Source organism: Nicotiana tabacum, chromosome 4 (assembly GCF_000715075.1).
Source record: "Nicotiana tabacum cultivar K326 chromosome 4, ASM71507v2, whole genome shotgun sequence".
Lineage (NCBI taxonomy): Eukaryota > Viridiplantae > Streptophyta > Magnoliopsida > Solanales > Solanaceae > Nicotiana > Nicotiana tabacum.
Genome location: NC_134083.1, coordinates 57449279 through 57593457, shown reverse-complemented (window position 1 = coordinate 57593457; position 144179 = coordinate 57449279). Strand labels below are relative to the sequence as shown.

The following is a 144179-nucleotide window of genomic DNA, read 5'->3' as shown; positions in this document are numbered from 1 at the left end:
GTAAATTTTTCTTCTTTCTTAAAACTCAAGTCAAATATTGTCAAATGCCTATGGTTGTTTCCACCAAAATTTACACTGATATTTGAGAAAGCCTGATAGACCAGATAAAGGACAAAATAATGTGTCTCCCCCTCACTGGTCAATACTCAATAGCACAAAGTAGCTCAGTCGTCAACGATTTGCTCTTTTACTTTTCAATCCTCTTCAAAACCCTTTTCTTTCCCAAAAACCCCCTCTCACTACAGAACGAATCGCTGCTCGAGGTACAACATTTTACTCTCATTTTGCCCAGTCACTACCTTCATTCTCCATTCCTATCATCCAATCCATTCACTGATTCAAACTTTCTTTGACCTTCATTTTTACTCTTTCTTACTCTAGGGTTTCTTTTTCACCTCCATTTTCGTCATCTATTTTCCCTTTCTTCATCGCTCGATTTCATCCTTTTCCGCTTTAGGGTTTTCAGTAAAGCGGGAGGAGTTTGGAGCACCGATTCGTGAATGGAGGCCTCGGCAGCGGCTGGTGTCGCCGCCGCACGCGGCGTTTCTCTTCCTGTCTCCTCGTCGTCGGCTCAGGCTTCTCGCAAAGAGTGGCGTGCTGTCTCCGAGCAATCGCTTCGAAATTCCAGTGGCGAGGTACTTTTCGCTGATGCAAAATCCTTCTTCTCACATTGCCTTCTGTTTCTGATCTAGTCTTTACGTTTCCATTTTCATTTTCATTTTACACCATTTGTTAATGTATCAAATGTAGGAAACGGACCGTTCTAGATTAGGTCAGTCTGATGAGAGACTGATATACGAGGTAACACTTTTATATAAGCATAAGACATTTTCGATAAACTTAAATAAAAATGAGAAGTATCGCATTAGTACTTTTAGGGTTTGTAACGTGTAAATGATGGTGATTTGATTTTTTGTCAAAGGTGCAGCAAGGGAGAGAGCCGATTGACGTGGACTTCTGTTCAATTACTATTGATGGAAGTTCGGGCAATGATATTCTTCAGAGACTACATACTGTGGTAAAAGAAAAAGAAGAGTTGCAGCAACTTGAGATTGAACTACGGGCTCAGCTCATTGCAAGATCAGAGATTATGGAAATACGGAATACTTTTGATGCTCAGATGAAAGAGCACGCCAATACCAATGCTAAGTTTCAGGTACTAGAGTCTTTTTTACAAATGTTTTGACTACTGCTTAGGACATTAATTTGATTTACTGATTAAGTCGTTGGTTTATTGCTTCTTAAGGAGCAAATACATGAAAGGGATCAGAAGATTTATGAGTTGGAGAGGAGGATGGAAGAGAAAGAAAGGGAACTGCATGCAATTAGACTGGACAATGAAGCGGTTGTTTGATTCTTCTAACTCTTACTTATGTATCTTATTCTTGTTTCTTTATGAGAGTAAGTGGATATTCTATTAAGTCTAATCCTTTTCATTGAATGGAGCAGGCATGGGCAAAAGAGGATCTCCTTAGAGAACAAAGTAAAGAACTACAAACTTACAGGTTGCTTTTTGCTTTTGTCTCAAGTCCCACTGTCATTTGTCTATAATAATATCTTCTTTGCTGATTGACTAAACCACTTTCTCCTATAAATGTTTTTGTGCAAACGTGGATCACCTCCTATATTAGTTGGATTGTGGTTGTCTTACATTTTTAGTGGTCAAATTGTCTTCTGTGGTGTTTTCTTGTTCTGTAACTGAAGTTTAGAAACGAATTTTACATCTCCTCTGAAAATTGGCATGAAATTGTACTATCAATCTTAAAATGTAAGCAAGACTTGTCAATTTTTAGGAGAGAGAGGGATAGCACTGAAGCCGAAAGATCTCAGCATATTAAACAAATTCATGAACTCCAAGAGCATTTTCAAGAGAAGGAGCGCCAGTTCATGGAATTGCAGGAACAGGTACAATTATTTCTATTAGATTGATGGATGGTGAAGATTATTTTCTTCTTTTCCTTCTTATTCTTCACTTTTTATAGTTGTAATGTGAGACTTATGTTTATCTTTTGATGTTACTAATATAGTTTCATCTTTGTGCCTCATTGAGTGCATTTCTCTATTTTTTAGTGATTATTGTCCATGGTTTGTGAAATTTAACATAAAGTCTGTTGTAGTTGCATGATGGCTTAATTGTGATTGAGTGTGATCAAATGTGGTTCGGACAAGAAAAGTAATATTAAGTTGAAGTTCACACAATAAATTGTAAAATATGACTTAACTTCAACTAAACTACCCGAGGACTTAAGGAAAGTTTGGGTGGTGAGAAATACAGTTCCATAGACATTAATGATGGCTTAATTGTGATTGAGTGTGATCAAACGTGATTCGGACAAGAGAAGTAATATTAAGTTGAAGTTCGCACATTGTAAAATATGGCTTAACTTCAACTAAACTACCTGAGGACTTCAGGAAAGTTTGGGTGGTGAGAAATACAGTTCCATAGACATTAATGTTCTTTTAGCTGAACTAGCTAAGATTCTACCCGAAAGGGACATTCAAAATGGGGGATTCAAGGTAGTTAATACTACCAGATATTGATCATGAGCTCTAGGGAATCCTACCAATTCATGAGACGCACTTAATGCATCTTGAAAAATTCTAATTAAGAACCGCCCCTAAATCGAAGTTTGATGTTAGAAAAGTTAAAGAAAGACAATCCTACTTGATAGAATGATTTTCTTGGGAAAACGGGCATCTTGAAACTCTTGTTAATTTAAAATAATCAACAATAAACATAAAGTTCATTCCACTCTTTAAATCTCATCTTATTGGTTTTCCTTAAGTGTGCTCTCTTGTAGCACATGTGCTCTTCATATATATATATATATATATATATATATATATATATAAATTTATATATATCAACCAATTTCAACTTTATAATAATTCTCAAGTGACATAAGTACAAAATTGCAGCTTCTGTAATTTGTGCTAGGCTTGGGGGAATTGGCAACCTTTCTTCACCTCTATATTACTTGAATGTCCAGTCCACCTGCCAGTGTAGTCTATGAGTAGAATTTTGTTAATGTTTTGCAAATATCTTTGTGTCTCATTTGTGAAATGTACCCAATAAGTACTGGCACAGTGGTATTCTTTTTTTAATTTTTTAATATTTCATTGGGGGTGGAGTTTACGCCTTTCTTGTAGTGTAAGAAGACCATGGTTATGCTGTCATTTTTGGCCTCTTTAAGTGGTATGCTTTCTTGGTGGTGTTTCATTTTCTGACTAATGGTTAACACTGTTAATTTTTCAGAATAGGATAGCTCAGGAAACAATCCTTTTCAAAGATGAACAAATAAGGGAGGCCCAGGCTTGGATTACTCGTGTTCAAGAAGTCGATGCCTTGCAGCAAGCTGAATTACGGGAGCGCGCAGAGCAATATAACCAGCTTTGGCTTGGCTGTCAAAGACAGGTGCTTCATTAATGATTCATCAACTTCAGTTGATTCACTTGCTCTTACTAGGAATACCCTTGGTTATATGGTCCTATGTGACTGATTATGCTTTTCATTGGAGTGATTTAAGTGCATAATTTTGTTGCAGTTTACTTGTATTGACAAGATTTCTTTTTCTGTTAGTTTGGTGAGATGGAGCGCATGCATATGCACATGCAGCAGCTCCAACTTGAATTGGCTGAGGCAAGAGGTGGAACTTACTCTGATGGTTCACAAGTCTCCAAACTGAATTCTAAAGATGCTAGTCATCTTGGGCAGAGCAATGGTAGCCAACTTAATGCTAGTGGAAGCAGTACACCTGGTGAAAATACGATGGGCCTGCAAAATGGAAATGTTGAAAATGCTCCATCGTTTACTTCAACTGGGAATGTGTCAACTCAGGTTCAAATCACTGTTCTATTCACATTTTTCTTTTGACCACAGCTGAATGTTCTAGGAGTATGTCGGTTGTATCAATGTTATAGGCACTGTAAATAGAATTTATGATAAGGGTTTAGCTATTTGCTGTAGGAGTACTGTGCAAGTGCCTCATGTATATCTTTTCTTTGTCATTCATGACTTGACAAGACTCAAGGTGGTTTCTATTTCTGAAGAAGTTAGTTGGAAATAATGGTCTGAAATTGGAAAATGGGCACTTACTGCATCTTCTGTATTGTATTTGAATTAATACCGAGTATGGTCAAATATTATGCTGTAGTTATCATGAGTTCTAGCCGCTTTTGGTCTATGGCACTTAATTCCATCATTTTTTGATAGATGAGCACATTGGATTTATATCTTCTGTATAAATTCTTTTAACTGAGATCTATATAACATTCCACCCAAGACTGCCAAAGAACTAGAAAATTTTACCTTATGAGCTGAATTTCAAAGTCCTCATTGCCCTTAAAACTTGTAGTTTCATTAGTAAGTTTGTTTGATTGCTTTTGATAGTTGAACCATGAATTATGCCTAGCATGTAGGTACCCTACCTTCTAAATCGGTCAACAGATACTCATGAGAGGTGTAATCTTGGCATCAAGGTTTACTTCTTTAGCTTCAGAAAAGAGGCCGGCTTCATTATCATTGTTTTATGCGATTTTGATAAACCTTTTTCCCTAGAATCTTGCCAAGAGATTGTGTTTAAACAGAACTATGTAGCCATGTTTGCATTTTATCTGGAGCTACTGCTGTCTATGGATAGTAAGACACTAAATGACAAGAATAACTTAAACCCATTGGCACACGCCCTCTTAAAGAACAGAAAAAAGAGAAAAAGATACATTGTTCTAAGTCTGTTTTGATTCTCCTTACTTCTGTGCTCACAACAACTAATGATCACTTTTCTGTGGTTCCACCAGTCGGATCAAGTCCATGGTATGGCAGTTGCTCCTACGTCCTTGCTTGGGATGACAACCTACCTCCCACCAGGACAGATTACCGCTCTGCATCCATACGTGATGCATCAACAGGGGATTCCTCCTCCTTTACCATCACATGTTCCTCAATCTCATGTTGGACATTTTCACTCAGTTCCAGCAGTGTCATCTCTTCAGCATTGGCCAAACCAACAGGTAATTAGAGAATTTTGCTCTAGTTCTCACTGTTACTTTTGCTTAAGTTAGAAAGATAAATTGCTGTTTCTCTGGTCTTCAAGGCTGTAACAGAGGATTCACAGATCTCTAGTCACAATCAGTACTCGTTGCAACCTCAATCAACCTTGCCAGGATCAGATTCTCAGTATGATCATGAAGCAACTGTCAATGGGCAAACTCTTCGTTCTGATTATGGGGATGGCAACATGAACCAAGGAAGTGAAATTCAGGATCCAGTGGTTCCAGCTTCGAGTGAAGAGGAACAGGTCTATTGCCTGCAGTTACCTGAAATTTTCTCCTGTTTTGTATGCATAATTTCTTGACCTACGATAATTTTGTAGGAACTTCAGTCTGTGGATAAGAATTACCTCTCCCGCATCCAGACTCAGCAGACTTTGCATCAGATTTCTTCACAATTCAATGGTGCTTTAACATTGGATTCTCATCAACATGACAATGAGACAGAGGTACTTCTAACATTCTCTAAAGGAGCAGCATCCCAATTACATTTTGGTGGCTACTTGTGTTTGTGTTGTTATGGTTTGCCGGAAGGGTGGGGGGTTTAAATGATGTGAATAAGCAGAATCATCTATTTTGTGTTCTCTGTCAATGCTGCAGGTGAAGAATGTCAACTCTTCAGCTAATTACATGTTAGAGTCTCAAGGTTTAAGAATGGGGGAATTTAGTGCAAATGTCGATAAATCATCAGCTGAAGTTCCATATACTGCAAATAATTCAACTGAATCAGTGACGGATACCATGTCAGGCGCTGTTTTAACTGAAACATATGTTGCTGGGGGACAGAAGAATGCATACGCTGTTGTCAGACCAGGAGAGGTTAATCTCCTGGATGAAAAAGCATTGCTGGCTTGCATAGTCCGCACTATTCCACCTGGTTCTGGCGGTAGAATCAGGATTAGTTCTACGGTTAGTTACACTTAAATAGTGTGATAGCTTTTTTGGCTTCTGTCACTTCCTAATTCCTTATAGTTTCTAGTGATTCTTTTTGTGTCTATTTATGATTCCAGTTCCTAATGCATTGTCTGATGTGCAGCTTCCTAATAGACTTGGTAAAATGCTTGCCCCATTGCACTGGCATGACTACAAAAAGAAGTATGGGAAACTTGATGAATTTGTTGCAAACCATCCTGAAGTATGTATAACACTGTTCTGTTTAGTGAATCTCTAATGAGCTTGTGCTTTATCAGCAACTAATTTGATCTTTCTACGTTTAGTTATTTGTAATTGATGGAGACTTCATTCAACTTCGAGAAGGTGCTCAAGAAATTATAGCAGCCACAGCGGCTGCTGCTAAAGTGGCTGCTGCAGCTGCAGCACCATCGTCATACTCCTCTCTTTTGCCTCCTATTGCTGTCACCCCTATGCCACAAAGTCACCGTTTGAAGAGGGTACCATCAGTTGAACCAGCATCTGAGAAGGCGATTTTCAAAGACTATGCTGTCATCAGACCAGCAAATTCTAATGACAACATTCAAAGTCAGATTTCTAATGGTGCCTCTTTCAACGTTACTGGAGGCATCTCAAATGTTAAAATTTTGACAAAGCCAAGAGACCAGATGGATCTAAACTTATCTGAATCGAGGGCTGCCTCATCTGTACGATTGACCAGCGGGAATGGAACTAATGCTGACAAAAATGACATGGGTAGCTCACAAAACAAGGTTTCATCTCATGGGAGGCCTGGTGTAAATTTAGTCAGTAAACAGGGCAGGTATTTATTATCATAAAGTTTAAACTTTGAAGAGCTATCGTTTTGCTTCCAGTGCCACCATTAACAGTATCTCATCCCAAGTTTTGTTTATTTAATTTTATGTTTTCAGGAATGTTGGGATTTCATCAGGCTCTAGAAGATAGTAAGTGTTCATAATAATTTTGGACTGTGTTTTACTTATTTTCTTTTTAAATCTATGAGCTACCTGTAGTTTATATTGCTGCTGACCTACCTCTATCCTCTTCGAGTACTTCACCTTCCTCTTAGACTGAAAAGGAAACACTAAAGGATTGAGCATCTAAAGGGTGTGTGCGCGTGTGGAGAGAGGGAGAGAGCTATTATGTTCAAGGAATAAAAAAGGGTACAGAGGTTGAATGGCAGAGTTCCTTCTGTATCAGCAGATATTTGGTTATGAATTTTCGTCCTACTCCATTTAGATTTGTTTGCACATTTGAGTTAGAATCGACGGTGAGCGCATAAAGGTTTAATAAAACAAGCAAAATGTGCAAACTTCAAGTTGTTCTGCTGTCAAGGTTACTTTTGAGTGAAGTTTCCTACCATATACCATGTGAATTGTGTTTCCAGTTAATATTTTGCAACTAAAAAGTGTTGGTGTTCAAACGGAAATATCTCTCTCTCTCTCTCTCTCTCTCTCTCTCTCTCTCTCTCTCTCTCTCTCTCTCTTCTCTCTCTCTCTCTCTCCTGTTACAGTTATTCCATAAGATAATTTTTTTTCATCCTTTTTTTTAAAAATCCTTTCTGGAATAGGATGACGGGAGGTTTGTGGTTGTTGAAAGTGCTTCATGTGCTTTTTTCTTCAGTTTATTTGGTGAATAACTCGTTGTCTTTGGGTATGGCAGAATATTGGATGCTGATGAGTATGGCTGGACAGATATTGGATGCTGATGGGTGTGGCAGGACAGATATTGGATGCTGAGGGGTGTGGCAGGACAGATATTAGATGCTTATGGGTATGGCTTATCATTTAAATTTGAAATTATTCAAAGGGATAATTTTATTTAGTTTCAAATTGGAATACACTGTAATGTTTCCTTTCACATCTAAGTGGAAACAGTTGTTCATCTAAGTATACATCCTCGGTTTTGCTGCTTCTTGGCCATTGATCATATGTTAGGGGAAGGTATACTTCAATTGCCCACAATGGCTTTGATGTCTGAAATGCATCTTGTGGAACTTTAATGATTAGAAAAATGTGATGATCTGTTTGGATCAGCTTAATTGCGTGACACAGCTAGGGATTTCAGAACGGGTGGGTTAGGCTATGTTTGGGTGGATCAAAACAGGAAAACAGGTCGAATATAAAAGGATTGTGCCAATACCCATTCAATGTACGCTTGGGTCAAGATGAACGGACCATTTTGGGTTAACAATGTGGATGATTACCCAATCTTCCAACTCAAACTCATTTTCATTTGATTGTTTTTAAAAAAAAAATAATTTGTTCAATTACCAAATCAGACTAATAAAAGCTTTATCCTTTATCTATCATCACTCTTATCAAACAAACCAAATTCGAAGAAATTTATTTTTCTGTTCTTCAATAAGTCTGGGTAAGTTTGGTGATTAATCATTCATTGTTATATTTGACACCCCTTTACGAAGTTCTTGGTAACTCGTCTCCAACTCACTTATTTAGATCATCTTAAAAATCATACGGAAAATGAAACATATTTTCACTTCCCCGATTAGAAGGGATATCAATCACTCTACTTTCCAGTCCTCTTTTACCGGCAACTTCAGGCTGTGGTATCAGTACTTGTGGTTCGGTCAATTTTCAGAGTAAAGTTTTCTGAAAGTCTTTTTTTGAATAATTGTGCAAAAGAAAACACTAGGATAGTTGTAATTTTTCCAAGTTTGCTATTTTCAAAGTATCTCAAGGTGCGTTGCATACCCAAATCTTTTTATGAGAAGTCCTTTTGAAGAAACTTTAACCAAACAAGTTTGTGGACTGATGAGAAATGAAAGGTGCCTTTATTGCACCATTCTCCCTGTACTCATGTTTAAGTAATACTACTACTTCCTCTTTCCGAGACACCCCCCCCCACACACACACACCCAAAAAAGAAAAATTAAAAAAAATCCATATCTGCGGGCACTTTGAAGTGTAAATTCCATATAACCTTCTTAACCTTTAATAGTCGGGAAATAATATTCTCTTCACCTTTTGAATGAGAATGATAGCCCCTTTAACTTACGGGTCAACAACAAAAAATGATCTGTTCTTCGTATGATCTAGTTTTTGAATTGTGCCCTGTATTTTAGTGTTGGAAACTTGTTTCCAGTGCTAAAACAACGAAGGCTTGAAGTTATTGCAATTTCCAGTGCGAACGGATGGAAGAATAGGGCAAATCAATGCCTCAGTTCTGGGTCGCATAAAGCATACGCAAACTTTAGCAAAACGAAATAATAAAAAAAAATAGTAGTACAGTACTATTTTCATACATTGAAGAATTAATGCTGCAATCGATATCCACAAGAATTGATCTGTTGTTGGTAGTGAGTAGCAGCCTTCTGAAATTAGAGTTGCTTTGTTGACCAGAAATCATATATGTTGATTTTCACATAATTAGCTACGGCAGTAATGAAGCTAAATTTGCTTGTTCAGGAAGTTCATACAACAAATATCCACATTTCCAGGTTTTTCCACCTCTTCGGCCCTGCTCCTTATTCATTATCTCTTGTTGTAGTTCATATCACATTTGATTTTATCACCATTGATAGAGCTTTTAGGATAGGTACGTAGCTAAAGTCCTGCTTTATCCATTGAACAAGAAAAAATGCAGCAATACTTTTTTTGGGTATTAAAATTATAAACTGTATGGGTCAAAATCTGTCATAGAATATTTAAGATAAGATAACACTAAAGAAAGAGTTCTCGAGCCGTCGTTAGTCGAGGTAGAGTAGGAAGCAGCAAGACTTATAGCCGAAGAGTCGACGAGAGCCATGGTCGAGGTGTTGATAATGGTCGAAGTCGAGCATCGCTGATGAAGTTGTAACGACTGGTTTTCAAAATAGGATACGTAAGAGAATATTCTAGTGGATATTCTCTGCACTCGTACTATTAGGGTTTACTAGGAAAATGTCTCATATAAATAGGAAAAAAAGGGCAATGATAGAGGCATGTGATATTCATTTTGTAAGAACAAATTTTGACAAAAGATTCTCTCTCTCTCTCTTACTAAGATACAAACACTACCTTTTCATCAAGATTCTTGTCTATATTATTCTATACTTTTCCATCAGATCCGAGAATAATTCGAACATTCAAGGATTTGTCGGTCACTTATCATTGTCATGTTGAACAACCGTCTACTTCATCCTTTATTGGGTAAATCACTCATCCTATTTACTTGAATGCCATTTATTATTATTCATTGTTATTAAATGCTACATTATCGCTCATACTTTTTGGAATAGTTATTGCATGTTGTTATCACTTTCCTTCCAGATCTATTCGACGATAATCACGCTTTCGGAAGTCACATCTAGAAATATTATTATTAACTAGGTTTAACTCATTATCACATAAATTTAATTATTTGAACCAAGAGTTATATTTTTTGGTCAAACAATTTGGCGCCGTCTGTGGGGATTTCTTAGTTAAGCTTTTAGTTTCTTCTAGATCTACAACTAACACGGGTCACTAACGTAAAAAAAGAAGAAGCAAAAAACAAGATTTCCTTTCTTTGTGTGCACAAATCCCAACATGGCAGATAACCAAGAAGAAAGGACAAGAATAATAAGTGTCCTCCCAACCAACCTCATGAACGTCATCAACAAAAGTTGTGAAACGACAAACGAAGACGCAATGCCCAGTGCCTCCCCTAGGCGAGATGGGTCCCCGACCTCTCACTGCATCATCACAAAATCTCTTGGTAAGGAAGCCTCCACATCTGTGGGGGAGGAGACGCCCCCAGCTATAAAAAAAGCTCCTCGAAGCGTGGCTATCTGACACGCTAACCAGCATTCTCAACAAGCCTGTCCGTGACACGACTATAAAAAATGTAAGGACTTGTACTATACAACCAGCAGACGAGCAGTGCAACCAACTCCCTCCTCCTCCAACGACATGTATTACTCACAATGTCATTAATAGTGCAGGTGACAACGCCTTCGCATCTATTTTGAAAAGGATGGATGGAATGGAGAATGAGAACAAGGCATTCCGAGATCAAATGAATGAACACCAGGAAAGGGTCGATAAAATACTTGGCGCCCCAAGCTGTTGCCGAAGAGGGATGCCGACCTGTTCATCGAACAACCGTATAATGATGACGCAACCCCACATGCTATACCAAAAATCTTTCAAATGACGCTCTACCTCAGGATATATGATGGCACAATCGACCCCGAAGATTATATGACTCATTACGTCACTGCCGTAAAAGGCAACGACCTTGCCAAAGAACATGTGTCTTCCATTTTGCTGAAAAAGTTTGGCGAAACCCTCACTAGAGGAGCATTAACTTGGTATTCGCAGCTACCGGCACGCTCCATTGAAACCTTTGAATGAATGGCCGATAAGTTCGTAACGTCCCACGTCGGAGCCAAAAAGGCCGATGCAAGAGTGAACGACATATTTGCCGTCAAACAATTTCTGGGAGAGGGATTGAGGGACTTCCTCGCCCGATTCAATTGAGTAAGGATGACTTTACCAAATGTGTCCGAATGGATGACGGTCGTAGCCTTTCAGAACGGGTTGAGCAAGGATGGTTCAAGAGCAACGAGGAAACTGTTAAGTCGGTTGATGGAGTATCCCCCAACTACTTGGGACGAAATCTACAATGCTTATTGTGCCGAAGTCCGTGTATGTGAGGATGACCTCAGCAGGCCAACCCACCGGCTAACCTCAGTACAAGCGGAGTCAAGAAAGGATCGAAGAGACAACGCAACAAGAGATCACCCGATCCCACGACCTAACAGGGAACGGCACAAACCATATATCAGAACGGTCGCCGCCCCCTCTCCTCGCTACGAAAAAGGTCCATCAGACCAAGGACGGTAGCTCATCGAAACGACATAGGTATGCCCCCTATTGTCTGCTCACAATTTTTGTGTGTCACCTACAGAGATAGTCTACGCCCTGGAGAAGCTCGGACCAAAAGTGAAGTGGCCGCCAAAGATGAGATCAGACCCTAATACCAGAAAGTCCGACGCCCTCTATGAGTTCCACCAGGAACGAGGACACAAAACGAAAGACTGCATAGCCCTACGACAGGAGGTTGTGAATATGATATGACAAGGACATTTTAAAAAGCTACTAAGCGATAAGGGAAGAACCAATTTTGCCAGAGGGCGCAAACATCAAGGGCCACCCAAACCACCCTCACTAGCCTGTACCATAAATATGATCATCGGAGACGATGCCTCTATCAACATCTTGAAGTTCATCACTACACACAAACTCAAGCAATCCATCACCCGCGAACGATATGACAAACTCGAAGAAAGTATCATCTTCGACAAGTCGGATACCGACGATTTTATCTTTCCTCATCATGACGCTCTCGTTATTACTCTGCGAATTTTGGATGCTGATGTTAAATGTATTATGATTGATGACGGAAGTGGAGCGTGCATTGTTCATCCCCGAGTACTTACCCAAATGAAACTCGAGGATAAGATAGTGCCGCGCTGCATCACGCTAACTGGTTTTAATAATGCAGTTGAACGGACATCCGGGGAAATTACTCTTCCCGTTTTGGCCGGCAGCGTAACTTTGGAAATAAAATTCCACATCATGGACCAAGACACTGTGTACAACTCCATAGTGGGACGACTGTGGATACACCCCATGAAGGCCATCCCCTTCAGCTTATACCAAGTCATCAAATTTCCAACTCCATAAGGGGTATTCAACATACGAGGAGAGCAACGTACATCCCAGGAATGCTACCGCATTGATTTAGACATCACGACCACCCAACAAAGGAAGGACAAAGAAAAAGAGGCATAGAAATCAGCAGGGTCGAGGTCAGGGAAGGCATCAAAGATCCCGACATAGTCGAAGCCGCAGGGTCGACCATAGAAGACCTCGACCCCGTTCAATTAGACTCAAACGACCTTAGCAAAAAGGCCTATATCGGTTGTAAGCTCCAGGACCAAGGTAAATTCAGTCAATTCTTAAAAGCTAATGCGCATTTTCTTGCTTTCAGCCATGCAGATATGTTGGGCATCCCAAAAGAGATCGCCACGCACAAATTAAATGTTGACCCTTACCACCCCCCGGTGAGGCAGGTTAGGCGTAAATTCAACTCCGCAATCAATGACGCAGTACGTGAGTAAGTAGAAAAACTGTTAGAAAATGGTTCCATCAGGGAATCAATGTACCCCAAATGGATCGCCAATGTGGTAATGGTTAAAAAGAATAATGGGAAATGGCGGATGTGTGTAGACTTCATAGACTTGAACAAAGCATGCCCAAAGGATTCGTTCCCGCTGCCTCACATCGACCAACTCATTGATGCAACGACCGAACATGAGCTGCTAAGTTTCTTGGACGCTTACTCAGGCCATAATCAGATCCTCATGGAAGAGGAAAATCAGGAAAAAATGACGTTCATCACCCACCAAGGAACGTACTTCTACTGGGTCATGCCCTTCGGACTAAAGAACGCGGTTGGTGACGAGAATGTTCAAGGATCAGCTCGGCAAGACAATGGAAGTATATATAGACGATAAGCTGGTCAAATCAAAAAGAGGAGAAGATCACATCGATCATTTGAAAGAAACTTTTGACATACTCAGAAGGTACGGAATGAAACTGAACCCGGATAAGTGTGCGTTCGACGTAGCCACAGGAAATTTTCTAGGGTTCCTCGTATCACAACGAGGGATTGAGGTCAACCCTAACCAAATTAAAGCCATTGAAGGGATACACCAACTCTTGACCACCAAAAAGGAGGTCTAAAGATTGACTGGCCGTATCGCCGCCCTATCAAGGTTCATCTCGCGATCGTCGGATAGATGTCGTATCGCAGGGGGAACGTCTCCTCGTTTATCTAATTGTATCCGAGGCAGCTGTGACCACAATCCTAATTAGAGAAAATAAAGGTACGCAATTTCCATCTAATACATTTGCAAAACCCTAGTCGATGCCGAGACGAGGTACCCGCACCTCGAGAAACTGGCTTTGGCCTTAGTCATAGCTTCACGGAAGCTTAGGTCGTATTTCCAGTGTCACCTCATCTGGGTTATCACAACTTTCCCCCTAAAAAGCATTTTTCATAAAATTGAGCTGTCGGGGAGGCTGGAAAATGGGTCATCGAGCTCAGCGATCACGATATCACATACCAACCGCGAACGGTGATAAAATCACAAGTGCTTGCTGACTTCGTAGCCGACTTCAGCTCAAACATAATGCCTAAAGTCGAAAGGGAAGCCCTCCAAACTTCCCCCCAAACACAAGACCTCTGGGTCTTATACACCGACGGCGCGTCCAACGCGTCGGGGTCCGGACTGGGACTCGTACTCGAAGTCCCAACAGGCGAAGTAATTCGCCAGTCCATAAGGTGTCCGGACATGACTAACAACGAGGCCGAGTATGAGGCCGTCATTATAGGTTTGAGACTGCGCTCACGTATGGGGCAAAACGGTTAAAACTATGTTGTGATTCCCAGCTCGTAGTCAACCAAGTCACATGTACTTTCCAAATCAAGGAACAAAGATTGCAAAAATACTAGACCGAAATCTGCAAGCTGCTGCCCGAGTTCGACAAATGCCAGCTCGACCAGATTCCACGAGCACACAACTCTGAGGTAGACAACCTCGCCAAACTAGTCGCAACTACAAAAAGCATCACAACAGGAGACAAAAACATGGTCCATCTCTTTAACTTCTCGCTAGACCAAGTCAAGGTAAGAAATAATGGAAGGAAAGCTACTAACAAACAACTGGAATATCAGCCACTTCAAATACTTCAACTTCTAAAGGAAAGAGTGTCCCCCAAGTCTTACTCTTTTTTCCCTCACTTGAGTTTTGTCCCAGTTGGTTTTTCTCAAGGAGGTTTTTAACGAGGCGACAAAGGGAACACTCTAAGTCGAAGTACGCGAAGGCTAAGCCCTAGTTACTATTTCATTGCTCGGCCTCTTACTACTCTCTAGATCGACCAATGAATGGACTAGATAGACCGGGACTGGAACGCCAGCCAACACCCAAAATCTGTAAATTTCTCCAAGTATGTAACAAATGCAACAATGTCAAGGCAATAAACTTTACACTTACCAGCGCATTTCTCATAAATTCAGGTTATGTTCGACCTTTCTCGAACTAACACCTACCGGCCCTCGACCATAATTAAATTCAGGTTATGTTCGACCTTGCTCGAACTAACACCTCCAGCCCTCGGCGATAATTAAATTCAGGTTATGTTCGATATCGCTTGAACTAACACCTACCAGCCCTCGACCATAATTAAATTCAGGTTATGTTCGACATCGCTCGAACTAGCATCTATCGGCCCTCGGCCATAACTAAACTCGGGTTATGTTCGACCTCACTCAAACTAACACCTACCGACCCCATCCATAACTGAGTTCAGGTTATGTTCGACCTCACTTGAACTAACATCTGTCGGCCCTCGACCACAACTAAGTTTAGATATGTTCGACCTCGCTCGAACTAACATCTACTGGCCCTCAGCCACGACTAAGTTCAAATATGTTCGACCTCAATCGAACAAGAAACAAAAGCAAAAAACACGCAAGTACAGAAAAACCAAACACAGAAAAGGAAACAAATGCAGAAAACAATATTGGCATTCCATTTCATACTTAAACATTTTTTACAAAGGCTCGTGAAGACGCCGGCAAAAATACACAAGCTTACAATAAAAAAAAGAGGAGAGAAACTACTGGTGCTGACATCGGGATCTTATGCACCTCCACCACCCTGACCGCCGATGCCTGGTCAGTCTCGATCCTCTTATTCATCATCACATCGCCCTCAGGGTATGCGGCATTATACCAGGCGTTCTCTTCAAGATGGTCCATGCCCCCGTCCCCCTCATCATCACCATCCTTAGGCGTGGCGGGATCATATCCACAACCGACCCGATCCTCGCGGGCCTTAACATGAACATCATCAATGGGGACCGCAGAAATAGACCCCGCCGTATATAAATCTTGAAACATGTCTAACTGAGCTTCAGCATGAATCCATTCCTCGTACAGGTCCCGAAGAACGTTTGGGAAATTTGAAGTATGAGAGGAAGACGGCTGCGCAAGCAGTTGATCCTTTTCAGCCCCTAAGGCGGCCACCTGGTCCTGGAGGAGGGAGTTGTCTTTTTCCAGCTCTCCGATCCTCTCCTCCAGCCTAAATTATTTTGCCTTCACCGTAGATTGATCAATCTCATGCTCGGCCCGGAGAGTCATATTCTCCAACTCTAATATCTCCGATTTTATCCGAGCCTCCAAACGGGAAAACTCCGCCTTCTCAAGCTTGCTCTGCTTCTCGGCGACTTCGCCATGAAGGACATCCATCTGTAGCCGACACTCCTCTAATTGCCTGCGCGACTCGACTACTTGCGTCTGAAGGTCGCTACATTGGGCCTCTATGACTTTGCTGACTTCGAGCTCTTCTTCCCTACTTCTTAACGTCCCCTCAAGGACACTACACTTCTCGATGACTCTCACCAACTCGTCATCCTTATCCTTATCCTTTAATTCATCATGAAGGGCCTGCAAATTGCCGCCCTCACCAAATCGCCTGCGAAACTCCCGTTGCTTGCCGCAGTACTCGAAATATTTGCATTTGAACCTCTTAAATATTTCCTTACGCTTCTCCTCCCTTCGGACGCTTTCAATCTCCAAAATCATGGTCTGTAGTCATAAAAAGAAAAAGAAGGAAAGCAAAAATGAGAACGCCTCTGCTAACAAAGGCAAAACACTAAACAAAAAAAATAGACAGAATGACGAAGCCCTAAAATACTCACCCTGAGAGCAAAGCCGGCTATGCTCCTCGACAAGGTAACATCGTCCAGCTCTTTGAGGATTTCACCCTCTTTGTTGGAGCAAAGAGGGCCGAGGGCAGGGACTACATTCTCCGTATTCTTCAACAGATCACGATACATAGGGATCGCAATGGTCCTCGTAGACCCCTCCAGCCTCGCCTTGAGATGGGTTAACCTTCCTCCATCATCCTCATGTCAGCAACATCAATGTCTAAACCCATCTTATAGCCTTCTTCGGCTTCCGTTATCGCAGAACGGAAAGACACACTCTCGTCGTCCTTCTCCGACCTTAGAATCTCAGACGCCGACCCGATATCGTCTTCAATGACAATAGTTGCCGTCTCATAAAGTGTAAAATCACCCATCACCGAGCCAACGACCCGGGCAACCCCGTCGCCAATGTCCACCGATCTCCTCTTATGGGTCATCAGGTCCCCATTACCTGGCAACGACTCCTCTTACTCATCTATGAGACGGTACAAGGGAGAAGCCAATGGTTCCACGGTCAAAGTCTCTGCACATAAAGAAGGAATTGATGGCTGAAACAGTAGCGGGCGGGACCGAGGAGTGACCAGAATCAGTTGCGGTCGTAGATGGGGCAAGAGCCGAAGAGGTAGCAGCTTTCCTCTTACGGAATGCCGGTGCAGGAGCTCTTGACCTCCTCGAAGACCCCCTAGCTGAAATTAAGGGAAGTACAAAGGGATAAGAAAGTTAGCCAAAACAAACCACGAAAGAGAAATAACTAACACGACAAAGACGAGAGTAACTTACCAGTCGAGGGGGGAGCTGACCCGAACTTCTTGAAGAAGCCCTGCCACTCTCGAATCCCTGCGATGTGAGGGAGGAGCCGACCGACCCAACCAAAAATGTCCTCGACCAAAGGAGGAGGCGAGGTCTTAGCTGTATAAGAAAAGAACGAGAGGTCAGAATCCATAACTAAGCAAAATAAACCAAGTACGTACATGCAAGGGAGTGATGCGTTTAAGAGTGCAATTCCAAGCTTCAGGGAAGCCGTCGACGTTGGCCACGACATCCTCAGTTCTAATAAAGAAAAAGTTGAGCCAGCACTGGCGGTTAGCCTTGTTGTCTATCTTTACCACCAGGCATTTGCCTCCTCGGTGGCGGAGATTCAGCTTCGTCCCCCTATAAAAGCTGGGGGCGAACAAGTGCATCAAGTGTCGAAGTGTGATCTCGACCACGGCTAACTCCGCGAACTTGGAGAGCATCCTTATGAGCTTGTAAACATACGACGCGAGTTGAGCCGGGCAAACTCCGTAGAAGTGATAGAATTCCTCCGCCAGCGGAAGGAGAGGAAGAGTGTAGCCGACGTTAAAGGGATAGGCGAGAATGCTTAATACCCAAGATGGTGGTGCTGCACCGCATCCCACCTGTCAGGGATCAACTCGACGTGATCAGGAAGGCTGTATTTCGCCTTGAGCTTTAACAAATCAGCCTCCTTCATCGTCGACTTATAGGTCCCGAGTTCAGCTTCAGGCAGTTTTAAGAAATCAGACCTGACATCGGGGTTACGAAGAACTATCTATTCCACAGTCAGGAAGCTTCCATCCTACACAGCAGTGGGAATGTTCTCCGTATGAGGAGGAAGAAGAATCGCTAGAGGAACCGTGTCACTTCTCTCGCTGGGCCGAGAAGGTATGTTAGACATATTTTCAACGAAAGAGAGGAAAGTATCAAACAACGGAGAATTAAAAATGATAAAGATCGTTGGAACAGAAGGAAAATATGCACAACAATAGAAGAGGAAGAAGAAGATACAGGGTTTCCGTGCAAGAATTTCGTAAAGTTTGAAATTATACTCTCATACCCCTATTTATAGGAATTCAAACATCATAACCACGAAATTAATTCATCATTAGGTGGAACCGTAACTGAAGCGACAGATTCAATCAAAAGACGTACGCGAAACGAAGCAATGCATCGGAAAAACTCTTCATAATGACGCATGACGTCATGGCGTCACCTTGATTCCTGGATAACACAACTCCAGAGTTTGCGGCTCACAAAGGGCCACGTTGCTAGCTCGCCCCAATCATCACGACCCGGTCAGCTCGTCCAATCATTTCGACCGCAAATGAACGGAATTCGCTCATCAAGCCCGCCTGAGGCCGGCCTCAATAAGCGTAGGGACTAACTGTATGAGTCAAAAATCTGCCCTAGAATATTTAAGATAAGATAACACTAAAGAATGAGTCATCAAGCCATCGTTAGTCGAGGTGGAGCAGGAAGCAGCAAGACCTATAGCCGAAGAGTCGACGAGAGCCATGGTCGAGGTGTTGATAATGGTCGAAGTCGAGCATCACTAATGAAGATGTAACAACTGGTTTTCAAAATAGGATACACAAGAGAATATTCTAGTAGATATTCTCTACACTTGTACTATTAGGTTTTACTAGAAAAATGTCTCATATAAATAGAAAAAATGGGCAATGATATGAGGCATGTGATATTCATTTTGTAAGAACACACTTTGACAAAAGATTCTCTCTCTCTCTCTCTCTCTCTCTCTCTCTCTCTCTCTCTCTTTTACTAAGATACAAACACTATCTTTTCATCAAGATTCTTGTCTATATTATTCCATACTTTTCGTCCATTAGATCCGAGAATAATTCGAATATTCGAGGATTTATTTGTCACTCATCATTGTCAGGTGGAACAACCGTCTAGTTCATCCTTTATTGGGTGAATCAGTCATCCTATTTACTTGAATGTCATTTATTGTTATTCATTGTCATTAAATGCTACATTATTGCTCATACTTTTTGGAATAATTATTGCATGCTGTTATTACTTTCTTACCAGATCTATTTGACGGTAATCACGCTTTCGGAAGTCACATCTAGAAATATTATTATTAACTAGGTTTAACCCATTATCACATAAATTTAATTATTTAAAGCAGCAATAGTTTTTTTGGGTAATAAAATTATAAACCTAACAAGAAAATGTTGTTCAAGGAGCCATTCAATAACCAGAGAGAGTGTTGTTTTCCAACCAAATAAAGGTTAAGAGGGGACATGTAGAATTTACTCCACTTTGAATTCAAAAAATTTTAAAAAAAGAAACTAAAAGGAAAAGAATAGAGATGAGGAGAAGATAAAGGAAATTGGATGCACTCCATAAGTTGACCTTGCATTATTTTAGCCCACTTACAAGTTTGTAAATGTGTAGTGTTGTTGTTGTTGTTGTTGTTGTTGTTATTATTATTTTTTTTTGTTGTTGTTATAAGTAACATGCACATCCTTATTCCTTTTTTTTTACTAGTTTCGTCGTACGTGCGTTGCACGTGTTTATCGAGTTATGTAGTATACTATTCTATAAGTAATACCAATATTATTAAAATAATAATTATAGTAAATATTATACATGAAAGAAAAAATCATAAGTTCTGTTAATGATCAATGTGAATTGTTGTGTGGTAACTTATTTATCGAGGCCAAAATTGAGTATATATGTTTGAACTTATAAATATGCATAAGATTTCTTGATCAATGCCATGAAACAATACCCTTTACATATAGAGTACATGGTGTACATGGTGACAGTAAAAGTGATATGTAGTGATTAAGTGTACCAAAAGATCTAGTGAGTAGTAATGAAATATTTCTTGATAGCAAAGGATGATGAAAATCATAATTATGTGAAAAATATCAAAAATAAATAAATATGAGTGCGTAGTTCTAACCTCTAAAAAATACTTACCTATTTGAAGACCATTTTCATGGTTGCTTAAATTCTTAATCTTCTCCTGGTTGTTGGCTTCTAATAAAAAATCGGTAATATTTTAATAGGGATAATTTCGTAACCTCCCTCTAGATTTGACTTCTTAATACTAACTTTTCTTGACGTATACTCTATTATATTTACGTCTCTTATTTTGATTTCTTTGTAACAATTCTATCAACATATTTGTATTTAGCATAAAAGTATCGTATTTTGACTAATTTTTTATTTTTGTGTGTGTGTATATATATATTGTTTAAATAATTTTGTAAACATATTCTTTTCTTAAATTCCCTTAGAACAAAATGTAAATGCCAATATTGTGTATTATAAAAAGGGAGATGAGAGTTGAATAAAAAAACACATGATTTCCGATAGCATATATCTCTTCAACAGCTTCCCAAACCTCTTTTCCATGCTCAATAATTTATCCCTTCTAATTTCTCTTATTTTTCTTTTCTTCCTCCCTTTCTTCACTTTCTACCTAGCATATTATCATCCTCTAATTGAGCTTTCTCATGGCCAATTCATGAGTTTCTTGTACTTCTTTTTCCTTTTATGTGATATGCTCGAAGAGTTGTTTATGAAAGAGATGTAAAGAAAAATTAAGGAAAATGATAGCAAATGTATATAAATCCAGTATAAAGTTTTTGCGTAAAATAAAAAGTTACATTCAACAATTTGCTTTTGTTTATATCAGTACAATCATGTGGATAGACATCCTTTTATAGATATATCTCTTTTGTTTTTTCAGGGCAATATGTGTATGATTTCTATCTTTCAAAATAAATAAATAGTGTTATTGAAAAATATTAGATAAAGTATCTAAATACCAGAATGAATAAGAAGAAATAATGAGTTAAATATGATAATACCTGTTTTGGTTTCAAGACAATCCCGTCCAAAATAAATACAGAGAGAAAATGCCATCAACAGTAATTAAGGCTTTGTTCTCATTTTGAAAATCTAAGCAACAATTTTTCTCTTCTTTTTTGAAAAGGGAGCACCGATTAGAAACTAAAAATAGGAACTCTTAGTGAAACTTGGGAATGGTTGTGATCATTAGTGAAAGGGTATGAAGTTATGAACCCTTGGTTGGGACCGTTGGCAGGCTTTATTTTTTGTTTTTGTTTTTATAAATATGGTAATTAGATTATTTAGAAGGGTATTTTAGTAATTTAAATTTTTATTTAAAGGGTTCCCGTTTTATAATAACTAGATCAATTACTACAAATGTTATTAAAGTAAAATAGATAAAGTTAAAAAATGTGTGTGATAGAAAACTTGAAAAGAAAGAATATATGCTCAATTTGATTAATGGTGAACTTATTAAGCCGGTTTAATATACGAAAAAAAGAATAAGCTCAAATTAGTAACATGGCATTTTTAAAAGGAAGAATATAAGCTCAAATTGATCAACGTCGAACCTATTCGACGGATATAATAATCTATCAAAGAAGGAATAAGGTTTCAGTTCAATTATGAGAATGAGAACGGTTAACCTTAAAACATTATGAATACTTGGTATATTGTTTGTTGAAATTCACTTGAAATTGATTTATTTTTCTTCTTTTTGTCTAAAGTGAATTTATAAAGATGACTATAAAATAAAATAAGTTAATAATCATATGATTACATAAAAGGTTAAAACATTTGAAAATATTAGGTACGAAGATTTCTAAATCGATTTTTTTCTTTTGGTAGGAAAATTCGCGGAAAACTAATTACCAATGAATATTTTTTTATATCCCCAGAAATTTTTTCATGGATTTTGCACTATTCTTGTAATGCTAAAAAAAGTTTAAAAGAGAGAAAGAAAGGGTGTCTATTTAACGCCATAAACATTCTGAATACTTGGTAATTGACTATTGAAATTCTGCTAGGTGAATGACTTATTATTCTCCCTTTTGTCTAAGATAATTCATAAAAATGTCTGTAAAATGAAAGAATAAGGTGAAGTATTAAAATAAAGAACCATACCATTAATCTAGAATGCATAATAAACATTAATTATTAGATTATTACTTCAAAAAAGAGCTTGCTAAAGGTTATTATCGACTAAAATGTCAAGCCAATCACCAACTTTTTCCCTAAGAGTATAATGACATATATATTCAGATGAAATATACCATATGTATAAATTTACGAAAAATTAATGAAATGCAAATTCATGCAAATAAGTGATGTATCCATGCATCTCAAAGGGTAACAAAACAAAGCTATAGACACCAAATCATATAATGAAAAATAAAAAGACAAAAAAGGAAAGAGAAAGAAACAGAATTTGAATGATATTATAGTAATTAAATTATTTAATAAGGTTCAAAGAACCAACGGAAAAAATAGAAGAAAAGCAATAGAATGCACCACAAACAGATTAAATTTTTTGATGGAGCATCTTTCATGGGTTTCTCAAAACTTTCTTTTATAAATTAAATTATCCAAGAACTTTTACACTGAAGTATAACAAGGAAAAATATCGTTAAATATCTATATAATTAGCAAAACACTCATAGAAAGTAACTGAAAAAAAATCAAATTACTTGATTTGGCACTTGTAGTTTGGATTTATGTGTTGCAGATGATGAGTAAATATGCTAAATTTGCAGAACAATTTTTTAAAAATTGATAACTGCTTGACAGAAGGAACAATTGCTTAATTGACTTAGTTTCCCACTTTTTATGTGTGAATATGATTTAACAAATAAATAAGGGATCAGAACGGGTGATATACATCGTATATGCATAGTTACTTGATCTTTCCAAATAATATTAGTTCAATTTTATAATTATTGTAGAAAGCTGAAAAGAACTTCAAAACATTAAATTGGTATTCTAAAGGTTGCAATAACTGTTGGAATATGAAAGAAATTCCAACGCCTTGAATAAGACGTAGTAAGTGAGTGTTGTAGCCGGCCAAGTATGAATTAATTTATCTTGTTTTATTTTAATTACATTATATTTTATTGAAAGGTATATTTACTTTTTAGTGCCAAAAATTATAGAAATAGTATTAAATTGAAGGGCAAATTGGTCACTCAACTTTTAATGGGTAATTTAGTAATGGATTAGTGATATAGAATAGATTATAACTTTATCTAAGTAGAGAATATTATTTCTATACTTATAAATAAGGAGTCTTTCACTCTTTCATCAACATTCTGAAAATTTGACACCATACATTTAACAATGGGTAAATATATTTGCACAATTTTCACGAACCTTAAAATTTTGAATGCATCTACTTGATTAAATGTGAACTTCAATCATCCTTTAGTCCACCATCCCAAATAATACAAAAGTCAAATTAATGCTTAAATTTCAAGGCGATTAAATGGTATTGCGTGTATATTTGAAAGGCAGAATAGCTTCCTAGCCACTTAAACTTGTAAGGTTTTTAAAAGCCGATACATAAACTTTCAACTTTCTCATTTGAACACTCGAACTCATTTTTTCGGTAACTAATAAACACATCTGATCATTGACCATGCGCACGTGTATTACACATACACATACGTACAGCAAAACCAATGTATGTCTTACACGTCAAGGCCGCGAAAACTCTAACCCAACAGTTCGGGATCTCCTCTTTTATTCCATAGACCGACCCCCCTCCCCTCATTTTAACCCCTCTCTAACCAAACCCTCCCCTGTTAAACCTGGGTTACCAATGGGCTAACAATCACTCACCCCCTTCCAAAATCGATTATCACCCATTTTTTTGTTTTTGTTTATTATATGTTAATCACATTGTGATCGAACTTCGTTTGGTCCGTGCTTTCGATTCCAGTGATGTTATATGATCTGAAGGTTCGTTTGTATCTTTTCGATTCCATCATTTTCACGGTCCGGAAAAAGAAATAAAAAATAAGAAATGGAGCTTCAAATTTTACAAAATGGAGGAATGGAGTTTCAGATATTAAAAATTAGAGGAATAGGGTATTTTAGAAGGAATGAATAAGAAGACACTTAAATACAACCCATTTTGTACCATTGGGTGTAGGGAAGGGACTTTCATGCTCCTGTGCGTCGTGTTCCTCACGCGGCCTGCTGATTAGGACCAACTGATGCCACATGGGCATGGTCAATGATCAAATATGTTTATTAGTTACCGAAAAAATGAGTTCGAGTGTTCAAATGGAAAAGTCGAAAGTTCATGTATCGGCTTTTAAAAACCCTACAAGCTTAAATGGCCGGGAAGCCATTCTGCCTATTTGAAAACCAATAGATTTTCGAGGATGAAGTAATGCACAATTGTCTCAGAAAACTTTAAGGAGACAGCTTATTCGTCTGAAATTTCAAAAGACGTATTAAATTTAATCATCATTGTAGTTTTGATAACAGTACACGTCACCTTAAATCACCGTATAGTATCTCTTTCACAATTTTGCTAGCAAATTAATTTTTGTTTAAAAACTTGCTTGAGTAGCCAAACTTTCACACAAGTCAGCTTTGATTCTTAGTCATTATGCTCAGTCGAACAGCCCCATATAAAATACGATAAAAGTGATAGTTAAGAGAATGGTTCACAACACTAAGGCAGGTTGTACTAGCTATTAGCTCTGAAATCTTTGTTTAAGAAGATAGTCACTAAGCATTAAGCAAAGAGAAAATTAGAAAAATGAATTCAGATGTCAAAAGATCCATGCAATCATATTAAAGTGAAGCTTTAATAGTTCAAGACTTAAAAAACTATAACAAAGCTTTGCCGTGATTGCCTCTGATGACATAATTTTAGGTGTTCCTTAGTTTAAAACATCCTTATCAAACATACCTACAAACATAAAATAGGGTGCATAATCATTTGATATTAAAAGCCTATTCTCTCTCACTGTTAACATGTCTTGCAGCTGATTTTCCAAGCCCGTCACTAGGATTACCTTCTAAGTTCCTTTGCTTATTTCCTCGTGCATCCAGAGTTCCTGAGCTGTTTAATCCAGGTTGCATAAGTTGATGCATTGCATTGTTGGCAGTAGGCCTTGGAACTGTTGCTGCTGCTGCTGCTGCTGAAAGTGGAGCATTTGCTGTTGCTGCTCCTGGGATGGAAGGGCGTTGAGTTGGAAAGGCAGTTTGGAAATAGGGACGCCTGGTTGCTGTTGCGGTTGCTGTTGCAGAGCAGCCTGTGTTTGCTGCATCTGGCTTCCGGGTTGGGTAGTGGATGGAGCCTGCAGCTACTTATATATTAGGGAATGACAAGTAAATTCACGAGAAAACACTAAATCAAACATCTAATCCACCTGTGAGGTTGCTGCTGATTGTTGTGGTTGGGCATCAGCAATAGCAGCTAAATACATCAAATTCTTTTGAAGCAAGGCTTGATACCTATAACATAATAGTTACTTTTAATAGCACAAAACAATACTTTGACATGAGATTTCACGATGCAAAGCGAACACACTCCATAAGATAGAAGAAAGTGAATATGCAATTATATTCCTCTTGGCAACAGTACACATTTTTCCTGATCCAACTTCAAGGAAAGGCTAAGAACCCGCTCGCCTTCTAAACAAGCAAAATCAACTTTTAATAGTGCAAAACAATACTTTAACTTGAGAATTGCTGATGCAAAGCAAACAGAGTTCTTAAGATAGAAAGTGAATATGCAATTAGCCAATCATATTTCTGTGGCCAACACTGCACATTTTTCCCGATTCAACTTCAAGGAAGGGCTACGCGCTCACCTTCTGAACAAGCCAAATCAACTTCTAAAACATGTCTCACGAAAAAAGGCTCATGATTGAACAAGAATACAAAATGCATTTTCTGACACAGAACTAAACGGAAAGTAGAGAATGATTGCAATTCCAATGGCATGTCTTAATCACGGTTGTGTCATGACCAGCTTGCACGCATCTCGACAGGCTCAACTAATTCTCTGGGTACTTACTACCTCCCACCAACACAGATATAAGTACTATGCCTACCAAGGCTTGAGCAAATGTGAAGAAGTCATCAAGCGTTATCATGGGATACTCCATTTACATATAACGTCATTTTGGAATTTATGAATATCCTTTCACTATAATACAATACGTCCTGAGTGGCTAGGATGGATAATCCAGTAAGCTGAGTGGTCTAACAAAACTTGGACAACATTAATTAATTTCTTCATGCAGCAACATCCTGCAGAATACATCAACTATAGCCTCTGCAGAATATATTTCCCCTATGCTTTTGGTACTGTAGGTATCGATTCACATACTGGTGTTTCTTCTATAATAAACTTAAGTTACAAGTCTGGATGCCTGAGCAATTTACCTCGAGCAACTTTTCATAATTTTACCCCGAAAGTAACTAACCTAGGTCAAGAGTACTTTTCTCATTACCAATTTTCTCATTTTGAAAGTAAAGTTTTGTTAGAAAAGCTTGCAGCGAGTGCAAGACTAATATATAAATTTTTGTTAGAAAAGTTGCAGCGAGTGCAAGACTAATATACACAGCTAGCAAACTACAGGCTACATATACCTGAGCCATTCACCCTATCTATTCTATAACATCATATAGAACTATCTCCTAGCTTATACGTCCAAAAACAATTTGTTCCCTGCATTTGGTTTTCTATTAGGATCTTTTCTGTGCGGAAACTGCATTCAAACCTTTAAAGTTCCCACTATTATTTGTTGCTTCTGTTTTTCCTAACCTTTTGGTTCACTATCTCTTACCTTCTCCATTATACTTGCTTCATTAGTTCCTTCGCCTTTTCCTCATCAACCTCCACGAGATGCCTAAAACATTTTTGACCTCCTTAAGTTTCAGCCATTCCATATCTGGAATCACCGGCTATTCTTGCATTTCTATTTCCATTCATCAGTTCTGACCCATTCTCTTTCTCTGCCAATTGCTGAGTACTTTGTGGTCTTACAAATTATATTGCAAGCTCAAAGATGGATTTTCTCATTGCTGTTTTGAGACTTCTAACTTCTAAGGCCACACTCTTTTCCTGTGTGAATGTTACCGTTTCTAAACCCAGAGCAATGCTATTCCCACTTTATTTTAATTATAGAGCTCTTTCTTTTAGCAAAACATTTAGCTCTTGGAACTGAAATAGGGATAGATTTTGATATTTGAAAAACAGAAAAAACTTAAGAAAACTACAAAAACAATCTCCGAGTCAAAATACTTAAACACACTGATCACACTTTAGTGCAGCCAACTCCAAAACAACACTTCAAATGTTTCATGACGAGGACATGAGCTTCCAAAATAGACATATAAATCAAATTCCTTTGCCTCTAGGCTCTTTAATTTTAATTGCAGTTTGGGGCTTTACAAGTGGAAAACCAAATCATCTTTAGGGCGGCAATCTATAGACCCTCAAAATCAAGCCACAAAACTTGCAATTAAGAAAAGAAAAATCAAATAAAGTACCATACTTGAACTATTAAAAGAGATTATCTAGCAAATAAGAAAACAACATGACAAAAAAAAAAGAAAAAAAAAGAGCCACCTTGAAATGTTAGATACACAAAACTGATAATGTCATTACAAAATGCACATAAATCTCAACTCTAAAAAAAATGTAGTATTAAATTTTTTTTAACTTACTGGGCACATTCTGAGAGTTTTCCAAGATTCTGGTTTTCCAGTATGGCAAGAATCAAATTTTTGTTCTCATCTAAGAACTGTGGACAAGTAAAAAAAAAAAAGGTAACAGAGAGAATATATTGCAGCCCAAATTAAAAATTATAAAAAAGAGAGGGGGAAAAAAGATGTACCTTTTGAATCTGCTCAGTGGTGATAGCATTCAGAGGCAGTGGAGGAGCAGAGTTCAAGACTGGGGGTTGTAGTTGCTGCTGCTGTTGCATTTTTTGCCTTGGAAAAAAAAAATCTGAAGGTTCTAGAAATGTGTTTCAAGAAACCCTAAGATAAAGCTTAAATGAGAAGAAGAGGGCTATGACGACAAAGTAAAAGGAAAATTTGATTAAAAGAAAAAGAGAGCAATTTGATTTTTAAATACCGAAATATATTATTTACGGAATAAGAACCTCAATTATTAAGGACAAATTTGCAAGACCAAGGCGGCAGTTACGGCCGAAAACGCCAAATTGTAAATTTAGTACAACCAAAGAATCGTATGTGCAATTTGTACCCCGTGACCCCCGATATAATAAAGACAATTGCGAATATTATACAATAAAATTTAAGTAACAATTAAAATAAATATTATATTTAAAGTAATAATACGATACAATACAATAGGTAACAACCATCCAAACAAGCTGTAAAAGTACCCATCACATATTTTTCCTTTGGTTTAATACATAAATTAACAATTTTCAAAAAAAATTAAAAATAAGAAATGAATTTTAATTTTTTCACGAGATATTTTGACATACAAAATTTATTGTGTTAAAAATTTTATAGGGTTCAAAGTTTCTCAGTGCACGTTGGAGCTCCGTTCAAATAAAGAATGGTGCTAGACCTTTTATTAGTGAATAACTATAAACAAAACAATGACCAAAGAGTACATTCAATGATAATTTTAAAACATTACTTTGGATGAACATTTTGGAATAAATTATGACTTTATATCTATCATGTAATCCTAGTAGTTTTATGTGATACATCCCTCGAAGCTTTTAATTACAGCACTTCAAAGTTAAATTTTATTTTTCCACAACTTAAGGTAATAGTAGTTATTTTCAACCGTTAAGAAAACAAGGTTAATTTGATATTTAATGAAAGTGTATGTTTTGTCGTTGCAAAAAATATTTAAAGTAGTACATGCTTAAAGAATATATCACAATTATAACTTACCTACTTATTTAAAACAAGAATTTGTCCGGAGTGACTTCTGCGGGTCAGGTGTTTATTTTTTGGCTATGTTAAAGAATATATTAGTTTATTAACATCCTTATGTTAGGATTTGGCCATCATAAGCATATTATGGTGATCACTGGGATTTTTGACCAAAATTCTCCTATGAAGGAGCGTGCTTCCAAATTTAATTAGGAAAGCTATTTTCTCAACAAAAATATATTTAACTGGGTCAAAATCTAAGCGGTGGCAACGAAAGATGTTATTTGTGCAAATCACCCTATTTGTAAGTCTGCCCAGGTGTGAAAGACGAGAAAGAACACGCCCAAATAACATGGATTACAGTCCATCTAGAACTATATCCGGTCCAGGCCCATTAAATATGGAACCCAAATTCTTACTCGACCTAGCTTCATCTTCTCATACAATTGCACTGTAATTTGATCAATCTCGACTCTCTCTCTCTCTCTCTCTCTCTCTCTCTCTCTCTCTCTCTCTCTCTCTCTCTCTCTCTCTCTCTCTCTCTCTCTCTCTGTAGAAGTGATGTTTTATACTTCAATATCACACAAGAGTGGGGTGATTTATGTTGGTCTCCAATTTTTCGCGTGCACATATTATAGAAGGACATGGTTCTTCTATGTGTTCCTTATACTACAGTTGCAGAATAATAAATGCAGAAAGTAAAGAATACAGGTATTTTTACGTGGAAAATACCTGGCTCAAAAGGTGAAAAAACCACGACCTACTACCCAGCAGGATTTTTTTCAATACTTCACTAAATCATTGAGCCAAAAACAGCATTTACAAAACTCTTGTAAACCTAAGAATTACCTCTAACCCTTTGTGGCAACCAACCTCAGACTGTTGCAACAATTTCAAGTTAACGCTAACTTGAACAATACACTCAGAGTACATAGTACAAATGCTTCTAGAGAAAGCTGAAAAGTACAACTCAAAAGCCCTACTACAATGAAACTAGAATAAAAGACAGACACTTGGAACTAGTTCTTTTATCTGGTTCATGTAGCTTTAGGTTCGCACACTCGAATCACACAGGAATTGCTTGTAAAATGCCTTGTTATTTTGCTTTCAACTCTCGTTTAACTTCAGCGTTTGTGCGTGCCTGTAAAAGAGAACAAACTGACATATATAGAGTTAGTAGAATAGGAAATAACTAGAGTTCTAATGCTATACTCTTCCTTGGTAGAAGAGTTCTAGTTATCTTAAACTTCTAACTCCACCCTTATCTAGGATAGAGTTCTATTCGAGTAAGGAGTCCTACTCCTTATCAATTATGCAACCTTTTCGTTCAGGAGATATCATATTTAACTACTTATGCTTATCTCCTTCACGTGCATGCCTTGTGCTTGAATCCGCTTATGCCCTGTGTATACTGTGTATGGACCTGGTTCATGCATGTATTTATTTTGTCAATCATCAAAACTTACTTATGCCAACAAATTCTCCCTTTTGATGATGATAAACTCTGTGCTTTTCATAAGCATGAAACTTGTTTCAACTCAGCTCAATAAAAACACAATGTTAGAGATCACAAATCATCAAGGACCAGGTTCATTAGGTTATAAACATCATAGTCCAAAGTAAAAAGCACAACCTATCTTTCCCCTTTTGGCATCATCGAAAAGTTGCATAATTTTGTTAGATAGCCAGATTTTATCAGATCTTACTCATGGCCATTTAGGCTATTTCAAATGCAATCGTGAAGTCAAGTATCACTTATCAATCTAAGGATATTAGCCATCTAAGAAATATTAACAAACAATTAGAGCAAAAGCAGTTGATTATCATTGATAAGAGTTATCCACAAAGCATAGAAGGAAATAAAAGTATTACACCATAAGCATAAAGATACAAAAAATATTCCATTCGGGTCACTGGTTTTCTAACTAGGATAGGAAGGGTTTAAGGCTAGGAAGGACCAGGTTCTTGGTTTCTGCCCTGAAACAGTTTCAACATGTCATGAAGAATGTCTTCATTCTTCTCCTTTTCCTTTATAAGCTCAGTCCCGAGAGCATCCCTCTCAGTTTCTACTTCTGCAAGCCTCCTCTTCAGCCTCTCAATCTCAGCATCCTTAGCCCCACTCTCATGCATCAAGGCTCTCACTTTGCTATTCACATGCACCCTCTTGGATGAACCAGGTTCTTTGGGAGCAATATGAACTTCGTAGTCACATGCAGTCAATGTGTTGGCCCCAAAATGATCTTTGTTTGTACTAATATCCCATTTCTTGAGGGGTACCTTGAAGTGAGCAAGCACAACAGTGAGAATGAATCCATAGGGTATGACGTGAGTTTTGGTATAAGTTAGAACCCTATCAAGGAGCTGGATGATAAACCCCGGCCAATTGATCTGCCTCACACAATCCGGACACTCCATAAGGACCATGTCCATGAAGGTGGCGATGTGCCTTCTTTCCTGCCTGGGCAACACAACCTTGTTGACAAATTCAAAGCGCAATTTGTGGGCATGCTTCATCTCACTTTTGTACACAACCTTGGGCTGTAGCTCTAACTTATTGTCAGCAAATTTCCTTGTAATGGCATGGGAGGTAGGTAGATTTTCTAGGCTTGGCTATTTCAGATCTTTGTAATCATTGTACCCTTCAGCAGGTACTCCTAGAATCTCTCTTAGTTCCTTGTCGTCAAAGCTCATAGTCACCCCTTTCACTACACTAGTGACCTTGCCATTCTTGATTTCACAGTTAGCCATGAACTCCACAATCTTAGCTCTGGCTAGTCTTCCTTCTATCTAAAGGACCATGTCCTTCCAGCCCCGAAGTTCTAGCTTCTCCAGCATCATCATCATCCCTTCCTCCTCCAAGTCCCTGAAGAGTCTACCCTTTAAGATGGTTCTTTAGCCAAACTTCACTATCTTGTCCAAATCTTCATCAGTTTCCTCTTTTTCTTCACTTTCTTCTTCTTCCACTATTTGCACTTTCTTAGATTTCCTGGTAGACCTGGTTCTTTTTGCCAAGGTAGAAGGCTCTGCATCAACAGTCTTTGAAGAAGAATTCTTTTTGAAAGTCTTTATTTTCTTTTCCTTTGGAGTCACAACCTCCACCTCATCTGCCTCCTCTTCATCATGAAGAACCAGGTCCATCTCCTCAATCTCAATTGCCTCAACAGACTCACTCACTTTCTTCTTTCCTTTTGCAGCAGCTTTTCTTTTACTCTCTTCTAAGGCTCTTTCAAGTTCAGCCTCACTCTACCTCTTCTGACTCCTTGTATCTCTTCCTCTTGTAGGAGGAGTCTCTACAGGGATAGAAGATACAACCTTTCTCTTCTTGTGTGCCCTAGCAGTTCTAGGGATTTTAACTCCTGAATTTTTCTTCTTCTTCAGGTAGTAGTTGTCAGACACTTGTTTCAATAAGTCTTCAAGGGGTTCTTGCACAGATGGAACAGGTTCTTGGAACCTCTTCCTCAACCTAACCAGCCCCTCAGCTGCACTTGCATCACCTGACCCACTACTCCCTTCTTCTCTCTAACTTTCTTCTTCCTCAACAGCTTCCTCACTCCATAACACCATATCCCATGTTTCCTCAGTCAACCCTACAAGAGTAGGTGAAGATTCAACCACTCCTTCTTTACCCTTTCCTCTTAGATGTCCTTGAACGCCCTCACTCTGTTTTTCTTTTTCCTTTTTATTGTTACCACCAATTCTTTCAGACTCAGTGGTCTCTACCCCAGCAATAGTACCAACCAGAACAAATCTGTTCTCCAAATTTCACCCACTTCAGTAATGACATCAGAAGTAATATTGAGACCAGAAGTTACCTGTTCTGTTTCAGATGAAATAATTTTTTCTCCCTCAGTAGCAGACTTAAAGGATTCTTCAGATTTTTGGAGTTCTTCTGCTTGGCTTGTTTTTTCAATTTCTCATTTTCTTTCTTGGTTTGTTCCCTGCCATCGACTACTTTACGAGCAAGCATCTTGAGCCTTCCTTTCTTAGAGGTGGGTGTGGTTAAAAGTGTGATAAAAGGTGTAGGTGATGTTTCTTTGGGCGGTGAAGATGGATTTTTAGAAGAGTTTGCCATTGTTGTGTGTAGAGGAGATGTATGTGTAGAAGAGATGAGAGAAGATAGAAAGGATTTTTAGAGGCTGTAAAATTAGAAGTGAAGAAATGGGTAAGGCCTAATCAATTTAAATAGGAGAGTTTAAATGGGTAACATTAGCTTTTTAGAAGTTCAGAAGTCTAATCAAACTAGGAAAGTCAGTTTGAAAAGACGTTGGACTCTTCTCTAAAATCTAGGCAATTATGGCACGTGGGACTCCTTTTGGGTGAAACTGGTTCGTTAGTAACGGATAAATATTGAGGGAGATTGGGATTAAATGGGACTCTTTTTTTTTATCATGATCGAAATATAATTATTTCAAAATATGCGGAGTGGAGAGTACATACCATGTAATCTTGATGAACCAAGTTCTTCACTGAGAATTCTTTTGTGTAAGTCTGAATTTTCCAAGAAAATAAAGACAATATCATTAGAGATTAATGGGATATTTTAGAACATGGCACAAGAGTATACTAACGAAAGTATGAGACTGAGCACAATCTAATCTAATTATTTACAAAATTCACAAATTATCTAACCAAATACTGAGTTAGAACTGGTTCCTTTTAGGTGATCTTAATCATCCCTAATTTTAAATTGTTTCTTTCAAAGTGATCTCTACTTAGAGCTTTTGTGAAGATGTCAGGTATTTGCTTGTCAGTAGCACAAAATTCCATAGTGATCAAACCTTTTTCATAGTTGTCCCTCAAAAAGTGATGCCTAACATCTATATGCTTAGTTCTTTTATGGTGAACCGAGTTCTTGGTCATACTAATTGCACTAGTGTTATCATAGAAGATGGGGATACAACCCACATCAATACCAAAGTCCATTAATTGTTATTTGATCCACAACAATTGAGTACAACATGAGGCAACAACCACATACTCAGCTTTAGCAGTAGAAAAGGCCACGGGATTTTGCTTTTTGGTGGCCCAAGACTAAAGACATGAGCCAAGAAAGTGTGCCATCCCCGAGGTACTCTTTCTATCCACAAGAAAACCTGCATAGTCAGCATCAGCATATCCCACTAAGTTGAAATTACTACCTTTTAGATACCATAGACAGAGGTCAATAGTGCCTTTTAGGTATCTCAAGATCCTCTTGACAACAGTCAAGTGAGACTCCTTTGGATTTGCCTGAAATCTAGCACAAAGGCCTACACTGAAAACAATATCAGGTCTACTAGCAGTGAGATATAATAAAGATCCAATAATTCCCCTATACATCTTTTGATCAACAGATGAACCAGGTTCATGTATATCAAATTTTGTGGTTGTTGCTACGAGAGTGTCAATTTCTTTGGAATATTCCATTTTAAACCTTTTTGAGAAACTCTTTCACATACTTCTGCTGATGGATCATAGTTCCATTTGAATTTTGTTTAATCTGTAAGCCTAAAAAGAAATTAAACTCACCCATCATACTCATTTCAAATTTACTCCTTATGTTTAGCAAATTCTTTACTTAACATATCTCTAGTTGCTCCAAAGATTATATCATTAACATATATCTGAACTACCAAGAAATCCTTACCTTTTTCTTTCAAGAACAAAGTAATGTCAATTTTACCTCTCTTGTAGCCATGCTCAAGCAAGAATTTAGACAATCTTTCATACCATGCTCTCGGAGCCTGCTTGAGCCCATAAAGTGGCTTGTCAAGTTTGTACACATGATCAGGACTTTCCTTGCTTTCAAAGCCAGAAGGTTGCTTGACAAACACTTATTCCTTTAGATAGCCATTGAGAAAGGCACTCTTGATATCCATCTCATGGAGAGTGAATTCCATGTAAGCACCAAAGGCTATAAGAAGTCCAATTGCTTCCAATCTTGCAACTGGAGCAAATGTTTCATCATAGTCTATGCCCTTCTCTTGACTATATCCTTGAACTACCAATCTTGCCTTGTTCCTTGTAATAGTTCCATCTTCATCAAGTTTGTTTTTGAAGACACATTTTGTGCCAATTACTTATTTGTCCTTGGATTTTGGTACCGGATGCCAAACTTGACTTCTCTCAAATTGGTTGAGTTTATCTTGCATTGCATTGCATTCACCCAGTCTGTATCTTGCAAAGCCTCAATAACAATTTTAGGTTTGATAAGAGATTAAAACACATCAAAAGCACAAAGATTCTTCAAAGAAGATCTGATTTTGATTCCAGAGGTTGGATCGATGATTATGTTCCCAATGGGATGAGAACTTTGATACTTGTAAGGTTTCATAACTAGCTGGTTTCCCTTAAATGTTCCTTCAATGTTTTGTTTCTAAGGAATAGGTTCCCTCGAGGTTTGAGAATTAGTTCATCTTTGTTCATTTTCCCCTGTCAAGTTGCCCTGGGTGGAAGGACCTATTCCATCACCTGTTCCTTCCTCTGGTGCAGCTTCAGTCTGAGCTATGATTTCATTTGAGTTTCTTACCAGCCCAATTGCTTCATCATCCTGTTCCCGCCTCTTAGAAAGAATGTTAGTTTCATCAAAAATCACATGTACACTTTCTTTTACACACATAGTTCTTTTGTTATAAATCTTATAAGCTTTACTATGTGAAGAATATCCCAAAAATACTCCCTCATCACTTCTGGGATCAAACTTACCTAGGGAGTCTTTTCCATTATTGTGCATAAAGCACTTGCATCCAAATGCCCTAAGATGGGATATATTTGATTTTCTCCCTTTAAGTAACTCATATGGAGTCTTCTCAACAAGAGGTCTAGTCATGCACCTATTTATGATATAGCATGCAGTGTTTACTGCTTCTGCCCAGAATCTATGAGGCAATTTACTAGCAAGTAGCATAGTCCTAGCCATTTATTCCAATGTCTTATTCTTTATTTCAACTACTCCATTTTGTTGTGAAGTCCTAGGAGCAGAAAAGTTATGATCTATGCCATACTCATCACAAAATTCAACAAATTTAACATTTTCAAATTCAGTACCATGATCAGACCTAATTGATGCAAGTTGATTACCTAGTTGTTTCTGAGTTTTTCTAACAGATGAAGTGAATATGTCAAATGCTTCATATTTAGATATTAAGAATAGTGTCCAAGTAAACCTAGATTAATAATCAACAAGCACCATAAAATATCTCTTACCACCTCTGCTCAATATTCTCATTAGTCCACAAAAATTCATATAGACCAGTTCCATCGTCCTGGTAGTACTTACCATTTTGTTGATTTTGAAAGAGGATCTTACATGCTTTCCCCTTGCACAAGCCTCACAAATTTTATCTTCCTTGAACTTAATGTTAGGCATGCCTATCACTAAGTCCTTAGAGACTAGCTTATTGAGTTGACTTAGACTGGCATGTCCAAGTCTCTTGTGCCAAATGAGGGGATCATTATCCAGCACACTTAAGCAAGTGAGTTCATTATCTGAAACTATGGACAGATCCACCATATATATGTTATTCACTCTTTTTCCCTGCAAAACTATCTTGTAAATGGTAAGATTAATCACAAAACATTTTGTAAAGGTGAAGGCTACCATGTTACCTCTATCACACAATTGTGATACACTTATTAGACTGTACTTCAGACCATCTATCAAGTAGACATTCTCAATAGAGTGAGAATCAGACTTACCTATCTTCCAACCCTAATTATTTCATCGTTCTCTCCATTTCCAAAGGAGACATTACCTCCTTTAAGGTCCTCAAGTGAAAGGAACTGGTTCTTGCTTCCTGTCATGTGCTTTGAACATCCACTATCTATGTACCATATTTGGCTGCTCCCCTTCACTTGTACCTGCAAGAAATTAGGGGTTAGTCTTAGGGACCCAAACTAGTTTGGGTCCCTTTCTATAGGCAAAAGAATAAATCAAATTTTTTTAGCCCAACTTGGCAGCCTATTTTTCCCTAGAACAAAATTTTTATTCTTTTGACTTGCCTTCTCTTTTGCAGTGCATTCACTCTTATAGTGACCAATGTTACCACAATGTGTGCAAATCTTGTTCTCAGGGAGTGTGAGGTACTTGCTTTTAGGATCCCACTTAGGTGCAGAGTTCCCAAAGCCAAGTCCCATTCTGTTGCTACTATGATATTCTTGTAGCCATGAAAGTGCATCAGAGGACCTGTTCCATTTACAAGTTTTGTCTAGCTCATGCTTGACCTTATTCAGATCATACTTTAAGACTCCTACAGTTCATCCCTCTTATACAACTCATTTTTCATTTTTTCTACATTTTTTTCTAAAGTGAGTTGTCTGTGAACAACTGTCTTTTTGCCTGTTCCTAATTTCAATTTTGGATTTTCAAATCTAAGTTCTAGGACAGTTGTATCAAGTGCATGAACCCGGTTCTTCAACACAGTATTTTCACTTTCAGTTTCACAAGCCCTAAGTTCTAGATTTTTGAACTTAGCTTTCAAAATCACCCATTCTTTTGACAACTGTTCCTTTTCATTATTCACATCCTTGGATTCATTAATTAGTTCTAGCAGTAACTCAGATAATCTTTCTTTAGACAAAAATTTAATCTTGTCTTTGAGATGAAGGACACTTGCCTCAGTTTCTTCATCAGGTTCTCCAATTGCCATTACTGCTCGTTCATCATCATCATCATCATCATCATCAGAGCTTTCATATGAGTTTTCTCCCCAAGCAGTGACCGTAGCCTTGTTTGATCCTTTGTTGCCTTTCTTGGGTTGAACCTATTCCTTCGTTCAACTATTTCTTTCTACCATTCAATTTCTCATAAAGGACAATTTTTGATCATGTGATCAGTCTTTCCACACTTGTAGTAGCCATCATTGGTTTGCTTCTCCAGAGCTCTTTCTTTGCTGTAGCTTCCCTTTCTTGAAGAACACATTCCTCTCCTTAGGTACTTCTTGAAGTCTTTGATGATCATTACCATTTCATCATCTTCTAGATCAGAACCTTCAGTGATTCTGAGTGCCAAACTCATTTCCTTCTTAGGTACATCTATTTTTATGGTTTGTCTCCTAATTTCATAGGCAGTGAGGTTTTCAATCAATTCATCTAGTGAGAGAGTTGCAATATTCTTTGATTCCTGGATAACAGTGATTTTGCTTTCCCAAGTTATTGGCAAAACCCTAGTGAGTATCTTCTCAACTCTTTATTCTTCACGGATAATCCTTCCAAGAGATTTTAGTTTATTTGTTAATGTAGTGAACCTTGTACATATCTCGTGAATAGTTTCTCCATCCTTCATAGCAAAGTTCTCATACTGAGAGTACAATAGAGTTCCTCTAGATCTCTTCACCTGGGTTATTCCTTCATGGGCCACTTGTAGTGTGTCCCAAATTTGCTTAGCAGTAGAATAGCCTTGGATTCTTCTATACTCATCTGGACCAAGTCCACAAACAAGCCACATCTTGGATTTAGCATTCTTTTCCCACTTCTTCAGATCTTCAGCAATGCAATCAGCTCTGGCACATATACTCCTTCAGCATTTTTCTTCAAAGTAGCTAGTGGACCATGAGTAACAATATCACATAGCTCATAGTCCTCTCCCTCCATATGATCTCTCATTCTTGACTTCCACCAAGAGTAGTACTGGCCATTAAAGAGTGGTGGCCTAGCAGTGGATTGCCCTTCCCAATTTTCAGGTGGTGCACTCATCTTGATCTTATCCTAAGGTATTAGCCTCTTCAAAGATAACCCGCTCTGATACTAATTGATGTTTTATACTTCAATACCACACAAGAGGGGGTGATTTGTGTAGTGTCCAATTTTTTGCATGCACAGATTATAGAAGGACCTGGTTCTTCTATCTGTTCCTTATAATACAGTTGCGGGACCTGGTTCTTCTATGTGTTCCTTATACTATATTTATGGAATAATAAATACAGAAAGTAAAAATAAAATTATTTTTACGTGAAAAATACCTGGCTTAAAAGGTGAAAAAAATACAACCTACTACCCAGTGGGATTTTTCCCAACACTTCACTAAATCACTGAGTCAAAAATAGTGTTTATAAAACTTTTGTAAATCTAAGGATTACCTCTAACTCTTAAAGGCAACCGGCCTCAGACTGTTGCGATAATTTCAAGTTAACTCTAACTTGAACAATACACTCAGAGTACCTAGTACAAATGCTTCTAGAGAAAGCTGAAAAGTACAACTCAAAAGCCCTACTACAATGAAACTATAATAAAAGACAGACACTTGGAACTGGTTCTTCTATCTGGTTCATGTAGCTTCAGGTTCGCACATTTGAATCACACAGGAATTGCTTGCAAAATGCCTTGCTATTTTGTTCTCAACTCTCGTTTAACTTCAGCGTTTGTGCGTTCCTGTAAAAGAGAACAAACTGACATATATAGAGTTAGTAGAATAGGAAATAACTAGAGTTCTAATGCTATATTCTTCCTTGGTGGAAGAGTTCTAGTTATCTTCAACTTCTAACTCCACCCTTATCTAGGATAGAGTTCTATTCGAGTAAGGAGTCCTACTCCTTATCAATTATGCAACCTTTTCGTTCAAGAGATATCAGATTTAACTACTTATGCTTATCTCATTCACGTACATATCTTGTGCTTGAATCTGCCCATGCCCTGTGTATACTGTGTATGGACCTGGTTCATGCATGTGTTTCTTTTGTCAATCATCAAAACTTAGTTAAGCCAACAAGAAGAAATGGAGGAGAAAAGCAGCTGCGGCGGTGGTCACGAATTCAAGCTACTACTCTCATGTCCATTTGGTCTATCTCCTTCACAAGTTACTTACTTACTTTGCTCATTTCTATTTCCTCTCTTCGCTTGTACATATTTATCAGGCTCATTTTCGTAGTCTGAATGCGCTTTGGGTTAAAAATTTTCAATTATTTTCAATGAAGCATACGACAGGATTCCCAATCTCGATCCTACTTTTGAGCATTCCATTTCTGAGGTTTTGTTTCTAATTTTTTTCCTTTTAGCAATTAGATGTAAAGTACTTCAAATGACAATCTTGTAATTAGAAATGTTTAGAGAACATTTGAAAAGATCATAGTCTAAGATAAAATATTTGATTTCCAAATAGTAATGGTTTCATGTAAAATGAAGCAGAATAAATACTATGCCAATAACACTTTCTCTTTTGTTTATGTTGTATGATATGTATGTTTATGCTGATAGATCAAAAAGTTATAATTACTCACTTGGACCAATATCGGAATTTCTTCTGAATCTTTTGATTGGTGTAACGTATTGTCCTGTTGTTAGGTATGGGATGCAAGAGTTCAACAAAGTTCATCACTTTACAATGGAACGAAGTTTAGGATATGCTGCACTTTTCTTCCATTGCATTTCTCATTCAATTTGTATACTAAACTATAGATAGTTTAGTTGGTCATTTCTAGTTTATCAGATACACCCAAATATGACATATGCATAGAAGTTGCATATCTTTATTTTTTTCATTCTAAAAAAAAGATTAAATATACTGATACTTTTACAGTATGGAGGATACAAATTCGATGTAGGAAATGATCCCAAGCAACAACCTAATGTTTCCCTTCAGCTTGGTATGAGAGATTATAGGTTCTCTCTATCTTTCATCTTCTTCCTTCCTGCCTTCCTTTATTCTACATGTTTTTCTATTTAATGTGCATGTAATGGAAAATGTATTTCCGTCTGGTGCAATATGGACAGGCTAATGTTATTGTCCCAAAATTATATCAGAATGTTGAAACGATAAATTATTAAATAATTGTTCCTTATTTATGTCGCTAAAAGTTTGGGTGAAATATGAGAAATTGTGTATGCCTGCAATGTGCCCTCAACACTTCAATTTCGTCCATGCATTTCTCCGATAATCATAAGAAGAGCAAAAATAGGGAACAAATTAGGAAATAAAATTATATTCCTACACTTGCGCTTTTCTACTCAGGACATTTGTGGGAACAAATTTAATATGGGAAAGATATCTTGTTCAATCTGAAGGAAACGACTGAAATACAATTGTTTATTGAGTTGCTACTTCCAAAGGAAATGATTGTACCCTACATATCTCTAATGTGTCTGCTATCATTTATTTTTGATGAAGTAATTGATTCCATTGCTGGCATCAAGAAGATGCATATAATTATAAAAGAGTATAGCAAAAGGGCAGACTAATATATCTACTGTCATAAACTGTAATATATTTCTTATTTCTTTTAGTTTCCTTTTCTATACTCTTTTGGGTTCCAACATAAGGTTTGTAGCTAATTTGATGTCTTAAGAATTCTAAGAGAGGGATATGTTACAAGGTTCTTATGTGATACAGAACTGCATATAACATTGCACAGAGCATGCACTTCAAGTATATGAAAATGGATGAAATGATTCCGACTGATATTTCAGTTCGCGAGACTACAATTCTTTTGTGCTAAATGATGTGACTTGGTTTTCTGCAGATGATTGCATACTGTGTCAGCACACGTCAAGTCCTCTTTGTAATGGTGCAGTTGTGGAGACTTATGATAAGAAAATACTTGTGCTTCAGAGAAGTAATAATGTTGGAGAATTCCCTGGAGACCATCTAGAGGTATCTCATCTCATGATGTTAGGACACCTTTGAGATAATGGCTATAAAATTCTAATAACTATAAGCTTTCACAACTCAAAATGGGAGAGGCAAAAATGGTTGTAACCCAACAAGCAACTCAAAACCTTTCATATGGAATAACATGTGAGCTATGGCAGCAAAAATAACTTTCATATTTCTGTTTGTTAATTAGTATTTAATAGTGTTCACCATTTAGACCTTTAGCTAAACAACGTTTTTAAGTAGGGTAACTTGTTATTCTATATTTCATTAAATTCACCTGTTTATAATGTAATCACCAATTTATGTGACCTTATCTGATATTGCTTTCTACAATTGTAACCTTTGTTTTATCTGACATTGCTTTCTGGTATGTGCAATTTGTGAGGATGATGATAGAGTTCATTGTCAACTCCCATCTAAACTTTTCACTTTGCACTGCTCTGTATAAGTATATTATTCATGTATACTTAAAATATTTTGGTTAGCAGACAAGTGAAATGGGTCGAGTTTGTAATCTGGAAGGAGAAGAAGAAGGGCCTTGATAAGCGATGGCACAGATTGGGTAAATATAATGTCTAATCAACCTTGTATCACAGCTCAATCTGATTTTTGTTCTGTTTTTTTTATATCAAATAGTACAATCATGTCGAATCTTGAGAATTATCATGCTTGATGTGTTGTCGATTTGTCATATACAAAAGTCTTTTAATTATACCTAGATTTTTTTTCTTCTTCTTTTTCCTTTTGTTGCCTTAATAGGAAAATATGACCGTGTATTTCGAATAACGTGTTGTTCTTATTTCTCACTTCATTTGTCAGCTATAACATTAAGAACTACCTCAAAGCAATTATCAAATAATTTACCAAGATTATTAAATGTTCTACTGTAATCAAATATAGTATACATAATGTAAGACACATTGATTGTCAGTTACAAAATAAAGTTGTATTTGTAAGTTGATCAGTCGGAGACTGGTGAGTTATTATAAATATTGTTGTCTGCAACTCTTGAGGTGGGATGTGATTACATGCACCCTTAGATTGTTGTTTCCTTTCTGATAAGATTGCATCATTTTAGGATTCATATTTGCAGAAGACACCTAACTCATGTTCTTTATTCTTTATCTTTGATGTTATATCAGTCCAGTTCTGTCACGACCCAAAATCTAACTAGTCGTGATGGCACCTAACATAACCCGCTAGGTAAGCCAGTTATCAACTATCCAGTTCCAATGAAATTTAACAAGACATTTAAGAAAAAAAAAATCTAAATCTTATAAACTCCCCAGGGACTGGTAGTACAAATTATGAACTTCTAAGATTAGAATTTTTAAAACTAGTATGAAATAAATATATCATCTGTTCGAAATGTACATAAACAAATCTTTATAAATCTAAGGCTACAATGAACAAGAGGCAGCTACAACCGGAACACAGGTACATCTTCAAATCCAGCTCACGTCGGTCTCCGCAACATCAACATCCAACATCTGCACGCAAGGTGCAGAAGTGTAGTATGAGTACAACCGACCCCATGTACTTAATAAGTAACAAACCTAACCTTAGGTTGAAAGTAGTGACGATCTGGAACAAAGATCGGGTTCAACACCAATAGCCAACAATAGTCCATAACAACGTAAAGTAAGGAATAAAAGAAGTAACTCAGAGATAGAGTGCTCGGCTTAATCATGATTTCTAAAAAAAATAGTTCTGTCTTTCAAGTATATTAGTGAAAACCCAAATTGTTTACCGAAGTTGCCAAAAATATGAGTAAGTTTGAAAACAATAATTTTTCCCAAAAATCCTTTCAGCAATAGATAAGATGTTCCATTTTTCTTTCCAGATAGCAAGTGTAAAATACATATCTACACCCATATGTCAACATGTGTGAGAAGTCATGAATGACGTGATATCGTACAGCATGAGGAAAAATACATCTCTATGCCTGTATGTCATGTGTACATGTCAATGCAATGTATCTCAGAGATGAACTCATGTACTCACACTCTCAGAGTACTCAATCTCACTGTCTAACACTTTCCACTCATCGTGCTCAATCACTCAGTACTGTATATGGCCAATTCGGCCTAAGGAATATCCATCTCGGAATATATACATCAACTGACCATCATTCACTCAGTACCGAGTAGGGCCAATCCAGCCCGTGGGGAAGATCCATCCCCAGGTATAAATGCTTCGGACAAGATCCATGTCCAGGGAAGATCCATCCCTCAATATAAATTAACCGCGCTCATTGGGGTGTGTGCAGACTCCGGAGAGGCTCCTTCAGCCCAAGCGCTAAAATCCGCACGGACAACTCACGTGCTATAGTATCAATATCTTAAAATCAGACCCTCGGCCTCACTCAGTCATCAACCTCTCCAGTCTCTCGGGATCCCAATGACATGAACTAGCCCAAAATGATGATATGATGTATCAATAAATAACAACATAGACTGAGATATGATATGCAATAAATGAATATGACTGAGTATGACATTGCAATGTAAGCAAATAACTCAACAGCAGTAATGACCTCAGTGGGTCCTAACAGAATAAACATGTAGCCTAGACATGGTTTCTACCATGAATCACAGAAATAACGGATTCACAGTTCACACGGTACACTCCCACACGCCCGTCACGTAGAATGCGTGTCACCTCAACACCAAACACATAACACGTATAGTCCGGGTTCATACCCTCAGCTCCAAGATTAGAATAGTTACTTACCTCGAACAAGACGAATCCAATGCCGGGTAAGCTAAACAATACTCCGAAAATTCTATTCTGCCCGTATCAAACTCTGAATGCCTTCATATCTCCTAAATTCCACGCCAAATGATATGAAACTAGTCAAACAACGTGCAAATTAATCAAAATATACTACAATGCTTGCAATTTAACAATTTATGAAAATTCCTAACTCCACTCGAAAAATTGACAGTGGGACCCACATCTCGGAATCCGACGAAACTCAAAAACTCCGACAAACTATCCAATTACAAGTTCGCCCATACTAATTTCACTCAAATCTGACTCCGATTCGGTATTCAAAACTCGAAAATTCATTTTATGAAATTAGAGAAATTTCCTTCGATTTCTCTTGAAGATTCGATAAGCATACACCAAAAATGAAGTTTAATTAATGAAATATAATCACAAGGGAGTCAAGAACACTTACCCCAAGTTGTGTGAAAAGATTCCTCTCCAAAGTCACCCAAACCGAGCTCCAAAATTCGAAAATGGATAAAAATATTGAACCCTCGAATATAAGGCATTCTACCTAGCGTTTCCGCATTTGCGGACACTAGGTCGCATCTGCGACCATCGCTTCTGCGACCATCGCTTCTGCGTAACAAGCTTGCAATGATCGCTTCTGCGATATCCAGGACCACTTCTACGGTCGCGCTTCTGCGCAGGTTCCTTCGCTTCTGTTGTTCCTTCCGCTTCTGCGATCAGTGTCACCGCTTCTGTAGTCGCGCTTCCGCGCGCAAAATTCCGCATCTGCAGCTCCTGCCCAGCAGTGGCCAGTCCGCTTTTGCGAAGGGTTGCTCGCTTCTGCGGGCCGCCCCTGCGGTTCCTCATGCACAGGTGCGAAGACACCAGCAACAGAAAAATTCCAGCATTTCCTTAAGTCCGAATTTGATCCGTTAATCATCCGAAACTCACTCGAGGCCCCCGGGACCTCAACCAAATATACCAACAAGTACTAAAATATTATACGAACTTAGTCGAGGCCTCAAATCACATCAAACAATGCTAAAACCACGAATCATACCCCAATTCAAGCTTAATGAAACTAAGAATTTTCAACTTCTACATTCGATGCCGCACCCTATCAATTCAAGTCCGATTGACCTCAAATTTTGCACACAAGTCATAAACGATATAACGGACCTATTCAAATTTTTAGAATCGGATTCCGACCCCGATATCGAAAAGTTAACTCCCCGGTCAAACTTCCAAACTTACATTTCCATTTTAGCCAATTCAAGCCTAATTTAACTACAGACTTCCAAATAATTTTTCGGACACGCTCCTAAATACAAAATCACCATACGGAACTATTGGAATCATCAAAACTCTATTCCGAATCACCATACGGAACTATTGGAATCATCAAAACTCTATTCCGGGGTCATTTACACATAAGTCAACATACGGTCAATCTTTTCATCTTAAGTTTTCATCTTCAAGACTAAGTATCTCAATTCATTTCAAAACCTCACCGGACCCGAACCCATTACCCTGGCAAGTCATACAACAACTGTAAAACATAAATTGAGCAGTGCACGAGGGAACGAGGCTGTAATACTCCAAACGACCGATCGGGTCGTTACATTCTCCCCCACTTAAACATACGTTCGTCTTCGAACATGCCAAGAGTTGTTTCCAAGCCATCAAATCACTATTCCATATTTCCACGCACCTACCTGGGGGTGATCCCACGTCAACCTATTCTATGTAAATTGTATAGGCCTGACAACATAACATAATTGAAAGTCGTTAATTTAACCTTAGCCCATAAACCTTGGAATTCAATTTCCAACATTCAGAATTTCTTTTCAAGACTTGAATCTTACATCTACACACTTTATGAGTCTGAATAAGCAGTATCAAGCGATAACTATAACCCCGGATATAATCACATAACATACTACACAACTCGCATGCTCGTAACACCATTCCCGATCACAATAACTACTCCAAACTAACCCGATAGTAGTATTAAACCCCATATCAAACCAAACCTCGTTCCAAAACCTTCGTACACTATTGATAATAAAAGAAACACACAGAATCTCATAACCCCTTATCAGATCAACAAGTCATAGAGCTCTCTCGTCCTAACCAGAACTATAATCACTTTCTTAGCCGACTTTCAATGTCATCCTCCCAAATATACCATAATCAAACCTGATAGTACCCATTCTAGGTCCAATGACCATGTATTATTAAACACAACTATCCCACATACATGCCACACCAATATAACTCAAGCCACAACTATGCAATCCGTGTACCCAAAAATGGAAAATGTCTCAAAGAAGAGAACCATATTACAAGTTCAACAAGCACCACCACAACTGCAATGCTATATGCTCATCATATATAGTAGAACCAAGACGCATGAATCTAACAAAGGTAACCAGCTCTTCTAGAGCTCACATTAACATCAACCGCTCGAAATAGTAACAGGCCTCCAGTCCCAGCATATCATACATGAGCAATTAAATAAGTACACATGTATATGATAATGAAATAAGTTTCTCATGCTCTGGTATAAATAACATGCCATAGTGTAGGCCTGTGCAAGGTCTTCTATCACAACTCAAATCGGCAACTTAACGCAGAAATAGTAACTACCAAGTTTTCTGAGGGAATTAGCCTCTTTATAACCTCAAGTATAGCCCAGATAGTTCTCCACAAAGGTACGAATACACGAAACGTTATAACTTTATTCTTAATAGTCAACTCTAGGCATATCATAGCCTAAGCATTCTTCCGAGTATGAATACTTGCCCCGATGCCCGCACATGGGCTCAAACCTCACCTATATGCACACTCATAGCGCGTAGCTATCACAAATAATTAACGCAACTAGTGCCTCCACTGAGTTTAAATAAAATACTCACCTCAAACAGGTCGCAACCGTGAAACAATATGCTTCTGGGAACTCACAGTTTCCAAATTCATAGGACACATGAATCATCATAATTGATCCCAATTCTAGCATTCGAATGACTAACACATCTTTCATGCACGATCATCCCACGAGGAATACTTCCATAATTCTTCCGTGCCACATAGCAATAATTTGTATATCAGCAGTCTATCAACCATGTGAGTACTGCAATACCGATGAACATCCGTAAGTCAAAACACAATGCCCCTTCTGAAATGCGCACCCTTCTTCTGAATTACCGTGCAATTATAACATTTGTCTAAATAACTGAAACTGACCATTCTGCCCAAACTTCGTGACCTTCCCTTCAAGACTGAACTGCCATCTTGTACATGTAAATCTTAACCCCGCATAACACACCACATATATCATGCCATCATGTGAAAAGTACGAGAATCTCATTATCAACTCTGAGTCACCAACAAATTACATACTCGGTTAGTTAGAAACCTTTCTCTTACTTCCTTCAAGGAGGAAATCACAATACACAACATGTCCCCCACAACGGTAGAAAATTATTTGGTTCGAACCATGATAGAAACCATCAAGAACTCTTCAAAACCCATTTGTATATAATAGAGCTATTAGAGCTGAATTTCCCTATCTCTACCAAGCCACGCAGGTCACCAAAACATCTGTAGAGCCTCACCACATCATAATTACCCAAAAGAACCGGGCATACCATTACCATACTGGTCTAGCCTACTACCCAGTTGTCCTATTTTCTCCGAGTTTCTTCTGAATTACCCTTAAGTTGACACGTCTCCTTGTCAGAACACTACGATCCTTACCCAAAGCTCACTATAAGACATCCTAACATAAAAATCGCATCGCCCTAAGGCCCATAAGTTACTGTATTCTTCTTAAGCAACCCCATAAGTACCACAACCGAAATGCCCACTCTGAAAATACCTTATGTGAAATTTAAAATTGTTCATCTTCCCTTTCTTATACTGAAATGTAGAATCCATAGTCATATAGAATTACCACAAGTCCGACACCATTAAATGTAAATCTCAGATTCTATCCATACACATATCCGAAAAATTCTCGATTGCTATATATAAATCTCGAACCCATTAGAACCTTCTCGGGAGTCATCCACTTTGCTCAAATCTAAATTGCACCGCCCAAACGGGCTGAAAGACACGTGCCCCATTAGCACAACAACACTCAAAGAGGTAACCTTGCCTTAACACCACCAATCAAATTCATACTCCGTGCGCACTACATCATTCAAAAATAACAACTCACTCATCCCGTGATTTTTATATACTCATAAAGCACAATATAACCCGTATTTAGGAATTTCAGTACTCGAGTCATCCTCGATCTCAACCTCTGCAAGTCATAGCTAATCCACAAGTATGACTCAGACCAAAACTAAAATTTAACATATAATCATGAATTGAATTGTCAATAGCAGGCTCCCCCACTTGGCTCAAAGTCATAGATTAAAACACTCAATAAATCACAATACCATGCAATCACTTAATCTTTCTGAGTGCAAACTCATTAACAAGACATGAGAATTTAATTTGTCCCAAAATTTAACAACGTGAAAGATCCTTCAAAATATTCATACTCGAGACTGTACGTCACATAAAAACAAAAATCAAGCACCCAATGGCCCTTCTTTACATTTCAAGAAAACACTTCTTGTCACATTCAAATAGTCTTAACATATCCCGCAGTCACATCATACCCATCACAAAGACATTCCACCGCTCATCAAGCCACAAATTCCACTCGTAGGGACATTACCAGACTTATAAGTCCAAAAGCACGTGCTCACACACCCGAAATCTCCGTGCTCAAGCCATAGTCATAACCCGGCCTCAAGTCCTCCAGACTGGCCCATCATCAGCGACACAGAAACCACATCTCGCACTTCATCCATAGAATCATAAGCCGTCGATGCACAACTGATACCGAGCGCTCATGTGCGCATACGAATGCGTGGAAGGAATTTAAAAGTGTTACTCTTCAAGTTGAATCAATACCGCACGATAAGGAGAGAAAGATGGTAAATAATGCTAAATGCCAGGTAACCTCTCGAAGATAAGTATGGACGTCATCATACCGATCCGCAAGACTCTACTAAACACTTGCTCATGACTCATAGAATCTATGAACCTAGAGCTCTGATACCAATTTATCACGACCCAAAATCCAACTAGTCGTGATGGCACCTAACCCAACCCGCTATGTAAGCCAATTATCAGCTATCCAATTCCAATGAAATTTAATAAGACAATTAAGAAAAAAAATATCTAAATCTTATGCATTCCCCAAGGACTGGTAGTACAAATCATTAGCTTCTAAGATTAGAATTTACAAAGCTAGTATGAAATAAATACATCATCTGTTCGAAATGTACACAAGCAGATCTTTATAAATCTAAGGCTACCATGAACAAGAGGCAGTTACAGCCGGAACGCAAGTACATCTTGAAATCCAGCTCCCGTCGGTCTCCGCAACATCAACATCCAACATCTGTACGCAAGGTGCAGAAGTGTAGTATGAGTACAATCGATCCCATGTACTCAATAAGTAACAAACCTAACCTTAGGTTGAAAGTAGTGACGAGCTGGAACAAAGATCGGGTCCAACACCAATAGCCTACAACAGTCCATAACAACGTAAAGCAAGGAATAAAAGAAATAACTCAGAGATAGAATGCTCAACTTAATCATGATTTCTAAAAAAAAATAGTTCTGCCTTTCAAGTATATCAGTGAAAACCCAAGTTGTTTACCGAAATTGCCAAAAATATGAGTAAGTTTGAAAACAATAATTTTTTCCAAAAATCCTTTCAGCAATAGATAAGATGTTCCATTTTTCTTTCCAGATAGCAAGTGTAAAATACATCTCTATACCCATATGTCAACATGTGTGAGAAGTCATGAATGACGTGATATCGTACAGCATGAGAAAAAATACATCTCTATGCCTGTATGTCATGTGTACATGTCAATGCAATGTATCTCAGAGATGAACTCATGTACTCACACTCTCAGAATACTCAATCTCACTGTCTCACACTCTCCACTCATCATGCTCAATCACTCAGTATTGTATATGGCCAATCCGGCCCAAGGAAGATCCATCCCGGAATATATACATCAACTGACCATCATTCACTCAGTACCGAGTAGGGCCAATCCAGCCCGTGGGGAAGATCCATCCCCAGTTATAAATGCTTCGGACAAGATCCATGTCCAGGGAAGATCCATCCCTCAATATAAATTAACCGCGCTCATTGGGGTGTGTGCAGACTCCGGAGGGGCTCCTTCAGCCCAAGCGCTAAAGTTCGCACGGACAACTCACGTGCTATAGTATCAATATCTCAAAATCAGGCCCTCGGCCTCACTCACTCATCAACCTCTCCAGTCTCTCGAGCTCACAATGACATGAACTAGCCCAAAATGATGATATGATGTATCAATAAATAACAACATAGACTGAGATATGATATGCAATGAATGAATATGACTGAGTATAACATTGCAATGTAAGCAAATAACTCAACAGCAGTAATGACCTCAGTGGGTCCTAACAGAATAAGCATGTAGCCTAGACATGGTTTCTAACATGAATCATTGCTCGATAACTTTAGTACGTAGAGATTTGAAGATTAAAGATAAGTTCAGGTAACTACACAGTACCACAGAAATAACGGATTCACAGTTCACACGGTGCGCGCCCACACGCCCGTCACGTAGAATGTGTGTCACCTCAACACCAAACACATAACACGTATAGTCAAGGTTCATACCTCAGCTCCAAGATTAGAAGAGTTACTTCCTTCAAATAAGACAAATCCAATGTCGGGCAAGGTAAACAATACTCCGGAAATTCCATTCTGCGCATATCAACCTCCGAACGCCTTCATATCTCCTAAATTCCACCCCAAATGATACGAAACTAGTCAAACAACGTGCAAATTAATCAAAATATACTCCAATGCTTGTAATTTAACAATTTATGAAAATTCCTAACTCCGCTCGAAAACTCGATAATAGGGCCCATGTCTCGGAATTCAATGAAACTCACAAAATCCTACAACCCATCTAATTACGATTTCACCCATACTAATTTCACTCAAATCTGACTCCGATTCGGTATTCAAAACTCGAAAATTCGTTTTATGAAATTAGAGAAATTTCCTTCGATTTCTCTTGAAGATTCGATAATCATACACCAAAAATGAAGATTAATTCATGAAATATAATCACAAGGGAGTCAAAACACTTACCCCATTGTATGGGAAAATTCCTCTCCAAAGTCGCCCAAACCGAGTTCCAAAATCCGAAAATGGATAAAACTATTGAACCCTCGAATATAAGGCATTCTGCCCAGCGTTTTCGCATTTGCGAAAACTAGGTCGCATCTGCGACCATCGCTTCTGCATAACATGTTCGCATCTGTGAGGCAGCCTTGGCCAGCAGTGATTGCTTCTGCGATGTCCAGGACCGCTTCTGTGGTCGCGCTTCTGCGCAGGTTCCTTCGCATCTGCGGTTCCTTCCGCTTCTGCGATCAGTGTCACCGCTTCTGCGGTCGCGCTTCTGCGCGCAAAATTCCACATCTACGGCTCCTGCCCAGCAGTGGCCAGTCCGCTTTTGCGAAGGGTTGCTCGCTTCTGCGGGCCGCACCTGCGGTTCCTCATGCGCAGGTGCGAAGACACCAAGTCCGAATTTGATCCGTTAATCATCCGAAACTCACCCGAGGCCCCGAGACCTTAACCAAATATACCAACAAGTCCTAAAACATTATACAAACTTAGTCGAAGCCTCAAATCACATCAAACAACGCTAAAACCATGAATCATACCCAATTCAAGCTTAATAAAACTAAGAATTTTCAACTTCTACATTCGATGCCGAAACCTATCAATTCGAGTCCGACTGACCTCAAATTTTGCACACAAGTCATAAATGACATAACGGACCTATTTAAATTTCCAGAATCAGATTCTGACCCTAATATCAAAAAGTCAACTCCCCGGTCAAACTTCCAAACTTACATTTCTATTTTAGCCAATTCAAGCCTAATTTTACTACGGACTTCCAAATAATTTTTGGGACACGCTCCTAAGTCCAAAATCATAATACGGAGCTATTGGAATCATCAAAACTTTATTCCGGGTTCGTTTACATATATGTCAATATCCGGTCGATCCTTTCTAATTAAGTTTTCATCTTGGAGACTAAGTGTCTCAATTCATTTCAAAACCTCACCGGACCCGAATTCATTACCCGACAAGTCATACAACAACTGTAAAGCATAAATTGAGGAGTGAACGGGGGAACGGTATTGTAATACTCAAAACGACCGGCCAGATCATTACAAGTCCTATCTTTATTGGTATATCTCGAAGAGTATTGAATGTTAGGCCAACTGCTTTTTTCTTCATCAAATGCAATCTTCAGTCGGATGAAATTCAACAATTGTATTCTAGCGCACATGACGGCTTTGAGTCAACTCAGCTTTATGCTGTTTAAATGGTTAGTTTTTCAAATTGTTAAAGTAGTTCTAGTGACTTGTCTTATATACTCCATTATTTTTTGCTAAACTGCCGTTTGGATCCACTTTGGAGGGAAATGGACCATCTAGCATGAGGTATGGTCTAACCATATAGTGAGTGATACATGAGTTGGTTAAAATTGGAGCCAATTAAAGCTAGTTGGTTAAATTTGGAGTCTGAATTTAATATTTAATTTTTGATTATTTGTTTTCCTTCTGGAATTTCTTAGGATTAGCGTCATCTTGGCAACTGTACAGAACTCCTGTAGTTCATAGAACATTCTGAAAATGTGTGATTCATCCCAATTTTATTGGGATTTTCTGTTTTTAGTTTCTCAAGAAATACACTAATGGTACAAGGAAGTTTATTTCTAAGTTGGTGTACTGAATCTTTGGAATCAGGAAAAAGTCTAGTCTATAAATCATATTATGCTTCTTTCTAATTAATTAGAGTTCTGACTATATTTTTCTCAAAATCTTTTGTTTATTATGAGTGCATGCATGAAATATAATGATTGATCCACAAGCTATTTATATTCATCATATCTTCTTTGATTTTCTTTTCTCGAAATTATTCAGTCACTGGAAGTCTGGTACTCAATGATGAAGGGTAAGGTAGACATCATCTATTCTTGCATTCTTTTGCAGGAGCCATCATGAGTTCTATCAAATCCAACAAAAGCTATCTTTTTCTGTTGATTGGGAAGTACTACTTTTTTGAGTCTTCTATATTTTCATTGTATACGGGTAAAATCGGGGATAATTCGTACCTCGATTTCCTGATGAAGAAAACGGAAGAAGGGCATGGACGCATGAGATTGAAATCGAGGCGGGGAGCCCTTCGTATAGAGATCCATGAAAGGTGAACGATTGTTCATCATCGAACAAGATAAATCGATGTTCCTCGGGCAAGATAAAGTGACGTTCCTCGGGAAACACGGTAAACGGTTACACACGACGAATAGAGGGTCGTGATATTCATACCTAACTTGATATCACGGCGCAGATCACGCTCGATGTCGGTTGCGGATCAGTAATTAATGAGAAAAGAAGATTTTTACCTTTTTAGACTTGTACTAGGGATGAAACTCTCCTACTATATAAAGAAAAAAATTTTCTTTTGTAAGACACATTGTAACACGCGAATCAAAGCAATACAAATTCATTTTCTGCTTTCTTGCTATTGCAAAAGTTCTTATTTAATGGTCCTGTTCTTCATTCACAATTGGGTTCGAACCAAGGGTTCAATCGAGGGAAAAATTATTTTTCAACCTGGGTTCGGGCTAGTCCATAACATTACAGCTGGTTTGATCGTTTATTCTGTCTTAAATTCGTTTATCTAATATTCTTGATTATCTATGTTGAATCAATTCACTTATCCTCAAAACCGCATACATATTTAATTTTTATTCGATTTAAGAGTAAACAGTTTGGCGCCCACCGTGTAGCTAAGGATAATAATGGTGATTTGATACAAATCTCCATAACACACCCTATTTTACGCTTGTTCTTTAAAGTCTTAGTTTCAGGTCAGCTTAAAAATGTCGAATTCTCAGTCTGCCTACTTGAACGTTGACTCTGAGTCTGGCCATCATGGCGAAAATAATAATTTGGTGCCTAGCAACGAGGTGCCTCCTGCTGATCCCAACGATGTCCCAGTTGCCGATCCGGTCGATGCTAACTCACAGGTGGCCATTAATGTCAATTTGCCAGCAGATTTCGAAAACAACGTTCGAGGGGGACCCCGACCAATAGCCCGAGAAGCGCCTAAAGGTCAAGGTGATGGGGTAAGCCTACGGTTAATCTTCAAAATGTTGCAGGCTCAACAGGCGGCGATAGCGCAGCTACAGAATCAAAGCCACGCCCCCAGCAGGGTCAAGCCTGAATAATTCTGGGAAAGCACTTGAAGAAATGAACAGATCACCGAGAGACTGGGTGAAGTCGAGCCCGGGGTCAATCCCAAGATAAAAAAAATGCTTGAAGCATTAACGAAGCGGGTAGAGTCAGGTGAGAAGAAAATTGACGCCAATGACAAGAAGGTGGAAACATACAATTCCAGGGTCGATCAAATTCTGGGAACACCCCCGATATTAAAGGGGCCGGATTCCAAGAAATTTATCTAGAAGCCTTTTCCTCCAAGCGCGACACTGAAGTTGATCCCAAAGAGGTTTTGTGTGCCCTATATCCCCAAATGGAATCAAATGGAATGACTTGGAAGATGATGAAATCGAGTTGGTATTACAGAAGAAGTTTTGGGAGACTTTGTCCAAAGGAGCAATGATTTGGTATCACAACTTACCCCCAAATTCCATTGACTCATTTGTTATTCTTGCAGATACTTTCGTAAAGGCCCATGCCGGGGCCATCAAGGTTGAGATCATAAAGTAAGACCTTTTCAAGGTTAAACAAAGAGACAACGAGATGCTAAGGGAGTTCGTATCAAGGTTCCAAATGGAACGGATGGACCTGCCTCCGATGGCAGATGACCGGGTCTATTTATCAGGGTCGAGGATGACCAACTCGGATCTCCTTCTGGGTTTGTTTATCCCATCAAAGCCGACGACATATCTAAGAGAGTCGTTGATCATGAGCTAAGGCCGGTTCGGGATCGGTACCAACCATACAATGCGGACCGAAGGGGAAATGGGTTCGGGCGTCACCCCACAAGGAACAAAAAGAGAGGTGATTGAGGGCTTAGTGACTGAGGTCTGATAAGCAAAAATGGTTTCGACAGGCCGCTTGGGAGTAGGGAAGCACCGAGATTGATGGTAGGCTATAATCCCATATTTTAGTCGCTTAATTCACTCTAATTCATTGCACTTAACTTACGTTGAGCTTTAATTAGGCGTGTTTTGCACTTATTGTGTGTTTTATGCCTTGTAGGAGTGATTCCGAGCTTTGTAGATGTTGTGGCATGAATTCCTGCTATTTTGGAGCTTTGAAGTCTGAATAAAAGCCCAAGGGTTAAGTTAGGAACGTGTTAGGGGATCAACGGATGATAATGCACTTTAAGAACGAAACGAAGAATCGAGTAGGCATACTGCGTATTGTCCAATAAAATGCACATAACATTTTTCTCATAAATCCGTTTGGGCTCCACAATATATAGTTGGAAATCTATTTAAAAGGGCTACAACTTTCATGTTTTACGTTTTCCAAAATTCCTAACTTACCACCCAGGTGCGTGACCAAGTGCGCGATCGCACACCTCGACGCGCACTTGAGGCAGAACAATGTGCAAAATGTGCAACCAAGTGTGCAAGCCGGTCTCCAGGTGCTCGTCCGCACATGTCCTATTTGGGAGAAGTCCTATTTCGCTAAGAAAAATGTAGTTTCGTCTAGGATTTGTTTTGGGGGCGGATAAATACCCCAAAACACTATTTTTGACACACTTTTAACATACCTTAGACCTAAGGAAGCTAGGGAGAAGAGGGAGAAGCACGAGCACAAGGATTTCATCCTTCCGTCCTCACTCAAATCCGGGTTTGGATTGTATTTATATTTTTCTCTACTTTTATTTCATTTATGAAGAACTTCTCCATGTCTATGGAGTAGAACCTTTTGAGTTTTGATGGATTTGGTGTATTGATGGTTGTTTGTGGATTATAACTCAATTTTTATGTATTTGAATCATTTTTGGAAGATTTAATTATTACATCTATGTTCACTTGTTCTTGTAATTGAAAGAGGCATAACTTGTGATATATTTGCACTATATTGTTGGTTGAGTTCATAGATTCTTCTAAGTAATCTAAAGAGGCTAGTTGAATCCTTGATTAAACCTAGTTAGGAGGATAATCGAAAGAGGTTCTCCTAAAGACCAATCCATTTAGAATTCTTGCATATATTCACCGAGCTTAAATTGGTTCATATTGTGAGGTTGAGACTTAATCGAGAGAAGAGTTTCTACTAATCATTTGTACTGATAATTAAGTGAATTCGAGAGACTCACTTGAACATTAGAAGTGAATTATCTAGAGTTAGATCCCGAACAATTATCTTGCACCTATCCTATCAACCCATATTTTCTCCCATTGATAACTCCCTTTCTTACTTTTGTTACGATTGTCATTAGTCAATAGTTGTAGATTTTAGATTATTAATTATATAAACCTCAACTGTTAATCCTCCTGAATAGAAATTTAGCTACAAACTACGATAATAATGTTTAAATCTAATCCATGTGGACACGATATTATACTATACTATTTTTGACTAGCGAGCACAATTTAAATGTGTGTTTTGCGCTCGTTAAATTTTGGCGACATTGCCAGGGATTGGAAATCAATGGTGTTTGATGTAGTTTGTAGTTCTAATTCAGGAATTAGTTTTTAATTTTTTTTATTTTTTATTTTAATTTTAGTTTGTTTGGTTAACTTCTTTTCAAGTTTTTTTTTGTTGAAAAAAATCTTGAAGAACATATTCTTGTTATTGAACTCTAAATGATGTGAAGATGTAGTACAACCAGCCTAGAAAACGGTTGAAGAGTTAGCAGTTGAACACTGTCAACAGTCTACTATGTGTTTTAAATACGGTGGAAATCATTTATGAGTTGATTGTCAAGCAGGTAGGTAATCTTTATGTGATTCATCTTTTGAACACTCTCACTTTGTCTCTAGTCCGTACAGGTATGAGGATTCATATGGGTACAATTCTTACTCTGGTTGTGATGAATACCCTTATTATGACTAGAATGAAAGCTAAGCGAGACAACCACCTCAAGAGGAGAATGGCAGTTTAGAAGAGCTTATGTATAAGTTCATAAATAAGGTGGAAGAGAAATTTATACAAGATGATGAAGCCACTAACAACCTAACAATGTAAGTGAATCAATTAGTAAATAGACTTAGCTCGTTGCATTGTGATGGTGAATATATGGAAGAGAAACCGTGTGAAAATGAGCCTACCCGAGATGATGAACATCTACAAAGAGAGTTTTCTCCTCTACAAAAGGACTATGTTTCAACTGAGATGATTGAAAATAAAGCTTTGGTTGATTATGAAGCAATACAAAAAGAGTTCAAAACCTCATCCACCTATCCACAATTGTAATTTTTAGTAGAAGAGAATGAGGAACAAATGGTCTTGGACATACCAGAGGAACACTCACATGACCCCTCTTCTTCATTTCTTACTCTAACCTTGATCATGTGAATTTTGTTTTTGGAGATTTACAGGAATATGCATGGATTGATCTTGTGAATGAATGGATTGATCTTGTGATTTACCTCTCGTGAGCACTTGAAATTGTATGAACTTTGTAAAAGTTGAAGTGTGGGGTGATTGGTTTGGCTTTTGAGTGGAACTATTGAACTAAGGAGAAAGGTGCACAATTTTGAAAAATAAAGAGCCACTTGAATTGAAAAATAAAGAAAAACAAATAAGTGTATGATTGTGAAAAATATTGTTGAACTAAGGAGAAAGGTGCACAATTTTGAAAAATAAAGAGCCACTTGAATTGAAAAATAAAGAAAAACAAATAAGTGTATGATTGTGAAAAATATTCCTTGATAGTGGTTACTTGATGTAATTGTGCTTAAAGAAGTAGGGAGTTAATGTATATTGATGTAAAGGTGGAGTTATGGTTTGACATAAGTGTGGGGTTTTGAACGGTCAATTGTATGTATTAAAGTGCTTAGGGATGTGTAGTCAATATATCCAAATATATCCTACCCGTCCTGCAGCCTACATTACAACCAATTAAAGTCCTACTAGATCCTTGACTGAATAAGCTCAATTAGTAGAGTAGTACACTACGGGCAAGCTTATGGTACATTTTTTGTTGCACATGAATGTTGTTCTGAGAGTGAGTGAATTCTTCCTATCTTGAGTTCCTAATTGTTCTTAAACTTTATTATTTGTGGAATTACTCTCTATTCTTGTGTGAGGGCACTTGATTCATGAAGGAAAGAAAATGTCATTGACCTCCGTGTTAGAGTAAGCGAGCGAGTTGTGAAAAATATGTGGCATAAATGAGTCAACTCTTGAGGCGAGGATGTTACGGTCTTGTGCTTAATCTTTTCTAATATTCTTGGTGTGATAAGTTAGGAGAGTTGTTTAAAAAGGTCATGTCTATGTGAAGTATAGTTTGATTGCTCGAGGACGAGCAATGGTTTAAGTGTGGGGTGTTGATAGTAGGCTATAATCCCATGTTTTAGTCGCTTATTGCACTCTAATTCACTGCACTTTACTTACGTTGAGCTTTAATTAGGCGTGTTTTGCACTTATTGTGTATTTTATGCCCTGTAGGAGTGATTTCGAGCTATGTAGATGTTGTGGCATGAATTCCGGCTATTTTGGAGCTTTGAAGTCTAAGTAAAAGCCCAAGGGTTAATTTGGGATCGTGTTCGGGGATCAACAGATAATAATGCACTTTAAGAATGAAACGAAGAATCGAGCAGGCATACTGCTCATTGTCCAGTAAAATGCACATAACCTTTTGCTCATAAATCCGTTTGGGCTCCATGTCTACTTTTATTTCATTTGTGAAGAACTTCTCCATGTCTATAGAGTAGAACCTTTTGGGTTTTGATGGATTTGGTGTATTGATGGTTGTTTGTAGATTATAACTCTATTTTTATGTATTTGAATCGTTTTTGGAAGATTTAATTGTTGCATATATGTTCACTTGTTCTTGTAATCGAAAGAGGCATAACTTATGATATATTTGCACTATATTATTGGTTGAGTTCATAGATTCTTCTAAGTAATCGAAAGAGGCTAGTTGAATCCTTGATTAAACCTAGTTAGGAGGATAATCCAAAGAGGTTCTCCTAAAGATCAATCCATTATGAATTCTTGCATATCTTCACCGAGCTTAAATTGGTTCATATTGTGAGGTTGAGACTTAATCGAGAGAGGAGTTTCTTCTAATCATTTGTACTGATAATTAAGTGAATTCGAGAGACTCACTTGAACATTAGAAGTGAATTATCTAGAGTTAGATCCCGAACAATTATCTTGCACCTATCCTATCAACTCATATTTTCTCCCATTGATAACTCTCTTTCTTACATTTGTTGCGATTGACATTAGTCAATAGTTGTAGATTTTAGATTATTAATTATATAAACCTCAACTGTTGATCCTCCTAAATAGAAATCTAGCTACAAACTACGATAATACTCTTTAAATCCAATCCCTATGGACACGATATTATACTATATTATCTTTGACAAGCGAGCACAATTTAAGTGTGTGTTTTGCGCTCGTCAGAGATTATCAGAGTATAACTTCAATGTTGATGTCGCCTGCATCGTCTCAGCCATCGGGCGCATCAAAGAGACCAAGTGGCCCCGACCATTGCAATCCGACCTAACCTAAAGAGATCCTAACTTAATATGTACGTATCACGACATGACCGAGGATTGCCGTCACAGGACCGAGGATTGTCGACAGTTGAGAAAAGAAGTTGCCCGGTTATTCAACAACGGGCACCTCCGAGAGTTTTTGAGTGATCAAGCCAAAAGCCACTTCAGGAACATGGACGCCAACAAACAAGTCGAACAAAAGGAGTATCAACACATCATCAACATGATCATAGGAACAATAAAGCGCACTAAAGTATCTATCACAAGGGGAAAACGCACCCGAGATTATGTCCCGGAGGGAACCATTTCATTCAGCTACGAGGATGCCGAGGGCATCGTGCAACCTCACAATGATGCGCTGGTAATATCCGTACTTATCAATAAATCACGACTTAAACATGTGTTGATTGATCCGCCAATATCATCAGATTAAGGGTCGTAGAATAATTGGGGTTAGAGGACCAAATAGTGCCAGCAGACCGGGTGTTGAACGGATTTGACATGGCATGCGAAACCACTAAAGGGGAGATAACCCTACCAGTAAACACTGTCAGGACGATCTAAGAGGCAAAGTTCTATGTTATCGAAGGGGACATGGGGTATAACACTCTATTGAGAAGGCCATGGGTTCACAACATGAGGGTGGTACCCTCGACCTTGTAGCAAGTGTTGAAATTCCCTACACCGGGAGGAGTCAATACAGTCTACGAAAAGCAACCGTCCGTAAAAGAGATATTCGGAGTCAACGAGGTAATCCCGGTGCCCGCGGTTTTGACATCAAAGAACGCGGAGCCGACTAGAAAGGAAGAAATCAAATAGCAATCACTAATGCCGACCTCAGCCAAACCGGAGGAACGAGGAGTAGACGAGGAGGATGATTACGGAGTCCCGAGATCATTCATAGCTCCTGATGACACCAACGCCACCAAATCGACGGTCGAAGAGTTGGAGCAAGTCATATTAATTGAACACCTACCGGATTGAAATGTATACCTGGGCACAGGGTTAGTTCCCGAGCTCAGGAAAAAACTTATTGATTTTCTTAAATCTAACATAGATTGTTTTTCTTGGTCCCATCTTGATATGATAGGGATCCCATCGGAGGTAACCACTCATAAGCTGAGTTTGGACCCGAAGTTCAATCCTATTAGGCAGAAGAGGAGGCCGCAGTCCGAGATAAAGCATGCATTCATCAAGGACGAGCTATCCAAACTCCTTAAAATAGGGTCCGTCCGGAAAGTTAAATACCTGGACTGGTTAGCTAACGTAGTGGTAGTGCCTAAAAAAGGGAATAAGATAATAATGTGTGTATATTACAAAAATCTAAACAAAGAATGCCCTAAGTATTCTTTCCCTTTGCCTAACATCAATCGGATGATCGATGCTATAGCCGGGCATGAGATACTTACCTTTCTCGATGCCTACTCCAGGTACAACCAAATTTAGATGGACCTGGATGATCAAGAAAAGACTTCTTTCATTACTAAATTCGCACCTACTATTATAATGTAATGCCGTTTGGATTAAAGAACATCGGTGCCACCTATCAACGCCTAGTAAATTGGATGTTCGAAGAACAGAAAGGAAAATCAATGGAAGTTTATATTGATGATATGTTGGTCAAGTACATGTGAGCTAAGGACCATTTGAAACATTTATAGGAGACCTTCGACATACTAAAGAAATACAACATGAATCGAAACCCAGAGAAGTGCGTATTCGAGGTCGGATCGGGAAAATTCCTCGGGTTCATGGTATCCAATCAAGGAATCGAGTTCAACCCTGACAAAATAAAGGCCATAGAGGACATCACCATTGTGGACAATGTCAAGGCCATTGAAACACTGACCGGACGTATAGCCGCCTTGGGCCGGTTCATCTCGAGGTCCTCGGAGAAAAGCCATAGATTCTTCTCACTGTTAAAGAAGAAGAATAACTTTTCCTGGACCCCCATCAAGCTTTGGAAGAAATCAAATGGTAGCTATCGAGTCCACCCCTGATGCATACTCCAAAGGAAGACGAATATTTGTACCTCTACTTGGCGGTTTTCGAGGTAGCAGTAAGTGGAGTCTTAGTTCAGGAGGAAGAAGCTACGCAATTTCCTATTTACTATGTCAGTAAAACTCTAGGCGAAGCCGAATCAAGGTATCCTTATCTAGAAACATTAGTGCTCGCTTCGCTATGCGCCTCCAGGAAGCTAAAGCCATACTTTCAATGCCACCCCATATGTGTCATGACCTCTTACCCGCTAAGTAACATCATGCACAAGCCCGAGCTCTCGGGATGATTGGCTAAATAGGCAGTGGAAATTAGCAGGTACGATATCGAGTATCGACCCTGAACTGCCATAAAGTATCAAATTTTGGCAGACTTCATGGCTGACTTTACGCCAGCCTTAATACCTGAAGTCAAAAGGGAATTATTGTTAACCTCAGGGACTATTTTGGGAATCTGGACCTTTTTCACGGATGGTGCCTCGAACGCGAAGGGGTCTGTCCTCGGTATCGTATTAGAACCGCCTACGGGAAATATAATTAGGCAATCTATTAGAACTGTGAAATTGACTAACAATGAGTAGTGCAGCTAGAAGTCCACGCCGAAGTGAACTCAATGAGTTTAACTTGGGATTGGAGGAACAAATACATAGACTACTTGAAGAAAGGAAAATTGCCTTCAGATCCCAAAGAATTGAGAGCCCTGCGCACCAAGGCTGCCAGATTTAGCTTGGTCGAAGAGGCATTGTTCAGGAGGACCTTCGACGGCCCGCTAGCCAGATGCATGGGACCGGGAGAGATCGAATAAGCCATGAGAGAAGTTCAAGAAGGCACTTGTGGGAACCATTCAGGGGCAGAATCTTTGGTTCAAAAACTAATTAGGGTTGGCTATTACTGAACCAAAATGGAGAAGGATGCGAAGGACTTCGTACGAAAATGCTACAACTACCAAAGACACGCCCCGATGATCCATCAACTAGGAGAAATGCTCCACTCGATCCTGCCCCGGTGGCCATTTATGAATTGGGGAATGGACATCGTTGGCCCCCTGCCATGGGCACCCGGTAAAGCTCAATTCATACTATTCATGACCGGTTATTTTTCCAAATGGGTTGAGGCTCAAGCATTCGAAAAGGTCCGGCAGAAAGAATTCATTGACTTCATCTGGGACCACATAATATGTTGATTTGGGATACCGACCGAGATGTTTGTGACAACGGAAAATAATTCGTCGGCAACAAGGTGAGTAAGTTTTTCGAAGATCACAAGATCTAGAAGATACTATCAACGCCTTATCACCCTAGTGGGAATAGGCAGGCAGAATAAACGAACAAGACTATACTTCAAAACCTGAAAAAGTGGTTAACCGGTGCAAGAGGGAAATAGAAGGAGATCCTGCCCGAAGTCCTGTGGACATACCGTATAACTTCGAAATCAAGCACCGGGGCCACCCCATTTTCCTTGGTCTACAGAGTCGAAGCCTTAATACCAGCCGAGGTGGGAGAATCGATCCTCAGGTTCCAGTATGCGACCAAAGATCCAAACGGCAAGGCCATGATCACGAGTCTGGAACTATTGGATGAAACGCGGGAGGTCACCCTGGTCCGGTTGGCCGCCCAGAAGTAGCGAATTGAAAGGTATTATAATCGAAGATCCAGTCTCTGACACTTTCAAGTCGGGGACTTAGTGTTGAGAAAAGTAACACTACACACCAGGAACCCGAACGAAGGGAAACTGGCCCCGAACTGGGAAGGACCATATCGAGTAGTCGGAATAACCGGCAAAGGCTCATATAAACTCGAAACGGGAAACAACGTACAACTACCAAACAACTGGAACGTGATACATTAAAGCGGTAATACTGCTAAGGTACGAACTCAATAACTTTAATCATATTATAAGTCAGACTAACGTATGCAGGTAATCAGCCAAGGACGGACGTGGCTATTAGGTCTGAAAGCATGTGTTGCACTCTTTTTCCCTTGAACCGGTTTTGTCCTAAAATGGGTTTTTCGGTTTGGTTTTTAATGAGCCGACAGTAAAACGTGCTACCTTAGATTTGAAGACTGGTTTCAATCCAGAATCAATAATCATTTGCTTCAGGTCAACAACATTCCGAGCCCTCACGAGTTCGACCTCGAATACTGGGGGCTATTACCCCCCGGATTAAAATCTTTAGCAAGGGAAAAAGAAAATTGTATGTGCTAAAAGCTAAGGTTTGGTGGTTAGGATTTATTATAAGGGTCAAACGGTGGTATGAACCGTGCCCACATAGTCCACTCTAGCCATGGCACACGTTTTTATGTGCCTTCGATCATGTACCTTGCATACTAAGTAATGAAAGAAATTTCTACTTTCCTTACACTTTGTTATTGAGCATTTTGCTTCTTCGATCATGGATCCTAAAGCCCACGGGCTACCCCTACTCAGGGACTGTCAAGCCTACGGGCTATCCCTACTCGGGGACTGTCGCCCGATGAAAATTCGAATAACCCAGGCTACCGAATCCCGGAGGCACCAAACCCATTAGACGGTGCCCAAATATAAAAGGCTACGGCTACCCTAAAAAGGGCTCTGAGATGTTCGAAATCTGTAACCATAAAGTAAGGCCCTTACGAATGATTCGAAACCTACTAAAAGGTTACCCTCGGCAAAAAGGTCTAAAAATACTTAAGCATCTTAGAAACCTCCAATCTCACCGAGGGTTCGAAGCCACAAGTAAACCAAAGTTGCATCGAAGTCGGGCTTCGTTAGAACCTCCGAAAAACGGATGCTCCAGAACTACATCTAATTCTGTGCTAAGGCATCAAAAATAATATGCAAATAGAAATTGCAAGAAGATGCTGGAAAAGTAAAGACACAGTATTGCCAGAAAGGGAAAAAATTATATACTCCAAAATATATTTACAAAGGCCCGATAGAACGGCCTCAAAACAAAATAATACATAAGGAAAAAGTGGAAAAATACTAAGGCATCTATGCCTGGTCTTCACCGGAGCCCGACTCGTCGCTAGAACAGTCGGAGCCCTCCGAGCCTTCAAGACCTTCAGGTTCGTATACCTCTTTTGCCTCGGCCTCGAGCCTCCTAGCTTCTTTAATCTTGGTCGATAGGTCAAAACCTCGGGCATGGATCTCTTCGAGGGTCTCTCTCTGGGATAGCCGCTTTATGTACTCAGTATTTATCTTTAAGAGGGTCTCGGATGCCTCCACATCGGTCTTATATAGGGCCACCATCTTCTTAGAATCAGTAAAGGTCACATAAAATTTGGACCTCAGTGCAGTATATTCTTATCCGAGAGCATCCTGTTCCGTGATGGACGAGCTCAACTATGCCCAGAGATCATCATTCAACCGAGACCACTTATCGTCTTTGTCCTTCACCACCCAGAGTTGGTTCTCGACTGATTCCAACTCCGCCTTCGCAACTTCCTTTTTCGAAGCCAGCAGGTCCATCCTTCCCTTCCACACTTCGGCCGTGGCCTTGACCTCGTCCATCTCAGCCCGCAGCTGGTCGATCAAGTCTATCTTCTATTGGACCTGCGAAGTTGTGTTGTTAGTTACCACGACTAGCTGCTCGGTTTTAACCTTAAAGATCTTTACCTTATCAAACAGGTCGGCATGTTCCCGCTTCAGGATCAAGGTCTCCTTCTGAGCTTTTTCCAGCTTGGTCTGGAGAATCGGGAGGTCTTTGAGGGCCTCGTCCTGCTGCTCACTAGGAGCCCTGTACATGTCCTTTTTCTGGACCTACTCTTTGAGCTTGAACTCGAGCTGGCTAATCTCCAAGCAGTGCTGGAGAAAGCTTTCATTTAAAGCACTGAAGCCTGAAAAACAATGAAGTTAGTAGAGGACATCAAAAACCAAAGTAAGATTCACAAAAGGGTACAAAGGGCTGACGCCTTAACCGGTTCAGTGCCTGTTGCGCCTCATTGAAAAGGCTCGACGTGCCTACCTCGTTCATCTTTTCCTGGTCCTCCTAGGTCACTAGGCATCAGAGGTAGTTGGCTATGCCCACCAGAGTAGACATGACCCGGGCATCCTCCGAGATTGTAAGAACGACCATTCTCTTGCGCTCGGGGTCCACGCCAGCTCCCGAGGGCACATCCTTCTTTGGGACCTCCAGGTGACCAAGCCCGAAAAAATCATCCAGTGCGGCCATATCCATGTCATCAAAAAATGTGTTGAGGGCATCGTCTGGGCCCTGTGCTCCCTCGCTTGACTTCTCTTTGCCTTCTTGAGCCTCTTCGAGCATGGACCCGTTATAAGAGGGTGTCTCCATGATGTCAATGACACCGGTCGCCTCCTTCGGAATAGGGGCGGATTTTCGGGAGGCCGCAACCTCTATCTCTTTCTCTGGTTCCCGAGTTAGAGGGAGATCGACCTCATGCTCCTTTTTCTCGGTTGTCACCCAATCCCCCTCATTGAGGGTCGGCCCATGAGAAATGAAAAAGTCAACGTCTTCCGGATCTTCCCTGAGCCGGTAGAGAAAATCAGAGTCCGGTACTGTGGACTTGGAGCTCTTTTTGGGCTTCTGGACCCAGATGGTCACCTTCTTCTGCTTCTTCGCCTCGACATCCAGGGAACCCGAGGACTAACTCTTTTTATTCTTCTTCTCCTTCGCGACAGTCTTGGGCTTCCCCAAAATGAAGGGTTCGGCAATCGAGGATGGATCCTCGTCCTCATCCAACGACCTAAGTTCGGTGGTCTTAGGCAAACCTGTAAGAAAAGAGAAAGGGTTAGCACTGTGTAAGTTAAGAGCATGGTGATAATTATTCAAGGAAGAACCTCACCATGAGAACGGGCCTCTCATTTGCCCTTTGAAAGCTTGTGCCATACGCGCTTGGTGTACAATATTTGCTTGCAGATCCTCTCGATCCACTCCTTGAATCGGGGGATTGCATCAGGAACTTGGGAAATAGTTGTACGACCACAAACACATGCAATGAGAGAAAGAATAAAAAGAAAGGAATACTCAAGAAAGACAATACTTACAGAATGCGTTCCATTCCCCGGGGAATGGCAAAAACTCGGGAGGGATCAAGTCTTCGGTTTTCACCCGAACGAACCTCTCCTGCTAGCCTCGATCTCGGTCCTCGTCGACGCTCTAGAAAGGAGCCTTTCTTGCTTGGCGAACGAGCTTGATCAGTCCCCCTCGAAAGATTCGGGGACTGTACAGGCAGAGTAGATGGCCGAGGGTGAACCGAGGGGCTTCGGTGTTGTTCAAAAAATGGCGTAAGAGGACCACAATCCTCCAGAAGGCCAGGTGGATTTGCCCAAGGCACACCTCGTACCTTTTGCAAAAACAAGGACTCTAGGGTCCACCGGGGCGAGCGTGAAGGGGTAAGTATAAACACTCAAATACCCCTTTACGTGAGTAGCAATATCGTCATTGGGCCCGGGAACGACCACGTCCTTACCCTCCCATTTACAGTCCACTCGGATTGCGGGTAGGGTATCTTCAGTGACAGAGCATATGTATCTCCATGCTCTCTCGGCTCGGTCTTGTTGACTAGAGGCCTTCTTGACCTTGAAGTCATCCCCGATGGAGCAGCCCTAGGTATGAAGCTCTTCATAGGGGGCTCCTGAGCCACTTCGGGAACGGCCACCTCGGCATCTGCGGCCGGGTGGGAAGATGAAGGAGTAGCCTGCTGAGGCACCGACCTGGAAGCTTTTGCCATTATAATCTGGGAAATATGAAGGCCTGAAGAAAAATATGAAGATTTGAAGATGCTATGAAGGTATGAAGGTCTGGATTGAAGGTTCAAAGAAGATGTATGAAGATGAAGATAAAGATATAAAGGCTCAAAGAACAATGTATGAAGATCTGGAGAAGTTAGAAGTCGTTAGAGAGTTCGAGGGTAAAGTCTAGAATCGAAAAATAGAAGAAGTGAAAAAGGTTGAAGCTTTTATATGAGAAAAAACAATCAATGCGCGATGTTTCGCATTCGAAGGCAGCAAGCCGGTGGCTGACACGTGTCCAAAGTCAGAACGACGCGACTGATGGGACGTTTTGGTTTACCCGTCATCTCAGTTGTAACGTACGAAGGAAAGAACCTGGGTTCATTGATCGTTTCCCATCGTTTCGGCAAACCTACTCTCCGAAAAACGAGGTGACTATCTCTATACGGGTATAATGCATACCTCGATTTCCCGGTGAAGAAAACGGAAGAAGGGCATGGACGCACAAGATTGAAATCGAGGCTGGAAGCCCTTCGTATCGAGATCCATGAAAGGTGAACAATGTGTTCATCATCGGGCATGATAAAACGACGTTCTCCGAACCCAGAACGAGTTCTAAAACCTCGGGAAGCACGGTAAATGGTTACACCCGATAGAGGGCCGTGATATTCATACCTAACCGAATATCATGGTGTAGATCCCGCTCGATGTCGGTTACAAATCAGTAATTAACGAGAAAAGAGGATTTTTACCTTTTTTAGACTTGTATTAGGGATAAACTTTCCTACTATATAAAGGGGAAGTTTTTCTTTTGTAAGACACATTGTAACACGCGAATCAAAATAATACAAATTCATTTTCTACTTTCTAGCTACTGCAAAAGTTCTTATTTAATTGTCTTGTTCTTCATTCACAACTGGGTTCGAACCAAGGGTTCAATCGAGGGCAAAATTATTGTTCAACTTGGGTTTGGGCTTGGCCATTACATTACAGCCGGTTTGATCGTTTATTCTGTCTTTAATTCATTTATCTAATATTCTTGATTATATGTGTTGAATCAATACACATGTCCTTAAAACCGCGTACAAATTCAATTGTTATCCGATTTAAGGATAAACATTTATAAGCCACAAAATGAGGACTAGCTTATAGCAATGCGTTGTCCATTCTCGCTCTTTTTAATTTTAAAACCTGAAAATTGTTCAAAATTTGGAGCAGCTGGAGGAAGTAATAGGACACACTTTAATATGTATTGGAAACATCATTCATTTTTTTAATCTGTGTTGTTGCATTGGTTGTCAGAAAGTTAAACTGAAAGATTCAGGATCATGTATTATGTTGGAAGTAATAGGACACACTTTAATATGTATTGGAAACATCATTCATTTTTTTAATCTGTGTTGTTGCATTGGTTGTCAGAAAGTTAAACTGAAAGATTCAGGATCATGTATTATGTTGGAAGTTGGAAAATTGGACCCGAGTTACAGTGTTAGAAGCTTCATTTCTTCTCTTTACATCTATGATTTAACTCGACAAGAGACCTTACTACATCCCTCATTGCAGGCCTGGCATTTGCCTCGGGTTGAGCACATTGAAGCGCCAGATCCACTATTTTCAGGGCTTTCCATTGTTCTTCTGCATCCCAGAGACGAATTTCTTCATCAAGAAAACAAAAGAAATTGTTGCTTCTCTGCAAGTACTTCCTAACCCAGGAAATGATGTCTAATCCTTCCTCAAAGCTGGGGTCTACTGGCAATTTTCTGCAGAAGAGCTCCAGTAGAACAACTCCATAGCTATAAACATCACTTTTTTCTGTCAATTGAGCTGAGTATGCATTCTCTGTATTGATGGAGGGAGAAGGACATGGAGGGGGTCAATGGAGAAAGTAATCAAAGTTATTAGTTCATCAAAGTAATATGCCAACTGAATTATACTGAAAATTGGCATAGTAAAGTGTGGCTAACCTGGAGCAATGTATCCTAGTGTCCCAACGATTGTGGACTTTGATGCGTTTTCATCAGAATCTGATACTATTTTAGCAATCCCGAAGTCTCCAATCTTTGGCTCCATCTCAGAATCCAACATTACATTATCTGATTTGAGATCTCTGTGAATAATTTGAGGGACAGAATCATGGTGAAGATATGACAGACCTTGAGCAATACCAAGAGCAATACGATGACGGGACTCCCAGTCCAGGACTACAGGTGGTTTACTCTGGTGAAGGGCATAATGAAGAGTCCCTCCAGGGATTAATTCTGTTAGAATGAAGCCATATCCGTGTCTGATGCAGTATCCTCCCGATTTTACCAAATTGCGGTGTCTGACTAGATTTAGGGTTGTCATTTCATCATTGAATGCTCTCTCAGCTAAGTCAATTTTCTTGACAGCCCAATGCTTTTTGGATTTCACAGTTTCCATCTTATAAACTGTTCCATGCTTGCCTCTTCCGATAACGTATTTTTCGCTCCAGCCCTCTGTTGCATGTACAATGTCCTCAAAACTTATACCATCTGGTAGATCATCAAGCCCTGATTGACACTTGATGAGCCGATGCTTAGGGTGCCGAGTAACTAGTAAGTATATGGCAGCAACTATGATTGCCATGGACAGCACACATCCACTAATTACACCAGCCAAGGTCTTCCATTTTACATGTGATTTTTTCACATGCTTGCAGTTACTACCTTGAGCGCCTGATAAGCAGAGTCCTGGATTTCCCAGTACAGATCCTGGATGTGAAGTTAATAGTTTTCCCCATGAAATGGGTATCTGCCCTGACAAGTTATTAAATGATATGTTGAGAAATGACAGGGTTATCATCCTGTCCATTTCTGATGGTATTGCACCAGACAAGTTGTTGCTTGATATATCAAGGACCTCCAATGTGTCTAGATTGCCTAGGCATCTAGGAATTTCACCAGTAAACTTATTCATGCTCAGATTCAGTGCAAAATTAGGTTGCTTAAGTTTACTCAGACTGCATGGAATTGGGCCTTCGAGCAAGTTGTTTCCCAGCTGCAGCTTTATAAGCTTTTGTGTGGATGAGAAAGTGTCCGGAAGAGCACCAGAAAGTTTGTTGTCCTGCAGCAGAAGATTTTTCAATATTGAATATGATGCAATTTCTTTCGGAACTCTTCCTGAAAGACTGTTGTTGCTGAGGTCCAACTCGGCCAGTTTCGCAGAGTAACTCAACTGAAGTGGAATTTGTCCTTTCAGTCTGTTTGAAGAAATGCTCAGTCTTACAAGATTTTGCAGCTTTCCAAATTCTGCAGGTATGGAGCCAGAAAACATATTTTCTGAAAGATCAATCATTGAAAGGTTAGTCCAGTAGCCAAACGCTGCTGGAATCCTTCCTGCAAGCATATTTCCTCGAACATTCAAGTAAGAAATATTCTCATTCTTTTCAATGTCGTCAGGAATACTCCCCTGCAGATTGTTGTTGAGAAGGTTCACCCTATATACAGATTTGCATTTTGCGATACTTGTTGGGAAGCTTCCATTGAAACGGTTGTATTCAAGAATCAGTACTGCAAGCCTGTTTCCATTACAAAGTTCAGAAGGAATCTGTCCGCTGAAGTTATTATAACCTAAATCAACCTTAAATAAGCCAGGAAAATTATTTTTCCCCAGATCTGGTGGCACCTCTCCGGTAAGGTTATTATGAGCCAAAGAAAGAAATGTCAGTTTCGTCATATTTGTAATTCCATGTGGTATCTTGCCAGTCAATTGATTCTCATAAAGAGCTAGCTCCTCCAGCCCGCTTATTCTGCCTATGCATTCTGGAATTTGGCCTCGAATTTGATTTTTGAATGCATAAAATTTTGCTAGGGTTTGAAGGTTGCAAAGTTCTGAAGGAAGTTCTCCACTGATGGAGTTATTGACGAGACTGATTTCAACAAGAGAAGAGCAGTTTCCAAGTTCTGCTGGTAATGAACCACTAAGCATGTTTTTATACAGATAAAGATTGTTCAAATTCTTCAGACGTCCAACTGACCTGGGAATCTGACCAGTTAATTTGTTAACTGACAAATCAATGTAAGTTATCTGATGACATCCACCAATCTTTTCGGATATACTTCCATTAAACTTATTGAGGGAAAGAACTAGCTCTCTTAAGCTCCCTGTCCATAAGGTTTCAGGAATTTCCCCTATAAAGTGGTTATCATCTAAAGAGAGATTCTTGAGGTTTGAAAGGCCTCTAAAAATATCTGCGGAAATAACTCCTCCAAGATTAGCAGATGATGCATAGAATGCAGTAAGGTTGTGACAATTACCCAGGGTAATTGGCAAAGAACCTGAGAAATGGTTCTCAAAAATATAAAGCAGGGAAAGTGAACACGAGGATGGGAAATCCGGAAGAGGTCCTGTTAGATTGTTTCTTTGGAGGTAGAGATCTGTCAAGTTTGGCAAATCAAATAGCTCATTTGGAATGTTTCCACTAAGAGAATTTTCCCACAGCCCGAGATATTGAAGGCTTGTAGAAAGGCCTACCTCAGAAGGAATGGTGCCATTGAGCTGATTGTAACCCAAATCAAGTTGTAAAAGCTTGCTTGATTTGAAAATCTCTGGTGGGATGGATCCTGAAAATCTGTTGTCGTTGAGGAGAATCGTGTCAAGCTGGCTGCAGTTTGCGAGCATTGCGGGGATGCCACCAGTGAAATGGTTGCCACTGAGATCAAGGGAGACCATGTGAGGAAGACGGCAAAGATTGGGAAAGGCTGTGTCCAAGATCCCAGATAGCAGAAAGTCCCTGAAATTCAATGATTCGACATGAGAAGTTCCGTCTGAATAGCAGGAAACACCTTTCCATTGGCAGTGTGAGACGGACTGATTCCAAGGGAGCAATTGTTGAGAGGGCTCAGGGAGACCGCTGCGGAACCCAAGTAGATGAACAGCATCTTGAGACAATGAGGCCGAAAATACTGCTAAGTTGTTGGCAAAGAAGAGAAGGCAATTAACCAGAAGCAAGAACATTTCTGACCTCTTAAACACTTTCCCACAGAAACTGTATCCAAGTAGCACCTACATGCAGAGAAAGGAGAGCTATTTCAAGAATTGATTTTTAGGTTGGGACCTGAGATGCAACAGATGTGAACTATGTATAAGTTGAGACTTGGTTGTTTATTAACATGTGAATGCAACTAATGGTGCTTAGTGGGATAGCAGGTAATGAATGATTGAGGAAGACAAGAAGTGGAGAATATTTAAAGTTGTGCTTAGGTTGGTTTGCGTTCCCTTTCTACAGCATTAAGCGGAGGATAATGCTTTTAAAAATGGCCATAAGCCAGCCTCATCTTCTCTCCATTTTGTATAATATACACCACGTTCCTGAGTACGCACGCGATTATCTTTATATAAATGTCGGGCCATGTGCATATTGACTCTAGTTTTAACTTTTAAGTGAAAGGCGTGGTGATAACATACAACCAAAGAGACAAATTTTCCTTCTTGCATTTAATTAATGAGTAAGTTTACATTGCTGAATGAAAGTTCGGCATTCTAGTGTAGTATGACCACATACTATATTTAGCCAACTAACATACTTGATTTTGGCCCAGCTCGTTGAACTATACACTCTGGTAGTTGGAACTTGGAAGTCCTTAATAAACTTGTATGATACAAAATCTCTCTATTGTCACAGTGTTTCCTTATGTTTTTAAGTTACTTATTCATTATCAAGTTAAAAATAAACGGGAAAAATTCACAAATAACCAGTTTTTCAGTTATGTAATTAAAAAAATAGCCAATATTATGGAGTTTAACTTCAAAATTTCACTTGGGAAATTTAAAACTTCAGGATACTGCTTATTTTACAGGACCTAGTGAGTACTATTTCTACACGATAAACTGGTAGTAGCTTTCTACATGCAAAATAGGATTCTAACAAAACCTCTTTTATTTTTATATGGTTGTCACTAAAAAGGGTCTCCCTGTCAGCATAATTAATAAATTCGGAAGTCTAGAAAGCTTTAGGTTGTAATTGTCAGCAGTCGTCTTTGCTTTATTTTCTGTCGTCCTTCTAACATTCTGGCTTAATTTCGACGTGGTTGAGTCAGCAAATCACTCATCTATGTAAACCAAATTTCGCTGGATAATTCACTAATTAATTTGATCCTTCGTGGGTTGTCAAAATATTCATCAGTTATATAGTCCCCATTAAGTAATGGAGAGTAACAAGTTAACGTTGTGCTTTTGTTGTTTTTTTGAAAACACTAGATTAGATTTCAAAGGTATTGAATTAATTGTGAATGAGGTGGAATGAAGCTTCGATTAACAGAGAAATATTTAACCATTTGTGTACTTGCTCTTGCATGGTAAAGGTGGAGGATAATGCTTTTCAAAATTGGCCATGAGCCAGCCCCGTATTTCTTTTTACTCAGTTTTATATAAGGAAATTCTACGTCCTATATCAAAGGTATACACTATATTTATTATAAATCAAAATTATTTTAAAATATTATTTTTCTATAGCTACCTTTTATATTTTATAACAAAATAAGTATTTATGGTATATACTATCATTGAGGCATGAAATACGTTATTTATTGTATAGGAAAAAATGCGACATGACACGTGGCCGCTTAAAGGAAGGACACGTGGAACACAAGATGGAGGTGGCCACCGAACATAGCTATTTCGCTTGTCACCGGAAGAAATAAAGATTATAAAAGGAGTAGTAAATGTTTTGCGTCCAGTAATATTTAATACATAATATTTTGCAGCATTAAGCATGATGGCCCGTTACAAGGAATTTGATATTTATGTCTAACGTTACATCTTCGTCAATGGCCCTCATAATTGACATTAAAGAAGGGCATGATCCTAGGACTTCCTTCCCTAGACATAGCTATAAATAGAGAGCTCAGTTATCATTGTAAGGGAGGGAATTTTCTAGCTAACTTACACTATATTCTATACAGCATTTCAATACAATTTTAGTCTCTCGCTTTTGATCTCATCATTTTTGTTCCCGAAAATCTTGTTCTCGGACTCATAGCTCTGTTATTTCATCTACATTCTAAGGCTAAGTATTTTATATTTCATCAGTTATTTCATTACTTTTTTGATCAAATTAATTCATTTGTCTAGAAACCACGAACAAATTCAACTGTACCGATTTTCGGGTAAACAGTTTGGTGTCCACCGTGGGGCCTACACAGTCGTGCAGTTAAATTGATCATTGCGTTTTTTTACTAACGTGCTTGATTATTTTGTCTTAGCAAAAATCACAAAAGAAATGGCAGATAACACTGTTAACGGCACACGCAACCCTGAAATTTAAGGGGAACAACCTCATTTCGAGGATTCAATCAGTGACACTCGCAATGAGGGGAACGAAGCAACACCGGAATATGACAGGCGGTACCCTCGATAGGTTCGGGAGGCAACTCCTGATAATGCTGATGTGGGGCATGTGGCGGATGCAGTAAGGGTTCTACAAGAGCAATATTCAATCATTCTAGGTCATCTCACGCAACAGGATCAGGTTATGACAGAACTGAAGCAGCCGCTATCGCATGCCTCAAATAATTCAAACATGCGACATCCAGTTCCTCTTGATGTTCCCGCGAACCAGACGATACAGAGAGTCGATAATAATACTCCTAGGGGCGAAGTTGGCTCCGACGGGGCTGGGGGAGTAGATCCGGCCTCAACAACGAGAACGATCCGTTTAAGGATGAACTTTTACGGTTCATGAAGGAAGTAAATGCCCGCATGGATCAAATCCCGGGCGCGCCACCAGTATTGAAAGGCCCGAACTCGAAGAAGTATATTCAATTACCGTACAAGCCAAGTGCGGCCCCGGAATTAATTCCGAAGCGGTTCAAAATGCCCGAAGTGCCAAAGTATGATGAAACTTCAGATCCGCAGGAGCACATTACCACCTACACAACTACAGTGAAAGGAAACGATTTGACTCCTCACGAAATTGAGTTCGTGTTGCAGAAAGAATTTGGTGAGACTCTCACAATGGGAGCTTTAACGTGGTATTCATTATTGCTCGAGCATTCCATAGCTTCCTTTGGGATGCTCGCAGATTCCTTTCATCAAGGTTCATGCCAGGAAGGTACAGGCCCGAAAGGCCGATATATTCAGGATCGCGCAGGGAGAATCCGAGTTATTACGAGAGTTTGTCACCCAGTTCCAGAAGGAAAGGATGTTGCTACCGACAGTCCCGAATAAATGGGCAGCTGAAGCGTTCACCAAAGGTTTAAATCCGAGAAGCTCGGACGCTTCTCGGAAGTTGAAGGAAAGTCTGCTCGAGTTCCAAGCGATGACTTGGGCGGATGTCCACAACAGATACGAGTCAAAAATAAGGATCAAAGACGATCAGGTTGGCTTTCCATCGTCGACCAAAGGACGGGAGAAGAACAGAACAAAAAAGAAAGATGATATTGACACAGATAGACGGACTTTGAGGGGCCGATTTTTTTCCTACGAGCGGACAGAAGGTTGTGGCAGGAACTTCCGGAGAGCAGACAGGTTCACCGTTGATAGAAGGATCGATCATGGCCGGAACTACAGATCGATGCAGGATAGAGAAATCTCCGGGTCGCGAGATTCTTCTTACCCAAAGTTATCAGAATATAACTTCAATATCAGTGTCGTAGAGTTGGTGTTAGCCATGAGGAATATCAAAGATGCACGATTCCCAAGACCTATGAAATACGATCCCAGCCAGAGGGACTCGAATTTATGGTGTGAATACCACGGCACTAACAGCCACCGGAATGGTGACTACCGACACCTCCGGGAAGAAGTGGCAACGCTGCTAAAGAATGGTCACCTGAGAGAATTCTTGAGTGATCGAGCTAAAAATAACTATGGTCGGAATAGGGGCGATGCGGAAACCTCGAAAGTAGGAGAAGAACCTCCACGCCAAACGATAAACATGATCTTCGGAGGGAATGAAATTAACGGGGTCACCTTTTCGGCAGCGAAGAAGACAAAAGTGTTGATAACTCATAGTAAGAGGCTCCGGGAAGACGATATCACATTCATGGACGAAGATGCAGACGGAATACTACTGCCACACAATGACGCATTGGTAATTTCTTTAAATGTGTTAGATTTTAAAATTAAACGTATTTTAGTGGATCCAGAAAGTTCAGCTAATATCATACAATGGAGAGTACTGGAGCAAGCTAAACTCACCAGAAGCATTATCCCAGCAATGAAACTCCTCGCCGGATTTAACCTCGCAAGCGTGACAACCTGGGGAGAGATTTTGCTGCTCACAAATGCTGAGGGAGTAATGAAGACAACACTCTTCGAAGTGGTAGATGGAGACATGGGGTATAACATCATCTTGGGAAGACCATGGCTGCACGAGATGAAAGCTGGGCCTTCAACATATCACCAATTGTTAAAATTTTTGACACCCGAGGGGATCAAACAGATAAGAGGTGACCAACCGACAGCAAGGGAGATGAATGCAATTTCAGTTTCCAGTAGCAAAGGAAAGGAATGTGTGGCATAGCAATTACCGGAATCGGCACCTGCCCCCGAACCAGAGAAAGATAACCCGGGGACAAAAGAATCTGAACAATATCAGGTACCAAGGTATTTTTAAGTACCGAAAGAGACGGACGCGACGAAGTCCATGGCAGAAGAACTGGAGTAGGTTGCGTTGTTCGAAGAATTCCTATAAAGGAAATTCAATTTGGGAACAGGATTGCGCCCGGAACACATGTCTGCTTTTATTGAATTCCTTAAAATTAACGCCGATTGTTTTGCATGGTCGCACGAGGATATGACATGAATCCCAACGGAGATAGCCGTACACAAGTTAAGCTTGGATCCCAACATACCTCCGGTAAGGCAGAAGAAGCGCCCTATTGTCGAAGCAAGGAATAAATTCATCAAAGAAGATGTAACCCGTTTACTTAAGATTGGTTCAATCTGAGAGGTAAGATATCTGGACTGGCTAGCCAATGTAGTAGTAGTTTCTAAGAAAAATAATAAATTTTGCATATGCATAGATTATAAAGATCTTAATAAGTCATGCCTGAAAGACTCATTCCCATTGTCAAATATTGATCAAATAATTGATGCCACGGCCGGGCACGAGTTAATGAGTTTCCTCGATGCTTATTCTAGGTAAAATCAAATCAAGATGAACCCAGAAGATCGGGAAAAGACGTCGTTTGTAACGAATTTTGGCATATATTGTTACAATGTGATGCCCTTCGGGTTAAAGAACCCCGGAGCCACTTATCAACGGCTCGTGAACAAGATGTTTGAAAAACAAATAGGAAAAACTATGGAAGTATATATAGACGATATGCTCGTTAAGTCTTTGAACACATGTGACCACTTGAAGTATTTGCAAGAAATATTTGACATCCTGAGGGAGCATAATATGAAGTTTAACCCCGAGAAGTATGCTTCCGGGGTCAGTTCGGGTAAGTTTCTAGGGTTCCTAGTCTCACAAAGGGGAATTGAGGTAAATCCCGACAAAATCAAGGCCATAGAGGACATCCCAGATCAATTGTCTAACATAAAAAAAGTCCAGAGGCTCGCAGGGAGATTGGCAGCATTGAGCAGGTTCATTTCCTGTTCATCGAAAAAATATCATCGCTTCTTCGCACTACTCAAAAAGAAAAATAATTTTGAATGGACATCGGAGTGTCAGCAAGCCTTGAAGGAGTTGAAGAAATATTTGTCAAGCCCTCCGTTGCTCTCAAAACCAAAAAAAGGTGAAACATTGCTAGTCTACCTCGCGGTTTCAGAAGTTACTGTAAGTGCAGTTTTAGTCCGGAGGACGAAGATACGTAATCTCCCATTTATTATGTTAGTAAAATTTTAACGGGAGCATAAACTCGTTACCCACATCTAGAAAAGCTGGCTTTAGCTCTCGTAGTCACCTCTCGGAAGCTGAGGCCCTACTTCCAATGCCACCCGATAGCTGTGGTGACTACTTTTTCTCTGAGAAATATCCTCTATAAACTCGAGCTCTCGGGTAGATTGGCCAAATGGGCCGTCTAAATGAGTGAGTTCGATATAGAATATAAACTAAGGACTACAATTAAGTCACATGTCTTGGCTGACTTCGTGGCCGATTTCAGTCCGGGACTATTGCCTCTAGCAGCCAAGGATGAAATGATGGGTCAGAATCAACATCGGGAGTTTGGAGCTTATTTACATACGGAGCTTCAAACGTAAGAGGGTCGGGGCTCGGAATAGTCTTGATCACACCTTCGGGGGAAACCTTAAGGCAAGCCATCAGAACGATTCCCTTAACTAACAATGAAGCAGAGTACGAAGCTTTGATTGCAGGGCTCGAATTGGCCCGGGGCCTTGACTCTGAAGTCATCGGAATCAAATGTGATTTGCAGTTGGTGGTTAATCAGGTCTACGGAATATTTGACACCAAAGAAGAACCTATGCAGCAATACGTGGTAAAGGTTCAGGCTCTATTGGCACGATTCCGAGAGTGGTCAATAACTCATATCCCGAGGGAAGATAACACGGAAGCAAATGCATTGGCAAATCTGGGCTCATCAACAGAAATCCAAGGATCGGAATCAGGGACGGTAGTACAATTGATGAACTCAGCCTTGGACACAGATGGTTACTATGAGGTGAATTCGACTAGTTTGGTCTAGTACTGGAGAAACGAAATAATCGATTATCTCGAGCATGGAAAGTTTCCTGAAGACCCCAAAGCATCAAGAGCGTTGCATGCCAAAGCTGCACGTTATAGCTTCAAGAAAGGCCAATTGTATAGAAAATCCTTTCAAGGCCCGTTGGCCCGGTGCTTAGGAGCATCAGAAGCTAACTATGTCATGAGAAAAGTCCATGAAGGGATATGTGGCAACTACTCAGGTGCAGATTCTTTGGTGCTGAAATTAGTTCGGGCAGGGTATTACTGGCCCCGTATGGAACAAGATTCTAAAGACTTCATACGAAAATGTGATAAGTGCCAACGCTACGCACCACTAGTACATCAACTGGCAGAACCCTTGCATTCAGTTCTGTCCCTGTGGCCGTTCATGAAATAGGGGATGGACATCGTCGGACCACTGCCACCTACTCCTACAAAGGTAAGGTTTCTTTTAATTTTGACTGACTGTTTTTCTAAATGGGTGGAAGCAGGTCCTTATCATAAGATCAGAGAACGCAAAGCGGTCGACTTCCTGTGGAAAGATATAATTTCCAGGTTCGGAATACCAAAAGAGATTGCATACGACAATGGGCCACAGTTTATCGGCGCAAAAGTTACAAAGTTTCTTGAAGACTTGAAGATAAAGAGGATTACCTTTTCACCTTATCATCCGAGTGAAAATGGTCAAGCAGAGTTGACAAACAAAGTGATTATTCAAAACCTCAAGAAAAGTTTGGAAGCAGCAAAAGGCAGCTGGCTCGAAGAATTACCTAGGGTTCTATGGGCCTACCGAATAACGGCCAAGTCAAGAATGGGAGAGGTCCATATTTCCCTTGTATACGGTGCAAAAGCTTTGATACCGGTGGAAATGGGGGAACCAAACTTAAGGTATTTTGAGGCGAACGAAAGATCGAACAATGAAGTAATGCTAATCAACTTGGAGCTGCTCGAGGAACACAGAGACTTGGCGCATGTCAGAATGGCGACTCAAAAGCAAAGAATGGAGCAATATTATAATCGAAGAGTCAACCTCTGATATTTCAAAGTAGGAGACTTGGTCTTGAGGAAGGTAACGCAAAACACTCGGGAACTCAACGCCAGCAAGTTAGGCCCAACATGGGAAGTCCCTTACCGAGTTTCAGCTATCACTGGGAAAGGATCATACGAGTTGGAGAACCAAAGAGGAGATAAGTTGCCCAACAACTGGAATGTGGCTCACCTCAAAAGATATTACTGCTGACGAACAACAGTCAAACGGAAAGTATGTGTTGCACTCTTTTTGCCTTCGTTCAGTTTTTGTCCCAATTGGGTTTTTCTGGTAAGTTTTTTAACAAGGCAGTGACGAAAAGCATACTACGAAGACAACAGTGATAAGACCTTTGATAACAAGGCAAACAAGCAAGTTTCCACTCGGGGACGATTAGATAATCTTTTCTTCGATAGCAAATTCCCACCAATAGGTTAAGTTTGCTATCGAAAAGAGGTTACTCGATCGTTCACGAGCACAAACCACTAGAGGATTGTTAGGAATTTTAGGTATTCTTTCGGTCGATATCATGGAAAACAAGATATGTTGCCGAGTGAAGGATTACCTAGCAATTCATTGGTGGGATCTTCGAAGATACAAGACTTCCAGTGTTCCAATTCGCATTCTTCGCATTCGAATACTTGGGGGGAATGATATGAGGTTACAGCAACACTGAATGCTAGGCAACACTGAATGCCACATCAACCGGGGAACAAAAATCCGGAACAGAATACATCATCGGGACCGAGGACTGCGTAGCCAGCCCCATAGAAATAAGTTGTACAAGATATCCACAAGTCATGGCAATTTCTTTATAGCCACAAGTCATGGCAATCTCTTTTCTTCATAGCAAAACTCTTATGTACTTTTGAAAATATAAGGAATTAAATGAAATAAAATCCTTTTGTTTTATCTTGTTTCTTGTTTGAACGATGAGTTAATTTTACCATTTGAAAGTTGAACAAGTACTTCAAATGATTGTGCTGTAATGAACAGGAGACGTCCTCTTCAAGAGTACCGTAAACATAAGAGAGCCCTCTTTTATAAAAACATCACGTTAAAGGGTTGGTTCCGCAAGAATCAATGCCCGGAATTCATAATGCCATCGGGGAAAAATATACCCGAAGCTGCATACGAAAACGACGCAAAAGGCAAAATTGCACAAATACTTATTGAAACCCTCCTGTAAAAGGGATAATTCTCGGAACCAAAATACATCGAAGAAAAAGCATCCGAGATTACACATAATAAAGCGCGAACAGAACAACATGCACAGAATACTTAAGCAAGTATGAAAGTTAAAGACTTGCATGAATATTCAAAACGAAAATAAGACTCAAATGATACTTGAGCAAAAAATATATTTTTATTTACAAGGGCGCATCTGTCATGACCCCAAATTCCCTCTGTATGATGTCTTGATGACACCTAATCTCTAAGACTAGGTAAGCCTATCAATTATGCAGAATAACGGGATCTAAAACTGAAACTCAAATCTCAACATATAAAATAAATAAAAACTGCAATTCAAAATAGTTACAACTCCCAAAACCCAATAGAAATAAGTCACAAGCTTCTAAAAGAAATATTAAGTGTCTTTATGCATCAAATTCTAAAGAGAATAAGGAGAACAACATAATAAGGATAGAGGGGGACTCCGAGGTCTGCGGACGCTGACAGATATACCTTGAAGTCTCCGCGTATGGCTAGCTCACTGATATCTGGTCTGATAGGAAGTACCTGGATCTGCACAAAAAGATATGCAAATTCGTAGTATGAGTACACCACAACGGTACCCAGTAAGTGCCAAGCCTAACCTCGGTAGAGTAGTGACGAGGTCAGGCCAGGCCCTACTGGAGAATAGATAATGACATGATGAAAAGTTTAACAATATAATAATAATAATAATAATAATAATAATAATAATAATAATAATAATAATAATAATAATAATAATAATAATAATAATAATAATAATAATAATATATAAAAAAATAATGACAAAGGGAATGAATTAAGTAAGGAGTATGTCACAATTTAACTACACAGAATAAGGGCAAATAATACCTCACGGAAGGAAAACAGAAATTTTCATATTTAAGAAAAACACAAAATAACCAAAAGCAAGTACAGCCATAGAGAAATATCAACAAGGGCACTCCCGAGGTACCGCCTTGTAGTCCCAAATCATAAATAAATTCATAATATCCCATTCCCTTATATCACCGCGGGAGCCTTCACATTTAAATTTTAAGAGAAATTATTTTTTTTCGAAATAGCATCCCGCGTTTTAGCCATCCTTATCACACCGCATGGCTTCTAGTAGTTCCCCTACTAGCCACGCGTATCAAGCTACCCTTATCTCACCGCATGTATTTCAACACCCAAACCTTATACCATCGCATGCGTATCAATATCACAATATATCACAATTTGCACCTCAAGTGCCCAAATATTTTAACTTGCCAAAATAAATCAACAACAACATTATTTTTCACAATAAGGGGCTCACGGCTCAATCACAATGAACACAAAATCTCACAAAATATTCGGGAGTGAATAACTCAACAAAAAAATAATATTTCACAAATTTAACAATTTGCCTAAATACCAAATTTTTAATGTCAAATACTTTATTTTTATAATAACTCAATTAAGAAATTCAACCTTCAAATAATGAATACAAAATAAAAGAAACAAAGCTTCAACTAAACAGGTAAAGAAATTAGCAGGAAAAGGTAAGGCAAATTTAAAATATAAAAATAAACCAATGATGATGAATATAACCGGATAAAATAATTTAATTAATATATAACAGAGATATACACAATTTAAAATCGGAGTTTTCCACATTTAACCCGTATACACACTTATCACCTCGCGTACACGGCTTTCAATACATCACAATTATCATATCAATACCAAATCCTAAGGAAAATTTCCCCCACACAAGGTTAGACAAGACACTTATCTCAGATCTCGCTCAATCAGTCAAGTAGTTTGCCTTTCCCTCGATTTTCCAACTCTGATCGGCTCGAATCTAAACAAAACAATTTCATACTATAAATATAACTACAAGGAACTAATTTAAATAATGAAACTACGACTTTAGCAAAGAATCGAAAATTCGGCCCAAAGAGTTGACCCGGACCCGTCTCAGAATCGGACAAAACTCACAAATTACGAACACCCATTCGACCGCGAGTCCAACCATACTAGTTTTACTCAAATTCGACTCTGAATCGACATCCAAATCTCAAAAAATTATTTTATGAAATTTCTACAATTTTTTCCAAATTTTCATCTCAAAATACTAATTAATTGATGAAAGCAATGATATATTCGTGTATAGTGACCAAATCCAAGTTAGAATCACTTACCCTAATGAATTTCTTGAAAACCCCACGAAAAATCACCACAAACCGAGCTCCCAAAGTCCAAAAATAAAAATGAGATGAAACCTACCAATCTGATCTCCCAATGTGCTGACCGCACAATTGTTTTAGTGCGGTCCGCACATTTAAGGTCTCTACGGCCGCAATCCAAATTGTGCGGTCGCAGTTCAACAACATCTACACTGTCAGGTTTTAGTAAATTGACCATAACCTTTTGTATAAATATCCAAATGATAATGGTTTATAATTCTGAAAACTAGACTCAAAAGGCTACAATTTTTGTTTTTGCACCATCTCCAAATTCCTTGTAGATTAAAAGATATAAGTATCTGAAGTCGGACCATCGAATCTGCAGAATCTCCTTTCTGCGGCCGCAAGAGGATTTCTGCGGTCCGCACATTTTCAACTGTCGCCCGCACATCTTCAATTGCGGTCCGCATATTTTCCATTGCCTCCGCACTTTGGGAATTTGCGGCCGTACATCCGCATTCCAAAAATGTGCCCTCCGCACTTCAACTGCTCCAGGACATCATCAAAGTGCTGAAATACCCAAACTCGTTCAAAACTCACCCGAAACATACTCGATCCCCCGGGACCTCAACCAAATACACCAACAAGTCCTAAAACATCATGCAAACTTAGTCGGGCCCTTGAAACACATCAAACAACGCTAAAAACACAAATTGTGCATCGATTCGAGCCTAATAAACCTTAAACTTCAAACTTCTACATCTGACGCCGAAACCTATCAAATCAATTCCGATTGACCTCAAATTTTGCACACAAGTCATAATTGATATTACGGACCTACTCCAACCTTCTGAATCGAAATTCGGCCCCAATATCAAAAAGTCTACTCCCGGTCAAACTTTTCAAAAATTCATCAAATTTCCAATTTTCACCAATTGACGCTAAAATGACCTAAGGACCTCCAATTCAATATCCAAACACGCTCTTAAGACCAAAATCACCCTACAGAGCTATTGTAATCGTCAAAACTCCATTCTGAGGTCGTCTTCATATACTTCAAACTATGGTCAATATTTAGAACTAAACTTCCATTTTAGGGACTATGTGTCCGATTTCACTCCGAAACCAAAAACAAATCCTCCCGGCAAGTTACGTAACCATAAAATGAAATAGTGGGAGTAGTAAATAGGGGTTCGGGGATAATACTCTCAAAATAATCGGTCGGGTCGTTACATCCTCCCCCTCTTAAAACAAACGTTCGTCCTCAAACTAGTATAGTGACATACCTGAAGTGACGAATAAATGAGGATAATGACTATGCATATCATGCTCGGTCTCCCAAGTCGCCTCCTCGACTGGATGACCCCTCCATTGTACTTTTACTGAAGCGATACTCTTCGATCTCAACTTTCGAACCTGCATGTCCAAAATGGCCACTGGCTCTTCAACATAAGATCGGTCCTTGTCCAACTGGATTGAACTGAAGTCTAATACATGAGACGGATCACCGTGATACTTCTGGATCATAGAAATATGAAACATTGGATGAACTGCAGTGAGACTAGGTGGTAGTGCAAGTCTGTAAGTTACCTCTCCAACTCTCTCAAGAATATTAAAAGGCCCGATATACCTAGGGCTCAACCTACACTTCTTCTCGAATCACATAACACCCTTCATGGGCGAAACCCAGAGTAAGACCCGCTCACCAACTATGTATGCAACATCACGAACCTTCTGATCTACATAACTCTTCTATATAGATTGCGCTGTACGAAGTTGATCCTATATCAATTTAACCTTTTCCAAAGCATCCTGAACCAGGTCTGTACCCAATAACCTAGTCTCGCCCTGCTCGAACCAACCCACTGGATACCGATACTGCCTACCATACAAAGCCTAATACGGTGCCATCTGAATGCTCGACTGATAACTGTTGTTGTAGGCAAACTCCACAAGTGGCAAGAACTGATCCCAAGCACCCCCAAAATCCATCACATACGCATGAAGCGTATCCTCCAATATCTGAATAGTGCGCTCGAACTGTCCGTCCGTCTGAGGGTGAAATGTTATACTCAACTCCACACGAGTACCTAACTCTCGATGTACGGCTCTCCAAAATTTTGATGTAAACTGTGTACCCCAGTCAGAGATGATAGATACCGGTATGCCATGAAGCCTGACAATCTCACGAATGTAAACCTGAGCCAGCTGCTCCGAAGAGTAAGTAGTAACTATCGGAATAAAATGAGCTAACTTGGTCAATCTATCCACAATTACCCAAACTGCATCGAACTTCCTCTGAGTCCGTGGGAGCCCAACAACAAAATTCATAGTGATCTGCTCCCATTTCCATTCTGGAATCTCTAACTTCTGAAACAATCCGCCTGGTCGCTGGTGTCCATATTTCACCTATTAACAATTTAGGCACCGAGCTACATATTCTACTATGTCTTTCTTCATCCGCCTCCACCAATAGTGTTATCTCAAGTCCTAATACATTTTTACGGCACCCGGATGAATGGAGTACCGCGAACTGTGATCCTCCTAGAGAATCAACTCACGCAAACCATCCACATTGGGCACACATAGCCTGCCTTGCATCCGTAATATACCGTCATCCCCAATAGTGACTTCCTTGGCATCACTGTGTTGGACCGTGTCTTTAAGAACAAGCAGATGGGGGTCATCATAGTGACGCTCTCTGATACAATCATAAAGAGAAGACTGACAAATCACACAAGCCAAAACTCAGCTAGGCTCGGAAATATCCAATCTGACAAACTGGTTGGCCAAGGCCTGAACATCCAAGGCTAAAGGCCTCTCTGCTACTGGTAGATATGCTAAGCTGCCCAAACTCTCCACCTTACGACTGAAGGCATCGGCCACTACATTGGCCTTCCCTGGATGATAGATAATGGTGACATCATAATCCTTAAGCAACTCTAACCACCTCCGCTACTGCAAGTTAAGATCCTTCTGTTTAAACAGATGCTATAGACTTCGGTGATCTGTGTAGACCTTACAAGGGACATCATACAAATAGTGCCACCAGATCTTCAAGGCATGAACAATAGCTGCTAACTCAAGGCCGTGGACCGGATAATTCTTCTCATGTACCTTTAACTGTCTAGAAGCATAGGCAATCACCCTACCGTTTTGTATCAACACTGCACCGAGACCAATACGTGACGCATCACAATACACAGTATAAGACCTTGAACCTGTAGGCAACATCAATATTGGGGCTAAAGCTGTCTTGAGCTTTGAAAGCTCTCCTCACATTCCTCGGTCCACCTGAACGGAGCACCCTTCAGGGTCAATTTAGTCATAGGTGCAGTAATAGAAGAGAAACCCTCTACAAATCGGTGATAAAACCCTGCCAAACCAAGGAAATGTTGGATCTCAGTAGATGATGACGGTCTAGGCCAACTCTGCACTGCTTCAATTTTCTTCAGATCTACCTGGATCCCCTTGTTCTTTACCACATGACCCAAAAATCCTACATAGTCAAGCCAGAATTCACACTTTGAAAATATTTCATATAACTTCTTTTCTCTCAAAGTCTGAAGCACAGTCCTCAGATGTTACTCATGATCCTCCCGGCTCTGGGAGTACACCAGAATGTCGTCAATAAATACAATGACAAATGAGTCAAGATAGGGATCAAATACATTGTTCATCAAATGCATAAATGTTGCTGGGGCGTTGGTCAGCCCAAATGACATTATAAGGAACTCATAATGACCGTATCGAGTCCTGAAAGCTGTCTTCGGGATATCTGGCTCCTGAATCTTCAACTGATGATAACCTGAACGTAAGTCGATCTTAGAGAATACTTTGGTACCCTGAAGCTGATCAAATAGGTCATCAATATGTGGCAATGGATACATGTTCTTCACTGTAACCTTGTTCAACTGGCGGTAATCAATACACATCCGCATAGAACCATCCTTCTTCTTCATAAATAAGACAAGGGCACCCCAAGGCGATACATTGGGTCAAACATAACTCTTATCAAGAAGCTCATGTAACTGCTCTTTTAATTCCTTCAATTCTGTTGGGGCCATACGATATGATGGAATAAAAATGGGTCGAGTTTCCGGTAACAAATCAATGCCAAAGTCAATATCCATGTCGTGTGGCATACCCGAAAGATCCGCTGGAAATACATCTGGAAAATACCTTACTACTAAAACTGACTCCACGGTAGGCGTATCAACTCTAACATCTCTCACATAGGCCAGATACGCATCACACCCTTCTCAACCATTCGTTGAGCCTTAAGAAATGAAACAACCCTGCTAGGAACGTAATCTAAGGTACCTCTCCACTCTAGCCGCGGTAGACCTGGCATAGCCAACGTCACCATCTTGGCATAAAAATCAAGGATAGCGTGACAGGGCGACAACTAGTCCATGCCCAAAATAATATTAAAATCCACCATACTGAGCAATAATAAATCAGCTCTGGTCTCAAAACCACTGATAACAATCAAACACGACCGATACACGCAGTCAACAATAATAGAATCAATCACGAGTGTAGATACATAAACAGAAGAACTCAAAGAATCACGGGATACACCCAAATACGGGGCAAAATAAAATGGACACATAAGAATAAGTGGAGCCTGGATCAAATAAGACTAATGCATCTCTATGACAGACCAGAACAATACTTGTGATAATAGAATCGGATACAACTGCCTCCGTCCTAGAAGGAAGGGCATAATATCAGGCCTGACCTCCCCCTCTAGGGCGACCTCTACCTGCCCGAGCTCCATCTCTCGCTGGCAATGCAGGTGGAGTGGCAACTGGCGCAGTATGGTCTGAGAAGCCTAAGGGCCCTATGGAATAGGTGGGGCCTGAGAAATCTGTGGAGGTGCACCCCTCCTAAGTCTGGGGTAATCCCTCATTATATGATGAGTGTCACCACACTCAAAATAATCCCTCGGAGGACGTGGCTGCTGGGACTGGCTCGGGCCTAATCGGTTGGACTGACCGCAGAAAGCACCCCGTACAGGAGGTACAGTAGACACTGGCGGTGTATAATAGGGAACCTGAGGTCTCAGAGTAGTCAGAATATTGCTGGAAGCTGGAAGTGCTAAATGAATAGGACAGCCCACATAGCCTCTACCCTGACGTGCTGCAGCTGGGGCACGAGAACTGTTATACGTGCCAGAATCTCGAGGTCTCTTAGCTTCCCTCTCTTCTCTCTCCCGGATCCACATACCCTCCAATCTCCTAGCAATTTCCACCACCTGCTGGTATGCGATGTCCATCTCCAGCTCTCGGGCCATACTGAATCTGATACTAGGGTGGAGTCCCTTAATAAATCGACAAACACTCTCTCTGACAGTAGCAACCAGGGCAGGTGCATGCCTGGATAAATCACTGAACCGGACTGCATACTCCGATACTGTCACAGAGCTCTAGCGCAACTGCTCAAACTCTGTGCGCCATACATCTCTGAGACTCTGAGGAACATACTTCCTCAAGAACATATCTGAGAACTGAGTCCAAGTAAGTAAAGCTGTCTTAGCCGGACTATCCAACTTGTATGCTCGCCACCACTGGTAGACCGCTCCTCTAAGCTGGAATGTCGTAAAAGAAACCCCACTAGAATCCACAATACCCATAGTATGGAGGATATGGTGACATTCCTCAAGAAAACCATGAGCATCCTCTGAAGCCAAACCGCTAAAAGTAGGAGGGTGGTACTTTTTGTACCTCTCGAGCCTAAGCTGCTCCCCCTTCGAAACTGCCGCCCTAACCTCGGGCCGAATTGGGATAACTGGCTGTACTGGTATAACCTCTAGGGCATGGTCAACCTAGGCCCATGGCTTTGGGGTACGGGTGGTGAGAGTCTGTGCTCCTCCCCTCGCTTGAGATGTGGTAGGAGCAAGTGGAATCAACACTGCCTAAGCTAGAATGCCAAACATGCTCAAAACGTGGGCGAGAGTCTCCTGAAGAGCAGGAGTAGTAACAGGCGTTTCAGGTGCTTGCTCTCCAACTGGAGATACTGGTAGCTCCTCTGCAACAACTCGTGCAGGTGCTCTGGCTGCACTACGTGGTCTTCCTCGGCCTCGGCCTCTGCCTCGACCACGGCCTCTTGCGACTCGAACATGGGGCGTCGGTGTCTGATTATCGGATCCAGTTGTGCGTGTCCACACCATCTATGAGAGAATAGAAAGACAATGGTTTAGAATTTCGAAGTCAACAAATGCGCACGATAAAGAATCAAAGAAGTGAACATTTTTCAAACAGTTCCATAGCCTCTCGAAGATAAGTACAAACGTCTTCGTACCGATCCGCGAGACTCTACTAAACCTGCTTATGACTCATAACACTTATGAACCTAGAGCTCTGATACCAACTTGTCACGACCCCAAATTCCCTCTGTAGGATGTCGTGATGGCACCTAGTCTCTAAGACTAGGTAAGCCTATCAATTATGCAGAATAACAGAATCTAAAACTGAAACTCAAATCTCAACATATGAAATAAATAAAAACTGCAATTCAAAATAGTTACAACTCCCAAAACCCTGTAAAAATAAGTCACAAGCTTCTAAGAGAAATACTAAGTGTCTTTATGTATTAGAGTCTAACGAGAATAAGGAGAACAACATAATAAGGATAGAGGGGGACTCCGAGGTCTGCGGACGCTGGCAGATATACCTTGAAGTCTCCGCGTATGGCTAGCTCACTGATATCTAGTCTGATAGGAAGTACGTGGATCTGCACAAAAAGATGTGCAGAAGCGTAGTATGAGTACACCACAACGGTACCCAGTAAGTGACAAGCCAAACCTCGGTAGAGTAGTGACGAGGTCAGGTCAGGCCCTACTGGAAATAATAAAAGACAGGGTAAAAAGTTTAATAATAATAATAATGACAATGGAAATAAATTAAGTAAGGAGTATGTCACAATTTAACTACACAGAATAAGGGCAAATAATACCTCACGGAAGGAAAACAGGAATTTTCATATTTAAGGAAAACACAAAATAACCAAAACCAAGTGCAGTCATAGAGAAATGTCAACAAGGGCACTCCCGAGGTACCACCTCGTAGTCCCAAATCATAAATAAATTCACAATAATTCTTTTTCTTTTATCACCGCAGGAGCTTTTACATTTAATTTTAAATAAATTATTTTTTATCCGAAATAGCATCCCGCGTTTTAGCTACACTTATCAGACCGCATGGCTTCTAGTAGTTTCCCTACTAGCCACGTGTATCAAGTCACCCTTATCTCACCGCATGCATTTCAACACCCAGACCTTATACCACCGCATACGCATCAATATCACAATATATCATAATTTGTACCTTAAGTGCACAAATATTTCAACTTGCCAAAATAAATCAACAACAACATTATTTTCCACAATAAGGAGCTCACGACTCAATCACAATGAACAAAAAATCTCACAAAATATTCAGGAGTGAATAACTCAAAAACAAATTACAAATTTAACATTTTGCCTCAATACCGAATTTTTAATGTCAAATACTTTATTTTAATAATAATTCAATTAAGAAATTCAACCTTCAAATAATGAACACAGAATAAAAGAAACAAAGCTTCAACTAAATAGGTAAAGAAATTAGCAGGAAAAGGTAAGGCAAATTTAAAATGTAAAAATAGACCAATGATGATGAATATAACCGGATAAAATAATTTAATTAATATGTAACAGAGATCTACACAATTTAAAATCAGATTTTTTCATATTTAGCCCGTATACACACTTATCACCTCGCGTACACGACTTTCAACACATCATAATTATCATATCAATACCAAATCCTAAGGGGAATTTCTCCCACACAAGGTTCGACAAGACACTTACCTCAAATCTCGCTCAATCAGTCAAGTAGTTTGCCTTTTCCTCGATTTTCCAACTCCGATCGGCTCGAATCTAGCCAAAATAATTTCATACTATAAATATAACTACAAGGAACTAATTTAAATAATGAAACTACGACTTTAGCAAAGAATCAAAAATTTGGCCCAAAAAGTCGACCCGGGTCCACGTTTCGAAATCGGGTAAAAGTCACAAATTACGAATACTCATTCGACCACGAGTCCAACCATACTAGTTTCACTCAAATCCAACTCCGCATCGACATCCAAATCTCCAAAATTCGTTTAATGAAATTTCTACAATTTTTCCTGAATTTTCATCTCAAAATACTAATTAAATGATGAAAACAATGATATCTTCATGTATATTGACCAAATCCGAGTTAGAATCACTTACCTCGATGAATTTCTTGAAAACTCCATGAAAGGTCGCCACAAACCGAGCTCCCAAAGTCCAAAAATAAAAAATGAGATGAAACTCTCATTTATATGATACCAATCTGATCTCCCAATGTGCTGACCGCACTTTTTTTTTGTGCGGTTCGCACATTTAAGGTCTCTGCGGCCGTAATCCAAATTGTGCGGTCACAGCTCAGCATCATCTACACTGCCAGGCTTTAGTAAATTGACTATAACTTTCTATACAAATGCCTAAATGATTAACAGTTTGCCTTTATGAAAACTAGATTCAAAGGACTACAATTTTTATTTTTGGGTCATCTCTAAATTCCTTGAATATTAAAAGATATAAGCTTCTCAAGTCAGACCATCGAATCTACAGAATCTCCTTTCTGCGGCCGCATGAGGATTTCTGTTGAAATACACTAAATACAAACATTAAAATAGAACATAATATAAACAGTGAATACATTTAATTTTAAAATACTGTAAAATACACTTAATACAAATAGAAATACAGTGAATACAACCAATGAAATATACTAAATACAACAGTAATAACATGTATTAGGAATACTAAAATACTATTAATACAAATACATTTGAATACACTGAATATAAAATAGCGAATACAAAATACAAACATTGAATCTAATGAATGCAACAGTAAAAAAAAAGTATTGAAACATATTGAATACAAAAGTTATATACAACTGAAAAATCATTCTAATTAATTAGGTTGATAATGAGGCATGTTAGAATTGATTTTGTTGAGTTATATTAGGAGTGTATCACGCTAATTGATACTATTTCCGTTATTAGACAGCTGGACATACCTATTTTTAAGGTGATTGTCGTTACTGTATTCATGAATACATTGTGCGAATACATGTGAATACATGTGCGTATAGCTGGACTGCCCTGATTTTATGCACTTTTTGCTGATGCATTCATGAATACAGCAGCGTGAATACATGTGAATACATGCACGTACAACTGGACTGCCCTGATTTTAGGCGCTTTTTCCTACTGTATTCATGAATACATGGCGCGAATACATGTGAATACATGCGTGTACAGCTCGATTGCCCTGATTTCTACACGCTTTTTGCTGTTGCGCGAGACAACGAATACACTACCGTAACAATTGAATAGTAGCTATAGGAAGTAATTAGGTATATGATAACTATAAGAAGTTAATAGCAACTAATTAACAGTGTTTTCTGAAATTCCTTTTTGTATAATGCGCCAGGTTCCTGAGATCTGTGCACGCTACTATTTTATGAGTTTGGGCCCGTGAACATGTTTCCGAGACTAGGACTACTAATTAAGTGACTGCAGGTCGTTCTTAACCGACACACAACCTGCGATCGACAACCTAAACTTCTTTTCTCCATGGGAAAATTCTCCAATCAGAAGGAATACCATATATACGCCATGCACAATAAGCAAAAGCATGACAATGATTTACAAACCCAACATTCTTATCATTCAGGGACCTTTGATTTTTTGTATAGGCGAGTCTTGCATAGATTATGTAATAAGTTAATAGAGGAATATATATCGTAGTATTTTATGCGGGATAGAATATAGAATAACAATATATGTATTAGCCAAAAAATTGATAAAATTAACTAAAGAAAAAAAGCTTTTAAAATAGGACATTTTTGGGTAACAATCTCCATATTATTATTCACGACATATAAATTAGTCCATGATCCAAATGACCTCTACTAATTCCACCCCTTAAGACCAGCTTCATTTGACACTTTTTCCTCCAGCATACGTATCCTCGAACTTAGTGGATAGAGAAAACTAGAAACATCTGCAGTTATCAATTTTTGGTTAATGTAGTTTGTCTGAATAAGAGTTGCTGCGTCAATGATAACAAGTTTCTGAATTGAGAAAAGACTGAGAACTTTCAAATTCGGTAAAAATCCCAACAAAAATCAACAACAGCTCAGCTCGTCCTTAATTCAAAGTTGTAGTACAATAATCAGACTTAAGATGCTAAGAGCATTGAGAAGGCTAGGAAGAAACTGACTGTGACTTATTCTAGCCCAGTCCATTACGTTTTAAACCCCAACCAAAGATTTTGGCCCAACTCGTTGGACTAACACTTCACTTGTGAAGTCTAATTAAGCTTTAGAAGTTAATTTAGAAAGAGAATGTACGCGTTACGAAGTCCAAAACATGGATCTAGAATCAAGTACCTCGAATACTCAGAAAAGTCGATGATCGTTCTCTCAGTCAACCATCTTAACCAGCAAGCAAAGCTTTCACTTCAGCTGACATTTCTCCTTCATCGACTTTCTTCAATTCTTTAAAATCTAAAAAACCCAAACTCAACTCCAAAACATTTCTCTCGTACTAAAATAAAAAACATGGCTGCTCTGTACAAATCTTCCCTTTTCTCTATAGTCTTTACTGTCTTAATTGCCACAGTCTTAGCAGAGATCCGATCTACTCAGATCCGATCCGATTCTCGTCCCACCATACCCTTTGACGAATTTGGATTCACCCATTTCGGCCGTCTCAACCTCACCATCACCGACATCTCCTTCTCCAACCCGAAATCCGGACCCGAACCCGTTCCCTCCGAATTGGGTTTCTTCCTCGTCACCAATGAAGCTTGGCAACACGTTCTTGAACAACTCCAAGATGGTGAAATTCAATGCACTCTCCATTCAAATCTCGTTAAAAGGGTTTTCACTTTTGACAAGTTGCAGCCCTCTGCTCGTCAATTCACAACTTCTTTCAGTGTCTCTGATGCGAATCAATTCACTCTTGTTTTCGCCAATTGCATGCCCAATTTGGTAATTTCCATGAATGTTCACTCTGTTATGTACAATTTCAACCCGAAAAGTGGGCAGCTTGACTTTCTGTCTGCAGGCAAGACTGCTCTTCCAATGATTTATTTCTTGTTTTTTATAGTCTATGTGTTAATGGGGGCATTTTGGGTTCTTACCCTTTACAAAAAACGCCTATCTGTTTATGGAATTCATTTCTTTATGCTTGCTGTTGTGATCTTGAAAGCATTGAACTTAGTGTGTGAAGCTGAGGATAAATCGTATATTAAGAAGACTGGTACTGCTCATGGGTGGGATGTTTTGTTTTATATATTTAGCTTCTTGAAGGGTATTACACTATTTACTTTGATAGTTTTGATTGGAACTGGTTGGTCATTTTTGAAGCCTTACTTGCAAGATAAAGAAAAGAAGGTTTTGATGATTGTTATTCCTTTGCAAGTTGTGGCCAATCTTGCACAGGTTGTCATTGATGAAACTGGCCCTTTTAGTGAAAATTCATACACATGGAAGCAGGTTTTCTTACTTGTTGATATTGTGTGTTGCTGTGCTGTATTATTTCCTATCGTGTGGTCTATTAAGAACTTGCGGGAGGCAGCTAAGACTGATGGTAAAGCGGCTGTGAATTTGATGAAGTTGACATTATTCAGACAGTACTATGTTATTGTGATATGTTACATATACTTCACAAGGGTTGTGGTTTATGCTTTGGAGACCATTACCTCCTATCGGTATCAGTGGACTAGTGTGGTGGCAGCTGAAGCGGCAACACTTGCTTTCTATGTCTTTACGGGGTATAACTTCAGGCCTAAGGCGCACAATCCATATTTCGCAATTGATGACGAGGAGGAAGAAGCTGCTTCAGAGGCACTCAAGCTTGAAGACGAGTTTGAATTATGATTATCATTCTTCAGCAATATGAAGATACATTTGAAGAGGCAAAGTAGAAGATTACTCAATCTCGGAGAAGGTCGTAATATTTTTTAAATCATTGCCTAGTTGTTTGTTCATTAGTGTGTATATTCATTTAACAGATAAAACTGGTTATGTTTTATCTCTATTGTCGCAGTATTCTGTTGTGCACTGAATTCAGCTCTTGATTATCAAGCAAAAAACTGGTATTAGCTTTCTTGTTAAGCTTTAGACGAGCTTCATGTGGTGACACTACTATGCATTTTGCTCTGTATAATTTTGAACAAAACTTGTCTACAGTATAGTTCACATGGTTAGCTGAATAAAAGAGTATGCAATATATGATGTTTTTGTACACGAAGGTGTTTGTGCATCTCTTGCATTTGGCATTACATAAGGACCGAGAACTGGATGATTGCTCACTATAAGCCGGTTACAGCTGCCTGGGAAAATGGTCATGAGTTACCCTAAAATAGAACCGTCAATATGGGCTTGGACCGATGGGCCGGTCTAACACATCCCGTGAATTGATAGGGTTGGGCAAAGATTTTTGGAGCCCATATAAGAACGGGGCTTTTAAGCCCGACCCACGTGCCTGTGGCCCACAAGGCTTGAACGAGGCTTGTTTGGGTCAGCTTGTGGGCCAAATAGTTTTTATTAAATATAGCTAGTTCTTAAAATTTAGTTATTTTTTAATGTTTAACTAATTAACATTGCATATAAATTGAATGTGCTTGACGAAGATGGTGTGTTGGTGTTGGATATGTCACTATTAACATGAATTATTTTTAGTTTGTTTTGAGTTTTGACTTTTGACTTTTAATGAATAAAACATTGTTTTCCTGTTTTGTATTTTATTGTAATCTATTCCAATGTCAAATGTTGTTAAGTTTTGCTGTAGCTTTCTGTCCAGCAATATGTTTTTGACTTGTAAATATTTATTTATTTTTGTATTTTAGATCTAAACTTAATAATAAAAAAAAATTTAATAAATGGTGGGTCAGTCCATGGGGGCCCGTGTCCCATGTAGGGTTAGGCTAACTATTTTATGGCCCATCAAGATGGTGGGCTAGCCCGTCAAATGCCAAGGCTGTGTGGGCTGGGCTGGGTCAGCCCATATTGATAGTTCTACTATAAAATGTCACTTGGTTTACACTCTTCTTGAGGCTGCTTGCTCAACTTGGTAAGTACGAGTTTTTCTGTTCATCTTTTGATTTCTAACTGCTCTCCGTTTATCCAGTAGACTGTATGATGGAAGGTAGTATTATAATTTAGGCTGCAAAAGGCAATGATTTCATTTGTGTAAAATCAAACCTTTTCTGATTAATCTGCCGTTTGCTTTTCTTGTTATTTAAAGTCTACAAAAGGAATTTCAAAACATTTACAGAACGTCAAAAGATGGTGTTGTTAGGTTGATTTTTACAGAAAAAAGTTTTTTTTATAAAGGTTATCTGAGGAACTTCTCAGAAATACTTTTTGGCAAATGATCAAGAAATTCTTAAAAGCTAAAAGCATTCGAACTTGTTTTTCATAAATTTCTTCATGGAGCATTTTAATTTTAAAAAAATAAAAATCAAAAGCTCTTTCAAAGCTGACGTTTTCTAATTCATGTTATCGCTCTCCTAATTTGGAGAGAACATCTGTCTCAATTTTCAATACAACCTAGTGTTATCCAATATTAATCGTTGTGTCGTCATACTGGCTAATGATTAGCACCATTCCAATCCCATAAATTTCTGAAAGTTCTCTTTTTTCTTTCAACGGTATATATTGAAAATGGGAATTGTAGAACAATTTAAGAGTGTGTTCCCTTGACGGAGGTAGCCTTTTGGAAATGGGAATAGTAGATCAATTTAGAGTGTCCCATGTTAGACTATTGACTAGCACTGTCTCCCTCTTCCCATCCATACACATTTATCGTGTTAATTGCGCAAGCAATAGGCCCCCTCCACATCCCCCAACAACACAGAGTAATAATATATTCCGTCCGTTTCAATTTAGATGAGGTACTTTAACTCGATACGGAGTTTAAAAAAAAAAGATTTTTGAAACTTGTGGTCTTAAAAACTTAAGGGGTAAAAGCTCTGTGGGACCATGATATTTGTGTGGTTATAAAAGCTTCTCATTAAGGGTAAAATGGGTAAAATAAAGAATTTAAAGTTGAATTATTTCCAAATTTAGAAATGTGTCATTTATTTTGAAACAGACTAAAAAGAAAATTAGTTCATCTAATTTGAAACGGAGCTAGTTGTCATTTGAATTATTGCCACTCTAGTTAGGTGCAAAGTGATTCGCACAATCTTAAAGTTCTGCTTCTTCAATCATTTATCTAACCCTTTCCATCACAATTCACTATGGTTTTTGTTTGAATACTCTCAACAATGTCACAAAATATCTGCGTAAATATGCGAATAACTAATTGCAATCTACTATTCTATAAGTGAAAGTTAGCAGGCAGCAAAGTCTTTGGGGGGGGGGGGGGAGGGGAGGATTGAATGGCTATTAGTGGGGTAGGGACAGGACAGTTCAAGTAAAAAAATAAATGAAAAAATTATTTAATTTGATAAATAAATAGAGGATATTCAAATAAAATGGTGGAGTGACATGATTTTGTAGAAAAAAGATATTAAATTTAAAAAAATATATAAAAATATACATATCAAGTCACATGTCAAAGTGGAACTAGTTGTGGGAGGAAAATGAAGGTGCGTGCAAGATTGTACAAAGAGAAGGCTTTCGCTCCCATTAATTTCTCCTCTAATGTGGAACACTCAACAAGTTAAGAGCAGAATAATAGTATGTTTGGCTAAGCTGAAATACTTTTCTAAAAATACTTCTCTTATAAAATTAATTTAGTAAAAATCCTAGTTAAGGAAAAAGAGTACACATATTTAGAAATACGCCTTTTGGTTGCCTCGTTAAAAACCTTGCAAGGAAAACCCAGTGGGATAAAATCTTGTAAGGGAAAAAGAGTACAACGCGTATTAACTCCCCCTGATGAGAGCATCAATTCACATCCTTGAGCCTTCGCATCCCAATCTTATACACTAGTTTCTTGAAGCTTGACGTCGGTAGAGATTTGGTGAACAAATCAGCCGTATTATCATGAACGGATCTGTTGCACATTGATATCACCATTCTTTTGAAGATCATGTGTGAAAAATAACTTTGGTGAAATGTGCTTTGTCCTATCTCTTTTTATGAATCCTCCCTTCAACTAGGCTATGCATGCTTCATTGTCTTCATACAAAATTGTGGGTAGTTTTTCACACTTCAAACCACATTTGTCTCGAATAAGGTGTATTATAGACCTCAACCATACACACTCTCGACTTGCTTCATGAATAGCAATTATCTCAGCATGATTAGATGAATTAGCTACGATTGTTTGCTTAGTCGATCGCCAAGATATGGCAGTGCCTCCATATGTAAACACATAGCCTATTTGAGATCGAACATTTTGTGGGTCATATAAATTCCCAGCATCGGTATAACCAACAAGATCAGGACTGCAATCATTGCCATAAAATAATACCATATCGGTAGTCCCTTTTAGATACCGCAATATGTGTTTGATTCAGGAGCAGAGCTATATCTTGTTAAGACATTAACTGAAAAAGTTATGTTAGACTTTGTAATGTTAGAAAGATGCATTGGTGCACCAATTGCACTAAGATATGGTACTTTGGGACCAAGAAGCTCTTCATTATTTTCATGAGGTCGGAATGGATGTGCTTTATCCATATAGAATCGCTTTAAAATCATTTTAGTGTATGCTGATTGATAGACAAAAATTTCATCTTTTATATACTCAATTTGTAGACCAAGACAAAAAAATTTCTTTCCCAGATCTTTCATTTTAAATTCTTTCTTTAAATAGTCTACTACTTTAAGAAGCTCCCTAGGAGTTCCAATGATATTTAAATCATCAACATATACGGCGATATAACAAATTTAGATCCAGATCTTTTTATAAAGATACAAGGACAAATTGAATCATTCTTGTACCCTTCTTTCAACAGGTACTCACTCAGGCGATTATACCACATGCGCCCTGATTGTTTCAATCCGTATAAGGATTTTTGAAGCTTTATTTAATAAATTTCTTGAAAACCTTAATATGCTTCAGAACAATTTAAATCCTTCAATGATTTCCATTATACGTATATCACATTTTTCTTGTATTGAAAGATTAAAACCTGAAATGGCGACATCCACCACGGGAGAACATGTCTCTATATAATTAATGCCAGAATATTTATAAATCTTCTTGTGACACAAGTTGTCTTTATGTCTATCGGCTTGACCTTTTTTTCGCACAAGAACACATTTATACCTCCACTGGCTTTATACTTTCAGGTGTTGGGACTATCCGTCCAACTTCATATTTTTCATGTGAAATAAATTTTGATTGCGTATTTTTCATTTGGCCAATCATTTATCTGTCCAAATTTTATGACAGATTTGAGCTCAAGATCCTAGTCAATATTAATAATATTAAGCGCTACATTATATTAACAATATCATCGACGATCATTTTATATCGGTTCTACTATTACCCAATAAAGACATAACTTATTGAGATCTCTTTATCTTATTATTTTCAGGTACCTGAGCCTCTCCCATGAGGTCTTATGAAGTGTTATGTCGTGGTGCTCTTCTAGAGCACTTGCCTCCTTATTATGACCATCTTGAACATTTGCTCCTCTCCTTCTTCAAGGAGTTTTATCTTTGGAACCGATTAGTCTATTATGCTTTATGCATGCCATGGACTCTATTTATTATGAACTTTATTTTATTTGGAACATTAGCAGATGAATATGACATTTAGCTTTGGGTCAGCAAATACACCTGGCAATATTTTGCAAATGAATTATCACTTGAACTTCAAGTTCACATTTTCTCGTATGAGGATCTCGATGTACTCATAATAATTCATTACATGCATTACTTTTTCAGCTGCCCATTTTTTCCCCCTATTGTTGGGATCACCAACACATATCCCTAGCCTTATTTGGGGATCCATCTTTGTGCATTGTGGTGGAATAATTAAATCATATAGTACATTCATATTTCTAGATGAAAATTATTTGGTTCCTGACCCAGTACCGATTGTGATAGGGAGAACTTATCATAACTTGGCTAGATGCGTACAAGTGTTGTTGTATATTAAATAATACATCACATACCAAATTTTATTTTGGCAGTTTTGTTCTCATAAGCAATGGTTTAGATATAATTGGAGGCATACGATTTCTGCTAAACCAACTTGGATTTAAACCAGTATTATCAAGATAAATCATCATAATTTATATTCTGGAACTGTGCTCTAATAATCTGAGCAATCAATCTTGCAAAAGTCAAATTACAAGTTGATAACAAATGCACATGTGACCATAGAATAAATGCATCTATTAAAATTATATAATAGTAAACGTTCCACATGGAAGGTGACTGGGCCCATATATTTATCACCTTTTATTCATTCTAGAAATCAAGGGATTCAATTCCAACTTTAACTGGTATATCGTGAGAATAAGCAGTACAAGAGAATTCTTGAAGAATCTTATATTTTTTCAATATATGCCAATGTAATTCTCAATTAATTTTTTTTTCGCATCATAATTGAACCGAGATGGTCAACCGGTCATGCCAACTAATATTTATTTCAGTAAATCTCTAGTTTACTTGTGGCTTGTGATTGCATCATCATGCTTATACTTGTGTAGGACAAATAGAAGAAAATTCAGGTAAACTTTCATATTTACCCGGTATGATTATAATAATATAAAGATATTCAATCTTCTATTTATTTATAGTCTTAATATGCCAACCACTTTGGCTAATATATTTGTAAATCAAAATATTTCTTTTGAGACTTACTACAATATTAATGTCATGAACAATTTTATTCATCCAGATACTAACAAATTAGTTCTCTCAGAGCTCTTAACTGCTTTTGTACTATAAGATCTTTTTGGCGTATCACATGTATGCGACCAATGATATGTTCATGTAACTACAGAGTAATATTCATTATCTTTCTTTGTTTCAAACCTCCCTTAGAGGTGAATTGTAGTATTTATCTAACAATGCACAAGTATATTTTTATGCATAATCTTTATCACACACACACACACACACACACACACACACACACACACAAGTACATTATTATGCATAATCTTTATCATATATATATTTTCACATTCATTTTCAGGAATGAGTATGCAATCTCAATGTTTATCACAAGTCACATTCTCTTCAAAGAATTTCTCCCTTTTTATAATTACCATAGTGATAACTATTATTATTTTGGCCTTTCGCTCACCCACATTCATTGGTCAACCACTTGTCTTTATTTAGACTTATCATGCACTCCTACCACATTCACTTCAAGAATGGAGCAAATCAAGTGGGACAAGCTTCATGCTTTTTCATGAAAAATATATTATTTTTCTTTAGTTATTATTATTATTATCAATATGGTGCATTAGGACTTAAACCCAATGCCTTACCCATATAAAGGGATGCTAGGTTATAATTCGTTGGAACTTGAATCCAACGTCTTTTCATCAACATAGTGCGTTGGGACTTGAACACATCGTCTTACCCTCAATCTTTGGCATAATAGGCCAAAATTCACTAGGACTTGCACTTAGGCCTTTAAAATATTATTACTTAATAATTATAGGCATAAGTAAATTAACTTTCAAGAAGACTTATATAACTATTTCAATCTTGAAACAGTTCCTCTGCAACAAAAATGTTAGTTAGGATATATGCCATTTTTTTAAAATGATACAATCACTTTTACATTTTAATAAATTAATTAGGGGAAATGTGCAGATAACCTATAACCACTTATATTTCAAAGACTAAGAACTTCACTAAAAAAATTTAATACGGAGGAATGAGCCTTATGTTTCCAGCAAAAATATTTAAGGCTTAATGCATAACCGTGACTATTATAAATTATAACTATAATGAGTTTATATTGATTGTATATTCGAATGCCAAATTTGCAAGGTACCGTAAAATCGCCTACATATTTGATAATTTTGCTTTTAATGAAATACATCATGTTATGGTAAAAACATTATTACTAAATTACCTTAATAATTATCTATCATAGTATGTAAAAGATCAGAACATATATATACGTTGGAATATTATCTTTGTCCTATAAGAGATGTAGCAAATAAAGACATACCTTTTCAGTTCTTTATTTCACTTGATACAATTGGAAAAAATTATTTTACTAAACACTGCACATAAAGTTAATGCAAAGATATGAAAGTATGAATGGGTTTAGATGGATGTAAAACTTATCTTTGTATTATCATCCAAGACATTTTTCATTGTACTTGATCTCATTGTATGCTTATAATTTGCATAGTCTTAACGTACAAGATCATGAAATGAGTCATTCGTGTTGATAACGTGTTATAAAATAAAAGCAATTTAGTAAAATATGAACAAGACATGTTGTTATCAAATAAAAGCAATTTAGTAAAACATGAACAAGAAATAGAGATAAAGAGAAGGAAGAGATTTTCTTCTTCAATTGTGTGTATTTTCCTATCTATTACAATGCCTTTATATAGGCATGAAAAGTGAAGAAAAATATGTCATTGAATATGTCATTAAGCATAGATATATGTCATTGAATATGTCATTAATCATTTGAGAAGATCATGGAGGAAGAGTAGACATCCACCATAATTTGATTTTTCTTATAACATTTTCGAAGTAGTACTTTGGAGAGAAATAATTTGTGTTTGACTAATCAATTTGAAAATTACTTTTGAGCAATGGTTTGGATTTGTAAAGATTTCGGTACTACATGTGTAGCTGCTAATGTGATTTGTTGTGTGTATATTGGCATTATGCAACGGATTTTGTGGAGTCCGGAACCAAAATAATATATTTTTTAACTCAAGACACAAAAATTGGTGAAAAAAAGAGTTAGTGACTAAAATATATATAGCGCCCTTTAAAAGGGCGTTATACTTGAATATGAAAAGACGGGTAAGTATAACGCCATTTATTAGGGCGTTATACATATTTTGTGGGCCCACCAATAACTATTATGCGCTTAACTAACATAACAATAATTCAAATGGGTATAACGCCCATATTTAAGGCGCTATACCTTAAAAAATCCAACCCCCCGGATTGGGCATTACCTTATTTAAAGACGTTAAGGATTTTATAAAAATCCATTCAGAAAAACTCTCAAGTCTTGTTAAAGTTTTCTTAGTTAAGTTGTTTTGCATTTTGTAATAATATGTGAAGAGTGAAGAATTAAGGTTTCATTATATTGGGGGTGGGGTGGGGGTGGGGGGGAGATGAGGTTGTGGTGGCGAATAACTCAGTAAGCTATAGTTTATCTCTACAGTGTCATGTTAAGTTGTCACTTACAATAGAGTATGATAGATTTGTATCGTTGTTATGTAAAAAAATGAGTGTGAGCAAACGTTCGGTGAACCTTAAGTAACCGGAAGATATCCGTATTATGTCACTCCGCAAGGAGTTGCTTGTTATGCTGAGTTTAACGTCGAGGATGATGAAGCTCTAAGTGATTTTTTTAGGACTCCGGATGAATACCGGGAATTTCTTTTGATAAAAATATTGGAAATGTACGTCAAGGCTGAAGACGTTCGCAATAATGAGGTCCAGGGATATCCCTCAGTCATCGGGTGGTTATTTTGGAGCAGTTTTAGCCGAACAGGTTCCGACTGAAAGAGTTTGGCCTGATCTAAACTTATCTCCACGCGCGAATGAGAAAATTTTCTCGATTTTTCACTCAAAATTTCTGTTATTTTAAATGTTAGTTTATTATTTATATGTTAGTAGTTTTATTAATTTATATGATAGTTTTATTATTATATTTTTTTTATGACTCACTTATTATTGACTATAATAAAATTAAATAATTAATTTTCATAATTATACAAAATTTAATTATTAAATATTAACATATGGGTTCCGGGCTCGATATTTGAGGCCCAGTAGCACGAGGATATCCTGAATTCTTGTGTTCATGATGAGAATTTTTTTTCGATTTATCACTCAACATGTTTGTTATTTTAAATGTTAGTTTTATTATTATATATTTTTATTTATGACTCACTTATTTTTTATTATAATAAAATTAAATAATTTATTTTCATAATATACATGATTTAATTATTAAATATTCACATATGGGTTCCATACTCGATATTTGAGGCCCCGTAGCACCAAGATATCTTGAATTTTTGTTGTTTTCTCATGTTATTTTCTTACGATCATTGATTAGAATTGGACAGAGCTTGTGTTTGAACTAACGACTATTAAGATATAGCACCCTTTAAAAAGGCGTTATATGTATTTTGATCACTAACTTTATATGTAAAAGGGCGTTATACGTATTTTGATTACTAATCTTTTTTTTATTTATTTTTATGTCTTGAGTTCAAAAACTCATTATTTTGATTCCGGACTCGATTTTGGGATTTTGGGAAGGGAAGTTAAGAGAAATGGCAGAGCCGCAAATGTATGTTGTTTTAACTTCAGTGTGAGAGAACATGTCGTAAATAGAATTGTTTCCATAGTACTGTACTTACTAATAAAAAAAGAAAAGAGAGAGTGCACAAAAGTAAGACGAATGTAACTTGCCGTAGCTATAACCTATAGAAATTAGACGTGTAATAAATATGAGTATACGACTCACTCAACAAGGACAATTGTTGCTTTTTTGATTTACCATCTGGTATTTGGTACTCCATTAGTATGAAATTTTTGTCGGAAAATCTTACTTTAGTGGTAAAGTATTCCTAAGAAAAACAAATTAATTTTTTGAATTCAAACTCAAGATTTAATTACCCCCTTCAAATACAAGTTTGGTATAATTGGACTGAGATTTTCTTACCCCAAAGAAAGGGATTAAGATTGAAAAATAGGATATATTCATAGTTGGAGCTAGAGGGTTAGAGGTGAGTACGACCTATTGTCTTATTAGAGGGACAGGGACAGCTCATCCTACTCTACAGCTGTCCATCTTTATTTACTGCCTCCCTATTTTCTACCAGCCAATTTCTTCTTTTCTTTTGGATGCATGTATTTGGCACAAAAGGAAAACTTCCCTTTTTAATATTTAGTTTTTTATTGCTCAATAAATACATCTTATCAAATAGTGGGATTTGGGTCTTCATTTTCCCTTGAAAATCATCTTAATTCGAGTTTAATGGTATTTATTTTAATTAACACCTATGCATTACTATATAATTTAATGGAGTATTAGAAAAGTTCCCCAAATATTACTCTCACATCTCATTATCATGTTACATATCTTATACTGTCAATATTCTACAAAATAATTGTTAAAGCTAAAAACATTTACATGATGATATTTGATTCAATGTGTAACTTAAAAAATATTAATTTAATTTACATATTATATTAGTGAGCGTGAAAATGAAAATAAAACAATGATCGGAGGGCTTCTTTGACGGATAAAGCATCATATAAAAGTTTGAAATTTCAATGTTTTAGGAACTTCAATTATTGAAAAATGATGAAATTGCATAAAATTAGGATTATATGAAATATTTATGAACATTGCAATATAGAAATTAGAAATGATTGAATGCTCTTCTCCATTTGCAAAGAATAAATTTCTTTCTCGCATTAAAAAAGAAAGGATAAAATTCTTAAGTACTAATATAATGTTTGAATTAAAATATAAAAAAGACAAAATTATCCTAAAGGTAAAGCGACTTATTTCATGTTAAAATAATATGCCATATTTTAATCTATATCTATATTAATATTATACTAAAAGCACGAAGGCCTTTAGCGAAATGTCGTTCGCCTTTTTTACCCTTTAAGAAAATTGTAACGACCCGACCTGTCGTTTTGAGAATTTAAGTCTCGTCCGACGGCATAAGGCCCTGAGCAGCTTCGTATCATGTGTATTGACTTGCGTGCGTGGTTGAATTTAATTACCGGATGATTTGGGACACTTAGTCCCTAAAACGAAAGCTTAAGCCTTAGAATTTTGACCGTAGTCGGAACTATGTGTAGACGACTCCGGAATGGAGTTTCGTCGGTTCCGTTAGCTCCGTTGGGTGATTTTGGACTTAGGAGCGTGTTCGGATTGTGAATTTGAGGTCTGTAGCTGATTTAGGCTTGAAATGGCGAAAGTCGAATTTTTGGAGATTTTGACCGGAAGTGAACTTTTTGATATCGGAGTCGGATTCCGATTCCGCAAGTTGAAGTAGGTTCGTAATGTTGAATATGACTAGTGTGCAGAATTTGGGGTCAATCGGACGTGGTTTGATAGGTTTTGGCATCAGTTGTAGAAATTTAAAGTTTCAAGTTCTTTAAGTTTGAATCGGAGGATGATTCGTGATTTTAACGTTGTTTGATGTGGTTTGAGGGCTCGACTAAATTCGTATTGTATTTTAGGATTAGTTGGTATATTTGGTTGAGGTCTCGGGGGCCTCACGTGTGTTTCAGATGCTTAACGGAGGAAATATTGGACTTAGAAAATTTCTGAAGTTTGCTGGTTTCTGGTGTTTCGCACTTGCGGTGGGGGAACCGCAGGTGTGGTGCCGCACGTGCTGATGATTAAGCGCAGAAGCGGATTTGGAGGGAGTGGTCAGAGGCCGCAAGTGCAAGGTGAGTTCCGCATCTGCGATGCCCGCAGATGCGCTGGAGAGATCGCAGGAGTGGTAGAGGACTGCAAAATCGGACATAGGTCCGCAGGTGCGCACACGCAGGTGCGACCTTTTGATCGCAGAAGCGGGCGATGAGTTTTAAGTAAAAATTGCACCTGCGATGGAATTTTCGCAGGTGCAGAACCGCAGATGCAGTTGAAAGTCCGCATAAGCGGTTTGACTCGCAGAAAAAAGGTTGAGTGCGGGGGGTTGATTTCATTCTTCATTTTTGGACTTGAAAGCTCGAAATTTGACGATTTTTCGAGGGATTTTCAGAGAAAGATTTTGGGTAACGATTCTTAATTCCTTTATGGTTATATTCTACTAATTTATGGTTGATTTCATCCTTTAATTTCGGATTTGGATTGAAATTTGGGAAAATATTAAGAAAAGTTCTTAGGCCGAATTTTGGGATTTTGATGAGATTTTGGTATCGAATTTGAATAATTTTGGTATGAGTGAACTCGTGAGTGAATGGGTGTTCATATTTTGCGACTTTTACCCGATTCCGAGACGTGGGCCCGGGGAGGCTTTTTGGGGCAATTTTCTAATTTCTTGCTTTAGCTTTGATTTCATTAGCTAGATTAGTTCCTTGTACTTATATTTATGTTATGTAATTAATTTTGGCTAGATTCGGGCCATTCGGAGTTGGATATTCGTGGAAAGAGCATTGTTACGTATTGATTGAGCTTGGTTCGAGGTAAGTATCTTGCCTAATTTCGTGTGGGGGAATTACCCCTTAGGATTTGAGTCTTCTATGCTAATTGTAGTCTGTGTACGCGAAGTGACGAGTACGTGCTCGGACCTATTTGTGGAAAGTTGGCCTTTTAGGGCTCTTAGGTCCTTGTATTCACTGATTATGCAGTTGTTCTCGTTATGATTATGTTTCTTAATTACTAGTTTCACTTCTACCTGCTTTTATTATAATTAATTACTTCATGATCCACTCTTGTTGTTTATTTGATTCATTTGTGCCTTAACTGAAATTGTTATCTCTTCTATTGTCATGTTATCTTTCCCCTAACTGCTTATCTTTATTTGAAGCTATAATTATCTCTTTTGTAATTGTTCATTCTTAATTGAATTTGTTATATCTCTTTCTTAATTGTCAACCTTAAAAGAAGTTAGATATCCTACATTTTAGTTGATTTGCCCTTATTTGGAATTATTTGCCTTGTGTTAGCTCCCTCGTTATCGAATTATACACTGTGGACCGTTGTTACATAATATTTTCTTTCTTGTTGAGCTGTTCTTATTATGACTAGCATTCTCTATTATGGCTACTCCTTGTGAATTAATTCCTCCATTCCTTTGAGTTCTGGAATTTTTGAGTTGATTTATTTGCCATACCCTTGTCTTAGTATTATTGTTGCTGTTGTACAGTAGTTCTTGCATATTTACTTTGGGACTATGAGGCGGTACCTCGGGAGATCTCCCTGGCTTGCATATTTACTTTGGGACTACGAAGCGGTACCTCGGGAGATCCCCATGTCTTGCATATTTACTTTGGGACTACGAGGCGGTACCTCGGGAGATCCTCCTGTCTTGCATATTTACTTTTGGGACTACGAGACGGTATATCGGGAGTGCCCTTTGTTGACATCTCTTTGTTATGGGGTTTCACGAGGTTTTTGCTGTGCTATTGTTACTATTGATATTTGCACATGTGGCGTGACAAGGCACGATATATATATGTGGATTGCGCATGTGGCGAGATAAGGTGGGAACATTATTATGCACGTGTGACGAGACAAAGCGAATATTTACTTTACTATTGCACATGTGTCGAGACAAGTTGGGCTATGTCAGGGATTAATTTGTGATAATTTGTGGTGGCCTGGGGGAATTCTTATTGTTGATATTTGTGTAGCGATATACTTATCTGTGTGAGCTTTATCTTGTGAAAGTTGTGAGAAAATATTCTACGCGTTGTCCGTTCTTTTCCTTACGCTCACTTGCTGATATGAACTATGTTACGACACTTGCACAAGCATACACGTAGTTAAGCACTCTTATCGGATAAGAGGTTTTTTTGATATTGTTGAGTATAAATGCACACACGTGCTTACTTGCCTTCTATGTGAGAATGGCTTTATTTGGCACGCGAGTCGTCAGTGCGGTTATGAGGTGTAAGGAGGGCACAGGATGCCAAGTGTTAGGGTTCAAGTATTGAGACCCGTGAGTTGTGATTTGTCCGAGGTTCGGTACCTTGTGGAGTTTTTTGACTAAAACCTGATGTGAAAGCGGTCGTCGTTACTGAGTTATTATTTGTTCTTGTTGTATTTATGATTTCGGATTTAGGTTGTGTTTACGTTCACCCTTCTGTGTCATTATTATAGTATTCCACTGATACTTGTTGTTGTCCTTTTCTATTATAATTACTGTATTGTTAGTCATATCGCGTAGTCTTTATGTAGATATTATACTCTGTTGTTTCTATACTTATACTTTGTTCATGTCATTTAGTCCAGTAGGTGTCTTGACTGTTCCTCATCACTACTCCACTGAGGTTAGTCTTGATACTTGCTGGGTACCGTCGTGGTGTACTCATACTATACTTCTGCACATTTTTGTGCAGATTCAGGTATTTCGAAGTCAGTTGATCATTAGCTAGCTGTGCAGATTGTTGTTGTGGAAACTCAAGGTAAACCTGCTGCTGCGTTCGTAGGTTTCAGAGTCATCTTCCTATTTTGTATTCACACTATTTTACCTATTTCCAAACAGTTGTATTTAAAAATTTGTAGCAATCTCTGTAGAGCTTATGACTTGTACTACCGGTTTTAGAAATTGTAAATTTTATAGAGATTTCTATTTCAAAAGTTGCTAGATGTTATTTATTATTGTTGTTATTCAGTAAATGTTAGGCTTACCTAGTCCCTAAGACTAGGTGCCATCACGATACCCAACAGAGGGGAAATTGGGTCGTAACAAAAATATTTTACATTGGATAAAAGCGTAATTTCATTTTTTAGGACTTCTAATTATTAAATCTTTCCTTGTTTGATCATATAAAAATTCCTAATATTTAGAACTTAAAATCAAAAAACATAATACAAAAAAAGGATAGTTTTCCATAATTAAATTCAAAACAATTATTTTCTTTAAAGACGTTTATTTTGGCTAATATAATTTGACTCAGGACTGTATGTTTGAGTCCTTGAAATTCACACGATTTCTTGCTACTCAAGTTGAAGGTCGTAGGAGAATTCTAGGACAATAATTTTGCTCTTTCTAGGATTGTGTTAGTATAGTCCTTCCTTCACGATTAATGATTTTTCCTACTATAAAGGGATAACATCTCGATGGAAAAAGACCATAAAAAAACTTCTTGATTCGAGCACTTTGCCAATGAGATAAGAAATTGCTCCTTAGCGGGTGAGTTCTCTAAGTTTTTTTTTTGTCGTGCTATAAAAATTATTTCAACCTTTGGTGATTTTTGTCTTGTTTTTAATGTTTTTTATATGTTTTTTCGAAGAATTATTTTTCGTTTTTAGAATAATTGATTCTGAAGTTTATTCTTAGAAGAATAAATCACAAAACTCCTTAAGATTTTGAGACTTTCGTGCATAGATGAAACTAATTGGTTATGATTGACAAAAAAATTGACATGCTATTCAATATATTCCCAAATTTTTATTGGGAAAAAGACCAAAAATTATTCTGAAAAGTTATTTTGAAACAACAAAAAAGTTAACACCAGTCCGTGGACCTGAGCTTACATAATGTTTGGTGTTTCTCAAATCTTGTAGATCTGCATACAAAAACTAACAAGGACAATGGAACTGAATTATAGGGATCATCGCTTCATGGTTACACCTTTTCAATTCTATATATATATATATATATATATATATATATATATATATATATATATATATAAAAGTTATATTCGATAAGCATTTGCAAGTGGAAAAGATTTGCAAATAACTAGCTGTTCAAAAATAATAAAAGTTCATACAAATTCTGGTGGAAAGTCAAAATAATGTTGACGGATACTTGCATTAGAAAAGAAGGGTGATACTTCTAAGTTCTAACTGTTATAAATCGTAGAAGCAAAAGCACTTTCTTTACTACTTTAATTTCTATTGTACAACCCAATGGTATATTTTCTAGATATATATACATGCAAGGAAACATTATTTGTTAACTTTAAATAGAAATGTTGAAATAATAAACCGGCTAGCAAAGTACATAGGTTTTCCTTTTGTGTGAAATTATGTTAATTTGATTCTTTCGATATATAACAATATGTCTTTGACCCTTTAAATTTCCTTCTTTCTCTTTGCTCATCAGCAATATTCGATACAAAAAGTTATGCTTAAAGATAAACTAAATCTTAACATTATAACTTTGAAATCAGTTAATTTTTTTTCTCTAATTCCTTAATTTCTTTTGTTAAACTATGGAGGAAATCCGAATATAATGACTTAAAAAAAGAAGATATCTTTATATTAGAACAAATATAAAATAAATTCTCCTCATTCTTTAAAATCTTTTGCGCATGACTCCAATATTGGAGGCAAAATCTAAAGTCACAACAAGGTATCTGAGGTATACGGGGAAAGATTTATTTCTTTATTAAGCTTAGCTAAATCTGATCAATATTGATTATTTTTAGGAATTTACACTTTTTCCTATGTATTTCATAAATATTTATGTTTTAAAGTCATGTACTTCATGTATGAGGTACACATACAATAAGTTGTTCTTTTTGTATATAATTTTTATTGATTGATGCGATAAACACGTGTAACGTACGTACACTAAAACTAGTATATATATATATATATATATATATATATATATATATATATATATATATATATATATATATATATATATATATATATATAAGTAAAAGGGTTTTAAAGTACAATTTAAGTAGTAAAAGTTCTTACGGAATAGTAATTTTGAATTTTAAATTTACCTTCTAAAGTTGGCCCATGTGTACTAATTAATAAAACAATTCTTATTTTAGTATGACAATCTAAACACATAATAAGTTGTTTTTAATGACACCATTTTTTTGACTTTGTATTTCCTTTTCTATATAAAAATTATTTAATTTTAAATTTTATTGTAGTCTTAACAATATACTTTCTGTAGTCATATAAGTAAAGAGTACAATTCTAATGATAACTTTTATTACGTGCAAAAAGTTTTTGTTTATTTTATTTTTATGATAATTAAATACAGTTATATAAAAATGGGAACGAAATGTAAAAGAAGATTTAGTTATCTATATACTTCATAGTTTATTAGCATGTTTGGTCAAGTTTCTAAAATCAGCTTATTTTAAAAAATATTTTTTTCAAAATTATTTTTTTAAAAAGTATTTTTGAGGAGAATCAATTTGTATTTGGCTAATTAATTTAAAAGATACTTTTGAGCAGTAATTAGTGTTTGGCCAAGTTTTTAAAAACTGCTTCTAAGTGAATTTTTCTCAAAAGTGCTTTTCAGAAAAGCATTTTTGGAAAGAAGTTATTTTTTTCTGATTCTCAAAAACTGCTTCTTCTTCTCCTCAAAATTATTTTTTTTTCTTTCAATAGCTTGGTCAAATACTTTAATTTTTGGTCAAAATTATTTTTTTTAATACTTTTATTCAAAAAAAAAAGTTTGACCAAATATACTATATGTTATAATTCCCAATACTAATCCGTTGTTCAATGACGCAAACACGGTGCATTTAAGATCTGAACTTGTCGTGTTTTGAATTTAAGATAAGAGGAGGTGGGTAATGTTGCACTAAACCCAAACTCAGCCGTCTTTTAAGCCAATGAGAGAATTGGGAGCCTTTAGTTTTTATCCCTTATCATCACTATGCTCCGCCCCTCCAATCAAAGTGGGAGTATTTCTTTTAGTAGACAACAGTTATTTATTATTTTTATTCTCTCATTGTCTCAATCCAAGGACAAGTGAATTGTCACATCTGGTTTTAATTATATATATCCCGTGCAGCCTACTCCTCTACAAAACACACAACGCTCTTTTACAGCACTTGACTTACACGACCATCTTTCCACCGCCACCGAGCCAAACGTCAATGCAAAAGAAAGCAAAGCAAATCAACGTTTTGGTATTCGAAATATATCGGGGGTCATTTGGGGATGTATTTGAGAAAATAATGTATGCATTATCTTTTAGTATTATTAATCTTTTATTTGGTATAATTTTTTATCTTATATATTATTAATATATGTATTAGTTATATAATATATTTAATATTATTTTATGTATAATTAATACATAGCATATTACAGTATTAGCATTGCCAAGACTATTAATGCATGCATTAGTATGATTAAAGGTAAAATTGTCCTTAAAGTCACTTAAAGCTAAATAATATGAAGGACATTTTTGTAAACAATTAATTTCCTTTAAAAATTATGCAATGCATTATAATTTTGAATACACCACATCAAACAGTGGATAAAAAATAATCTATGCATGACTAATGCTTGCATTACTAACTCATTCATTATTAATCTATGTTGTTTACCCGTAAAACGATACACTTGAATTTATACGTGGTTTATAAACAAACGAATCGATTTGACCCCAAAATGATTTACAAATTAAATAAGAATGAAAGATTTAGCGTTGAAATCGAGATAAGACAGTAGAGAACTTGGCTCCGGGAGCAGAGCTTCCGAATGCAGTAATAACAATATTAAGAAGCAAGAAAATAAAGTGTTATTGAGCTTTGAACAGTATGTAGTATAAGTTTGTCAGAAAATTCGTCTCCCTACAATGATTGTTGGAATCCTTATTTATAGTGGCACCTAGGGAACAAGATCCTAGGATCAAGCCCCTCTTAAATAATAATTATGGGGGCCATTGAAGAATATGTAACGACAGGCTATGAATGTCATATTCTCTATAACGTATTATGTATTTAATACTACCGAATATTCTTCATTGAATGCTATCGGGTGACATGTATTAATCTGTCTTCATGAGCAACATTCCCTTCGAGGGCATCCCGGTGCCAGCCGAGACTACTGCCCCCGGTCTTAACTTCCAACTGTTTCGCTTTGCATCTGTCTCTGGTTCTATGTGTCACTCTATTATACAAGCATTTAATATGAACCGATTTTACCATATATATATATATATATAGTCACCTTGCTTTCCGGTGGCACATCCTCGTGTCATAGAAAAGTTGGTAAAGATATCTTTCTTGGCGGAAATTTTACTGAATCTCTATGAAAAGTTTCTGACGCTTGATTAGACGCACGTCTCTACACACTTAATGCCCCGAACACGCGTCATCACACGATTCAACAATACTTTCGCCGGTTCTTGAGGTAATCATGGCCACGATTTTCGCCGCCTATTTCTTTACTTATACGCTTCCATCTTCTTCTCTTACACTTCATAATTTTTCGAACTCTTTCAAACTTTCTTTACTCCACTCACATTTACTTTTAACCTCATTCTTCAAAGAAACCCTTACTTTCTTCCGCTAACTATGACCTCCTCTTCCAGAAACTCTAATTCTTCAAAGAATAAAGAACACATTGATGATGATGCTCCTCCTACACTAAGCACCATTATCCCCAAAAATCTTAGAGAAAATGACACTCTATAGCTCCTCAAAATTTTAATAGCCCATGTTTTTTTTTCCATTGACACGAAATGTCCCTCCGGTCCAAACATATTACATTAATTGCTCGAAATGTCTATTTTGTATATTTTTTATATAGTGATAGTCTATTTTGTATATTTTTTGTATAGTAACAGTCTATTTTGTATATATTTTTTGTATAGTGACAGTCTATTATATATAAATTGTATAGTGACAATCTATTGTATATATTTTTTGTATAGTGACAGTCTATTTAGTATTTTTTTGTATAATAACAGTCTATTGTGTATAAATTTGATAGACCGAGTATGTTCATGTGAATACCAAAGGAGACAAATTGTGCCTACGTGAGGTTACTCAGCCATGAGTTTGAAAACCTCCCTTGAGGATTATATAAGATATTCTTCAAATTTCTCATTCACTTTTTTTAACTTTAGTTAAATGGAGAGAGGTAAAGGCTACCAATTGATAAATGGATGCATGGTTTTGAAGAAGAGGAATGCATTAGATTGTATGGCCTGGCATCTTCACAGAAACTTTAATGAGATTGTAGAACAAAAAATAGATGAAGTAAATAAGCAGGTCCTCTCAACTTTTCATTCTTTTTTCACCATCTGAAACTTCATTAAAGATCACCACGAAATGTATGAGCTGTACATTTCTCCCAATTTTATTCTTTTTAAACTAAAAAGACTAAGGTAAAAGGAAAAAGAACAAGAGGAAAAAAGATTGAGGGAGAGACGCATACTAGTTGAATACGAACTAGATAGATTTCTCTGTGTTTCCGTGATAGTTGGGTTTGTCAATTTCGATGGCTAGCTGCTAGAATTAGTTTTGGACTATAAAATTTTTATTGTAATTTGTGGCTACCGATTGACATTAGTTTTTCCGGATGGCTAGAAGTGATATTCTCTCTAACCACAACAAAGGACTTCGAAGATAAGTTCCCTTCTGCTAACTCCCGCACATGGCTATTGGCATATACCTGTCTTTCATCCGTCCTTCTAACATCCCTGATGTGAAGGAAGATTGTGGTTGCCATGACTTGAACATCATCGCTCCTGATCTAGCAGAGCGGATAGCCTTCCCTAAGAAGGGTTTTACGCACGTTTATATATACCCCTTCACTTTGGACCCGTTTTCATTGAGTGGGGGACTTGACTCTGTAATCATGGAGTTCTGCCTCCGGTATAAAGTCTGTTTGGCTCAGAAGAGCCCTTCTATGTTGCGGACAGTAGCTTGTCTTCGGCGGTTATGCCAGGAGACGGGAGAAGAACTCTCCTTGGCTCGATTGATGATTCTTTATTGCCCCAAGATTTTTCGTGGGGGAATGATAAACTTCAGCAAACGTGGTCATCATGCTTTGCTCACCAGCATATATGACAACAACGATCGTGCTGCTGGATGAAGCAGTTCGTTATACTTTCCACCAGGGACATCATCCCGGTCACAACTCAATCCTTTCCTGAATCATGGAATCGTACCCGTAAGTTCTACGCCTATCCTTTCTTCTGATTAAAGGTTATTTCCTATTGTCGTTGATCCTTCCTTTTACATCATTTCAGCAACTCGGTAGATACCACCAAGGGTTGAAGGCTTGGATTAGTGGGTACAGAAAATTTTTGATGTTATCACGCCTGAGACCCACCTGTGTAAAGAATTGACCCTCAAATACGGGTGGAAGGCCAAAAATCATGGTAAGTTGATTCTTGAATTTATCTTGTTCTTTATCTCGCATATAAGAAAACTAGCTAAATTCTCCTTTTGTTGAAATCAGGTCTTCCGCAGGGCTCTATTACCGTCCCCAAGGAGGACGATTTGGCCGATCCCGCAGATGCAGCGAGGTTGTTGCAGGAGGCCGTTGACCTGATGGGTAAAGCTGGACCTGCTTCCAGTGCGAATGCTTCCTCTATGGCCGAGGGTAAAAATGAAAAGGTGAAGAGAATCGCGCCTGAGCCAGCCACAGACACCGTGGTGATCGATGATGACGGAGAAGCTAGTGATGAAAGGTCTTCTCTATATAGAAGACGACGACCTTCATCAGCTCAATAGACTGCTCAATCTGTCGATCTAGTTACATCAACCGAAGATGATGTCCGGGCGCTCTAGGAGAGTGATTGAGTGGAAGATGCCAACTCTCGCTTCCAGCCCCCCGTCGCTGCTCCCGGTACCATGATGCTGGGTACCAGGGCTTTTCTGTCTTCGGTTGGTGCGCAAACAATAACAAGCACTGCCTTTGTTGCAGCTGCTTCTCAACCTACAACACCATCAGCTTCATCTAATTCTTCGTCAATCGTGCCTCCCCCACTAGCAACTGCTACATCATCTCTATCGGCCGCGGACACCCGAGAGTAGGATGTCCCTCCTCCCCAGTCCGTAGTCTATGGGAATTTGGGGCATAACTATTCGCCCCCCCTCCGAAGATCCTCAGAGGAGGAGGAGTGTTTCCCTCTCGGTCTCTACCGGGTGCCATCTGTTGTCCTGGCCCGTGGAACTTTTCAATTACCTGAAGCCTCTGGCTTCAAAGAAAGATAGGAATAAGATGCACTCTCTCTTGGGAGAGTGTATGGTAAACTTCCAACCACAACACAACAATGGTAAGATATTTGTTCCCTTTGTTGTTCCTTGTATCTTTGACAAGTTTTTTAATTTGAACTTTTGTTTTGGAGGCTAACTTCCTTGCATCCGAGGGCTTTCAGAGGTTGATCCTTGATAAAAAAAAAACTCGTATCCGAGCGGGATCAATTGTTAGCCAAGTGTTATCAAATTGTTGCCCGCATCCCTGCACTGGAAGCACAAGATGCTGAGGCCATTGAGTTGGAGGCTCGGTTGCAACAAAGCGAGCAAGAGGTGGTAACCCTCAGCCAAGAGACCGCCCTGTTAAGGGTAAAATCTAAAGAGGCCAAGGCAAAGTGGGTCGAGGTCCAAAATGATGTTCTTGCTGCTGCCCATCGCGAGGCTGCCTCTACTAAAAGACTGAATAATTTGGAGGCAGTCTTAAACTCAGAAGCTGAAGAAGTTACTGATGCTACAGAAAAGCATGCCTGGTTGGAATACAGGCATAAGAGGGTCATAGAGCATAATAAAGTTTTTAACTCCATTATCTGTGACCTTGATGTCAGCCTCCAAGCCGCTAAATCTGAGCGGAATAACCTTTCGGCTGAGGTTGACCGTCTTAAGGAAGAACTTCAGCGCCGAGTGACTTCCCTCATTGTTGAAAAAACATATTCTATGTATAGCATGAGCAGAAAAACCTTGGAAGAGGCCAAAGCGGGCGTCATTGACTTTGGTGCCGAAATGTCCAAGGCCCGTGAGCTGGAGTCAACTATCCGAAGAGGTCTCCCGATCCAACTTGATGCGACTGACTCTTCTAGTTCTGATTACGAGCTCTCGGGAACTTAAGAAGAACCTAAATAGGATAATGGTGAAGGCCAAGATCTTGTGTCGGCGGCAGATCCACCTATTTCACTTGGGGGTGCAGAAGCTTCTCTTCCCCCGGATTCCGTGGATGCAATAGCTTAGATTTTTGCTTTCTTTCCACTTTGCTTTTCCTTTCTAGATTTTTGTACTTGTGCTGCTTGGCACTTTTGTTATATATATAAGTGCTTTTTCCTTTAAGTATTGCGCAAATTTTGCTTTTTTGCGCCGAGTTATGCGAGGCCTCGTGTGTATTTTTTCCTGATAGCATTTGGATTCCGGGCATAGGTTCTTCAGAAATTGACCATTTACTGTGAGAGTTTCATAAGAGAGGGCCCTCTTATGTTTACGGTGCTCTTGAAGTGGACGTCTCATGTTTATTCCGGCACTAGCATTTGAAGTACTTGTTTAACTTTCAAATGATTAAATTAATTCATTATTTGGACAAGAAACAAGATAAAAATAAAGGACTTTACTTTATTCCTTCTATTTTCAAAAGTACATAAGCATTCGTTGTGCTAAAAAGAAATTGCCTTTACTTATGGCTAATTTGTACAACTTGTTTCTACGGGCTGGCCGCGCAGTCCGCGGTCCCGATGATAAAACTTTGCTCCTGGATTTCGTAGTCCCAGTTGATATAGCAGTCATGTTGCCATATTCTCATGTCATTCCCCCAGTGTTCGAATACGGAGAATGCGCATTTGAACAGTGGAAGATTCCACTAGTGAATGGTTGGATAATCTTTGGTTCGATAGCAAGCTTCGCTTCCCATTGGAACTTTGCTACAGAGCAAAAGATTACCTAACCCCCTCCCAATGACTTGCACTCATGAACGGTCAGGTAACCTTTGGCCCGCTAGCAAGATTTGTTTTCTGATAGGAACTTTGCTATCGAGAAAATGACTATCTAACTGCCCGTAGTGGCTCATTGCTTGTATACCTTATCATTTAAAGGTCTTATTTCTGCTGACGAAGCTTCCTTCGTAGTATGCTTTCCGTTTCTAACTCGCTAAAAACCTTGCCAGAAAAACCTGATTTGGACAAAAACTGGATGAAGGAAAAAAGAGTGCAGCACATACTTTCAGTATAGGTGGTGCTCATCAGCAATAGTATCTTTTGAGGTGTGCCACATTCCAGTTGCTCGGCAACTTTACTCCATCTTGATTTTTCACTTCATATGACCATTTTCTAGTGACAGCTAAAATCCGGTAGGGGCCTTCCCACGTCGGACCTAGATTTCCTGCATTGAGCTCTCGGGTGTTTTGAGTTACTTTCCTTAAAACCAAGTGTCCTACTTTGAAATAACGGAGGTTGGTTCTTCGATTATAATATCATTCCATTCTCTATTTTTGGGCTGCCATCCTTATACGCACCAAGTCCCTACGTTCGTCGAGCAGCTCCAACCTGACCAATAATGCTTCGTCATTTATTTCTTCATCCGCTCTAAAATATCTCATGGTAGGTTCTCCTACTTCCACCTAGATAAAGGTTTCTGCTCTGTATATGAGAGAGAAATGAGTCTCCCCCGTGCTTGATTTAGTCGGTGTTCGATACGCCCATAGTACCCCCGACAGCTCTTCGGGCCATTTGCCTTTGGCTGCTTCCAATCTCTTTTTGAGATTTTGGATAATCACGTTGTTTGTTGATTCTGCTTGACCATTTGTGCTCGGGTGGTAAGGTGATGATGTGATTCTTTTTATTTTCAGGTCTTCAAGGAATTTTGTGACCTTTACACCTATAAATTGTGACCCGTTGTTACAGGCTATCTCTTTTGGTATCCAGAACTTGCAAATAATGTTCTCCCACAGGAAACATACCACTTCGTGCTCGCCGATTTTCTATTAAGGACATGCTTCAACCTACTTAGAAAAGTAATCAATTTAAATCGAGAGAAATATTACCTTACCGGGGGTCAGGGAAGTGTGTCGACTTTTTTCATTCCCCACTTCATGAATGGCCAAGGTGATAGAATCGAATACAATAACTCTGCCGGTTGGTGAACCAACATTGCATAGCGCTGACACTTATCGCATTTCTGAACATACTCCTTAGCGTCTTGTTCCATCCGGGGCCAGTAGTATCATGCCCTAACCAGCTTTAATACCAAGGAGTCCGCACCCGAGTGATTTCCGCAGATCCCTTCGTGAACTTCTCTCATGACGTAATTAGCTTTGGAGGTTCCCAAACATCGGGCCAACGGGCCTTGAAAAGATTTTTTATACAATTGACCTCCAGAAGCATTATCGAGTTGCTTTAGTGCGCAACGTTCGGGATGCCTTGGGATCTTCGAGTAACTTTTCGTGCTCGAGATAGTCAACGATCTGATTCCTCTAATCTCACACCAAATTGGTCGTGTTCACTTCATAATAGCCATCCGTGTCCAATACCGAATGCATAAGCTGCATGACCATACCGGAGTCTGATCCCTTCATTTCCGTGGACGATCCCAAGTTGGCTAGTGCATCTCTTTTCGCGTTTTCTTCCCTTGGGATATGGGTAATTGACCATTCTGGACCGTGCGAGCAGAGTGTGGACTTTCATTACGTATTGTTTTATGCGCTCCTCCTTGGCTTCAAAGATTCGATAGACCTGATTTACGACCAGTTGGGAATCACATTTGATCTCTAGGACCTCAGAGTCCAATCCCTGGGCTAGCTCGAGTCCTGCAATCAAAGCCTTATACTCGGTTTCATTGTTAGTAAGAGGAACAGTTCTTATGGCCTGCCTTAGGGTTTCTCCCGAAGGTGTGATAAAAACTACACCGAGCCCGGACCCTTTCACATTGGAAGCTTTGTCCGTGAACAAGGTCCAAACTCCAAAGGCAGCAGTCCTGGACTGAAATCGGCCATAAAGTCGGCCAAAACTAGTGACTTAATTGTAGTTTTGGGGTTTTACTCTATGTAAAATTCACTTATTTCGACTGCCCACTTGGCCAACTGACCTGAAGGTTCAGGTTTGTGAAGGATATTCCGCAAAGGAAAGGTTGTCACCACGGCTATCGGATGACATTAAAAATAAGGCCTAAGCTTTTGAGCGGCGACTACGACAACTAAGGCTAATTTTTCGAGATGTGGGTAGCGAGTTTTCGCTCCCGTTAAAATTTTACTAACATAATAGATAGGAAATTGTGTACCTTCATCCTCACGGACTAATAGATAGGAAATTCCACAAGAGAAGTGTTGCTGCAATTCGCATTGTGTTTTCTTGTTTGGGTTGAATTTACGCTCATGTTAGGTAACCAAAAGAGCTTAGAGAGTTATCAATTGACACAATTTAGAAGAATAGTCGAGAGACGTTCTTTGAAAGATTTTTTATTCACTGTATATTCGCATATGTTCTTAGAACTTGTCATTAGGTTGGTTAACGGAACTCTCATTCATTCGGAAGAAGAATTTGAATTCGTAAGATAGCCTAATCATTTGTTGAAATCGTAAGAGTGAATAGAAGATAAGCGTGAACTTAGCACGGAGTTACTCGGAATAATAGTTGATCACATATCTTGTCACAACTCTTACTTCTCACCTTAATATTCAATCGTTGCTACTTAGTCATTAAATTTCCATTATTTTCTCACAATCGATAATTTTAGTTTTTATTATTAGTTGATAATAACATAAATCACAGGTTGATTTCATGGATAGTGTTAGGCTGAAGATTTATTAGAACATTATTTAAATCAATCCATGTGGAGATAATTTAATACTATACTATCTTTGACTATCGAGCCTAAGTTTCACACATTGGTTTTGCGCTCGTCAAATTTTGGCGCTTTTTCGACAAGAAGTGCACTGCGTTACTTGCGCGCTCAAGTGCGCGCTGGAGGGGGTCTCATGCGTGGTCGCGCATCTGGTTTAGCCTCCTACTCAACTCTTTGTTTCTACCATTAAGTGCACTATTAGTTCGTTGATCCCCGAACACGATTGCGACTTAATCCTTGGGCTTTTACTCAGACTTCAAAGCTCCAAAATAGCTCGAATTAGCTCCACAATCTCTTCATAACTCAGAATCACTCCTACAAGGCACAAAACAGACACTCAGTGCAAAACAATACCATTTAAAGCCCATACACTAGTAAAGTGCAGTGAATTAGTGACCATCACATGCATCCATGGTTTCCCAAGAAAAATAATGTAAACCATATCGCCATCTATTTCTTTGAAAAGGGATATCTTCATTACCCCTTGGGCATTCGTGGGCAGCGGGATTTCCCCTCGGGTTGTTATACTTGCTAAATTAAACCCGACAAGAAGCTTTGTGACCGGAATTATGCTTCCGGTTAGTTTGTCTTGTTCTAGCACTCTCCATTGGATAATGTTGGTTGAACTCCCTAGGTCCACCAAAATGTGTTTAATCTTAAAATCTAAAACATTAAGAGAGATTATCACGGCATTATTGTGTGGAAGTAAGAGTCCATCTGTGTCCTCCTCCTTGAAAGTGATGTCGTCTTCAGCAACTTCTCGGAGTCTTTTGCTATGGGTCACCGATACCTTCATCTTTTCGCTATCGAGAAAGTTACACCATTAATCTTGTTCCCCCCGAAAATCATGTTGATCGTCAGACGAGGGGGAACTTTTTCCGCTTTCGAGGGTTTCGCGTGATACCGATTGCGACCGTAGTTGTTGTTGGCCCGGTCGCTTATGAATTCTCTGAGATGGCCATTTTTCAGCAACGTCGCCACCACCTCGCGCAGATACTGACAGTCCCCGATCCGGTGACCGTTGGTCCCATGGTAGTCGCACCATAAATTAGGATCCCTCTAACCGGGATCGTATCTCACTGACTTTGGGAACCGTGATTCCTTAATGTTCTCATAGACGACACTAATTCCACCACACTAATGTTGAATTTGTATTTGGATATCCTGGGTTAGGCGAAGTGTCGGGATTTCGATACCTCTTTGTCCTGCAATGGTATGCTATTCCGGCTTCGATCACCTCTCCTATCGGTAGAGAATATATCTGCCGACCGGAAACCTCTGCCGCGTCCTTCGACCCTTCCACAGGACAAAAACCAACCTCTAAAGGACCGTCGATCTGTGTCAAAATGATCCTTCAATTTCTCTTTATTCTTCTCCCGGTCCCGACCCTTGGTTGATGTCAGAAAACCGAGATGGTCATCCTCAATTTTTATCTTTGACTCGTACCGGTTGTGAACATCCGCCCATGTTGTTGCCTGGAATCAGACTTTCCTTCAATTTCTGGGAAGCGTCGGAATGCCTTTAGTAAAACCTTCAGCTGTCAATTCGTCTGGTACGACCGCTAATAGCATTCTTTCTTTCTTGAATCTAGTCACGAACTCCCGCAGCAATTCTGAATATGTCGGCCTTTCGGGCATGTACCTTCTTGGCCCCGGCATGGGCCTTGATAAAATAATCTACGAGCATTTCGAAGGAATCTATCGAGTGCTCGTTTTAAAAGCGAATACCATGTCAGGGCCTCTTTCGTGAGGGTCTCCCCAAATTTCTTCAGGAAGACCGACTCAATCTCGTGTGGAGCTAAGTCGTTCCCCTTCACCGTTATTGTGTAGGTGGTGATGTACTCCTGAGGATCCGAAGTCCCATCATATTTCGGCATGTCTGGCATCTTGAACCGCTTAAGGATCAACTCTGGTGTCGCGCTTGATTTGAACGACAACTGGGTGTATTTCTTTGAATCCGGTCCTTTCAATACTGGCGGTGCATCTAGAATTTTATCAATTCGGGCGTTTATTTCCCTCATAAACCGCACGAGTTCGATTTTAAAGGGGTCATTCTCATTGTTGTTACCGAATCCACTACCGTTCCCCCCGGCCCTGTCAGAGTTAACTTCACCCCTCGCGGTGTTATTATCAACCCTCAGTGTTATTTGATTTGCGGGAGCACCGGGAGGAACTGGACCTTGTCCATTCGCGTTATTATAAGCACCCGACAACGCTTGCCTCAACTCCGTCATGACTTGTTCCTGTCGTAAAAAGTGGCCCATAATAGCCTTCTGCTGCTCCCTCAGGATTTCTTTTGTTTCAACGACGTGCTCGTCCTCGGCATCATTAGGTGTTACCTCTAGAACATGTCGTCATGCATATTTTCTGCCATGGACCGGCATGGCCTCATCCCCCTCGTTGCGGGTATCACTGATCGAGTCTTCATGTTGAGGCTGATTTCCTTGGGCCTCAACGTTGTGTGCGACATTGAGTCATTGACATCGTTATCTGCCATTTTAATGATTTTTTTCTAAGAACAAAGAATCAAACATGTTAGTAATAGATGCAAGGATCAACTCAATTACGCAACTGTCTAAGCCCCATGGTGGACGTCAAACTGTTTACCCGTAAAATGGTACAATTGAATCAATCGATTTGATCCCAAAATGATAAATAAATTAAATAAGAATGTATGACTTAGCCTTGAAATCGAGATAAGACAGTAGAGAGCTTGGCTCAGGGAGCAGAGCTTCTGAAGGCAGTAATAACAATATTAAGAAGCAAGAAAATAAAGTGTTATTGAGCTTTAAATAGCATGTAGTATAAGTTTGTCAAAAAATTCGTTTCCCTACAATGGTTGTTGGAATCCTTATTTATAGTGGCACCTAGGGAACAAGGTCCTAGGATCAAGCCCTTCTTAAATGATAATTACGGTGGCCATTAATGAATGTGTAACGGCAAGTTATGAATGCCATATTCTCTATAACAGATTATGTATTTAATACTGTAGAATATTCTTTATTGGATGCTATCGGGTGACAGGTATTCATCTGTCTTCATGAGCAACATTCCTTTCGGGGCTTCCCGGTGCCAGCCGAGACTGCTGCCCCCGATCTTGACTTCCACCTGTCTCGCTTTTCATCTGTCTCTGGTTCCAGGTGTCACTCTATTATACGAGCATTTAATATGAACCGATTTTATCCTATACATCTGCATTACTAATATACCTTATTCACCACTATTCTTATATACCCTACCAAACGACCCCTTAATCCAGCAGATTTACGTCATAAAACTCACTGGAGATGGCTAAATGTTCTCTTGAAAAGGTTTTTAGTAGGCGTTTGGACATAGATTTTATTTAAACTTGAATTTTTTTTTTTTGATATAATATTGAAAAATAATTTTTGGTATTTGAAGTTGTGTTTTGACATGCATTTTACTTGAAAAAATTTAAAATTTTGTGAGTGAGAAAAAAATTTACCCAAAAACTAGCTCAAATCAATTTTTTAAACTTGAAATTTTTTCTTAAATTTTTTTTCAAAAACTGATCAAATTCCAAACAGAAGCTTAATTCAAGCTTTTAAAAATTATCCGTTTAAAAATGAAGATACTCTAGTTATTGCACCATATTCTTTGATGATAAAGCATACTTAATTTTTAGCAACGAGACGCGCATGAATCAGGAATATCAAGAGAATTCTTTTACAAACAATTTGCTAAAATTTCAAAAAAAAAAAAAAAAAATTTCTCAGATGATCATTCAAATTGTAAAAATAATTCAATAAAATAGCTTTTGAATTGTCGTTCCAATAAAGTCATCAAACTATAGCCATATCTCCTACATCAAATATTTCGATGCGCGCTGTAGTAAGTATATTTGTATTTATTGTTCAAATGTTGTAACTAGGGTTCTGCATAATTTGGTAAATACCGAATTACCGTATCGAAATCGAAAATTTTGATATTTGGCATTCAATATTTTGGTATTCGGTATGGTATTCGATTTAAGTTTTAAAGGAATAAATTTGATCATCAGAAATGTCTTGTTAATTGGTTAGACCTAATACCAAATTTTGGTACTGATACCGTACCGAAATATATATTATATTACACAATACACATATTATTAATTATAATATAAATATAAAAAATCTAAAATTTTACTTTTCTTTATTCTCTAAGTTCATCAATTAAGTCTATGCAATTAACAAGATATTTCTAATTATCAAATTTATTCCTTTATATAGAGTTTTCTCTCTCTGGGTTGATATTTGTTGGTTTTGGACAAATTTTTTATCAACAAACGTTTTTAGTTTTGTATTTTTGAGTAGTTTAATTAAGAATATTAAAGTCTATGACTTTATGCACTAGTTAGTATTCAAATTGAATAAACCGAAGTTACCAAACTGAATAAATCGAAACCGAAACCGAAAGGAGAAAAATCGAACCATACAGAATTTAATTAGGTATGGTATTAGTATAACATTTTAAAAAATCGAATACCGAAAATACCAAACCAAAATATTTAAATATCGTACCGTATCAACCGACGAACACCCCTCGTTGCAACTACGTTTAATTGGAACCTATTGCCATGTTCTATAAAGCTGCCCTACTTCTATCTCTACAGCTTCCGTTATTGAAGTAAAGCTGGGGACATTTTTTTTTATGATTATTTATTACAATAATAAAGTGATGAGTTTAAGGAATTAAGATCAAGCACAAGATAGGCAGTAGCATACAGTAGAAATAAAAGTACATCCAATTATGTTCTTCTTCTGCTAAACTGCAGCTAAGGCCTTTATTAGTGTCTTTTTTAAATTACTTCAACCATTTTTTTAGCACCAAATGAAAATTTACAACAATAACAAATTCGGCCTAACTTTATAAGTGAGATCAAGGAATAATAATATATCCGTAGACCTTACACTTATCTTGAAAAAGTAAAAATATTATTTCTAATAAACCCTGAGTCAATAATCCAACAAAGTAAAAATATTATTTCTAATAAACCCTGAGTCAATAATCCAACAAGACATTTGCCTAACTGAAACCATTTTTCCTTTTCTTTAACCTATAAGTCAAATGATAATTGCAAGATCCGAAAACGCGATCCAATGAGATACATATACTTTGGGATCTTAATCTTTAATTATTTTTATTTCACATTTTTATTGTCACGTAAACTTTAACACTCTCTTTAGAGAGACTCTCTTGTGTAATTCTGGAAAATGGAGACATTTTAATTAATGTTGTTACTTATGCATTTTTAAGTTTTAACAACTCAAATTCATTTCAATGTGCTTTTTATTTATTATGCCTATAATACTAATTAATATTTTAAATTTCATTTCTAATGAAAAGCACATAAGGTTTGATAAAGAAAAGGGTGCCCATATCAGATTGTGATGGATTTTATTAGTCGAATAAAATAATGGATAAAAAGTGTAGTACGGTGGGTCAAGCTTTATCCCTCAGATAACGATAGATATTGCAATTATGAGAGAGAGACTGAGAGAGAAAGGCGTTTGTGTTTGTTGCTTCAACTTTTCTATCTACAAAAAACAACACAACGGTGCGAATGTTGGAAGAATGGAAGCAAACCAAAGGCCAAGTATGGCGGCAAAAAGAAACTTAAAAATCGTCAAAATAATTCCAATACACTAAAAAGTTTCTAGTAGTAACACATATTTTACCCATTTGTCTGAACGCAATAACTAGAACAGTTTGAAAACAAAGATGGTGAAAGAGTAACGTGAAGTGTCTTTTTGAAGTGTTTTTCCTAACAGGGTTTGGTCTTATATCTCTTTTTCTGTTTTCCTTTTTACTAGTCATTGATAAGGAAAGGCAGTGACTTTTAGGGAGCTTTTTTTTTTTTTCCAATTTTAGTATAGTTTTTTTTTGGTATATGGGTATGGAGGACGGTGCTATTAATGGCTTTAACGTTTCAAACAAGGCAAACTTAGATGTTGGAAAAATTTCTACTACTACTGCTATTTGTTACAATTTCCAACTGCAGACTACTGAATCATTCCCTTCCAAGATTATGATGGGTCATAATCAAGATCCTCACCGTTCATTCTCTGATGAGGATGATGATGGAGGTGGTGGTGATAGTGGGCCCACTCTTAACCACAGCGGAGCTAACAAAATGCCTTCTTCTAACGAGCATAATGTATATTCTGATGCTAGTTTTCTTCTTCCTCCTCCTTCTCCTCTTCCAGCTACTGGTGCTGCTGCTGTTGTAAGGACTTTTCAGCCTTTTGACATTTCTACAAACTCATCTCCAGGTAAAAAGCTTTTCTTTTTTCCTTTGTCCCCCCCTCCCCGGGACCTTGACCTTAGTCCTAAACTAGTTACTTTATTTTGTTCTTGATGTTTCCTTTTCAACCCTTTCTTCTCTCTCTCTCTCTGTGCTATTGAAAAAGAAAGATCTGAATTTAATACTACTATAGTACTGTTTTTGTGCTGCTACTTAAAAGAGCAGAGACAGAGAGCAAGTGGAGAAACAGAGAAAATAAGTGTCTGAATAATGGAGAATAAATGTATGTTTTTTGCTGTGTTATAACTCTGCAGTCGAAGGAATGGCAGCGGCTCTGGGGTTTCCTTTTACATGGTCTCAGTGGAAAGAACTGGAGAGGCAAGCTATGATCTACAAATATATGGTCTCAGCTATACCTGTCCCTCCAGATCTTCTCTTATCAATTTGCACTAATTCCTCTGGAGCTTCTCATACTACTACATGTAACAACCCTTGTTTTTCCCTATTATCCTATCTATTTTCCCCTTCTTATTTTTTCAAGTTATATTGGTTTTTCTTGATTTTTTTCAGCAGCGGCTAGTGGTTCTGGTTCAGTACAAGGGCAAAGATGCAGAAATATAAGGGATCTAGAACCAGGTAGGTGCAAAAGAACGGACGGCAAGAAATGGAGATGCTCAAGAGATGTAGCACCTCATCAGAAGTATTGTGAGCGCCATATGCATAGAGGCCGTCCCCGTTCAAGAAAGCATGTGGAAGTTCATGCCACTCTTAGCAACAACAATGACAATAAGAAGACTCGAAATCACCCTGTTCCTCTTGAATCTACTCCCATTGCTGTTCCTAAACCCCCACCTACTGGTCAAACTGACAGCCGTTCAACACAGCCTCTTAGATCTGCCTTTCAATATATGGAGGGTCCCTTGTTTCTTCATGATAAAATGGGGCAAAATATCTCCACTGATTCCTCTTTCAATGAACTACACAGGTTTTTATTTCTGTAGCTGATATTTCATTCTTGGCTATGAATTGTGACATTTTCTTTGGCCATGCAACTGTGATTGAGCTTAATTCCTGTTAGTAGTAGTCCCACATCGGTTGTGTTGGCTATTTGTCTCCTTATATGGTCTTAGACGTTACTTACTTTTTTAGCTAGTTTTTAGAGTTCGAGTTAGGTCGTCTATTTCATTATGGATCACCTTTAATTTTACTTAGTAAAATTTTAATTGGAAAAAAACGTATTTTAATAGTATTTGTTTGTCTTTTGTATGAGTAAAGAAGTTCGGGCTGGACGATGGAAGGTGAGTTGGTGGCAAAGGCTGGTGTTGGACAGCAATGGCAACATTTGATGGAGTCAAACATACACCCGGCGGACTGGCAGGATAGTTACAGGGAAGAGGCATTGAATTTACTGGCGTGTAGAGATTTGGAAAGAACTGAAGATGTGAGTATGAGGCACAATGGTGAGTTCAATTTCATGATAAATCCAGAATTACTTTCTTTGGATAAGCAATCTGTAAAGGAGGCACCCAGGGATTTGATTAATGCATGGTCGAATGATAACATCTACAACAATAGTAACGACGACAATATGGAGGAGGCTTCGTTATGGCCATCGCAAGGGAACATCTCTCCGTCGTCACTTACTCTGTCTATGGCTATGGCTGCGGGCAATGCGCTTGACGAGGATATGGGATTGGAGAGTAGTGTTATGAATAACGCGTATCAGAACAAGTCTTGGGAGAAATTCAGTTGAGTCCCTTTTGCATCTGGAGGACCATTGGCTGAAGTTTTACACCCTAGTTCTTCTATTAATCAAGGTGAAAATCCAGCCTCCTCATATACAAGCAATTGTGATTCAATCAGCCCTGCAGCAACAACCGTTTCATCGCCTTCTGGAGTTCTTCAGAGGACAATGTTTTCACACTCTGATGGCAGTGTTTGCAACAGCCCAATTCTTGCACCTCCAACTAACACATCTGAGACGGTTCCATTCCAGTGGCTAAGTTAGAAGAGAATGCCAAAATGGCTCTGCCCTTTTTCTTTTTATTTCCTTTTTACAGTTCCTTTCTAGCTGCCAGAAGTTTCCAAAGTGAATGTCTGAAGTTCATTTTCAGGCAATCTCAGTTCCCAACACTAGATTCAAAAAGGTGTTATACTACTATCCTACAAGTTGTTTTTGAAAAGCTTTCTTAAATTTCAGCAATTGTACTTGTATGTCAAAAGAGGAGAGTCTTTTTGCCTCGTTGGTGCTGTGTCGGTCTTAACATACAAAAAAGAATTAGAATGATCTAATCTTGGGTTTATCATGGGATGAACTGTGGTGTTGTTATGTGCACTGAAGATTTTTAATTAAGTACTCAAACAGTTGATTACAACATATTTTAATGATGAAAAGGAACAGGGATAATGGCCTTACTATCTGCTGTCTCTCTTTTCTTGAGCTGAGTAGTCTTTAGGACTGTCCGACCCCCTTCTTCTGCTGAGAAAAATATCACAGTTTGACTTGATAGATACAGCGATATACTCCTTTAAATACTGCTTTTGAAATTTGAAGCCCTTTATAATATCTGTGACATCGTTCGGATGGAATAAAGTGTGGACTAGTTTCATCTATTCCTTGGATATACTGGAGAGTGATTTCACATCCAGCAGCTTTCAGTTCCTTTTGTTCTGTGTTCATTCAATCAACCCGGATTTTTGGAAGACAATAAAGATCACATTTGGTAGAAAATAAAGAATATCTCATCAACCATTCAAGAAATCTAGCGGTTTCCGGGAAGTTCGTGTGAATTCTGGCGAATTCTACTCTAGTACTACTACTTTACATCCTCTGCTCCATAAATTTGCTTTAGTGCTTTTCATGAGCTAAAAGAAAGTAGCATTTAACTTAATCTAAATGATATTGTGTGATTTTTTTATAATAAACTAATCCATTATCAATTCAACTTCAAAAATCCGTTCATTTGCTCTGGAAAATATGAGATATTGTACGAGTTGCACGTGTTGTTTGAAGGAAAACGGAGTATAAGATTCTAATATTCTAAACACCCTCATAGACAGTGATGTTGAGATGGCCGAGTTGGTCTAAGGCGCCAGATTAAGGTTCTGGTCCGAAAGGGCGTGGGTTCAAATCCCACTCTCAACAATCTGATGTTTCTTTTATTGCTTTTTTCCCCTGCTTCTCTAGAATATAATGGAGTATAAAAGTTAAGCTTCATAAAATTACGTTCCCGCTTTTTTTCCTTAACTAGTCCTAGAACCGCGAGATTCGTGCGGATAATTTGATAAAATATTAATTTTATAAAATTATGATTTAATATATTATATTATTTTAATAAATATTAGTTATTATTTTATTATTTAATATAGTGTACACAAATATAATAAAATCTATACAAAATCAAAGGATACAAAAGAACTTCCCACCTTACTCTTGGGGTGACTCGAACTCACAACCTCTTGGTTGAAAGTGGAGGTTGCTTACCATCAGAGCAACCCCTCTTGTCTTTAAATCAGCAAGTACTTAGTACTATAATTTTGAGTAGTTTTCTCAATTATATATTTTACTAAAAATTTAAATAATATAATTTTTTTCCTAAATTATAATTTTTAATTCATCAAAAGTATAAAGAGACAAGCCTTTTATTATTTTTATAAAAAACCTGCTAATATTTTTAATAATTAATAATTTGTGTTTTATATATAATATATTATCTTATGTATAATATCCTAATAGTTTCTTTATATTTTTGTATTTTGCATTATAAAATTATGAGTTCTATTTATTAAATAAATCTCCCTACATGAGAAATTTAATTAGTATATATATTTTTAGGCTATCACTTGATTTGTTTTTAGTATTCTTCCTTTATGACTATTTATTTATTTATTATGACTTTAGTTATGTGTATATGTAAGACTTTTCTCATAATAATTCTAACTATAAGTCTATATATATATATATATATATATATATATATATATATATATATATATATATATATATACACACACACACACACACACACACTATATTAGGAAGAAATTACTTTTCAATTTGAATTGATAGTTTTTTATTTTTTATTATTTTTATTTTTTATTGTAAAATAGTTTTAAAAGTTCAACTTGAAACTACTCCCCAATTTGATTGAGTAGTTTATTTTTATATATTTTTGTCTTTTTATAGATAAATTATAATATATTTGTATTTATTAATTCAAGTAGTGTATTAATTCAAAATTTAAAATTCAAAAAAAAAATAGTTAAAAAGGTAATTTATTTTGTCATAACAATGCCACTTGGCTCTTTGTGGTTATATCACTTGTCTTAATATAGTGCTTTTACTTCTCCTATTCTATATAGATAAAACCAAAGAGTGGGGTGAAAACATAATAAGGTTTAAAAGGAGACCCTACTTTGTAAAATTTAGAAAATAAGCGATTATTCCAGAACGATCGAGCAATCCGTGCCTTGGTCCCAGTCACACTTAACAGTCATCACCTTAATTCCTAGCTAGCTAGTACTAGTATTATCTAAAACCTTCACGATTTCTCCACACCCTTGTCTCTTCTCCCTATAAATACCTCCTATTGCACAACATAAGCAACAGAAAACAAGACCAATCCATAAAAAAATATCGTGTGATCGAGCTATCTTTCTGGATTTGTTTTTAGTTTTATAATGGCTTGCAAAACTCTTACATGTTCAGCAGCTTCTCCTTTAGTAGTTAATGGTGTTACAGCGTCCTCTAGGAGTAACAACAGGGTAGCTGCGCCTTTCTCTGTTTTCTTTCCATCCACATGCAACGTGAAAAGGCCAGCGTCTAGGCTTGTAGTTGAGGCAACTGGAGATAACAAAGATACTTCAGTTGACGTGCATGTCAGCAGCGGTCAAGGAGGAAACAACAACCAAGGCAGTACTTCTGTCGACCGCCGTCCTAGGAAGATGTCTCTTGATGTCTCCCCTTTCGGTATCTCTCATTTAGCTACTAGCTATACCATTTAGGAGTACTATTTAATTTCCATTGCACCAACAACTACTGCCTGCTTAGCTGCACTGTCTGTATTTCCATTGTATTTATGTGTAGCTATTTAAAGAATTTGACACTATAATATCAGTGCCTTTAAATTCGTTGTTGTACGTTATTTGTTAGGTTATTAGTCCCAATTATTAGAGGCGGATGAATCATAGGAATATACGGTCAAATATATCTATAATATTCTCGTTTGTTGCGAAATTTTTTGGTTGCTACAGTGATGTTATACATGACATATATTATAACATGATATAATATTCAATTTCGAGAAAAATTTGACTTTTATAGGGAATAAATATTATATAGTGATGTTATAGAGACCGTAACTAATCGATTCTAACAAAAACTCATCACTAAAAGAGTACTGTCTTTTGTGCTAAAACTATGAAGGTCGAACCCGTCAAAATGCTTCATTTTTAACCCATCGAGTTCAAGTCTTTAATATTCTTAGATGATGTGGAAGTGATCACAATGTTAGTACTATAGTTACTGGTTAAATTCAATTCCAGTAGGTCATTGCTCGTGTATCAAGATAGTTGGTAGTGGTTGATGGTAGAGTAGCATTTGATTAAGCTCTGCTTCATTAGGAAGTTTTCTTATTATTCATGTGATAAACAGGATTGTTAGACCCAATGTCTCCGATGAGAACAATGCGGCAGATGATGGACACTATGGACAGACTGTTGGAGGATACCATGACATTCCCAGGAAGGAACAGATCATCAGCAGTAGGGGAAATACGTGCTCCTTGGGACATCAAAGACGATGAAAATGAAATCAAGATGCGTTTTGACATGCCGGGGCTCTCTAAAGATGAAGTGAAGGTATCTGTGGAAGATGATTTGCTTGTCATCAAAGGCGAATACAAAAAGGAAGAGACTGGAGATGACAACTCTTGGGGCAGGAATTACAGCTCCTACGATACTCGTTTAAGTCTCCCAGATAATGTTGAGAAAGATAAAATTAAAGCTGAACTGAAGAATGGAGTCCTTTTCATCTCAATTCCGAAGACCAAAGTTGAGAAGAAGGTGATTGACGTGCAAATCAACTAAAAAGTTGATGGTTTTCGGTTTTCTTCTTGTTGTTTTTTTGTAACATTCTGTAAATGTAACTTGGCGCAAATATTTATACGAGTATAGTTTTAGCTACTGTGTTTCTCATTCTTTTCTCGTTTTCCTTTTCCAGCTAGTAGTAGTTCTGCCAACGCGTTAAGCCCTCAAAGTATTTCCTACTAACCAATAGAGGGGGTAACTTGATACCGCAGATTCTTTAGTGCGTCGAAATATTAGTCCAAGCATGTTTTTCCAAATCCAAAAAAAGCTAAAAACATTATATTAAACATTCTGCAAAACATAAAACTGAAAGGAACAGTCAAGAGCTCTCAAGGCGAACATATTCTCTTCAAAAAAATTTAATACTCTCCTTGGTCAAACATTAAAAGGTGAACGAAAAGAGTTTATTTTCCTCTATAATGTATTGGGTGTATAATGTATCCGCACACCTAGGTGAAGAAATAGGCGTGAAGGAAAACTACGGGTGAAGACAAATACTCCGTTTCTGTCGCACATAATACTTACTAGATCTCCCTAATAAGTACTTCAGGATAACATTAACAAACAACTACTACTCTACTTCAGAAACACATTACACACAGCTAGCAATCACTTCAGTATACTCCCATATTTAGCAAAGCTTAGATTCAACAAGTCAGTAGTCACATTTATTAAAAAAAAGGAATGAGAAACTGATTCAGAGAAGAGGAAGAAAAGGTCAACTGGTCATTTTGCTCCATCACCCAATGGTCTAACTAATACACTATCCCAGGGAACTAGATCAGAAATTTTACAAGAGCAGAACACAGGATCACAAACCAATGTGATAGAGGAATATCATGGAACTCACTGAAGAAAGTCACTGTTAGAACATCTCAGTACTCGTACTCGAGGCATTGCCTAGATAAACATAGTATACCAGATTTTAATTACATCAACATAGGAACTCATAAACCTGCCAACAGTACAAGCCTTAAGAACAAGTATCCGGTGGGTGAGAGATGCCCAGCTGAGTAATGAGAATAAACTAAATGACAAAAGCCACAAGGTACTTAGTGGTATTTGTATCTACGTATGCATTTAGATATAAGATCAGCTGAGAAATGCAAAGTGATTTATGACTGCACTGCAGGGCGAGGAGCACGTGGTCGAACAGGAGTCTTTGATGGGCTCACTCTGCAGTATGCAAAAAGTTTGAAGATTAATGGATGTCAGTGAAATAGAGAAGACATCGGCAGGATTTGCACTAGAAACAGAGAGCTACCTTATAGGGAGTGACCCCAATATTGCACCACTGCAGTTCAGTGCAGCAATGGCACTCTCAGCCTGCAACAACCAGAAAATTCATCATGAAACTATGTAAACATCATAGCCATGAAATGCCACGTGCTAAAATATATTACATTACATCACGGGGAGTCCACTAAGTTTTGGGACCAATTATTGAGATCATTAAATTCAAATAACAGGCCAAGCAAAGATAGTTGACACCCTCAAAGTCTGCCATTGCCACAGCAGAAGTGTCCTCAAAACAAATTGCACTGCAACTAATCACTAGGAGGAGGTACATAGAAGTGTGGCACCCTCCTATACAAGAACAGAAAGTGGGATACTCTAGAAATCCCATTTTTGACTTGCGGCACAGGCACCTTAAAACATAAATTCCACGTGTGTTAAGGCAACAGAACACAGCTTTGAAAGGAATCAACGAGAACTGAATGCAGATTGCACCAGAAATCTAGAGAGTGCATGAGGAAGTTCAAATCTGGAACCTCCACCAAAAAGACTAATAGAAGTTCTTTTATAGTTCCCTATATCCATTGTCAACGAATGCTGTGGATGAAGCGGTAGCATGCTAGCTGAGAGCAACCAAGGAACAGAAAAATTATAAGATATCCTCATGCAAGTACATTGAAGATACTTTATCATGGGAACCAGACTTCACACGACAGTTTGGGTGCTAAATTAGTAGTACTTTCTCCAATTTGAAGATTGCTTGGATGATAAAGCTGGTCTACTTTTTACAGAAGTATCTCACATAGGAGTACCAAGTATAAAGCACTTCCCTTCCAGCTTCGTTTAAGTGGTCAGGACATACAGAATCCAGTCATCCACATAGTAAAAATCGTAAGGGCTCCCGTCAAAGCAATAGCCATAAACGTATATCAGGCCATGACCCCCACTCAAAGCACCAGCTAAAAGTTGGTCACTAAGAGATGCAAGAACAACCCGAGCTGAGCAGCCTCAAAATCACCGAGATCGCAATTTTATTTACCCAACATTACTGTGAATTCCTAATAATCTACTGGCATGTACTCATTAGCTGACAAATATACCACATGCCTGTTGAACTGATCAAAATGACAACACAGGCAACTTCTTTTTTCCTGCTGTCTAGAACCACTTTATAAGTGATTAATATTGCACATAGTGTCCTCGGGTTTCTTTCATAAAAGTAATGATATCTTAACTTGTAAAATAAACATCCACCTTCTCCAAATCTGGTGATTCTGAGACCTTCGATTTGTTTCCCATATAACTAAAACATAGAAAGGCAAAAAGACCTCATACCCATCCTAGTTAAGGAATTAAGGGTCCTTTGCTAACATATTAGTTATGCAAGAATTATAATACAAGGATTGTTATGGCAGTGGATAAGAATGTGTAAATTGTTACAAAAATTATTTTGCGGTCAATAATAATGTAAGAAGTATTATATGGTAAAGGATAGTACGTAGGGGTTGTCTACTTTAAGGACATCTTTTCGATACTCTTGCAGAGATATTACTAATAAACGTATTCTTATTCCACATTTTATCCCACAGAAGATAATAATACATTGATTCCCACAAAAGTTATGTCAGTATTAGTAGTGCATAATTTAATACCTGAAATCAAACATTGACTCAATTATAAATTTTAACTAGAAAACAAATATTGTATTAGTTATGCACAGTTACATTAGTAATGCATAGTTTTATTCATACTTTATATGTATTAGTTATGAAAAACTTCATATTGGAATTGTTTTTTTGTGGCCGACCAAAGGAACCCTCTCCTTCCAGCAGTAACTCAATCGACACAACTAAATACCAGAGACATTTATACTGAACACAAGTCGGTACCATATCCTGTATTTTTCATCACTCTACTACTCTAACAATGCAGCAACCAATAAAAAAACACATTAGCTAAATTCACAAAGAAACACAAGCACATTAGAACTGAGTCACTGACCTGCAGATGATGGACCTTTCTCATATTATTCCAGAGAGAAAGTAATGCTCACATGGCTCATGTTATGTAGTTAAAGAGAATAGCACTACTTTCTCATGGCAAAGATAGATATCAACATAAGCTTAGCATTTCCGCAAGCAAGAGGAGAAAAACTTTCAAACTTCAGTTTACGTCAATATTATCTCAAATTCACAGGAGTGGCCACACTACTACAAAGAACTTTCTTCACCCACATAAACTTATCCAAAAGGGACAAAAATGTTTTTACACTTCGAATGTAAAAGAATCAAATAACATCATATGAATGCTAAACTACAAGCATTTATAGTGAAAGACAAAAGCTCATGGAAGTTACCATAACAAACTCGACAAAAGCTATACGAGTGGAATAACGATAGTCACCAAGCAACCTCAAGCACTTAACCTGTGTTAGAGAAGGAAACAGCGTAGAGTTAGGACCTTAACTAGGACAGGCACTTTGAGACAAGTCAGTGAGAAGCTACAAACCTCTCCACAAAAAGATTCAAAGAAGAGCTTGACATCTCCTTGAGTAACCTGCTTCATACAAATGAACAAGTCATAAAGCATTTATCCCCAAAGAAGCTCTTCAACCATGTGAAGCACGGATTGCAAACTCAAAATTACCTTTGTATCAATGTTTGTACAGTATATAGTTCTTGCACACATCTCTCTTTCATCTTCGGACTACATATCAGTGCCAAAGGTAAATAACATAGTATTAGCAACACTAGGTATCCATTCATCACCTCAACAGCAATTTTGCAAAAGGGAAGTACCAAAGTATACACATTTTCTCACCCTTGGAAGAAATTTTGGATTAACTGGTGCAATTGCAGTTTTAGAGGGAAGCACTCTCACAGGGTAAAACCCAAGCATAGTCCCTGCAAGACTCAAGGCATTCCTTGCTCCTTCTGCAGACCATACGTGGGACAATGCCACTGTTAGACAACAAGAACTTTCACCAAAAAATGTCAAACCAAAGATTATGGTTCAAGATACCTTCATCAATAAATTCAATAAAGGCGAAACGGAGTAAAGAATTGGGGTCTCCACATATGCGACAGTCAACCACCTTCAGCACATCAAGGTTAGTCAGGTTATGGCAACAAAAGATTTCATTAACATATTAATAACTCCAACAAAAATGTGACCAAACGAGAAACATATTCACCTGCCCACAAGCAAGAAAAAGTGTAGCAAGTTGCTCCTCAGTCACCTATATATAATAAGAAAAATTAGTCTCCAGGGAAAAAAAGATGAAGGTGAAATAACTAAATGAAATAATGAACAAGTACCCATTTTTTTAGTACCTGGTGATCAATGTCAGACACATAAACAGTCCTCCTTATAACCTCTTCGCGTTGGGCCATGGTTGTCCGGCCGTTCATCCTTCTCCTACCATGACCATAGCCATTTCTCTTCTGCTAGTCCATTTCAACCCGAATTGTTAGCCATGACCCTCAAGACAGCGATTTTATTACAAAACAAGGTTTGAAAAAGGTGACTGACCATAGACTTCTAACATCCTCCTTTTTTAGACCTTAATGACTACACCATCCTCTCATTTTTATGTACTTGCATGATATATACCAACTATGGTATTTCCTAATACTATAAGCTATCAAGTTATGTTTAACATACATAAACTGGAGAACCTAACACTTACATATGCATAGTTTTTTCTAGTAGCTACTAAATAAGTAAATTAGTTACCCTTCTGTTGGAAATTCCATCGCCACAGAGTCCAGCTTGCACAGCAAAATTGAAAGCATCAAATCCAAATTGGTCTCCACCGGGAGGGAATGGCACTACTCCACCGTAGTTGTCGGAAGAGAGGGAGGGGGGAACAAACTCTGCAGCCATGGGGTTCAGTTTGGAGAACATTTCCTCCAAATCCCTCATCTCCCTGCTGCTCTTAAACCCTTCCTCATCAACACCGTTCATTTTCTGATGATGAAGATTATGATGATGACTCAGCACTCCATTGTCGTTGATTCTTTGTTGTTGCTGTTGAAATACATCCATTTGAGGCTTACGCTGGACAGTGGTTTTTATCTGAAGATTCTGATCAATCGGTAACGTTGACCGTGGCACGCCGTTCTGATTTGACTGATGATCGACGGCAGCAGAATCATTGCCGTCCGTCCGATTCAACGACCCGTTCTCACCCACGGCCATGATTGTTCCTTCTTTCAGCAACTATGTGCCCAAGACTGGTCCTTTTTCCTCCTCCTTTAAACGTTTTTTCCCCAATTTGGGTTCTGTGAAAAAGCGACACGGAAAAGAAAAAGATCAGTCCTTTCATTCCCAATTTTATCAAGCTGGGGTTTTAATATCATAAAATTTTCACCAACCAAATTATCAGAAAAAGAAAAATGGAAATCGATATTTCGTACCTGATGGGTCTAGAGGGTGTCCATTAATCAAAAGAAAAAAAAAACAAACTCAAAGATTGGTGAGCTGGGGGGAAATTAAGAACAAGAACAAAACTTTTTAAGAGTGATGTATTATTTTACTGCGTCTGTCTGCCGAAATAAAGAGAAGAGAAGTAGGGAGTAAAAAAGAAAGAAGAAACTTAGGAATTGCACAAATTCGTGCAAATCTTCCAAAAAAGGTATAAACTTTTCCAAATGACGGAGCACTCCCAAACACCTGTACAAAATAATATGTTTAAAGTAGGAGTACTAAAATACATTGGTTGTACTCCGTACTAGGTAGATATTGACCCTTTGTTGAAAAATTACATAATACAAATAGCATAAAAATAATTTTATTTGGTTGCATGAGTTATTGAATCACCTTGATATAATAAAAAAATTCAAGTATAAGTAAAGGAGGTTCAAAATATTTTAGATCATAGGTTCAACTTCCAACTATGACATCTTAGGGTTTTTTTTTAATCCTCTTGTATAAATTTTTGGTTCCACCACTGTTAATATGATAGTAGATGATATATATATATATATATATATATATATATATATATATATATAAGTACAAAGGCAGTCCTACTTATCACCACATGGTTATAATAGTTTTTCACAAGAAAAACGTGGTTTAAAGTAAATATACATGTGAACAAATTAGTACGTATTTACAGATTTTGAAATTTCCATATTAGTAACATATAGCCAGTGATGAGGAAAGTGGGGGGAAATTGAATATAGTCGCAGATAATAGTTCTTTTTGTGTAACTGCCTTATGGGCTAGGGCAACAGCTGAGCTCCCCGTAACATTTTTATAATAAACTAGTATTGTAATCGCACAATGTACGGATAATGTTGTAATCCCACTAAATTAATAAAAAAATATACATATAAATAACTATTAGTGAAAACTCAAATATAATAACCTCACATATAGTCTGTAATATAAATGAATGAAAATGTAATATTTATTTTAAAACAAATAATACTATATGGAGTAATAATTAAAAAATATTTAATCATATTTTAATTTAAATTATAAAAAATATATTTAATTATTATCTCAATAGAAGTATCTCTCACAACAACATTCTTCTATCAACCTAAGTTACATAAATTATTACCTTCAGTGTTTTAATGTTGAAAAGACAAACTAATATATACATACATGATAATTTCTCGACAATCAATATATTCTTACTTTTGGGAGTTACCAATAGATGAACAATTAGACTGAAATTTGCTCAATAATTATAATGTCACTTCAATTTTAACCATACGATTAAAGTTACTTTGCTTTTAGCAATTTAAATTATACCTTTATGACATAATGAATTGTTCACATCACTATTCATAAGTAAGAGTATTCGATAAAACTCTTCAACTTCACGGGTTTTAATTTTATTTAGTAATTTATTTTTTAAGAATCAATATTTTCTCAATTAAACAAACTTTTAATGTAATTTAAATATTTCTATTTTGCCACGCACATGTCCTAAAGGAAAAAATAATCAAATATATTTTACCTTTAATTTTTGTAATTTACTTTATTTTGTGTAAATAGTAATCCCAAATAGTGTCATTATTTTCTTTTATATATTTACATTGTTTAAGTCTATTTTATTCTAATTTATATGTATATATCGACTCCAACATCTGCTCAATCAATTGGCTCAAATAATTTGTGAGAATATAAATATTAACATCAGACTTAGAAATCATAATCCATACATGAGCCATTAAAGAAGAATTTATACTTCCATTCCTATTTACTTATCATAACAACTAAAAAGTATATATATACTAAAAAGTATATATATATATATATATATATATATATATATATATATATTTTGCTTTCCAAACAACTGAGATATAAGACAAGCTATAAAACTTTGGATAACTAATTTCACCGTAAAATAACACAATTGATATTTCTATGCTGATGTTTGAGTAGCTTCATACTTTAAAATACACCCCCCCCCCCACCCCCCACCCAAAAAAAAAAAAACGCATTATGTTCTTGCTATCAGTCTATCCGTTCCTCTTGTTCTTTTATACATTTATGATTGATTTAATTCCATTCGAACATCATTGGAATTATTTATTTACATATTGTTTTCTCCTTTTATTTGATTATTTATCCATGTTATTGCATTACCGATAACTTAAAATTATCCATATCCTTGTCTGCTACTCCCATTATAATATATTATAGATGAATTTTTTTTTCTTATAGTAAAGTTTTTATTTACTTCTATCCTTTTATTCTACTGCTCAGATTAATATGCTTAAATTTATCAATAATATTTTTACTATTATTTATTTATTATCTTTATTTTATTTTTTAACTTAATTCAAGGTATAAAATTTCTTACACTATCTTTATCCCTCTCTTTTTTTTTCCAACAATAAAAAATTTATATGATCTTTTCATTAATATTTAATACAATAGTAGATTAAAAAAAATAAAATTGCATAATTCATACTTTATACTTCACCAAAATCTCAGGGTATTTTTTTCGTCCTTGGATTTTTTTTTTTTTTTTTTTTTTTGCCTATTAAAAAACTTGGATTCAATTCAAAAGTTTGGATAAGATTTTAATTGATTTGGTTTAACAAATAAATAGACAGAAGATATGTGAAAGACTGATAATTCTTTCATCTTTATTTTATAATTAGTTATGATAAAGGTGTTATTTTTATCTCTCAATTTATTTATTTTTAAAGAAAAAATCTTATTAGTTAAGATAGGACAGTAAGTTATATCTTTAGAAAAATATTCACTCTTTCCATTTGATTCAAAAGAATCTTATTTACTATCTTTCCATTTAAATTCAAAAAAAAAAAAGATATCTTCCAATTTAAATTAAATATTATTATAAATATTTTTCCTAAAATACCAAGTAGCTTTATAATACTTTGCCACTTTATTTAACCATAATGCAAACTTTATTCCTTTAATAATATATACTAGTCTCTCTGAACGCGTGTTGCACGTTTATCTCATATCATTATTATAAAGTTTGTATTGCAAAATACTGAATTTTTATCACATGCATACTTTAAGAATCGTTTTTAGTTATAAGGGCATTTGGACACACATTATTTGCAACTCAATGTTTATTTTATAATTTTATCTATTATTTTAATTTTAATTTTAGTTTTAAATAAAAAGATTTTGAACCTAAAAATATTGTTTGAGTATCTCAAAGAAAGTAATGTTTCCCCCACAAAAGTTCTAACTTCTTCTGTAAGTGAAATTCATGTCAAACACAGTTCTAACTTCAAATTTAACTTAAAATACTAATGTTTCAAACTTCAACCAAATATGATCCAAACATAATCTTTTAAAATAAATAAGTATTCAGTATATGTGGTTAACAATCGTAAAATGAATTTCTTTTTTGTTGGTTAACATTATATATATTTTTCAAATATTAAAAGACACTTTCAAAACACACACACACACATATATATATATATATATATATATGGATTTTGCTAACCTACTACATAGTTGTAGTAGGTTAGCAATGTATGCATATTTGATTTGCCTTAAATGCCCTTATTATCAAAATAACAACCCATTCATATGAGGGGTTTCACTGTCTTTTTACAAAATCTAAACACCTGGTTGATCTTATTCCTCTTCCTCCTCCTTTCTCTCACTCGTCAATGGTGACTGCCCATAACAACAAATATAAAACTGGAAAATAAATTAAAGACAAACAAAAATTTCTCTTCTTAGAATTATTTTGGGTGACGAAATTTCTATTCATTGTTATTTTCTT

At 38.0% G+C, this 144179-nt stretch overlaps 7 protein-coding genes and 1 non-coding gene across 15 annotated transcripts; 5 read left to right on the top strand and 3 right to left on the bottom strand.

The window, feature by feature from the left end:
• Window positions 1–134: 134 nt before the first annotated feature.
• LOC107761715 (uncharacterized) lies at window positions 135–7850 on the top strand. 8 transcript variants are annotated; one of them, XM_075251911.1, is made up of 17 exons: window positions 135–263; window positions 458–635; window positions 751–801; window positions 929–1156; window positions 1247–1345; window positions 1450–1505; window positions 1794–1905; window positions 3257–3415; window positions 3581–3838; window positions 4798–5010; window positions 5094–5297; window positions 5382–5498; window positions 5650–5958; window positions 6086–6184; window positions 6267–6763; window positions 6873–6905; window positions 7624–7850. In XM_075251911.1, coding segments are annotated over exons 2-17 (2571 nt in total). In that variant the 5' UTR covers window positions 135–263; window positions 458–500; the 3' UTR covers window positions 7625–7850. The 8 variants fall into 8 exon arrangements, with proteins under 8 accessions (XP_075108012.1, XP_075108008.1, XP_075108010.1 ...); XM_075251907.1 differs by having other exon boundaries at window positions 5373–5498; XM_075251909.1 differs by having other exon boundaries at window positions 923–1156.
• Window positions 7851–25100: 17250 nt separating this feature from the next.
• On the bottom strand, window positions 25101–28399 carry LOC107810026 (GRF1-interacting factor 3). The gene is given in 5 exon segments (XM_016634750.2): window positions 25101–25456; window positions 25459–25639; window positions 25712–25796; window positions 28020–28096; window positions 28190–28399. Coding segments are annotated over 5 exon segments (597 nt in total). The 5' UTR covers window positions 28280–28399; the 3' UTR covers window positions 25101–25292.
• A 40998-nt stretch (window positions 28400–69397) lies between these two features.
• On the bottom strand, window positions 69398–73332 carry LOC107810020 (uncharacterized). The gene is made up of 2 exons (XM_016634739.2): window positions 69937–73332; window positions 69398–69811 (listed from the first exon to the last, which is right to left on the bottom strand). The coding sequence occupies exons 1-2, from the start codon at window positions 72947–72949 to the stop codon at window positions 69471–69473; spliced, it is 3354 nt and encodes a 1117-aa protein (XP_016490225.1). The 5' UTR covers window positions 72950–73332; the 3' UTR covers window positions 69398–69470.
• Window positions 73333–94401: 21069 nt separating this feature from the next.
• On the top strand, window positions 94402–96317 carry LOC107810012 (protein CANDIDATE G-PROTEIN COUPLED RECEPTOR 7). The gene has a single exon (XM_016634732.2). The coding sequence runs from the start codon at window positions 94628–94630 to the stop codon at window positions 95948–95950; it is 1323 nt and encodes a 440-aa protein (XP_016490218.1). The 5' UTR covers window positions 94402–94627; the 3' UTR covers window positions 95951–96317.
• Window positions 96318–127851: 31534 nt separating this feature from the next.
• On the top strand, window positions 127852–130929 carry LOC107823908 (uncharacterized). Its single transcript, XM_016650620.2, has 4 exons — window positions 127852–128642; window positions 128929–129096; window positions 129185–129599; window positions 129890–130929. The coding sequence occupies exons 1-4, from the start codon at window positions 128261–128263 to the stop codon at window positions 130365–130367; spliced, it is 1443 nt and encodes a 480-aa protein (XP_016506106.1). The 5' UTR covers window positions 127852–128260; the 3' UTR covers window positions 130368–130929.
• A 749-nt stretch (window positions 130930–131678) lies between these two features.
• Window positions 131679–131759, top strand: TRNAL-AAG (transfer RNA leucine (anticodon AAG)). Its single transcript has one exon. It is a non-coding gene; the product is annotated as a tRNA-Leu (tRNA).
• A 1475-nt stretch (window positions 131760–133234) lies between these two features.
• Window positions 133235–134797, top strand: LOC107764596 (small heat shock protein, chloroplastic-like). Its single transcript, NM_001324852.1, is given in 2 exon segments — window positions 133235–133583; window positions 134268–134797. Coding segments are annotated over 2 exon segments (723 nt in total). The 5' UTR covers window positions 133235–133294; the 3' UTR covers window positions 134702–134797.
• Window positions 134798–135528: 731 nt separating this feature from the next.
• Window positions 135529–140618, bottom strand: LOC107764595 (polyadenylate-binding protein-interacting protein 11). The gene is made up of 11 exons (XM_016583191.2): window positions 140356–140618; window positions 139673–140220; window positions 139270–139380; window positions 139131–139175; window positions 138959–139031; window positions 138758–138870; window positions 138584–138643; window positions 138446–138493; window positions 138294–138362; window positions 135966–136027; window positions 135529–135877 (listed from the first exon to the last, which is right to left on the bottom strand). The coding sequence occupies exons 2-11, from the start codon at window positions 140135–140137 to the stop codon at window positions 135817–135819; spliced, it is 1107 nt and encodes a 368-aa protein (XP_016438677.2). The 5' UTR covers window positions 140138–140220; window positions 140356–140618; the 3' UTR covers window positions 135529–135816.
• Between the last annotated feature and the right edge of the window lie 3561 nt (window positions 140619–144179).

Bases quoted from the DNA above. Each gene is read 5' to 3' on its own strand.
- LOC107761715 (XM_075251905.1), top strand. From the start codon at position 501: ATGGAGGCCTCGGCAGCGGCTGGTGTCGCCGCCGCACGCGGCGTTTCT. The intron at 1,506-1,793 runs GTTGCTTTTTGC...GTCAATTTTTAG, and splicing joins AAAGAACTACAAACTTACAG to GAGAGAGAGGGATAGCACTG. The intron at 6,764-6,872 runs GTATTTATTATC...TTATGTTTTCAG, and splicing joins TTAGTCAGTAAACAGGGCAG to GAATGTTGGGATTTCATCAG.
- LOC107810020 (XM_016634739.2), bottom strand. From the start codon at position 72,949: ATGTTCTTGCTTCTGGTTAATTGCCTTCTCTTCTTTGCCAACAACTTA. The intron at 69,812-69,936 runs GTTAGCCACACT...CCATCAATACAG, and splicing joins ACTAGGATACATTGCTCCAG to AGAATGCATACTCAGCTCAA.
- LOC107810012 (XM_016634732.2), top strand. From the start codon at position 94,628: ATGGCTGCTCTGTACAAATCTTCCCTTTTCTCTATAGTCTTTACTGTC.
- LOC107823908 (XM_016650620.2), top strand. From the start codon at position 128,261: ATGGGTATGGAGGACGGTGCTATTAATGGCTTTAACGTTTCAAACAAG. The intron at 128,643-128,928 runs GTAAAAAGCTTT...ATAACTCTGCAG, and splicing joins TTCTACAAACTCATCTCCAG to TCGAAGGAATGGCAGCGGCT. The intron at 129,600-129,889 runs GTTTTTATTTCT...GTATGAGTAAAG, and splicing joins TCTTTCAATGAACTACACAG to AAGTTCGGGCTGGACGATGG.
- LOC107764595 (XM_016583191.2), bottom strand. From the start codon at position 140,137: ATGGCCGTGGGTGAGAACGGGTCGTTGAATCGGACGGACGGCAATGAT. The intron at 139,176-139,269 runs GTACTAAAAAAA...TATTATATATAG, and splicing joins TGTCTGACATTGATCACCAG to GTGACTGAGGAGCAACTTGC. The intron at 138,494-138,583 runs GTAATTTTGAGT...TGTATGAAGCAG, and splicing joins GTACAAACATTGATACAAAG to GTTACTCAAGGAGATGTCAA.